At 42.7% G+C, this 126,055-nt stretch overlaps 1 protein-coding gene across 3 annotated transcripts; it reads left to right on the top strand.

Moving 5' to 3' along the window:
* The first annotated feature begins 6,247 nt into the window (after nucleotides 1-6,247).
* Nucleotides 6,248-102,160, top strand: LOC111153257 (aldehyde dehydrogenase 1 family member A2). 3 transcript variants are annotated; one of them, XM_022512164.1, is made up of 13 exons: nucleotides 6,248-6,416; nucleotides 47,650-47,754; nucleotides 47,938-48,078; nucleotides 50,953-51,082; nucleotides 63,033-63,094; nucleotides 65,379-65,507; nucleotides 65,634-65,747; nucleotides 88,064-88,166; nucleotides 89,865-90,049; nucleotides 91,427-91,591; nucleotides 92,251-92,408; nucleotides 92,729-92,803; nucleotides 100,319-102,160. In XM_022512164.1, exons 1-13 carry the CDS (start codon nucleotides 6,300-6,302, stop codon nucleotides 100,389-100,391), a joined length of 1,557 nt encoding a protein of 518 aa, XP_022367872.1. In that variant the 5' UTR covers nucleotides 6,248-6,299; the 3' UTR covers nucleotides 100,392-102,160. The 3 variants fall into 3 exon arrangements, with proteins under 3 accessions (XP_022367872.1, XP_022367873.1, XP_022367874.1); XM_022512166.1 differs by lacking the exon at nucleotides 6,248-6,416 and adding an exon at nucleotides 43,217-43,225 and having other exon boundaries at nucleotides 100,319-100,409; XM_022512165.1 differs by lacking the exon at nucleotides 65,634-65,747 and having other exon boundaries at nucleotides 6,300-6,416; nucleotides 100,319-100,409.
* The last annotated feature ends 23,895 nt before the right edge of the window (nucleotides 102,161-126,055 follow it).

Here is a 126,055-nt window from a genome sequence, read left to right as displayed (position 1 = left end):
CCTCCCCGCCTACTTGTGATCTCTCTGTCAAATAAATAAATAAAATCTTAAAAAAAAAAATAGCAGTGCCTTGGGCACTATGTGAGACTATTTGAAGTCTTCGGAGGTAGAACCAGGCCTCCATATTTTTTAAGGCTCCGGACACGATTATAATTGGAAGATGGATCATTCCATGCATGTCTGGTCTCCCGAAGTAAGTAGGAGTAAGGTGGCAATATCAATCCATGGTAGGTATGTAAGCATTAGAAACATGACCTAATGTCATCCTTAATGCTTTCTTTTCTTCCTAAGTGAAGGAAAAAATTCAGCTGCCCTTGGTCCCTCTACATTCTGTTCTGGCTAGGTCTGTACCAGACGGTCTTATACTTGAGAACATTTAACTTGGATTTGGGAAGTGGGAGGAACCTCAGCTCTTGAGTATTTGCTTTTGGGCGTTGCAATCTTAGAAATAGCTAACCTCTCCAATCACATTAGCGGGCTTTACACTAAAAGATGTCAAAGGAGCTCTTTTGGGGGCCATGTTTTGGGAGATTTGGCATAGCTCCTAGAAGAGCGTGAGGCCCATGGAAAGGCTGACAAAGGGATTTGCCAACAGGTTGTGCTCTGTCCTCCACGACCCTTCACTTTCATTGTGTTCCGCATCTTCTGACTTCTTACCTGTCTCATTTGGCCCTTGACTAGCTTCACGTCAACCCACACACTTCTTTTTTCTTCTTCGGAGACTCTACATCAATGCTTGGCTCCTAATAGAGTGTCAGGGAATAGCTGTTTCACCGGTAGCTAGTCTCACCAGTAGAGAGAGGACAAAGTCTGTGTTTAGTGCCAGTAGTCAGGGAGTCACAGACACCCTGAAAGGGGGAGTATGTGTGCCTGAAGCAGGAGTCCTGCTACCCTGTCCTCTGCAGTCTGGGGCAGGGTGTCCATACTGGATGTCAGTGTCTGGGCTCGAACACCTCCCAGTTTTGCCCTGTGTCTTTCACAGCTTGAACTCTGTGATTGAGAAGAAAGAAGTGGCACTCCCCCTCTGTTGTCAAGACATCTAGGTTTTGATTTTTTTTTTTTAAGATTTTATTTATTTATTTGACAGAGATCACAAGCAGGCAGAGAGGCAGGCAGAGAGAGAGGAGGAAGCAGGCTCCCTGCCGAGCAGAGAGCCCGATGTGGGGCTCGATCCCAGGACCCTGAGATCATGACCTGAGCCGAAGGCAGCGGCTTAACCCACTGAGCCACCCAGGCGCCCCAGTTGTCAAGACATCTAAAGACAGAAGATTTTCAGTGGCTCGTTCTAGCATGTAAGAGGGAGACGGTAACTGTCCAATGAGCCTTGTCTTCTGGGGAACGTGGATATGGGTCCCTGTCCCAAATATCCTCAAAGTTCATGCAACCATTCCATCTGAAGAAAGACCCTTTGGATGACTGACAGCCCAACCAGCCCAAGAGTAGAAGAGGACGTGGGGAAGGAGCTTGGATTTAAGAATGGGAGGGCCCTAAAGTAAGTAGCAGTAGTTAAGAGTCACATGTAAATGTGAAGAATTTTACAAGTGAAAGGAAAACTGCAAATTAAGGAACATGAAAGGAAAACAGAAAGGCAAACTTAACTTAGTTACATGCCAAAGGAGTTCTTTTTTTTTTTTAAGTAACCCTTCCTCACCCACCACGATAAAAATAGTTGCTCCTGATCTGAGACACACCCACGTGACTGGCTCAGGGGTAGCACATGCTCTGGACTCCTATGTAAGCAGGACTGTAGGGGTCTAAGCACTTGACTTTTGTGCTAAACTCGGCTAATAAGCACTATCATTCTTTTCCTAAAAGTCAAAAGGCTTTTTTTTTTTAATGAAAGTCCCTCTCCTAAATTAACTGTAGTTTGAAATTTACCTGCCTTTGGAGATTTTTCTCCTCTTCAGCCTTTAAATTCAATTTAAAATGGTAACATCTCCAAACAGTAGCAGATAAAATACGCTACATCCAAACTATTGCTTTTTGACAGTAGTCAATTTCATGTTCGTTTGCACATACATGCCATCAACTGCAGAGGGAGCTAATGCCTTTTTTCTCAGGCCTGGCAGACAAGGCTGCATAGCTGGGATTTTAATTCCTCCCTGTGCTGTTAAGTGTGACTATTGATGAAGTCTGGAGCTCATCCCTGCCCCTAGATTGAAGCCTCTAAAACATATATGAGGTGGAACTGGGCTTTCCAACAAAGAGAAATCTCGTTTCCACTTTCAAAACAGTCTCTCGGTGCTCCCAAAAAGTAGAGGATATATTTTAAAAGGAAAGAACTGTGTTTTGTATGAAAAAATTATTTTTGGAGTCATAACCAATTAGGAATCTAATCCCTGCAACCGCATCTTTTCATAGAATACAGTGACCAGAGGCCACACTAAGGTATGAGCGACTTAATATGTAGAGAATTTTTATGGTTAATAAATGCCACAATCTCAGCCTCTTTTGTTCTAGATGTTGGAAGGAACAGGAAAATTAAATGCGTGTTTAGATCCCAAATAAAAAGTTAATATTCACGTTAAATAAAAATATAAGTGAATTTGTTTTATAGAAGTTTTCAGAGTGGGTCCAAAATACTTCATTAAGCATTTCTGGATAAAAAAACATATAACACTCTTTATAAGCTTTTGTTACTAAATTAAATACCACCTCTCTATAAATATACTTTGCACTAAGCAAAGTATATTTTCCTGTTAGAGTTTTCAGGAAACATTTTAAATGAAGTAGCTGAACATATCCCGTTTGAGATGAATGAGATCATTAGGAAACACTTATATCTGAAATAAGCACTGAGATCATTCCGCATACAACCCAAGGGCCCTAATTTTTTAAATATTTCAAACAATGTGCTCCTTTTAAATCATTAGACTTAGGGACATTTAAGGAACTGATTCAATTAACCCAGAAGAGAGAAATGCTATAATGTGTGATTTAAATGCAAGTATATCTGTTAGAAAAGGTGGGCTGTCAGCATGGTTAGTAATGGGAACAGGAAGGCAATTAAACAGGGCCACCTGAGGCTGAAACAGCACTTGAACACGGAAGTCTACAGTTCAAGCTGGACATAGTCCTTGTCAAAACCAAGTGTTTCTTGGTTGGGAGGAACAGTTTCCTTCATTGATTTTCTAAAGCATGTTTCTCAATTCGTTCCTCCGTAAGTGCAAACTAAACATAAACCCAGGCTGCTATAGTTTCATACCTTAAAAAAAAAAAAAAAAAAATCTAACTTCACATGAAGCGGATGCCTTAAAATTACAACTTTGCATTCTGTTATTTAGGTGAGGAAATATGAGGCAAGAATTTATTTTTCTCCTCTACAACTGCAGGATATTGTCTCCACCAGGCCTAATAAATTGTTTTCACAAGGAAATAGAGCATGCTGTAGCTTGTGTTCCCTTGTGCAAGGGGTTTTATAAACAAGATGTATCCTAAACAATAAATAATTACAGATGGGAGAGGGTGGGAGCAGGAAACATTATAAGGGTGGAAAAAATGTTTCTTCACCAAATCACGGAAAAGGGTGAATTTCAAAATGCTAGACATCTGAAGGTAGTTGTGGGGAAGATGGCCACTTTAACCATGGTGCAATCCATACAGGAAATGAGAAAATAGTAGAACAAAGAGAAGACAAGAGAAGTAAAGAAAGAGAAGTGAAGGAAAGACTAAGAATGTGAGAAGAGAGGTCCTGCAGCCTTACAAGGAAGTAGCAGCAGAGTAAGTCCTGTGAACAGAAATGAAGAAAATATAGACTAAAGAAGTCATTATAATTCACTGTTCTTTTCTGTTCAATCTTGTCCCCCATCTTGAATAGGACACCCCCTCCCCAAAATGCACTAGACATTTTGGAGCCGTTTATGAGGACAAGCTAAGAGATTCTCCTTTTCCTACCTGGAAAAGAGGGAATCTCTTTATTTGCTCTACGTCACTGTGTAACGAATGTTAATGGTTCCATCATACTGCTCCTTCCCTGGGAGAGATTTTTCCAGCCATGGTGCTAGAGCCGGAGTTAGCAAGCAAGAAGTAGGTCAAGGGAGGACAACCCTGTCTTATGCTTGGAGAAGAATATAGCTCAATGATTTACAGTTTGTGGAGAGCCTTTCCTGACAATATTCATTTATCAGTCTAATTTATACAGATTTCCCTTTTCTCATGCTTGGAATTTTTGGGTGGCTTCTCAGTGTCTCAAGAAATAAGGTCCTTACAACCTGAGTCAACTGCTTTGCCAGGCTCGTCTGCTGCTCCTCCAGTCACATCGATGTCCCCCTCAAATTTATATGCCTTTGATCTTGTGGCTCTACTACCTACTCTGTCCTTTCCTCCCCTGTGGATGCCTCGCCTCTCCTTTTAAGGCCCAACTCAAAGGCCAGCATTCCCAGAGAACTGACCTCTTCCTTAGTGGAGCCCCAGATCATATGGTTGATGATCTGTTGCAACTTTTCCCCACAGCCCCTAATAGTCAGTGATCTACCTCCCTGTGGGGAGGGGATTACAGCTTGCTGATGATAAGGGCTGCCCACCTTGCTTGTAACCCAGTCTCCAGTACTGTGCTTTACAAAACATGTTGGCAGAATTTTTCCCCTAGCGTCATTGATTCCCCCTTGCTACCATCTTCTCCCTTTCTCCCAAACTCATTCTGGGGCTTTATTTATTTATTTTTTATTCCTCAATTATATCTCCAACTCTTCAAGGCTTAAAACAAACAAACAACAACAACAAAAACACCTGTATCTCATGGACATAGCCTGTTACTAGAACACAATTTTTGTTCATAGCGATCCCCTTGTGAATTGAGATCTTTCTATTGCCTAAAGCTGAGGTAATTCACTTAGGTAACCTCGGGTAGTTACTTTGGTTCTGAGAGGCTGGAATTTATTTCTACAGACCTAATACTAAAATGGAATATTTTTGTCTGTTTGGTTATTTCCCAAGCACTGAGTATTAGGTATTTTTGGTAAGGGAAAGTATCTAAGGCAAGATCTCTTCTGGCTGACCCTTAACATCTGGAGAAATGAGGTTGTAAGGGCTCTGAATATGGCATTAAAGATATGAATTAGAAGGGCCCTGTCAATCTTACACTGGGAGTGAAGAGAAGTGACCTATAAAGGTCTTTTTATCTGAAGCCCAGATTTGGACCACCCAGCCCAAAGCCCATCCTGGGATGGGATCTATGGGTTCTGGACGTATACCTGTATGCTGACCTCTAGGATCCCACAAACTAGAAGAAAGCCGGTTGGAGCTACATGAACAACTAAATTAGGGGGGTATAGATACGGAAGCTCAATCCCTAAGGGGCAGCCATATGAGGAACCCTATGTCTGGTGGAATGATAGCTCTTGACGTGAAAAACAACAGAAAAGCAAAGCAAATATACCATTGTGTTATTTGGGGGCGAGGAGTTAAGGGCCGGAAGGGGGATCCAAGAAGAGAGACAGGCCGATGAAACATGCAACTCCTAAGAGCCAGTAAGGACCCACTGCCCGCATCCTGGGGCGCAGCTCAGACCGCCCGGGGCGGTCCCAGCCGGCAGAGGGCAGCAGCGGGCGAGGGCCGCCTTGCGGGGATACTTAATTTTGAGCGTGGGTCGAAGGACTCGCACTCATCACTAGCCGTCCCGGACCCTGCGGCCGTGGCGCGCCTCAGACTCCGCGGTGGGGAGTGGGCGTGTGCCGGACCACCCGGCCCTGGAAGGAGAGCTGAGGGCGCCCCCCGGGTCTCGGGGAGAGAAGAGGAACGCGTGATCGGCTGGGCCGGGGACGCGGGTGGGAGGGGCCCCAGACCCGCCCCATCCGCGGCCGAGCCCGCTCAGCGTCCGAAGAGCCGCCCTCCGCGCCCCGGAAGCTCCCTTCGCTAACACCCCATCAGCCCCCCGCCCGCTCTGCTTCTGGGGCCACGACCCGCGCCCGCCATCCGCTAAGGTGCGCCCCCCCGCCGCCGCTGCCGACCGTGCCGGGGCGAGGCCGGTCCCGCTCTCCGAGCCCTGCGCGGTCGCGTCGCGAGTTCCGGCTCTGGCCGTCGAGGCCGGCGGGGTGGGCGTGAGCCCGGGTGTCGCCGGCCACACTTGACCGTGGGTGCCGAGCGAACGGGCCGCGCGGCGCCGGCGGCGGGCTTTATGTAAATCGGGGCTGCGCCCAGGCGTCCTAGGTAGGATGGACCAGCCCCCCGCGCCTCGGCCCTCACGTCCAATAAGAAAAGCCCCAGCTTGACACCTGCCTATATACAGGCGAGCGCGCCCCCGGCCCGCGGACCGCGCGCACAGCCCACGCCGCGGGCGAGCGAGACCTCGGCCCGCCACCATGACTTCCAGTAAGATAGAGATGCCCGGCGAGGTGAAGGCTGACCCCGCCGCCCTCATGGCGTCCCTGCACCTCTTGCCATCGCCCACGCCCAACCTCGAAATCAAGTACACCAAGGTAAGCGGCCGGCGAAGACCTGCCGTCCGCCGAGGCTTTCTAGAACCTTCCTTCCTGTCCATGATCTGTGAGGGGGCGAGGGCGGCGTGACGGGGTCAAGGGGCCGGGGTGGCCGGAGCCTGCCTGTCATACCCGCGCAGCGGAGGGACGCCCCCATCCTCGGGGTTGGGGGCATCCGAAGGCCTGCCGGGGTCTGGGGACGCCTAGGGGACTCGCCCCAACCTGAAGCCGGCGCCGGGGGTCGCGGTCAACGGCTCCTTGCCCATTCCGCGCCTGCCGCTGCCTTCGGAGCCGATTCTCGGGGTCCGGACTGCCTCCGGCAAGGCGTCGGCCCGGCTTCGACTCCTCAAGTGGGGAGGAAGGGTTCCTGCCAGGTGGGCCACGCAGCCCGGCCGCTCCTCCCGGCGGTTCCGCGCCTTCAGGGGCCGCTGGGCTGCGCGTCCCGCTCGGTCCTCAGAAGCCCGCGCGTGCGGAGCGGCTTTCCCGGAGGAACTGACCCGGCGCGCGGCGCTCCGGCCGCCTTTGCAGATTGCGCGGAAACCTGACTGCCGGCGACGGGCGGCTCCGGTATCGGCATTTCGTTAGAATGTTGTAGGCAGTGGCAGTTGTCCCGGAAAACTCGGGAACTCTCTCAATGTGTGCAAATTAACGGGCTCGCCTTCGGACTGAAAAGAAATCATTTTTTATAACGAACTCTGACATCTTGGGTTTGCCAAGCAGGAATATCTGTTGCTGTTAGCACCACATAGAAAAGAATATGCATTCTCTACCTTAATGGAAAGTGAATTTACTTACTACGAATTCCACATAGAAAAAGTATATTAATTAGACACACGGGGGTGATTATAACGTTAAAGCATGGAGTGGGGAAGAGATAGATGGGATTTAAAGTCATGTTCCCTGGAGTTCATTTTACAGTTCTCTTGTTTGATTTTTCTATCCTTTCAGTTGATTTCTACCCTAAATTTCTCACGATTAAACACACACTGCGCGAACACAATAGGGTTAACGTTGTTTATTACAACTTTATCATGCTTATTACAAGATAAACTAAATTTGTCGAGAAGTAAATTGGTTCTGGCTTAATGGTTGAAAGAGAAGTTTTTTTTTTAAAAAAATCCGAATATTGAAATTTTCCTTGTTAGTTTTAGAATACAAATCAAAATGATTCGTGTTCTGAACGCCCAGTTTATGATGGGTTTGATGTACCTGTTAGCTTTTTTAGATGGTGTGACAAATTTTTGAAAGCCATTTTAATGGGAGGTCGTTAATGGTTACAGCCATTTAGACACTGTTTGCATAACAATAGTGCCAACGTGGGGCATATATCTGGGTTTGGGAACAAGCAGGGAAAGTGTACAGCATAAACGTTTTGTTTTATGAGGATCCCTAACCTCATCAGCCTCTCTTTAAAGGTCTTCAGATCCAAGATCTCCCCGTGAGACAGGACCGAACTCTCATATTTAGGAGGGTTCGAGTTAAGTCTTAACTTTTGTTTGGCTTTTCCTCCCAGCCCGGGAAAGGAGTTTTAGGTATGCAGTAGGTATCTCGGAATTTAATTTGGAAGCTCTTCCAGTTTTCTTTTTCTCCAACTACCCTTGCTCTCTTTTTCTCTTGTTCTCCCCCAGTAGGAAAGACAACTGATTTATAGCTAATTGAAGCCTTTAATGTGGAGTCTTTTAGCTCCGGAGAGACTTTTATCCAGTATCCACTTTCCCACTTATTACAAAGAAAAACAATCAGAAATGAAATAATGGATTGTAACTTGACTCTTTAATTTGTGGGGAGGAGGCACCTTATTTTTGGCTTGACAAACAACCCTGGTAAACACTGAGTAATGCTAATCTAAAGGCAAGCTCTTTTCACAGAACCTTGTTAAATCAGGTATCTGTGAACATTTCCAGCAGCTTTCCTCCTTAGCTTTTTAGCGAGACTTCTAAATTTTCTGAGACAAGCGTCATGGGCGAGCAGCTTTTTTAACGTGAAGAGCAGAAGCTGCTCTCTTGGTAGCAGAGGGTAACTGGTAATGATTTGTTGCTTAAGACGAAAATAAGATTAGTGAAAATGTTTCTAAAAATTCACTTATGAAAAAAAAATTCACTTATGATCAGAAGTGAGGGGTATTGTTAATTTACAACAGAAGAATGAAAAAGAATGGACAGTTCGTCCTTTAGAGCAGTAGTACCTTCATTCATCAGGAATTTTTAAAAACAGTAATGACTTAGAAATTACTGTGCTGGAGGGCTTGTTGAATAACACATAAACAAATACGGTGTTTGTCTCACAAAGTAGTACGAGGTAAACAAGACGGGTCCTTCATCATTTTTGTCTTCTTAAACAAATACACCTTTAGGGAAGGATATTACAACAGGCTTTTTAAATGTGTTTTGGGGATCAACATAAAGTCACTGACCACTTACCTATGTGTAAGTGGTCAGATTATGAGAATTTCAAGTAGCATACATTCAGAAAACTTTGCATTTGTGATCTCATATTTTCCTGTATTTTTCACCATTCTTCTAAAAGAATTTTTGCATTTTTTATAAATGGGGGAATGGGGGAGAGCATCAGAAATAAAAGTTACACCATTGTCAAAGGTCCAGTGAAAATACTCCAGAATTACAGTTTGGTCTCCATGGATGCTGAAAGGGGTAAAGCTGTGCTCCTGTATTGGCTTTCATGCAGTTATGTTTCTTTTTAAAAATAAGTCTCCCTCTCTGAAGTTCATTTTAGACTAAGGATCAATGGCAGTACCAACTTTGGTATATGTCTAATTTGATTTCCTTAATGCAGTGAACTAGATCCCAAGTTTTAAAAATGATTCCTTACTAAGGAATATGGTGGTGGTGGTGGTTGTTTTCAAAGTCTGTGTTATTCAAGAAAGAGTGCTAAGTCCACCAGCAAGAAGTAGCAAGGGGACCACTTTGAAGCCAAGAGAATATGTGCTCTCTTGCTTGTATTCTGAGAAGACTGCTTATCAGCTATTGCAGGAATCTGATTGCTTTTAGCTGTGTTTTTATGATTTAAAGCTTTTCAGAATTGTTTCTCTTTCATCAGTCTGGTTTTTAAAACTTCGTATGGCTGAATATATTATAGGAGTTCACACATTGTAAAATCAAGGCTAGCACTTTACTGACTGCCCCTAACTGCAGGGGAGATTTCTTCCAGATTCCCAGAAGGTCTTTGGAATCTTTCGGTCTTTATCCCCGTACTTTCTCTATTGTCTCTATCATCTCTCTGGCTCCAGTGGTTCCTCCCTGTTACACACACACACACACACACACACACACACACACACACACACACATTGTGCTGTCTTAATGTTGAGTGTTTTCTTGGTGACCATTTATGCCTTTAACTAACAGTAACATAAGAGGTTGTGTTTTCTTCCATCATCTGATGCTGTGGGGAGTGAGAACAGAGGGAGGAAGGGAACAGTTATGGAGTGCTGACCTAATAACTAGAAGAGAAAAAAATAAAGGAAATCAACTGAAAATCAGAGCTAATGTGTGTTGAGTAACTACTATTTATTTATTTGTTTGTTCATTTAAAAACTTTTTATTGAACATCTGCTGTTTTCTGGGGTCAATTTCAATTCAGTCCAAAGGCTGTTTGAGTGGCATGCGAGTGTTGTTAGTATTCCTAACAACAGTGCTCTCTGTTATACTAGTTGGGCATTTGCCTTCTAGGAGGTTAGGGTCTTATTAGAAAGATTGGTACCAAAAATTAATTGTCAGCATGGCAGTGGTTCAGTCGATCAGTGTAATAACAATAATGATAATAAAATGTATAATGCCACTTACATTGTTTATGGGGCCTAATGGTTTACTTAGCACTTTGATGTGTATCTTATTTGATCCTTGCAAAACCTTTTGAAAGAGAGAATAGGAAGGGGTAGAAATAATTGATAAGGAAGACCTTGGCCTTGACTTTTAAAAAAAAACTGCTGGAACTTGCTTCACCGTATGTTTTGTTTTTCCTAATAGTCACATAGTTGTTTTTTGTTTTGTTTTTGGATTTTTGTTTTGTTTTGGCATGGTTTTTTGAGAGAAAGAGTTTAAATCTATTCTTCGTGTTGCTTCTATTGCAAAGATGGGGCAAACATGTGCTGGTCCACTCTTCTTAAGAAGTAGCTACATCCATGGCTTTTGATTCCCTGACTTTAAATTACTATTTTTGATGTGCCTTTGAATTTTTGTTATTGTTGTTGCTGTTAGGTCTAGGGCAAGACTCTTGCCTATCCCAGGGATTATTTCTTAAAAGATGGTGTGGGTCTAGTTGTTCCCAAAACTCTAATCAAGACTGTCTTGATCATAAATTGTGAATCACACTTCCATGTTTATAGGAACCTCAGATTTTCAAAGAATACTTTTTCATAATTGTGTTGCTTTTTGATGTTTGTGTCATTGCCATTTAAACTAGAGAAGCTAACCATCTTAATTACAGGGCTTGAATTAGATAACTCTCCTAGGGTCCTGATGCCTTCTTCGGTACAGTCTTATGCTACCACTGGGAATCATCATTTGCTAAGACAATCCTGTCTTCCATCTCTATAAAATGAGGAATGATAGTTTTTCTATTTGATGGTAGAAGATCCTCCAAGGAGCCTGTTCGGTGAGGACTGATTTCCTTGTAGCCAGGCTGAAGAGAAGCCAGGCATGCATATTACATTCTCTATTTCATTACCCACACTCGGTGCTCAGACCATGGACCGGATCAAAATCATCTCACATACCAGCATATGCAGTTCTGTCTCAAGTCTTTCTTAGCTGATAATGAAATAGAAATAGTGATGTATATTTTTGTCTTTTATAATTACGTTAGTGACAGCTTGCAGCAGTTAGCAAACTGCAGATGATCCGCCTGATGTTGTAAATAAAGATTTATTGGAACAAGGCCACACCCATTCAGCTGCATATTAGCGTGGAACTGCTCTTGGATTACAGTGGTAGAGTCAAGTAGTCGCAACAGAGATCATATGGCCTACATTTTAGAAAAAGTTCCTAAGCCCTTGATTTTAAAAAGAAAGGCTCGGATTTTGTTCAAACCTTGGTCAAACGTACTTATTAGCTGTGCGGGCTGTCAACGCCCACTCAGCACACAGTGCCGGGTGTGCCCCCGGCCCTGGAGACACAATGGTAAGCAAGCTATGGATGTGGTCTCCTGCTGAGGACTTTCTTCACGAGTGTCAATTGCTCCATTTCCCAGATGGGAGATAATAGTAGCTACCTTACCGGGTTGTTGTTGGGACTAAATGAACAACTGGGTGGAAGTCCATAGGGTGACATTCAGCCAAGGGCTAACTCCATTTCATTTTTACATTTGGAGCCATGGATGAACCGAGGCCCATTTTAAGAAAGATCGGAATTGTACGGTCAATAAAATCTTATAAAACAGGCCATTGTGTACTATCTTAATTAGCTGTAAGAGTTTAATATTCTGGGAAGCTATGGATCCTTTATATGTTTACATTGGATTTTCATCAAATGCGATCCCTTGGAGGTTTCCCTACTTAGATCTTCTCTTTACTAAGAAGTCACTGAATCAAATTTCTTAGCCGGTATTTTGATAATCAAACTAAATACCTGACACTTGTGCCAAAATTTGGCATTAATGTGCCTCAGCACACCCAAGTGGCCAGCCCTAAGTGTCAGATGGCCAGCAGCCATTTCTGGCATGTTAAGCAGTTTGGGCAAAGATGTTGCCAAGTCTTCAGCACATAAATCTGGGAGGTATAGCAGCATTTGGGGACATTCTCAGAAGGTATATATGCCTTTTAGAAGGGGGAAGGTATCCTAGTTCATATAATTTAAAACGAAACAGATTTTAATTGGTGTTCACTGCCCAGTGTTGGGGCACTTCACCTTCCAGAAAGTAAAACCACCATGCAGTGACTATTTTGAAAGCCCTTCTAGCATTTCACTAACTTTTTTATTTGCTGTGACAGATCATCCCAAAGCCAGTCATTTCCCCTCAGACACCACATCTGATGTATTATAAAAGCGATTGCCATAATGTTACTTTGGATAGTTTTTTAAAAGATCTTATTTATTTATTTTGAGAGAGAGAGAAGGAAAGAGAGAATCTCAAGCGGATTTCATGCTGAGCGTGGAGCTGGACACAGGGCTCCATCTCACGACCCTGAGATCCTGACCTGAGCCAAAATCAAGAGTTCAGGCGCTTAACTGACTGAGCCACCCCCAGGCACCCCACTTCGGATAATTTTTAATTGCCTTTCCAGATATATCTTTGAGCTCCATTCCATTTTACCTTTCAGATACATGAGAGTATCCAAATTGAGAATTTCTTACCTCTGGCATTTCTCCATTGTTCGTTTGTTGGCCTTTAAGATGAAATAATGTTTAAAATGTTTCCCTTCAAAATCTGAACCCTTAATGAGTTTATTTACAGCATGTCTCTGTTGGGTCACATGATTTGGAAATACTTCCAACCTTTGAAAATTCCAGTTGGAATAATAATTGGGTGCTTTCACCACCTAGACTTTGCTGGGCTCTCAACAAAATTTCCCTGGGGCTAAACACGGGGGTTTATTGACCTCTGTAGAATGTGGTTAAAAATTAGAATGTCTATGAGTGAACATTCTAATTTTTATTACAGAAGGAAGCTTGCTTCTTACTTCAGTTCAGCTCTGTTACCTCCAGAAGTAGTTAGCTGCTCTGTTTCCTTCCCTCATCATAAGCTGACCTTTGGAGAGCCAGAGTAACAGTTGATTTAGCCCTAGATCTCTGGAAAGATAAAACCTATTGTCCAGCTAAAACTGGACACACCTGTCTCTTATTTGCAAAGAATTTAGGATATCAGGGTTTTCCAAACACTTTTCAGTTTTGATTGTAAAATATAGGGAGAAAATTTCAAAATAATTAAAGATTATATTTTTATAATTTTCTCATGCATTCTTTTCATTCCTCTAGCCTACATCTTCTGATCTTAAGTCCAGTGACTCTTAGGGTTTTTTGTCTCAGGTCATTTCTAGGGATTTCTTAAAGATTAAACTTAGTCCAAAAAATTGTATAAATTAGGGGCTCTTCTCACAGATATGATGAAACCTACCTTCAAGTAAGTAGATCTTACTAAATATTGTGGATTTAAGTAAACCAAGTAACAGAAAAAAGCTCATTCTTTCTCCAGTCCCCATAACCAATACATACACCTAATCTATGGGCTGATACGTGTGTAATGATGGAGTGTTTATGGTGGGAAGGAAAAGGAGACACAAGAAGACCTTGCCTGATAAGACAAAAGTATGAAGTGTCTATAGAAGTCTACAGAGGATAACATAAAGTCTTATTTCCCTAGGTGTGAAAATTGGACTTTTGCCCAGAATCCTTTTGGGGGAGGAGACCCGGAATCAGTATGACTGGTTAAATTCCCGAGCACACCGAAAGCAGTGAATTCTGGTTTCTCATCTATGTTTTAGAATCTGATACCTGCCATACCAATATAACTTGATTTTCACAGGGAAGGGTATCTCACTGTATGTAGTATCTTGAGGTCATTTTTATTTGTACAGCCAGAGCTACCCTTTTGCTTACCTGAATTTATTTATTTGTTTACTCCTCTGACATTTATTTGGGCCACTTGTATACAAAGCACTGTTAGTCACTGTTCAGGCATGAAAAGATCTAGAGATGTGGGCCCTGCTCTGAAGAGGCTGGGGAGGGTTCCCACTTGGATGTGGGGTGAGGACCTGCGCCCCTGTAACTGTGGTGCATAACAGGAGATGAGCAGGTGCTTGAGACAATCATCCTACAAGCCGTGTGAGCATTCAGAAGGGAAAGAGAGGCTTCAGGCTCCGCAAACCAGCAGCACACTGTATTGTTAGACCTATGTGACAGGAAATGAAACATTTCAATCATACGGAAGATTATAGAGAATAATACAACCAACATGTTTTGTCCCTGTACCCAGTTTTGTTAGTTCTTAACATTTGGCAGTATTTGCTGCTATTTTTTTGTAAGAGATATACTGAAGCGCCGCCTGTGACCTTCCTCTCATTTCTTCCCTTTTCCTTCATCAGAGACATTTATCTTTCCCATAGGTTTACGTGTATCTATATGTATTCATAAACAATATATACTCTAGTTTTGCACGCTAATTTTTTTATATAGATGGCACCATGCTACAATTTGCTTTCTTTGCATAGCATATTTTCAAGATTCCTCCATGTTATTGGATGTATTTGCGATTCATTCATCGTCATTCATTCATTCATTGTCAGATCCCATTCTTTGAATGTATCACAATTTTTTGTTCATTCTGCTAGTGACATTTAAAGTACTTCCAGCATTTTGCTGTTACAGTAATGCTGCATTAAATATTCCTAAGCATATTTCCTTAGGCGCCTGGGTGAGAGGCTTTTCTAGGGTGTATACTGAAAGGTGGTTTTGCCAGCTTATAGGGTATGTGGATCCACATCTTCATTAGGGATTGCAAATTTCTGTCCGACACTGTTACGCTAGTTTCCGCTGCCACCAGCAGTCTATCACAGCCCCTGCTACTCTCCATCTTCACCTATGCTAGGAATTCTCAGACTTCTTAAATTTGGTCAATCTGTGTGAAATGGTATCTCATTGCCATTTTAATTTGCATTGTGTTGATTTCTTGCGAGATTTAGTATCTTTCCATATGTTTATTGGCCATTTGGCTGTCCTCCTTTGTGAACTGGCTAGTGTATCATTTGCTCATTTCTGTTTGCATATGTGTGTATTTTTACTGACTTATAGCAATTTTTATGTACTTGGGATTATAATTTTTTGACAGTTATGTACCATGTGAAAAATTTCTGCCCCTTTGTGTCTTTTCTTCCTCCTCTTCCTTTTTAAGCGTAATGCCATATGGTTTTAAATGCAAATAGGAATATTTCTTTTTTTTATTTAAAAAGAGAGCCAGAGAGCACAAGCAAGGGGAATGGCAGAAGGAGAAGGAGAGACGGGCTCCCCACCCCGCACCCTTGAGCAGGGAGCCTGATGTGGGGCTCAATCCTGACCTGAGCTGAAGGCAGACACTTAAGCAACTGAGCCACCCAGGTGTCCCTATCTTTTCTTCATGTTTAGTGCTTTTGGTGTCTTTTTAAAGAAATCCATCCTTATTCCGAATTTTTCAAGGTGTTCTTTTATATAGTCTTCTGAAGGTTTACTTTCATTATTAAAAAACAGATCTTTCTCATTGTGTTTTAATCCACCTGTAATTGGTATTTGTGTATGTGTAAGAATACAGGTAAATCTTAAGGACAAATGCTGTAACATATAGGAAAAATAAAATGATATTAATATGTAAAGAATTTTTCAAAATTGTATTCCATGCAATATTGGAATGAGATTATGAGATTCAGAATATGTGGTTTTTCTCTAAGCCTGGTCTTCTCCATAATGGGAAAATATCAGAAGCTCGTCCTACTTGGTGGATGATGATTTTGGTACATGTTGGTTTCCCTAAACTAAGAACAATAGTGCATTCTATAAACCTATCTTTAAGGAGTCCTTGTGTAAAACTTTAGGATAATATGATCATTATAAGTTTTTCATGTCAAGATTTATTTCCGTACCTTTCTTGTATTACCTAGAACAGAGTAAGTGCTTGAATGTTAGCTACTGTCCTCTCTCTCTCTCTTTTCTGTCTCATTTCTCATTCTCACACATACCCCACTCATTTTTTGAAGGAGCATTACCAGGTAAATAGGTAAATTCTACACTGTGTACTATTTGTTTATATAGGACTGGAGAACAACTAGAGGGATGATGACTAATACAATGTGAAAAAGAATTTCCAATACACCTTTTCTTGAATAACTAATTCAATATGGTGCTTCATCCTGTTAGTTTAGAGAATTTAAATTATTCCTTAGCACCAAGCTTGAAAATGACGTTACTTTGTATTTCATTAATGTTTTAACTTACTGTGTTTTAAACTCAGAGTGGGTGTTGCACATTCACTTTTGTGTTTGGATTTCATAAGTCACTGATCTGTGCATGTGTACCCCTAGCACTGAAGAGGCTACGGAGGAAGAACGAAATTCTCCAACCTTAAAACTGAATCTGGCCCTTTTGCACATATTGCTTATGTAATACCTGACAGAGTTGGCCCCACACTTTTTTTTTTTTTTTGATGAACCTGTATTCTCTGAATGCCTATAATACTTGTTTGCACTACACCTAAAGGTACAATTTTTGCCTTGTATGATTATATTTTTCTGTGTAATTCCCTCCTCCTAAATGGTACTAGATTATAAACTCTTACTCATTTTAGTATTTCTGAAGCATCTAGCTCAGTGACTTACAGTGAAATGAATACTTGTTACACTTTATTGTCATTATTGGCCACTAATAGTTCTTTTTAATATTTATATGAAAATTTTCAAAGTGCTTTTCACATGTGATTACATTTAATAATTACAGCAGTTCTATGATGTGAATGTTACATTAATCTTCTCACTTTATAAGTGAGAAAATCAAGCATATAGTTAAATAAATTCTCTGGGCTTGACAGCTAGTAGGTGGCAATTCCAAGACTCAGTCTTCTTCCTTCTCTGCTCATACAACAGGAACAAGCACAATTTGAACTGTTGGCCTAAAGCTCTGCTTTAAACTATGGTAAAGAACTGTTCTTGGATTCCCCACTGGCTGGGTAGCCGCACACTGCCTTTAGTCCTGCTTGAGATATATATATATATATATATATATATATATATATATATATAGATATAGATATATCTATATCTAGATATATCTATATCTATATATATATTTATATTTCCCCGCCCCATTTATCAAGTGCTTTCTTTTGTTATGGTTCTTTAGATCTACTTGGGAGTGAGTATGTGTGGAACTGTTGAAAGTGAATATATTTCACATTCTTTCTAGTGCTTCCTCTCTCTCCATTGGCCTTCATTTAGTATAACTTGACTATAACCTATGTGGGAGAGATGCATGCCGGAAGAGTCGGCGGCTATGCTCCACGTTGCCTTTTAGGAGCCCTCATTTCTCACGAAGGCTTACCACATTAGATTCGTCTGTTGTATGCAGCCTCACTGGGGATGCAGAATAGAGAAATAGAGAATGGGCCCCAGAAATTCATGCACTATCTCTACTTTACCAGAGTTTTGGTGCCAGGAGGGGGGTAGTTGGGATGCACAATTAATGTTTTATTGTGAATGGCTCAAAAATCCTACCTCAGGAATCTACTGACAAGTTGTCTCCTTGAAGCCAGATCGGAGAGTCCTCAGCTTTCACGGTCTTCACCGTTAGAGAGAACACATTTCTCTTGCTCCTCTCCTTCTCAGTCAGAGGTATTCCTTCTTCTCACCTTTTCCATCTTTCTCTCTTCTCTTCCCCGAGTATTTCTTCTGCTTCTCTTCCTCCTCCCTAAGTATTTCTGTCAGGCTGGCCTTTGATGACCCTCATTCCTTGGTCAGATTCATTTACCTGTTTTCATAAAATGCCTAGTTCTGCCTGGGAACCTTTGTAGTCAGCTCTCCCAGCTGTTGGCTTGCACGGTCCTTTGGGACACCAGAAGCAATGAACCTGGAATAACCACATTTGACTTCTGTGAGCCCTCCTGAGAATTTAGTAATTACTTAATGGATTGAATTGGTGACATACGCTATTCCAGATAACAGCCTGGGTTGCATTAAATTAACCTTCACAAATGGGTATTTATTGGTGTACTCTTAAAAGACTACATGTGTTGGCTGTAATTGTTCTTCCATGTTTCTCCATGCTGATAGGTATTTGTACTGAGTGAAAAATTTCTCAGATTAGAGCCTGGGTGGTAGTTCTAGCCATTCAGTGATGTGTGTCATTGTGTTCAGCACATTGAGCATAAATCCTGTCTTGTAAACAGCAGGGAGACTAATGAGGTTTGCCCACATTCTGGTACCATTACCAGGAATTCCAACAGAGAAAAAAAGAAGGCTTGGAAAGGAAGTACACAAATCAGTGGTTTCTGGAATTCTTGATGATCTGAATTAAGGACAGAGAGTATTGTTCAACATTGAGAGTAGACATGTACGTACAACAACAGGTACATAAACTACATGTAGCTAAAAAAGAAAAAAAAAGAAACCGAAACTTTTGCTTTTAATGAACATTTGCGAAGTCACCAACTTAGTTGTACAGAGAGCTAACGAGGGGCTTATTTATAAGTGCTTCTAATTGTGAGTGGTATCAAGGGGGCGGCTGTTGAAATAATGCAGCTGTTAAAATGATAGCCCTCTTTTTGCTTTCTCAGCCCTCTCTTTGCTTTCTCTTCATCATTTCAGCCAACGAAAATTTCATACTCATTTGAGTCTTACAATTCTTGGAATGATTTGGTTGTTATCTTTATAATAAATAGCTTCTGAACTTGTTGCAAGGAGCCTTTCAAATGTGTGTGCGTGTGTGTGTGTTTTAGGTTGGTTTCGATCTTTATTATTACTGTTGAATAACTTGTGTGTTTGATAATGCCAAAGCAAGGGATCCAATCACTGCTTTATGCCTAGACTAGTTTTCTTCCTAGATTTGTATTTTCATAAAAGCTAATTATCATGATGGTTTTGACACAAAGTATGGTCCACACATCTTTGTGTTTGAATGAATGAGTTAAGGAATATGAGTCCTAGAAAAGAAAACTGTCTGATTTCATTTGCATACTTAGTGATAGACGAAATGCCAGGACCAGAAAGTGAATTCCAGGTAGAGTGTTTTGAAATGAATAGCTCTCTTAGAGTGAGAGCAACACACACTCACACACACACACACACACACACACACACACACACACACACACACTTTAGGATGAAAAACTCCCTTCCTTCAGTCCCACTTACCTACCCTTTCCTTTGAACTAGAAAATCTATAGGGTGTATCATAGAGAAGTGAATGAGGCGGCGGAGGGGTCCCAGCATATGCGTACCTTGTATGTGGAGGCACACAATATAGATTTGTGGAATTGAGTGAACAGATTATTTGATAACTTATTGAGTACTTTCTTCTGTATTGGCTCTGGAGATATGAAAATGCTATGGTGATACTGAGTTAGTTACTTAAATTCCCTGGACGTCAGTTTTATTACTTATAAAGTGATAGGGCAGAATAAGATGCTTATTTTTGAACCCATCTACTTATAAAAAGATTGGATTGGAAGAGCTGTAAGGGTTTTTTGATCCCCACCCTGACTCTTCAGAATTCTTTCATTTCCTGGGCCCAAACCTGCGATTATGAGGATCAGAAGGAAAATACTGAACTTGTTTGTACGTCTTCCTTGCAGTCTTTCTGGGACCCCAAATTTTTGGTCGAAGCTGTGTTTCAGGTATTTTCCCAAGGATGTCCTTATAATTACCAGAGAGCCGTCCACAGAAATTTGTTAATGATTCTCTTTCCGTGAATGAGTGATTTAACCATGTCATAAAGATCCACCAGAAACAGAAAACGTGTTTGTTAAAGACTTACAGTACTAGAAATTTTGGAGCAGTGACTCCCAAGAGAATTCCTTCTTTAACTAGTAGGGAACGTGGATGTTAGCACCCCGGTCATGATGGTAGAAAGAAAAGATTTGTTGACATTTTTCCTCCAACCCACCCCGGCAGGTTTTCTGTCAGCGTAAGCTCATGAAAACCACACTGGGTCGGGCAAACTCCGTGGCGAGGATGCTTGTCTGGGGCCTTCGGCTTTTCGCTTGAGTCTAATAGAGACTTAGCGCTTTGCAGGTCAGTGCCACTGCTATTTGTCTCTGACCTAAGAGATCTGGAGTTCTTCACATCAAAACCACATCTTGCTGAGCAGAGATCAAACGTAGGAAGGTAAGGATTCTGCCAGTGATTTATCATGCCAGGGAGAGCGATCAGGCCATATGGGGCCGCTGCAAATGAAGTTGACATTCCGGCAGTTTCTCATATAAGGTCTCACATGTAGTTATGGCTAGTTTTTCTTGTAGAGGAATTCCGGGTCAAGTGGCGGCTTTCGGTGGTGTTTCTTAGCCAGACTTCCCTTGAGCATGAGGTTATTTCAAAATCAAGTCCTCGCAAGATTTTTCTAATATTTTGTTTAAATGGCAAATAGGGATTTCTTGCTCCGTCAGTTGCAGGTTCATTTGAGCTTTTCATCTGATGTCTCCTTTCCTTTCCCCTTTGTGGAGAAGGTGTCTATTTTAAAAAGAAAGAAAAAAAAATGAAAAATTAAGGTGATTTGAGGTCTGCCAAAAAACTTTTCTTTCTAGATATTAGATGTGACTTTAGGGTAATGAAATTGACTGTGTTGGGTATTCACAATTAGACTTATTAGTTCATCGTCACATTTTATTAACTCAGGGGTTTTAGGAATGAACTGTTGTAAATACTGCAATCCAGTTCCTGGGGTAGAAGAAGGTATCACACAGACCTTTTTGCATATTTGTAATGGTGGAGAGGGAGGAAGAATTTAATCATTTACAACACAGACAGAATTATGTTTGAAAGCATTTGCTAACGTTTGAGTCAAGGGCAATAATTTTAATTTTATTTAAAAGAAAAAGTCCAATAATCCCTCTCTTCATCTGACTATATCAACAGACACACGAAAATGATCGTGCTATATAAAATTTAGCTTGCTTTTTGTTTACTGTCACAAGCAGTTGTTTAGTCTCCTGTGGAGAAATCACTCATTTATTGTTTCAAAGGCCTCTTCAACGTTAGGATATGCGCTGGGGTATTTCAGCCTCTCTTTACACAGGATGTTTGCTTTGTAACATAAATGAAAGATGATATTGGCATTTAAATGTAGTAGTTCATGACATGAAGTTCTAATTCAACCAAAGATACCACTTGTTCCTTTTGTGTTTTACTTTTTTGTAATGAGAAAAATTACCATAAATGAATGGGCTTTGGTGGTTAGAAGTAGGTCTCAACCTGTAGTCAAAGTTCAGTTGATTTCCTGAGGTATCTGTTTATCTGTTCATAAACTGGGGAGTATTATTCTGATTGATGAAGTACTTCAACTCTGCAAGGAGCAAGTTTAAGTGTAATAATGAAATAATGAAATGGAATTTCTCCCAGTTTCCACTTGGCATTCTTGGAGCGTGCACAACATCCATGAAAACCTGGTAGGATTGCCAGATAAAATATACAGCGTCTAGTTAAATTTGAATTTTAGGTAAATAACGAATACTTTTTAAATATAAGAATGCCCCATGATTTGCCAGTGATTTGGGACATACTTACACTGAAATTTAATTGTTTTTCTGAGATTCATATTTTATTGGGCATCGTGTATTTTTTCATTTGCTAAAACCGGCAAACCTAAACCGTTATACAGATGACTTGTGATTTTTATCTGTGACCAGCAAAAACATCACTTTAATGTAAAATTAATTGGCAATAAAAATCAAAGACTCAAGGAATCTTTAAAAATTCTTGCACCAGAATAATGAAGAGTGTAGTAGAAAGACTTTTTTCTAAAACCCTAGCAACACTAGTGAGTAAATAGGGCAACTAGGCCCATTGTAAAGACAGCTTAATCTCCTAAATGAATTGCTCCAACCTTTTAATTCAAAATCATACAAACAAAAACATTGAGATAAGCTGGGTGCTTTTTCAAATGGGGACCCCTGTGGCTTTGAAAATAAACACTTCAGCCTCCTTCCCCCCCAACACCTACACCCACAGTCACTAGCCTTTCTGATGTCTTCCATTTGCAAATGAACAGGCTGAATTCTGAGAAAGACAGAAGACTAATTAAACCTAGGGAAGATAGGCAAAGGAACATTTGTTTCTAAGCAGAAGACAAAAGAAATCATGTTACATTCCGCTTTCTCAAGGCTGACAGGAGGGCCTTAAAGCCCTTTGCTGAATCTCCTCTTCTCAGAGCTGGTTTCCCACCCCACTGCTCAGACCCTCTCAGGGCCGGGCAACCCCGGGTGTGTCTGAACCAGCCTGCATTGCCCTGTCTTCATGGGAGAGTCGAGAAGAGAGGAGCAATCAAAAACTCGCAGAGACCGGTTCATATGCTGGTTGGCCTTCACAACATCTTTACCTTCTCCCCCATCTTTTTGCCCTGTTCAGTGGTTTGTCAAAGGGGACTCAGTTACTCGCAATGAGAAGAGTAAATGAATGTGTAAACAAGCAAACACAGAACAAGCAGTGACTAGCTTTTTAAGAGCACTAATAAAGTGCCTTGAATTGGTTGTTTACATTCAGAATCTGAATCAGTTAAAAGTTTGAGTACACACTATTGCAGACTTTTCAGTAGTCCAAAATATTCTTACATCCACTGGGTGAGGTGGTTTTATTATCTTATTTTACAGATGAGAAAATTGAGCCCCAGAAAGTTTGAAGGGCATACTCCAAGTCATACCATTTAGTAATCTTTCTACACATAAGTAGTATACCCATTATATACACACACACATATATATGTGTGTGTGTGTGTGTGTGTGTGTGTGTGTGTGTGTGTGTGTGTATATATGGTATAAGAATAGTGTGGAGGCAAAACTTAATTTTAGGATACTTTTGTCCATTTTTGTGGTTAAACAAGACCAAAAGGAAGGACTTCCTTGTTTGACTATGTACTAGTCAAACAGTCATTTGATAAAGGACTGGGAAAACCAGACCATTTTGGTCTGTGGTAGAAATATCTTGCCATGCCCTTTGGAATCCTGAGTCAAATGGAACTCTAGGTCTTCCCTAATCTGAATCACAGGTCCTTGGAATCACCCCGGAGCCCTTTAAACTGAACCGTCCAGGCAGCCTTCTTCAGGAAAAGAGGCCAGCCTCCCCCACCGCTTACCGTACCTCCCAGTTCATTCAGATCTAGCCTTGTCCCCTGAAGGCTGCCCAAACTGAACTGTCCTCTGGGAACATGACTAATGAATGACCTTTTGTCTCTGGACTCTCATCAGTGTCCTTTCACTTTCAGAAACAGACCTTGAGGTTAGATGGATACAGGAAAAGCCGGGTGGATCTTCGCTACCTAGAATTGCCGAGGTCCTGACTTCCTTCTGTTTACAACACTAACACAAGTCGTGTAATCATTGCACATGAGTGTAATGGGCTGCGCATACAACCTTCATTTTTAAACACTCTGACACAATCACGTTGGATTAATAGTTTAAAGCTGTTTTTAAATGTTGCCTCTCATTTCTCCGTTCTTTTGACCTTGTGCTGTCTGCATACTTGGAAAGTCTAGTTTGCAGTCTTTTCTAGTGAAGACTTTTCCCTATTCCTGCCTTTCAGGCTAAGACTCAGGGTAAGTGGGGTTCGAAGCATACAATATTGGGACCATTATTTGAAATAGTTAATTGACTTAAAGTTAGAATTGATAAGTTAATCATTGTCAAAGCAAGCTTTGTAAAACCATGCTTTTGCCGTAAGAGATTACACCTATTGAACGGAGGCCGTGTCTCTATAATATCAAAACCCCGACTTTTAAGTGAAAAACGCAATCAATCATCTAGGCGTTTTCCTCTCCAATGCCATTTGGGTGTTTTTCCACTTTTTAGCCAGATGTTTTGGCGTGAAGCAAAGCTAAGAATAGAAGTCAACAGAATCACTTTTGCTCTAACTACCTAGTTCAACAGAAGGTTCTCGCCCATAAACGATCTGAGCATTGGCTTCATTCTTTTACTTTCATAGGTAGCCTCTTAATTAGAAGTAAAATAAGATGGGGATATTTTTTCATCAGAGTTAAAAATAACCTTTTCGCCTTTGGTTATAGTATGCAAAGGCTACCAGCTTCGCAGAGTAGTGCGCTGAGGTGAGCATCAGTACAATTCTGGATTACAAGAGAAATTTAATTCTGTACAGTTAAATGGTAGTGCCGTGTGATCTGTGTCGTCCGCAGCTCCCTTTCAATTAGAGTACATCAGTAGAAACAATAGAGTAGTCATGTAAAAGAAGCTAACGAACATATGACAAGTCCTTAAATTACTTCTTTGTACTGCTTAATTAAAAGTAATGGAACTTTTTTCTGTAGATAGATCTGTCTGGTTATTGATTTGCTATCTGGTACTCTTGTTTGATGAGCCCAAAGCAGTTTACGTGGCAAGCTGAGTAAAATTCAACTCTCCAAGGCACAATCCACTGCAGGGTTTAATACAAATCATTTGAAGCATTTACTATTATAAAAAACAAAACATTTTATTACGGAAATAAAACATGGCAGCTTTATGTCAAAGATTCATTGAAGATAGGAAATTATTTACACCTAACTCCTATTAATGCCTGCTGCTTTGGAATTCCATGGGAGTTTCCATTCCCCAATTAGAAAATTCACGGCAGCCTCTCTGTATCGTCACAGCCACTTTGCTGTGGGCTGAAAAGTATGGCAAGCCTGATTTGTCCTTGATTATCTTCCTGCTGCAAAAGTGGCCAAGTGATATGGCTTGGCTTGCGTGGCTGAATTCACTGTCTTGAATCTCTATCCAGGTAACTGCTGAGATTTATAAAACAACATAAAGCCACTTTTAGGTGACTCAGATTCCTGTGGACAGCCCATCTGAATTCCTTGCCCCATCTTCATTTCTTTTCCTGGTAATAGGATTTATTATATCTTTTGAACACTGGCTGCTTATTAAGTGCTATGTTAGAGTACAGGGGAAACCAAATGAAGCCAAGAGAGCTTTTTTTCCAAGGAACTTAGAGAAGGAAGAAACTTCCATCTTAGTCAGCTAAGCTTTAGGCACACTCACATTTTATCTCACTTAATTGTACAACAGCCTTGCAAGGTAGATGGGCCTTATTTCTATTCTTACTGAGAAGGGAACAAAGCTCAAAGAGTTTGAAAGTCTATTTAAGAGGGCTCAGGATTGTGTAAGTGGTAAAAGGCAGATAGGTCTTTATTTACACGGGGATCTTCCAGCTCCCGTAACTCTATTCTGGTTGGTTCTACAAGGAAGATAATGGAATACATGCAAGATTAATCACCTCAGTCATCAGTGGATTTCCTCACTTTTCTGTTCTGTTTGACATACGAACACAGCCCTCATAACACTCTGCCACAGTGATTGCATATGTTAAGCAACGGTAGTCTCTATACTTGTCTTGGGGAGAAAAGACTCGCAATTTGCTTTGTTATCCTGATGGTCTCATTTGAAAAAAAAAAAAATGTGTAAACCAGCCTAGTCACCTTGAGTTGGCTTTCAAGCAGCCTGTCTTTATGGTCCTTATTGTTTCAATCCAGAGGCACAGTGCATACCCCGTTCACATTTCAAACCTCCCCACTTGGACCCTGAGATACCTATTCCTTTCAGATCTGGGACAGGACACTTCTGTTGGGCAGAAGCTTTTGTTGTAGTGGAGTATTGTACTTGTTAGAGTTCTGAAACACATTCCATCAGGAAGGGGATAACATTTCTGAGATGGGGAACTATATAACGTTTCTTGCCCAGAATCTAGGATACCATGAAATATTTACAGGAGGAAATTATACTTACAGATATTTTCCCCAAATGCCTCTGTAGAGGGTCCCTAACAAAGTGCCATTATGAATTTTTACTTTAATTCCCTTAGCTGGGCGAAGGAACCGTGAGCCAAACAGCTGTGACAATTTTATAAAGACTTTGGCATTTGATGCCCTTTTCTTATTCAGCCTTGGATACCTAGATTCTACAGAGAAAGGAACACATGAAAAAAGAGTCACTTTGATGCAGTGAAATTGTTACCAGCTCCTGAATCAGTCAAGGTTGGTCATTCCCTTTCTCCTCTGCTCATCCAAGACCAACTGTCCTGTGGGAGGTTATTAGGATGGTTTTGAAGGACCCATCCTGGACCTCAAACATAGCCCTGTGGTGGTAAGAGCACAAAACTGTTCTTTAATAAGCCCAAGAAATAATTTCCTACCTGCAGATCACAGTAGTGCTGCTGCCTGTCCTCTGACAGAATTCTTTTTTCTGTTCCTGGGGTGGGGGTGGGGGTGGGTACTGCAGAAAATATCCCAGGACCTCATCTCTAAGCAGAATCACATTAGGACTAGAAATCATCACTGCTCCCCGAACACGTTTAGCTTTCAAGAAAGGAAATGAAAAATTATTTTGCTGTCATTTGCCTTGATTGTGTTGAAGGAAAAAGGGACTCAAGCAACATTCCTTGTGCTGAATAATTGTTAAGAGACATTATGAACGAAATGCAGTGAGGATTGCTCCTGTGACCCAGGCAGCCATCACATCTGCTTTGCGTAGGAGCATCAGCGAAGACTGAATTTAGAGAACACACTAGGATGGAATCAGGATATGGGGGTTCTAGTCTCTATTCTGCTACTGGCCTGGTGTGTGACCTTGGGCAGGTCAATTGGACTCCTTTTGAGAAGTTTACTTAGTAACATTTCTCATTTGTGTGGATTATATCCAAGACCCCTTCCAGCTCTGTGGATCTGTCTCTTCCTAACCTAAGCAACCTCCACTCACTATGTTTAGACCAAGAAAAAGATATTCATTATTGCATTTTAAAAATTGTGCTTTTAATAAGATTTGGCTGCCAAAGTAATGATGGTGGTATACCGCATAGTTTCACAAGACACTAAAACCAATGCTTTGGGGGAGGTGGGCAGTTTCCAGCTGTGCTCAGTGTTGACCTTGCTTAAGTTGTAAAATGTCTGTTGTAGAACTCTTTTCCACCTGAATTTCTCTTTTTCAGAATGGTGTCTTTCTAGTACATCAGTTGCACGGTCAAGTACTAGACAGAACTGGAAAAGGAGACCGCCGTTTCTGAACCCAGAGGATGGACTGTGCTGTGGGCACAGAGATACCTTGTTGAAATGGTTCTAGAAACATCAGCATATGCTTGGAGGAGGCGCGAGACAAGGCTGTTGTGTCACAGAACTTCCGATAAACTCCTCTTGAGCGCCCACTGGTGGCCATGCATGTCGGATACGCAGTACCTCAGATGAACCGAGTCACTAGAACTTGTAAGCCATTAGGGCAGACATCTTCCATTCAGATGGCACTAGCTTTCTAACATGCCATGTTGAAAGTATTTAGAAGTTCCAACTGGAAGATACTGTGATCGATTATCAATATCTGTCAAGGGGCTGGATAGAAGACTTTATCATAAGTATGCTAGGTTAGTCTGTCTTCAGTGACCAGGAATGAGACCGTCATAGACACGGACGCTGAGGGCTTAGAGACCTGGGAGACATGCTGAACAGTTAGTGTGAAACTGAGAGCAGAACACTAGCGCTCTACCTCTGCCTCCTTCTTTTGCTGCAGGAGAAAATAAGGCTGTTAAAGTGATGTCCTTTACAAAGAAGCCCCTTGGCTTAGTTTGAATAACCAACCACATTACATAATCGGTAATGGTCAGATGAGGACCCTTTGCAGTTGAGATCACTCACGAGAGCTCAGGTATCCTTATCCAGGGTGCCAGAGAAAGGGGTTCCTTCTGAACCACCTTTCTCCTAAAGAGGTTTCACAAGGTCCTGTGGCTCTGTGGTCTTTTTAGGGGAGTAAATAACTCCATTATCTTGGTGTAGCAGTGTCTACCCAGAATCATGTGCTGGTGAAAACTGATTGTCATAGCCTCAATCCAGACAAGAAGGAAGCATGTAGTATTAGTGGGATAATATTCAGTGCCAAGCTGGGGCCTGATTCTCTGGATGGATGAAGATGGTTCTAGGAGTCCAAGGATCTGGCTCCTGGAATTAAAATACACACGGTTTTAGTTTTTGTGAAAGAAAGCATTTGCTTCTCAGGAAATACAAATACGTCTAAACATTTATTGAGCAACTACCATTTCACTGTTCCCTTTCTAGGTCCTGGAGATACAAAAACAAAGATGACCTAGTGACATGGTGTTTGTCCTTAAGGAGCCAACAGTCTGGGGGGAGGGTAAAGTGGGTAAAGTGTGACAGGACACTACGATACACAGGTGGAAGTCAGAGAGCCAGCAGTTAGCTCTGAAGGGATTTGGGAAGGCTTTCTCAAGTATTTGAACTGAGTTTTGAAGGATGGCCACAATCCTAATGTGTCAGGTAAAGAAGGGAGGGAAGAACAGCAGGCTCCAAGGCTTTCTAGCATGTTTGGTGTGATTTCAGTAGAGGGGGCATGGGAAGGAACTTTGATCTACAGTTTTATATCCTTATATCCTTGTGCTCCTCAGTTTAGGGCACACTACACGCAAGGTCGGTCTTGTTTCCCCCACAGACACCACTCGACTGTGTATCTAGACATAGACATATCCTTGATGGGAAGCACGGTGTTGTTTTGTCGTGAGCTGTTTTGCACTTACAGGAATGGTATCCTGCTGTGGATGTTACTCCAGCTTAGATGCTTGGGTGAGAGATGGCCAGAGATGAGACCAGAAAGGCTGGTTGGGACCAGATTATGAAGGAACTGACCCCTTGGGAAGAAACATGCATATTTACTTTGGAACAGCACAAATGTCCCCTGGAAGGTCACGCAGCAGCAAAGGAAACTGCACCCAGGCACTCATCAGGGTCCAGGGCTGAGGCTGAGTTCGACCCACAGCGTGTCAGACTGTGTGGGTTTTGAGTCCCAGTTCCACCACATGCTTAGCCCTGGGCGAGCTCCTCATATCTCTGAGCTTCAACTTCCTCCTCTATAAAACAGGGATAATGATAATGCCTATCGCATGAGATCATTTTGAGGATTAAATAAATTAATACATGGACAGTGTCTAGAACAGTGCCTGGAACATAGTAAGCACTCACATGTTAACTTTTATCACATGTTAACTTTTATTTTCTTGATTGGTTGGGTTTTCAATTCTGACTTGATGGGCAGCGTTCTTGCTTTTGGCCTAACTGAACACAGATCTTTAACTTAAAGTTATAGTTTAGCAGAGACAAGGGGTGGGGTTGGGGGCGGGGAACCAATAATGTTGAGAGGAATGGAAAAGCTTTGTAGTTAGCATTTAGAGACCTACGTTCAACTTTTTGCCCTGTAAATTATTTGCAGTATAAACGTGCACTTGTAACCTGAGCCCTCATTTACACATCTGGAAGGAAAATACCTACATCACAGGTTTGTGACATAGATTAAATGAAATAGTGAAAATGCTCCGGATACTGTGGGCATCTAGCGATGTTAATATCTGAATTATTCACTGCCTGTGCGTTACGCACGCGCTTTGGGTTAAAACAAATTCCTGTTCCAGGTTCTCTCTTTGTGGGTTGTTTTCCTGTTCACCGTGTAGTGAGGCGTGTGTAGATGGGCTCTGTTAGCACGGCTCTTGAAGAAGGACCCCCTCATCAGACAACCCTGCCTTTTCAGCCGTGGGTTCATAGAGCCGGTACTTTTTCTGATGAAGCCTGGGTCCTGTCCTCCACAAGGATGTTCTCCTGGCTTCTGTCAGGCAGGTGTGGTTCTTTGGTGGGGTTTCTCTGAGGCACACACATGACTGGTCTAGTGTTTCCTAGAGTTGGAATATGAAGTATATTGTCTTGGAAGCATATTCATAGTGGGTCTTCCACAAATACTTGTGAACGTTTTTGTGGCAGCCGGTTACTGTGACAGTCTTCCCCTCTACAGGACTAAACCCTTATTCCAAGGGCATGTGCTGATTCTCACTTCTTTCTGTCTTTCCCCATTCCCAGCACAGAGCCTAACACATGGTAGGTGTGGAGCCAATGATCGGGGCTAGAGGAAGAGTTAAGGACTTGAAGGGAGACAGAGAGAAGATGCCACCTGCTTCCCCTTGACATGCAGCTCTTCTCTGCTGTCCTTCTCTTCCCTCTCTCTTTCCAGCTCCCCTCTCCCCATAACCAGTGTTGTGACTCACTTCCTAGCCTTAATTCCCCCTTTTAGAAGATAGTACGGATTTCTTTTGTGTCCTCTCTTCACAAAAATGAAAGGTGACACGTCTTCGTTATAAAGAAATGGCCCCAGGCACTTGTGGAAAAACTCTAGTGGTTAATCAGTTACTTTTAATTTAAATATATATGCTTAATGCTGAATTACACTGTAAAACTCCCAGGCTGATTTATGGTCTCAGTCCGCCTTAATTAACATCGATTCGAGGGGAATAGTAAATGGGAATGGCCTTCACAATTGAGGCTGAACAATGAACTCTCTGGGTGTTGTCCAATTTGTAACATGATTTACATGGAAGCAAGCCCTTCCTTTCCCAGGGTTATCCCTTTTTCATCTGGTGCGTGGGACAGGTTATATATAATCCATAGATAGGAACATTTGCTGTCAAATACTTTGGCTGATTTAGAGCCAGGCCACAAAATGGTCACTATTAATAAAGAAGGAGAAAAAACCTAATCTGAGGCTTTGCAGGGATTCCAGGTTCTCGCTATGTGTCATCGCTTGTCCCGTCTGTGGCGTTTTTACGAAGTGGCCATAATGAAAGTCAGATTAAATGCACAGGATATATACATTTAATCAACAGCCATCGGAGTCTGCGGTGCTGGAAGAGTTATAAGAGCCCTGTGAATGCAAATTTATTGCAAAAGAATCCAAGGGGTGGGGGAATGAACGTCTGCTGAATGGTACTACCTGACACGGGACACCGAAAACCCTTCCAGAGTGAGTGATTTAAGTGTAAGGTTTGGCTTGTAAAGCTGCCAGCTGCTTGGTTTCAAAACTTGAAACATTTCCAAAACATTGGATGAGGCACTTTATATGTGCACTAGAGTAAATACTCTGGTTTTACTGCCAATTTAAATGTGCTCAGTTTACAGTAATGAGCTTGTATAGGCATTACCTTGTTTATAGAAAGTGGAACAGGAAGAAATGAACATTAACCATTACCAGTAGCGATTCCCACTGCCTTCTACCACCACGCTGACGGCAAGAAAAGTTTCTTGTAATTCGGGAATATGTCACAACTGACATTGGTGTGTACTTGGCCTTCATGCCATGTTGCTTCAACAGAGTAACAAATGCTCTAATTCAACGTGGCTCTGATAAGGCCGCTCAGACCAGTTGGCTGTTTCGTACTATTTTTTCCTAAAACAGATGTTAAGAGCCTTCTCAGATATGGGAATCATGGGGCAGTAGAGTAGGTAGGACTGATTATATATAATTGAGTTTGTTTTAACCAAGTCTGTTCTCTCCGAGTGAATCTATCATGGAAGTGATTTTTTTTTCCCCCTTTAAAAAATTATTTGGGTGTGTTTTGATGCACTCCATGGAAGTGATGGTCTTTGTCTTTTGGAATGACTGGCACCAGAACCCCTTTGGCCCTCTTGCACTCTTGGCATCCTGGACTGGAGACAGGCAGACATATTTAGCCTGAAAGACATAATTTGCTCAGACTGGAAAAGAAAGAAAATCTAGAAATCTAAGGAGACACTAGTAGGCACAATGCCTAGAAGCGAATAGGTGCTTCGTGAAAACTATCGAGGGAGATAAAGGAAGGGATGCAGGGATGGGGGGGTGCTAATAGGAAGAGAGCCTGGAAACCAGTTTTGTAAGAGACTTACCCTCAAGAGTTCATCTGTGTTTAGACTAGACTTTTTACAACAAAGTTTTCCCTACTGATTGCCTGGGACTCCTTGTCTTTATTTCTGCATTTGTTTGCATGGCTTCTGAGAACCCTTTGGCCCAAGTACACATACTTAGGATAGCAGGATTATGCTACCCAAGAATACCACACTTCCCCTACAGGGTAATCCCATTGTGTGGGCTACTAGCAAAGTGCAGATGTTGACCAAAACCACGAACATGATCCATGTCTGCAAAGAGCAGGATTCTGATGACACGAGTCTGTGGCTCTCACATTGTTCTACCACCGCGGGCTGCGTATGTTTTCTGGCTGGTCTGGCTTTAATGCTTTTTTCTAACTGCATTTTCATGGCAAAAAAGGAAAAGGGAAAAGGAAAGAAAGCTAGTTATCCAGTATTTAATAGTTCAAAATATTGAATACTGGAACGTTCCTAGGAGATGAGCTTTAGCTCTTTCTATTTTCCCTCTTGGATCCTCTCCTTTTCCCTCTACTTCCATTTCTCTTTCTCTTTGGTTCCCTTCTCAGTTCATCGTTTCTTAGTAGGAAATCCCTAAGGCTTATTTTTCACAGTCTTTAAATACAACTGTATTTTTTAAAAATATTTGCTTTCTAACACTATTTTTTCAGTATTTAGTTTCCTTATCCTTTCAGAGCCTCTTCTTCCTAGAATCTGCCATAGTTTTCATGCCTTTTAATCACAGCTCTTTTTAAACATTTCAACTTACAACATTTGAAAGAATCTTCTCTCATGTCTCCCTTCTGTCTGTGACTATGACTAGCTTAATGAGTCTCTGACCTATGTACCCTGTGGGTCTTCGTGGTTTGGGGGGCCTGCTTGCTGGGAGGCACCCTGCTTCCTCTGAAGACAGTCCTTCCTGCAGCAGAGCGTGGGACTGGGATCCCAGGGCCCTCAAGCCCTGGAGCTGCTGGCCGGGTACAGGGACTCCTGGAGGGAAGGAGAGCAGCTGGACTTTGATTTCTTCCTTCTCTGTCACCCTCCTTAAACCAGGGTATCAGATCATCTTCAAAGAGGAACTGAAGTCAAGGAGGAGGGGCTGATCAGGCCAGCTGAATCATTTATTAGGGATAGAGTTTCTTTCTTCTACTTTATCCGTTCCCTACCCTGGGTCATACTCCCTCATTATTTCTTGTTTTCCTGAAGTGTTCTTCTAACATGTCAGCCCACACCGATATCTCCCTTGTCTCAGGCCAGCTCCTGCCATGGTTATCTCTACCATTCATCTTGGCAATAAATTGTAGAGTACCTTACATAATTTAACTTTTCAGAAAGTAATCTTGTCTTTGAAACGTGATTATAAGTTCCAGGACAGCAGAGAGCAAAGTACATGTCTTCTGTGGGTTTTCAGTAGTACCTACAAACAACTCTGTGTTTAGAACAGGCTTTCTTTTCTTTCTTTTTTTTTTTTAAACATTTAATTTTAGGCACTCGCCACACCCAGTGTGGGGTTCGAACCCACAATCCTGAGATCAAGAGTTGCATGCTCCATTGACTGGCCCTGCCAGGTGCCTCTAGAACAGGCTTTTAGTAAACATTTAGCAGTTTTTTCTATAAAAATTTCTGCTGAGCTGTTCCTTTCTCTCTTAGTTTCAACTTGCTTTTTTTTTTTTTTTTTTTTCTGTCAAACCTGTTTCTACAGAGGAGGTTGGAAGGGAGAGAGTTTTGCAGGTCCTTCAATTTTGTGACATGGTTACATTGCACCCAAGAACCATAACTCTTCTTTAGACTCTTTCTTAGATTATTATTTTTTTTTCTTAGATTATTTTTTTTAAATTCACATAATTTAAAGCGTTAATAGTTGCTGCCCAGTGTTTCCACTTCTGGCATTAAAGTAAACTATATACTCTAGAGGGATCTTCTGTCACAAAGCAACAAGATCTTGCACAAACTAATGTATGTGTATAAATATATGCATTTAAATTTCATTTTCCAATGATCTATTGATAATATATTGATCTTGTATCCTGACACTTTGCTAAATTATACCTTCAGTATTTTTTTTTTTTTTGGTAGATTTCTTAGGAATTCCTATACAGTCAGTCATGTCTGAAAAACAAGACAATATTACTTTTTCAACCTTTTTTGCCTTTCATTTCTTTTTCTTGCTTTATTACATGGTATAACATGAAATATTATTACAACATCAGATCAAAACTATTAGTGCATATATTGATTTTAATGCATTGATTAATTGAAAGAACACTGATCTTAAAATGAATTAGGGGCAAAAGGAAAATGCAAAAGCTGGCTTTTCTATAAAAGTAAATGGTAACATCAGCTCTTAGAACAGCAAAGTAAACCTCCATCAAACAGCAGCAGAATATGCATTCTTCTCAAGTACAAATGGTGCATTCACAAAGATAGACCATGTCTAGGCCATAAGACATACTTTAACAAATTTAAAAGAGTGGAAATCATATAAAAAATACTCTCAGCCCACAATAGAATTAAACCATAAATTAATAACAGAAGATCACTGGAAAATCCCCAAATATTTGGAGATTAAATAACACATTTCTAAATAACACATGCATCAAAGAATAAGTCCCACGAGAAATGAAATGAAAATAAAACTAATCAAATTTGTGGGATGCGATGAAAACACTATTTAGTGGAAAATTTATAGCATTGTGTTATGTATATATAGAAAATAAGAAATAGTCTAAGCTTCTACCTTAGGAAACTAGAAAAAGAAAAGTAATGTAAATCTAAAGCAAGCAGAAGAAAAATAATAAAAAATTATACCAAAGATCAGTGGAATTGAAAACAGGAAAACATTAGGGAAAATCAATGAAACCATGGGCTGGTTCTTTGAAAAGGTCAATAAAATTGATAAATATCTAGCCTGTCTAACAAAGAGAAAGAGAGAAGACATAAATTACTAATATCAGAAATGAAAGAGGGACCATCATGGACATTAAAAGGATAATAAAGGAATATTGTGAGCAACTGTATGCCCACAAATTTGATAACTAATGAGCCAATTGCTTGAGAGGGGCATTCTACCAAAAGTCACACAAGGAGAAATAGATAACTTCAATAGCTATATTTATTAAAGAAATTGAATTTATAGGTTAAAAAAAAACAAAACAAAACCCGTCTCACAAAGAAAACTCCAAGCCCAGATACATTTACAGCTGAATTATTCCAAATATTTAAGGACAATATAGTGCTACTTCTACAGAGACTCTCCCAAAAAATTGAAGGGAAGAGAATACTTTCCATTTTACTCTTTGAAACCATCATTACTCCGATAGCAATACCAAAGACATTTAAAAAATACAGAGATTCTTAAAATCTCTACACCTGTTAAATTGGCACCCACTCCTCTGAGATACTCATCACTTTTTGCCTGCTGCTCCACAGTCCTTTTAAAAAGAAATTATCCCAATCAAGGACTTGGCCCTTTAATGGTCTCAGACTATACTACATGACCTTCTTCTTCCTGGTTTCCTGTATTTGGACCCAGGGACAGTCATTTAATTTACATCTGGGGGCACTTGAAAAAAAGGTGCTGGAACTAATCAGAAGCTCTTCTTGGGAGGTTGACCTAAATGACACACCAAAAAGGAATGGTTGTTGGTGGAAGCTGAGGATGGAAACACCTATTGGCTAACCCTAGATGGGCCCATATAAATTTAAGAAATTGAATTAGTAATTAATAACTTACAAAAAAAAGAGCACTGTTCCAGATGGTTTCATTGATGACTAATATACCAATTCTCTGCAATCTTCTTAACAGAAAATGGAAGCAAAAGGAACACTTTCCAACTCATTTTATAATGGCCAGCATTACTCTAGTACCAAAACCAGATAAAGACATTTACAGGAAAGAAAAATTACAGACCAGTACCTCTTATTATCCTAAATGCAAAAACCCTAAAGAATATTGGCACATAAAATCCAATAATATATACACCACAACAATGTAGATTTATTCCAGGTACACAAGACTGGTTCAAAATTCAAAAATAATTTAATACAATTTGTCACATCAACAGGTTAATGAAAAAAATCTTATGATAGTATCTATACATTTAGAATTAGCATTTGACAAAACCTAACACCCATTCATGATGAAAACTCTCAACAAGCTAAAAATAAGAGGAATTTCCTCAACTCAGGGATTAACATCTACATAAAACCTATAGCTAACATCATGCCTAATGAGAAATTAGATGCTCTCTGTCTATGATTGGGAACAAGAAACTCCCTTTTGCCACTCCTTTTCAACATTGTGCTGGAAGTCCTGGCTAATACAGTTATCCCAGAAAAGGAAAGAAAGTGGGAAGGAAGAAATAAAACTGTCTTTGTTCAGAGATGACATGATTGTCTAGGTAGAAAATCCCTAAGAATTTACCAAAAACAAAACCCAGAACCATAAAAAACCCTTCTGGAACTAATAAATGATTGCAAGATATAAGGTTAATGTAAAAAAAAGTCATTTGCTTTTCTATATCCCAGCAATGAACAATTGGAATTTGAAATACAAAACACAATACCTTTACATTACCACAAAAAAGAGAACTACATAGGCGTAAGTCTAACAAAATATGTATAAGATTTTTATAAGGAAAACTCTTGATGAAATTAATCAAAAGAGATCTAAGTAAATGGAAAGATATTCCATGGATTGGAATACTCAATATTATTAAGATGTCAGTTCTTTCCAATTTGATTTGTAGATTCATGCAGTCCCAATCAAAATCATGATAAGGTATTTTGTCAATTTCAACAAACTAATTCTAAGGTTTATAGAGAGAAGTGAAAGACCCAGTGGTATTGAAGGAGAAGAAGAAAGTTGTAGGACCTATGGTACCCAACTTCAGGGATTTCTGTGAGGCTATAGTAATCAAGGCAGTGTGTTGGCAAAAGAATAGACAAATAGATTAATGGAATAGAGCAGAGAGACCAAAAATAAATGCACATAAATATAGTCAACTGATCTTTGACAAAGGAGCAAAGGCAATGATGGACAAAGAATAGTCTTTTTGACAACTGATACTGGAAAGACTAGATATTCACATGCAAAAAATGAATCTGGACACTGACTTTACACCTTCACGAAAATTAACTCAAAACTGACCAGGGAACTCCTAAAAGATAACATAGGAGAAAATGTTGATGGCCTTGAGTTTGGCAATGAGTTTTTAGATACAACAAAAGCATGATCCATGAAAATGAAGAACTTTTTTTTATCTGCTAAGACACTATGAAAGGGAATGAAAAGACAAGCCATAAACTGGGAGAAAATATTTACAAAACACATATCTGATGAAGGACTTGTATCCAAAATATACAAAAAAACTCTCAAAATTCAACAGCAAGAAAACAACTCAAACAATGGGCAAAAGATCTAAGACACCTCAGCAGAGAAGATACATAGACAGCAAATGAGCATATGAAACAATTTTCAGCATCATATGTCATTAGGGAATTTCAAACTAGAACAACAAGATACCACCACACACACATCAGAGTGGTTAAAATCCAAAAAACTGACAAGACCAAGTGTTGATAAGGATGGGAAGCAACAAAAGCTCTCATTCATTGCAGGTGGGAATGCAAAATGACACACTCCACTTTTGGAAGACAGTTTGACAGTTTCTTACAGATCTAAGAATAATCTTACTACATAATCCAGCAATCACACTCCTAGGCATTTATTTAAATCAGTTGAAACTTCAAAGTGGGATTTATTCCAGGGCTGCAAGATTGGTTCAACATCCGTAAATCAATCAATGTGATACAATACATTAATAAAAGAAAGAACAAGAACCATATGATACTCTCAATAGATGCTGAAAAAGCATTTGACAAAGTACAGCATCCCTTCCTGATCAAAACTCTTCAAAGTGTAGGGATAGAGGGCACATACCTCAATATTATCAAAGCCATCTATGAAAAACCCACCGCAAATATCATTCTCAATGGAGAAAAACTGAAAGCTTTTCCGCTAAGGTCAGGAACATGGCAGGGATGTCCATTATCACCACTGCTATTCAACATAGTACTCGAAGTCCTAGCTGCAGCAATCAGACAACAAAAGGAAATTAAAGGCATCCAAATCAGCAAAGAAGAAGTCAAACTATCACTCTGTGCAGATGATATGATACTATATGTGGAAAACCCAAAAGACTCCACTCCAAAACTGCTAGAACTTATACAGGAATTCAGTAAAGTGTCAGGATATAAAATAAATGCACAGAAATCAGTTGCATTTCTCTACACCAACAACAAGACAGAAGAAAGAGAAATTAAGGAGTCCATCCCATTTACAATTGCACCCAAAACTATGAGATACCTAGGAATAAACCTAACCAAAGAGGCAAAGAATCTGTACCCAGAAAACTATAAAGTACTCATGAAAGAAATTGAGGAAGACACAAAGAAATGGAAAAATGTTCCATGCTCCTGGATTGGAAGAATAAATATTGTGAAAATGTCTATGCTACCTAAAGCAATCTACATATTTAATGCAATTATCAAAATACCTTCCATTTTTTTTCAAAGAAATGGAACAAATAACCCTAAAATTTATATGGAACCAGAAAAGACCTCGAATAGCCAAAGGAATATTGAAAAAGAAAGCCAAAGTTGGTGGCATCACAATTCCGGACTTCAAGCTCTATTACAAAGCTGTCATAATCAAGACAGCATGGTACTGGCACAAAAACAGACAAATAGATCAATGGAACAGAATAGAGAGCCCAGAAATAGACCCTCAACTCTATGGTCAACTAATCTTCAACAAAGCAGGAAAGAATGTCCAATGGAAAAAAGACAGCCTCTTCAATAAATGGTGTTGGGAAAATTGGACAGCCACATGCAGAAAAATGAAATTGGACCATTTCCTTGCACCACACACGAAAATAGACTCAAAATGGATGAAGGACCTCAATGTGAAAAAGGAATCCATCAAAATCCTTGAGGAGAACACAGGCAGCAACCTCTTCGACCTCAGCTGCAGCAACATCTTCCTAGGAACATCACCAAAGGCAAGGGAAGCAAGGACAAAAATGAACTATTGGGATTTCATCAAGATCAAAAGCTTTTGCGCAGCAAAGGAAACAGTTAACAAAACCAAAAGACAACTGACAGAATGGGAGAAGATATTTGCAAATGACATATCAGATAAAGGGCTAGTGTCCAAAATCTATAAAGAACTTAGCAAACTCAACACCCAAAGAACAAATAATCCAATCAAGAAATGGGCAGAAGACATGAACAGACATTTCTGCAAAAAAGACATCCAGATGGCCAACAGACACATGAAAAAGTGCTCCATATCAGTCGGCATCAGGGAAATACAAATCAAAACCACAATGAGATACCACCTCACACCAGTCAGAATGGCTAAAATTAACAAGTCAGGAAATGACAGAAACTGGCGAGGATGTGGAGAAAGGGGAACCCTCCTACACTGTTGGTGGGAATGCAAGCTGGTGCAACCACTCTGGAAAACAGCTTGGAGGTTCCTCAAAATGTTGAAAATAGAACTACCCTACGACCCAGCAATTGCACTACTGGGTATTTACCCTAAAGATACAAACGTAGTGATCCGAAGGGGCACATGCACCCAAATGTTTATAGCAGCAATGTCACAATAGCCAAACTATGGAAAGAACCTAGATGTCCATCAACAGATGAATGGATAAAGAAGATGTGGTATATATATACAATGGAATACTATGCAGCCATCAAAAGAAATGAAATCTTGCCATTTGCGACGACGTGGATGGAACTAGAGGGTATCATGCTTAGCGAAATAAGTCAATCAGAGAAAAACAACTATCATATGATCTCCCTGATATGAGGAAGTGGAGATGCAACATGGGGGGTTAAGGGGGTAGAAGAATGAATGAAACAAGATGGGATTGGGAGGGAGACAAACCATAAGTGACTCTTAATCTCACAAAACAAACTCTGAGGGTTGCTTGGGGGAGGGGGTTTGGGAGAAGGGAGTGGGGTTATGGACATTGGGGAGGGTATGTGCTATGGTGAGTGCTGTGAAGTGTGTAAACCTGGCGATTCACAGACCTGTACCCCTGGGGATAAAAATACATTATATGTTTATAAAAAATAAAAAAAAATTAAATCAGTTGAAACTTCATGTTCATACAAAAACCTGCACACAATAACAATTTTATCCATAACTTCCCTACACTGGAAGAAATCAAAATATCCTTTAAAAGGTAAGTAGATAAATTTTGGAATATCCATACAACTGAATATGATCAGCCTTAAAAAAAATCTAACAAGCCATGACAAAAATATGAAGGTAACTTACTTGCAGATTACTAAGTGAAAAAAAGCTAGTTTGAAGAGGCTGCCTGTTATGAGATTCTAATTATGTGACATTCTGGGAAAGGTAAATTGGTGGAGACAGTAAAACAAAAAAAAAAAAGGAGTGTTTATCAAGGGTTTATTGGAAGAGGATGAGATGAATTGATGGGAGTACAGGATTTTAGGGCAGTGAAGAAACTATTGTGTATTATACTGCAGTGGTGGATATGTGATACACATTTTTCAAAATCCACAGAAGTATACAACACAAAGTGTAAAGCCTAATTTAAACTATAGACTTCAGTTAATAAAATATCAATACCAGTCCATAACTGTGACAAGTGCACCACTCTGAGATATTAAAAATGATATCAAAGATATCTTTTAGATATTAAAAAGAGAAGAAACTGAGGAGGGGAACATAGGGATATATGAACATCTCTGTACTGTATGCTCAGTATTCTACAAATTCAGAATGGTTCTAAATTTTAAAGTATTAATTTTTTAAAAGATTATTTATTTATTTATTTGACAGAGAGGCAGAGAGAGAGAGAGGAGGAAGCAGGCTCCCCACTGAGCAGACAGCCCGATGTGGAACTTGATCCCAGGACTCTGAGATCATGACCTGAGCCGAAGGCAGAGGCTTAACCCACTGAGCCATCCAGGCGCCCCAAAGTATTAATTTTTAAAACCAAAACAACATGTCCAGGCAGATTTGAAAAAGAACAAAGCATAACTTTTAGAAATAAAAATAGACATTGGAATTACCAGATTAGACACAGGTAAAGAGAACTGCATAACAGAACTGAAGAAACAGTCCAAATGCAACATAAAGAAAAAAGGAGATGAATGGAAATGAAGAAGCATTTTTCAGTAGAAAATCAAGTGAGTAAGTAAATAAAGCTACACACATACGTGCAACCTGCACAGTCCCCTAATATACATGTAAACATACATATTGGAATATAAAGAAACCATTAAAAATGTCTGTAAGCATATTAAGTTTTTAAAAGCAAGTTGTAAAACTCATGCAGATATGATCTTGTTTTATAAAATTATATACATATTATTAATATATGTATATGTATTGGGCCTAGAGATATGAATGTGTGAACTTCGGTTGTCTGTGGATAATGAAATTTGAGGTGATTTTCTACTTTCTCTGTTTTTTTTTTGTATAGTTTAAATTGTTTAGAAGAATATATCCCACATTGACAAAAACAATAAAACTATTTTTATATTAAAAGATTTTAAAAGGGGGGATGGAAAATATGAGTGGTTAATGGACATTGAGGGTGGACTAAAAAGATGTAACACTTGGAGTTTCAGAAAAAGAGAGTAAAGAGAATGATAGTCAAGGAAATGATAATGAGTAAGAATATTCCAGAACTTATGAGGCAGAATTTCACAGACACTATGAGCATAATGCTTAACTATTGAGGTAAAGAAATTGATATTTAGACATATTGTGATGAAACTTGAGAACACCAAGACAAAGACAAGATCTGAAAAGCAACCAGACCAAAAAGGCAGCTCATAAACAGGAAGTTTTAATCAGAGACGTATAGCAGACTTATTATAAACACCATTGCAAGACACAAAATACTGGAATAATAAATCTACTCAAAGTATTATGAGAAGATATTTTTATATTTAGAATTGTATAACCTTCTTGGGATGTCTTTTGAAAATGAGGGTGTGATAAATATATGTTCAGAATTGAGACTTTATTCCCAGTAAATCTCGACCAAATGAAATTCTAAGGAATCATGAGAATGAAAACTTAAAAAAAAAACCCTTAAATATAAGAAATTGTTTGCTGTACAGAATAATAACTTTATAACAAATAAACCCCTGGAGGAGAGCAATTAGATTTAGTATTCTAAGGCTATTTTAATTGTTTGGGAAGACTGTTAAGATATATATTAACTTTAAACTTCAAGTTGTTAATATGCATGATAAAATATCATGGGTGACCATTGGAAAAAAAATGTACACCTTCCATACCAATAAAGTGAAGAAATTGAATTGTAAAGCCAACATCAATAGTTTAAAAAAAAAAAAAGGCACGAGAAAACAGGACATAAAATAAGCGAGACAAACTGAAAGCATCAAGTCCAAGTATCACACAGTATATAACACAAAATGCAATTACAATAAATACAAATGTATTAAACTTGCCAGTTAAAAGACAGAGATTTTTATATTGACTGAAATAAAATCTGGCCATATACCAGTTAAAGAGAGACAGCAAAATAGTAAAGACATAGTTGAGAGTAAAAGGATGGGGAAAGATCTATCAGAGAAATATTACAGAAATATACAAAAGCTTAGGTAGCTTTACTAATATTAAACAAAATAGGCTATAAGACACAAAGCTTTTTTTAGTAATGAAGAGGACCACTTCATATTGATAAATGGTTCTGTTTAACCAGAGGACTTAATAGTTATGCTCTTGTATTCACTAATAAAAATAACCTAAAATCTATAAAGATAAAAATGATGACCCTAAGGGATATATTGACAAATCCAATACCAAAGCAAGAAATTTCAACACAGCTTTCTAATTATTGTTAAAACAAGAAGATAAAATGTCAGTAACAATTAATTTGTCCCATTACTGGTGATATTAACATTGGTCGCTTGCTTAAGGTGCTGTCTTGCTAAGTTTCTCCAACATAAAGTACCTGTTTTCCCTCTGTAATTACTAAGTATCCTGAGGGAAGATCCTTTGAGACTACAAAAACATCCAGTCTTTCATTATATTTTTATCCACTGATTTTACCACCCATTGATGATTTTTGCCTCCAGCAATTACTACTGTGGTATTTGACAAATGGTGATTATCTAATTCCATCATTCCTTCACAGCTATTAGTGGGAATTCTTTTGTGAACTAGAGCTTTCCTTATCCCCCACTTACATAGTCATTAAAAATTTTCTATAATTATGGGCTCTTGGATGCCTTTTTTCATTCTGTGGGTGATAATCCACTGCTATCATTTATTTTGTTGCTTAAATTATCCCGGTATTGGTCATTGGGAGCCCCTTCACATCACCTCCTGTATCTTTTTGGTATGTTGCCGTCAGTTTTTGAGTATGTACTTGATTTCCAGCACTGCAGTATTCCAGGGTCATCCTCTGTTTTTCCAGCTACAGCCCTGAAATAAACAATTTCTCCAATGATCCCTGGTCAGAGAAGAACACTTTAGACAGTACTCAAAACTTTTGAAATTACCTAGAGAAGCTGAAAACCTTCAAGTATTGGAGGTATTTGTTAGCCTATGTACCAACAAAGTTATCAGTACCTGTTTTTAAATGTCATAAGGCTCAGTCTACAAAAAAGAATAACCTAGTAAAAATACCAAATATGGGCACCTGGGTGGCTCAGTGGGTTAAAGCCTCTGCCATCAGCTCAGGTCATGATCCCAGGGTCCTGGGATCCAGCCTCACATCGGGCTCTCTGCTCAGCATGGAGCCTGCTTCCTCCTCTCTGCCTGCCTCTCTGCCTACTTGTGATCTCTGTCAAATAAATAAATAAAATCTTAAAAAATAAAAATAAAAATACCAAATATTTTCATCTTCAGTGTACCAGGGAGAATAATCCTCACATTTACCTTCTGGGCCCAGTGGACTCTTTATGCTTTTTAAATTTATTTTATGAAAAATTTACATAAGTAAGAATAAATAGTGAAACCAATAAAATAAGAATTTAAACATAGCAAACCACATTTTTCTTCCATATTTTCCTGGGTGTTTGGAGGTATTGCCCTGAAATGGGCAAGGACCTTCGAATGTAACTATCTGCTCATCAGCTATGTATGAAATAGGAAATATTGGTGTCATAAATACTGATTCCAGATTTTAAGCCCACCTGTAATAGGTTATAGCTTATTGTTACTTCTGGTTCTTCTTGCATGTGCAGTTTCACAGTGTAATAGTATTGAAAAATTTGAGTGCTCATAATTCTGTATAAAAGAGGATGGCTATCTTTTTATTCCATAATTACAGAATGTTCCCTTTTTTAGTTTTATAAACAGATTGAGCAATCCAATGAAATTTTTCTTTTCTACATAATATCTGCATTTGTTTATATATGAATCATACAAGTAAATTTTACCTACAAATATCATAAAAGTTAAAGCAATTGTTACACATGCTTTTGGCAAATCAGGTTCATCTAGGTTCTTGTTGCAAAATAGTAAATAATTAACTATCTTATTGAATGTGTTAGAATATCATATTTTCTCTGTGTATTTATGTTTGCTTTTTGATTCTTGAATTTAAGAAAATTTACTGATTTATCTTAAAGACTCATAGTCCAAGATTTTGCTTTGTCGACTTCACCCTCATCGGTAGAGTCTCCCATGTGTCTGTCTCTTTGCCTTTGTCTTCTGACTCATCTACAATTGTGAAATACCTCTCTCTGTTAGTCTTCTCTTTCTCACCATGGGCTGGGATGAAAATTCCTGAATTCCTAGCTTTCCAATAAAAAGTGTAAAGAATATGACAAAGAGGGGCACCTGGGTGCTCAGTGGGTTAAAGCCTCTGCCTTTAGCTCAGGTCATGATCCCAGGGTCCTGGGATCAAGCCCCGCATCGGGCTCTCTGCTCAGCGGGGAGCCTGCTTCCCTTCCTCTCTCTCTGCCTGCTTCTCTGCCTACTTGTGATCTCTGTCTGTCAAATAAATAAATAAAATATTTTAAAAAAAGAATATGACAAAGATTGTATCTCCAGACTTTTTGTATGTGGTTTTGAAAGATGCTGCATTCATTTGGACAGCGCAATAAGAAAACTGAAGGATGATGAGATAGTTGTGATGTGTTTATTCATTTCTGGACAGTGCCATAATTTTTTGTTTTGTTCTTTTTTAGCATGGTTGGAAATAAATGATGAGTGATAATGGGATGATTCCTAGGATGATGAAACAGCAAAATATTTCAAGATACAGGGAAAGATCACTAAGGTCATATCATGTATCTTAAATGGATAAGATGATCCATATACCTAAATGAAAACAGTAAGAGAATGAATCCGTTTCATCCTGTTAAAAAAATAAGTAATTTTTTTCCTTGATCTTTGGAAGACCTCTAAGAATCGAAAAAAGTCATGAAATATCAATTCTTACATCTAGGTAGAACTGCTCGGTACCAAAGTTAAATAAAGTGGATTAAAAAGTTTAAGAAGTTTCATTCAAATTGTGAAGAAAGGGAACAAGAAATAGTGACAAGACCCCTCTTCCTTAAACCTGACAATGCTCTAGAAACGAAACCGATCTCTTAATTTTTTTCCCTTTGTTTCCTCGGAGATCATATTGTGTTTCAAAGGAGTACGCAGATCTGATGAGCTGGGAACTATTAAGCAGTTTGATAAGCGGAGTGGAAAGAGAACTATACCAGGAGCCCAAGAACTATGGATCTGATTCAGGCTTGGCCACTAACTAGTTGCATTTCTTTGGGCTGGGCAATCCTGCAAACTTTGATGTAGTAAAGAGAGTAGTGGACTGCCTCAGAGCCACAATGAGAACCTGCTTCCTCAGACTCTTAACCTCCCATTCTCTCAACTTTCCCATCTTCAGTAGAGATAATAAAATCCTGTCATTAGGGTTGTTAGAATATTTAATGATCTACGAGAGACTGGAAGAACCTTGGGGGGCTGGAACTGCTAGTCATCTTTGATTGTCTTATGTTTAGAAGTAACTAAGTGTTTATTGAATAAACGAATACATTACATTAAGCATGTTTATAAATTATGCACTTAAAATGTTATGAAATTACTAGGTCATTGTGTTTGTACTTGTTACATATGAATTAAGTACTTAGGCAGATTTAAGTTTTTCCCTCTGTATCTTAAGAAGTCTTCAGGGGGCTCCTGGGTGGCTCAGTTTGTTGACCATCCGACTCTGATTTCAGCTCAGGTCATCATATCACGGTCCTGGATCTGAGCCCTGCATTAGGCTCCTTGAACAGTGCAAAGTCTGCTTAAGATTCTCCCTCTGCCCCTCCCCCAACTCCTTTTATCAATAAATAAATAAATAAATAAATAAACAAAATCTTTAAAAAAAACCTTCAGGAAAAGACGGTTCCTTCAACACAGGCTCATTTTTTTTTTTTTTTAATCAAATCAGTGGAAAATCAAGTTTCAGAATAATCTAGAACTTGGTATTTAAAATTGTGGATATATCCTCATTAGCTTCATCTGTGACTATTGAAATGGTAGGCAGTAACAGATAAGTTTATCATTGTGTTTATTTTATTTTATTTTTTATTTATTTGATAGAGAGAGAGAGATCACAAGTAGGCAGAGAGGCAGGCAGAGAGAGAGGGCCCAATGTGGGGCTTGATCCCAGGACCCTGGGATCACAACCTGAGCTGAAGGCAGAGGCTTAACCCATTGAGCCACTAAGGCGCCCGCATTGTGTTTATTTTAAATTGACTGATATCTCATAAGTTTGGAAACTTTCATTGTCAGGCAACAAATTTTATAGGGTAAAATATCTTTGTGTTCTTTGAGCTTTCATAGTCCAAAAATATTTGTTTGGGTTTCTCTCTTCAGTATCAATAAAAATTTTTACATTTTTTTTTTGCCCGTACTTTCTCTTTTTCTTCACCTCATTTCTTAGAAATCTTCTGAGATATTAACTTGAATAATATTTTAAACTCTTAGTCTCTTTGCCATTTTAATAGAATCTCTCTTTCCTTTTTTAAAATTTTTCATTTTTTAAAATTTCTTTTCAGTGTTCCAGAATTCATTGCTTCCATTTCCTTTATAAGGAAACCAATGGTCTAAAGAAATCCGTGAGACACACACACTTATGTGTGCTTGTATATAAATGAAATTATTATGTATGGTTATCTGCATATCTGTCTATATCCTTTATCATATCCTATAATAATAATCCAGTAAATAGAATGTTTCTCTGAAAAAAAAAAAAAAAGAAAGAAATCTGTGAGAGACCAGTTTGAAAGACTTTTTCCCTTTGCTGAGCTGTGTAGCCTGCCCAGCAAAGGGAAAGCAGTCTAACTTGGATCTGCACATGTAACTTGTTTAGCTCACTGATTAGTTTGTTCAGTCATTGCTCAGTTCAGAATCTGACTATAAATGAAGTGAATGCTTACTTATTCCAGCAGCCTTCAAGTTCCCCTGTGAAGTTACTTACGCCTCTGACAGGGAAACTAGGATCTAAATCTTGATGACTATTAGTTTGTTCTGTGATTTTACTATCCTCAGTGTATTGTGTGTATATATGGGACACTCTGTCCTTCCATCTTTGTTTGACTCTCTCCCTGGTTGGAGGTTCACTAAAGGTAAGAACTACTTTTCATCTTTGGATAACCTTGAGGTAGAAATAGCATAGAATAAATTCCTGAATTCTGGGAGACGCTGGGCTAAGTGCTATTCAAGGGGCTCTGGTAATGTTTCAAATCCTGTATTTCACTTATAGGCCATTAAACACAGAGAACAAATATTACTGTCATGGTACTTCCATAATACTTGGCCATTGGTTGGCTTCCTACCACCAATCTCACCGATCCCCTTCTTTCGTCTGCCCCCTTAGATTTTTATTAACAACGAGTGGCAGAACTCAGAGAGCGGGAGAGCGTTCCCTGTCTATAATCCAGCCACAGGAGAGCAGGTGTGTGAAGTTCAAGAAGCAGACAAGGTATGTCCTTTTTTAGCAAAATGTTGAAATAATTGCCTTCAGACAATGGAGCACTAAGCTTATGCTCTCTAGACACCAACACTGACATTTGTTCATCACCTTTTTCCTGAAAGCAGGTGGTTCTTTATTTGGAACGTGATCTCTCCTGAGTTGTGCCTCTCTCTCTCTGTCTCTCTCTAACAGGCAGACATAGACAAAGCGGTGCAGGCAGCCCGCCTGGCTTTCTCTCTTGGTTCCGTGTGGAGAAGGATGGATGCTTCTGAAAGAGGCCGTCTGTTGGATAAGCTTGCGGACTTGGTGGAACGAGACAGGGCAGTTCTTGCAGTAAGTAGCCTAAAAAAAAAATTAAGTCTTTACTCCAAATTTACCATTCCACTGAAATGCAGATTCCTCAGTCTTTCTGAAGCCCACCTGTGGAAAAAGCTGAGGAGTCCATAACACAGAAAAAATGAGAGGGTAGGCTTTGGCATCAGATGGGCAAATGCAGGACCAGCTGCGTGTCTCTTCTTACTGAATTTTGAAGTACAAAACCATAGCTTCCCTTGACTGTTAAGGACCTCTCTGCCTTCTTTTCCAACCGTATCCCACCCTCGACAAACAACACAAAACAAAAATGGTTCAGCAACAGGAAAGTCACCAGGAAGCCTGTGGAAAAGCAATCCCAGATGATTCTTTTGAGAATCAAATAGGACTGGTTGTTTTTTTTTTTTTTTTAACCTTCCCAGAGTTAACCTCTCCTGACTAAAGAGAGTCCTTCAGAAGCACAGGGCCTTTTAAGTATGTCTGCTTCTTTTGTTTTTCTGCCACGTTCTAGAACTGGTAAAAAGGAGAGATAGCCAGGGACAGTAACATTCTTTCACTAATGCAATTTCTCACCTAAAGAAGTTTCTCTCACCTAGTGGTTACTGTGTTTGTTTTTGATCTTCTTAAAATAAAAGTCAGTTTCTTAGAGAATATAAAGTTCTGGGAAACCAGAACCATTTGGGAAGGTCCGTGTCATATGTCAGGGATCTCCAAGTCGATCACCCGCAGGTGATCCATTAACATGAGGACGTCCTTGTTCAGTCAGACATTCAAACCACCAACGCTGCGTCCTCCCCTCTGTCCAGGAAAGCAGGGCACAACTGGGCTTGCTCTGGGGGAGGGGAGCACAACGGTCCTTCCCTCATTTCCCTTCCATCTTGGCTCTTACCTCCAACTGTCCCCCTTGAGTCCCGTCAGGGATCTGTCCATAGGATGGGAACACAAATGAATCCTGGAACTCTGACTGTATGTAACATTTACTTTTCTATAAAAACATTTTCTAATATGGTACTTCAAGGAAAACTGTTCCAATGAGATGTTTCTGCGTTTTGTGAAAAAGGCGTTCCATGGTGAAGTAACTCCTTCTCAGATATTCCCAAGACACTGAGTATATGAGAGACCCTGGAAAGCCCTGCTCACTGTTCTTCACACTTACACTTACGACTCAACACTATTTTTCTGGATAATCTGTCAATATTGTGCAAAACTGAATTCTTCAGAACAGTTGGGAGGGAATGCTGGTAAAGATGCTTATCTTTTTACTGGATTATAATTTCTTCGCGTGAGTGAAAACTGTATTTTACTTCTTTTTTTATAAGCCCAGCACAGTTCCTCACATGTAAATGATTCGGGGGAGGGCAGCACATTGATGGTTTGTAAGTATCTGTTTAATTGAGTGAAATCTACCCAATATTTACAAAGTCCATTAATAGTATGTACTAGATAATGTTATAGTTCATTTCTGCAGTTACATTTTCATGTCATAAAATTCAAGTGCAGCCCTTTTTCTGACGTTCTGTCTCACTGATCAATTCCTTTTTGCCCTTATACCTAAATGAGATTTCTCCTTTTAAACACTCCCGAGCCATGGGACGAGTAAGTTTTAATAAGAAATAGCCTCTGAAATATAGGGGAGCCCCTGACCAGAGAGCAAAGTTAATACCTCATCCAAGTACACATAATTAATTGAAAATAAACAAGTGAATTTGGCTGGTGTCAGCAGCTCACTAGGACGATATAGGTGGCCCAGATTCTGGTTATTGACTGTGTTTCACTCAGTGCTGTGTAGACCCGGGCCGTGTGCTGGCTGCATGGAGAATGTAGTGCCCATCTCACGAGTGTATACATGTCCTAAAAAGTACACGGAGATAATTTGATTCCGTTTAATAAAGAGGAACCAATATACAGTGATAAGTAATGTGATCTCTTAAAATGATTCCCATCTTCTACACATAGTAACTGGGTAAATTTCATTGTAAGTAATTGTATTTTTATGTCACCAAATGGAAAATATTTCCATTTTACTTTTGTCAGCACTCAAGTCATTCTCACACCAGTATGTTGTATAAAGGGGTTACAGAGAAGGACAACAGATTATAAACATATGTATTTGCTTATTTAATTTGTTAAACTTGTAACGCCTTTGATATTTCTCAAGTAGAAATACTCTTTTCTCATTTCAGTGTGTCCATTTGGATTTTTTAGTTGTTTCTACAGATTTAAGCAGTTTAGGAATATGTCATTCAAACAGTAACATTTATAATCTACAACTGCTCACCATGTCTATTTTTATTAAATGGACCAGATACTTCCCTATTAATAGGTAATGGTTGTTAACATAAATATTTACAAAAAACCAGCCCTGGAGTTGTTAAAGTGTGAGCTTCCCTGGAGGAGATCTTGTTTATTTGATGGTAATAAATAAACTCGCTGTGCACTGTGGATATTCCGTTTCTCAGCAGGGGTCTTGGCAGTGGTGGAAAACGTTTTATATTCTCGTCAGTCGTGTAAAAGCCCACGTCCCCACTTCTCTTTATGGATTCAGATTACTGGTGTAGACTCCAAAAAGTCCCCACGCAGCTCCGATCATTAAATAACAGACACTGGTTTGACAGGCAGAATATTCTCTATCAACAGTTGAAGAAATGTCGTGTTTATGTATTATTGGGATAGTGGTTCCTGGAGCGACGAGAACATGTGCATGCATATTCATTGTGGTTTTTACTAGAAGCTAAATTATCCTAGTGGTGCTAAAAATCTGTTTATTTGGGAAGTCAGGGTTGACCACGTATACAACATTATTCATATTCATATCTTCTGTCTTCCTTTTTTTCTTCTGCTCCAGAAATTATTTAGTGTATCACTAGAAAACTGTCTCCATTTCTTTTCCTACAGACCATGGAATCCCTAAATGGTGGCAAACCGTTCCTGCAAGCTTTTTACGTGGATTTGCAGGGGGTCATCAAAACCCTTCGGTATTACGCAGGCTGGGCTGATAAAATTCATGGGATGACCATTCCTGTAGGTATGTGAAATCTGAGTACATTGAAAGGGAAACATGAGGCTTTACTAGAAATACACTTTCACCATCAAACACGAACAGCTAACTGTCCCATAGCAGGTAGGGCACACTCACAGCAGCTTGAACTGAAGAACCAAACAGACCACATCACTAACTCTGCCAGCATCCCTGTTCCTGTGTGTGGACAGTCTACACATAAGTGCAGTGGCAAGCCGCTCCCACACACCCGGCACTCAGCTAAGGTGCAGGTGGACGTGGAAGTCACAACGTTGGATGCTGGGGGTGCAGCGAGAGGGGTGTCAGACATGGGGAAGTCAGGGACAATTCCACGAACATTAAGACTTGATCCTTTCCCTCCTGAAATGTGAGATCTATGGGTTTGGAAGAAAGTACTCTAAAATGTTAACAACAGTCTCTTAGGGGTGAGATGGTGGATAATTTATTTCTCTTTTTTATACTTGTCTGTATTTTCTATAATGAGCATGAATTCCTTTCACAATCTGTAACCATCCTCTCTTTTAAGATCCAGGTTAGGAGCTAAAACCCACAGCAGAAACAAAGACCTCTATGGGAGAGTGACAGTGAGCTGCTGGGTCGTGTGGCTTGGTCTGCAGTGCTGTAGTCCTCTAAAGGGGAAGGGAGGTGTCCAGACTGAGTTCATCAGTGGACAGGGTCCGGCCCACGCAGCGGGTGCCAGTGATAGCTAATACCAGGCTGAGATCTCAGCAGTGCCAAGGGGAAGGTAGTCTTATTAGCATCCTCACTGACAGAGGAAGAAACCGAGGCCTAGTGAAGATAAGCAGTTTTCCTGACTCGCCGGCAAGTTAAGTTGTAGAGCTGAAATTCTGACATTAGGGTCTGGCGAATCACTTCGCTCGATGGTCACGTTAGATTCTGGGAAGAAGATACCATGAGAGGAAAGGGAGCAGCTGAAGTAGATAGGAAGATGCCGGTAGCAGCAAACACACGTAAGGAAAGGAAACAAGTGTTCCTGGCGTGGCTCCTGGGGACAGCTAAGTGCTTAGCCAGGCACTCTACCTTTGTGCTCTGGAAAACAGCCCGATTTCCACGTGTACAGTCGGAGGTGTGCAAAGTAGGGCTGGGCCTTCATAGGCCAAGTGTTGCTTGGCCGGAAAAAGGGGAGGCTGGCTGGCCATGTGGATGGAGGGCTTGGAGCGGTGCTTCTCAAACTTTGACGTATGTGTGTATTGCTTGGGACCTTCCCCAAGCACAGTTTCTGCTGGAAGAGATCTGGGCTGGGGCCTGAGATTCCGCTGCTAACCAGCGGCCTGCGGCTGCCTGGGTGGGGCTTTTCGGCCTTGAGCAGCGAGGAGAGGATCCAGACACCAGCACCAGGCAAAGGGCTACTATGACCCTTCACTCAGGCATGGGGTGAGACGGGAAGTAGCCGTGAGCATGGAGAGGGGACAAAAGTGAGACTGCAAAGGTCTATTTTGAAATTACCTCCATGAATGGTGGCAGCCCAGGGAATGTTAGTCTTTAGAAAATGGGTTTGCTGTCCTAGGCACTCTTCCTTGCCATGCCGGGGTTTTCCTTGTTCGGCACACTCGGGTTGGAGAAGCTTGCTCCTCAGGAATGTCAGGCTCTCCGTGCAGTCCTGGCTCTGAGTATTTTACAGAATCCCTGCTCTCTAACCCCACGGGCTGGATTTAGGAATGGCCTGAGTGGAGCAGGGCTACTGAGCAAACCTGTTGGGGGGCCTGAGAACGAAAAGCTTTGTTAAAAAGAGAACACATGTCAGCCTTTTTAGGTTGGCTTCTCCTGGGTCAATGCAGAAAGGTAAATAAACAAGACCGAGACCAAAGGCCCTTGGTTTTTTATTCTCCCTACCTCCCCCCACCAATTCACTACTAAAACAAAATATGTTTTGGGCATTTAAATATCTTTTATGATTTACAAACATCTTAAGAAATAAGGTGAGACAGAAGGCTGAACACATACATCTCTATTTGGCCCAACAATGTCTTGGTGTTTTTTGCTTTCTTAGAGAACACTCTTGTTAGGTAAAGATTTCCTGGAGTCTCTGATTCTTGATGCTTTATTTTACTTTATGTGGCAAGAGGTGTTTGGTGCATAGGCCTCACTGCTTTCATCTGATGCTCTTTGGAGATCGTGAGGACATTGATGTAGTAGTTAGAAATACAGGACTTCGAAGAGGCTGTCATAGTACGTTTACACACAAAATGGTGTTCAGCCCATGAAGGAGAAAAGAGAGGCATTCTCTTAAACCCTAACTCACATTTAGTTTCCCTAATTTTTCTTAAAGTGCATTTAGAAGGATACCAGGTGAGGGAGGCTCCAGAGAGTTGGGAGGCTAGTGGGGATTTGAGATGGAAAAGATCTTGCTGTGGTGCCTTCCGCAGATGAGGGAAGGCCGGAGGCAACATGAACTTGGCCGCTCTGCTCTCTGTTCCAGGTGTAGGTGCAGCGGCTCTCGACTATAGGCTGCTAAGAATTCAGCTCCTCTGCCCCTCCAGCTAGCTCAGGGCTTAGGGAATCTAGCTGGACTGAACCAGGGGAAGGGGAGATAGGGGAAAGCCAGGGAAGGGGGGCAGTTATTAGTCACTTACTTTTTCTCAAATGTGTTTAATCAGTCCATTCACGTTTGTCCTTTGTAACTCCATAACTTAACATGAGCTTCATTTTGTCCCTGCATTCTTTGCTTTTCCCACCAAAATCAGGAATATAGGAAGGTTATTAGTCCTTAACCTTGCTGTCTTTATTGTGTTACATACATTTCTTTGTGAAATACCCTGGTTTTACATTTGGAATTATAATACAAAGGAATAATGTAGTTTATATTTGCACAGTACTTGATTGTGTAAAATGTTCTTTTACACACAGGACCTGTGTGATTCTGAGTGTGATCCTGTGAAGCAGGTTGGATTTTAAAAGGTATTGTACCCATTTTACAGATAGGAAAATGAGAGAGCAAGAGTTTAGTGTCTTGAACAAGGTTACATGACCAGTAAGTGGCAGGCCTGAGATTCAAGCCCAAGTCTCTTTCTGCCTAAGCCATTGCAGACCCTCTTCTTATGGAGAGTTGGTCCAGCAGGACAGGAAGGTGAAGAGGCCAGTAACCCTGGTGAAATCTTTAATCCTCTGCAGATTTTTAGATTAATAGACTTTTGATTCTTTTTATTCAGGGTGGTTATGTTCTGTAAAGTTGGCTTGGACACTGAATCAGCAAATACCAAACTGTTGCTTCCAGAGGAAATATGGGGATGAAGAGCACAGTTCTGTCTGGTCACCCATAAAAAGTAAACCAGAAAGGTTTTTTTTGTTGTTTTTTTGTTTTTTGTTTTTGTTTTTGTTTTATTTTGTTTTTTTGCAAAATATAAGATTACTTTGTTTCCACTGAAGGACATCCAATGGTTCATCCAGCCTAGTATCTCTGACACTGAAGGACAAGACCCAAAGACAGTAGGAAGAATTATGCTATTGTCACTTTCACTCCTTCCCATTTAGGGAGGCAGGGCGATCTGCCCTGTAATGGAAGAGCTCTTCCTTCATCTCTTCTCCCAGGCACCAACTTAAGCTTCTCAGTCATTCACTCTTTCCTTCATTCTCTCATTTCCTTCTTTCATTCATTCACTCGATGGGTTTTTTTTGTTGTGTTTTGTTTGTTTTTGAGCACCTGCTATGTTTCCTGGCCATGTAAAATGCTGGATATACAAAGGTGAGTAAGTAAGATGGTCAAAGAACAGTAAAGAAAACAAGATAGACAATTTTTGCAATTACGGTTGCAATACAGTGTGGCTTATTCAGCTGTAGAAGCATGAAGTCTGATGGGATGCCGCAGGAGAGTCATCTCACTGGGTCTTAAGGCTTCCTGGAGCAGGCAGGGGGATGTACAGCATGAGCCCTGAAGGGCAGTTCAGTGAAGATGGAGGTAGGACTGTCACAGGTGGTGACAGTAGCCTGTGCAGAGTGTGGAGGGAGGCCAGTACTGTGTGGCAGTGGGTCTGACCGCATAGCCAGGTGGAAAAGACGGCGGGGCTCAGGGTAAAGCATGCTACCAGCTGTATTCCAAAGTGGCAGTGAGTTACTGAAGTCTTATAAATAGACAAATGCCTTGATCAAAGCTGCATTTTACAGAAAGCACTTTGATTCACAGGATGCCTGGGTGGCTCAGCCGGTTTAGCCACTGCCTTCTGCTTGGGTCATGATCCCAGAGTCCTGGGATCGAGTCCCACATCGGGCTCCTTGCTCAGCGGGGAGCCTGCTTCTGCCTCTGCCTGCTACTCTGCCTGTTGTGCGCTCTCTCGCTCTCTCTCTCTCTCTGACAAATAAATAAATAAAATCTTTAAAAAAAAAAAAAGCGCTTTGATTCTATAATCCATTGTTAGAGCAAGGACGTGCTTCTATCTCCTCTGGTTGAACCGTAGCCTCCCTTTAGAATATTTGAGAAGAAGAGAAACAGGTTACAGCATGAGCACTTTGAGCCTTCTACTGGAGAGCTGCTTCTCCCTCTGAATTGAGAACTTCTCCCAGCCCTCCCCATTCCCTCTCCCGCAAGGCCCACAGTGGGACACTGTCATGAAGTTATGCAGTATTGGTGTGATTCACAAGTGTCTCAGTGTTGTTCTCTTGACAACACAGGTTTTTATTTCCTGCCATGATATTCAATGGAGCTGTTCTTTCTGAGCATAAATCCTAAGCTTTGACCCTTTTACTACGGCACCTCCTAATTATGCTGATAAATAATAACCATTACTGTGATTTATTGATCACTTTGTGCCCATTAAATTGTCTCTAATCTCATAGCAGCCCTGCAGGGGGAATATTATTTTCCCCATTTTGATTGTTTTTAATCTATATCAAAATCTGCTGCTGCTTTTCACATCCACAGACTCCTTGTGACGGAGGAAGGATCCAAGCTTGTTTTCAGTTTACTGAGAGAGAAATGGAGGTTAATCGATTTGCATGACTTAAGATTTTTCTATGTAACAAGTGATTTTATTGATTGTGTGATATATAAGCAGGGAAAATATCCATGCTTTAAGCCGAATTCTGACATGAAAATGGCTTTATGATACATTAGCACATAGCAAAGGCTAAACAATCTACCCAGGTCATATGTAATTATTTTTCCACTACACCCCCTTTCAGATTTACCTTTTGAACTAAAGAATAAGCTAAAAACATGCAGACATTGGCTCAAATCACAAGGCATTGCCTTCAAGAGCTCAGTCTAGCTTAATGTTGACGTAGAGTGGGCATAGTGAGGTCTTCTGTTCATTCAGACCAAGAGTGAGGAGCTGTTTGCTTGACCCGGATCCTTCATGGGAACTGAATTGCTGGTGACAGGAGGTTGTGAAGCCTGCTTCACACCTCTTTGAGAAGATAGGGTGAAGGAAGACCTGAGGGGTCCCAAGGCCAGTCTACTCATTTTTCAGACAAGGAATCTGAGGTGGAGAAGTCACTTTTTTCCCAAGCGCACATGATGGAGTAGTGGTAGAGTTAGGAGGTCTTCTTGACTCAGGAACATGTACCTCACCTCTGGGAAACTACTAGCAGAGTCTGGGGAGGAACAACGTTAGCTCACATCAAGTCTCAGTGTTTGCATAGGCATGTATAGAGTTTATCATTACAGCTGTCAGTGTTCAGTGAGGTCTGCTCAGTGTCGGAATACATAGGTATTTGCTAGGGGACATAATGGAATAGCTCAGTATAGCTGGTCTAATTGTTGAACAGTGGGGTCATCACAAGGGTTACTAACTCCTTGAAACAGCCTAGAGATTCCCTTCACTGAATTGTGTTACAGATTTTTATGCTATTTAATAAACTCACTTTTAGTGAGTATATAAAATTTGCTGTAGTTCTTGAAATACGCTTAGTATTGTAATTGGAAGCTATTTCTGGAGGTCCATGTTAGACAAATTCCCCCTCAATTTCTGGCACATTATAGATTTTTCTGATTTTATTGACATATTGTCTAAACATACTCAAGTTCATGTAGAGACTTGAACTTGGTATTGGCCGGTATTCCTATAAGAATAAAAATTCTGTTAAAAAAAAAAAAAGAAGTATTCCAAGCAATGATAAAATCTGCCTTAAGAAACAAGGATAATGCTGAAGGAATAATTTGAATAATGAAGTTGTTCTATTAAGTAACCGCTGTCTCTCCTGTTAGTTTGACAAGTTACCATCAAGAACATAGAACAGTGGCTTGATACTTCCCAGATAAAGAAAAGGGTTACTCTATTACTCATTTCTAGGGGTCAAAGACTTTTCTTAATATAATTCTAGAAATGGCTTAATAAAATTTGATCCAGAGGTCAACCAGATTCATGGTATAATCATATATTTAATTGTAAGATTTTTATATTCTTCATGAGTTGTAAAAATTCAAATGTAAAAGACATCAGAGCAGTTGGATCTGGGTGGATCTAAAACTCCTTTCAAGAGCAGTATCTTTTGCCCTGTATTTTTTAGTTTTTTTTTTGAGTGAAAAAGAAAAGAGGCTGAGAGATAAAATTCCCACAGGTGTGATTTTGTATTTCTGCTTTGGTATCTTACCTTTTCTTTAGTTTTCTCCACCATAGTTATGATCTAACTTGTTGGCTCAGAATTTGGAATCCAGAACATTTTTCTGGTATTCTTCTCAAATACAGTCCTTTCTTGCTGAGTCTGAACTCTCCCTGTAATATCTCCTATTTCCTAAGAAGCCCTAAGATCAGCATAACCTTAACACAGAGTATCTGACTTTGGGTGGAGATTTTTTCCTTTTTCTTTCTTTTTTTTCTTCTTGGGGGTTGGTGGTGCAGAGGGAGAGAGAGGACATTAAGCAGGCTCCATGCCCAGCATGGACCCCAACACAGGACTCAGTCTCACAACCTTGAGATCATGACCTGAGCTGAAATCAGGAGTCAGATGCTGAGCTGACTGAGACACCCAGGGTCCCCAAGATTTTTTTCTATATCCGGCTGAAGCCCTCTATAGCACAATGCTAGAGAAATGAAGGGAACACCTTTTAAGTCGTCTTGCCATATATATGTAGAATTAACATAAAAGGTGTGAAAATTGGCTGTAAGTTTCACTTAGGCAGAGAAGAGTGCTCATTATGTAGCATCTAGGTATATAAGAGAGAGAGAAGTAACACTCTGTTACCCCTTGGAGTTGACTCTGCTTCCATGAAGAGGAGAGAAGCCCTCAGTTAAGGGTGCCCCGTCTGAGGGGAGGAGGTGTTGCTCTGCAGTGTTCCCTTCATTTCTTAGATACTGAAGTTTATGTGAGTTCTCTGTGTCCACACAACAGATCCTCAAACAATTATCTTCACTTTTCACAAAACAGTTACCACTTTTTCCTTCCTTGGCACTCTTAGACATCATACTCTGATTCTGTGGTTTGTGATATCCACCCAGATCCAACCCTCTATTCCCAGAAGAGTCTTCAGTAATATTTCGAAGGGCAGTGAACTTGAAGTCTGATGACCCAGATTCAAGTCCAGAAGCCACAATTTAACCAGGTTAGATCACTCTAGACTTAACCTTTCTGTGCCATTTTTTCTCTACTTACAAAATACTGATAATAACTATTGCCTGATTTTTTTTAATAGAGTTGTTTTGAGCATGAAATAAGAATGTGAAAATCGTTTGTTAAGCTCTATGGAAAGAGTAGATTCTCCTACACTTACACTCTTTTGGGACTCATTAGTAGAGTCATCAGAAAGGCACACAGTAAAATAAACAGACAGGAAGTCAGCAGCTGTAAAGCTGTTTTAGGTTCTCATGATACCCAGGGACCCTCTTTGTTCTTTCGGTTCCTCTGCACCTCACTACTTGGAGTGTGGTCCCTAAATCAGAAGCACCATATCACCTGGGAGCATGAAGAAATGCAGACTCTCAGGTCCTGCCTCAGACTCACTGGTTCAAAACCTTCATTTTAACAAGCCCTCCAGGTGCTTCATATTCATATTTCAATTTGAGAAGCACAGTACACTGTCCACTTGACACTGAAGCATGCTAGATTATTCTACACTGTAAATAGTGAACATTCTTCATTTTGATTATTAGGCTTAAAGAAAATATTGTTAGCTCATGAAACTGCTTGTTCCATAGAGTTTTTTTAAGGTGAGGCTAACAAGTAGCTCTTTATGTATTTCTAAAAGATGATTTAACAAATTATTAAGTAACAGAGAAAGTGATGTACTTGGACGTGGTGAACATGATGAAGGTGTCTCTTGAGTGATTGGCATTTGGGATTCAGGGTAGTGTCAGCGTAGCTTGAAGGACCTCTGTGGTGCCATTAGACCTAGCCAAGGCTATGCGTAGAAGGCATAGCTCTCATCTTTGCCCTGCACCCCTCGTCAGACTCGGGGTGTCCGGGATCATCTTCCACTAACCAGATGAGAATACAGACTGAGCTCAAGCCCCTTTATTTCTTTCTCACAGCATTCTTTGGGGGAAATGTTCAAGCACCAAAGTATCCTTTATTTCTTTATTTTCTGCTTAGAGGAGCTGTAGAGCTAGAAGGTTCTTCAGTCTGTTCTTTTTGCCAGGCTTTAGCTAAGTGTCAGATCTGTGGACAGTTCATCCAAGGAAGTGCTCATTCCCCATAACTCTGTTTCTCTTGGGACACAATTACAGAGTCAGTTCCATTCCTTATGAGGTCAGCCTCGTAAGATGTTGCCTATATTTTGTTTCTCTTTCATTTCTTCAGGAACCTATAAAATTATATATGTAATACAACTAAATTCTTGAGCCATTAGAACAGAAGGGGGCACGCTTCATTGGAACTGCTCCAGCTTCCCGCATGTGCTGCCACAGTAAACGCCCGCAGTCTTCTTCAGTTCAGATCCCCATCCTTTTCTCAGCCCGTTTGCACCCCTTCTTGACACGATACTCTGATTCTGTCGTCTGTGACGATGCACCCGGAGCCGACACCTTAGCCCAGTTACAGTTGAGTTGGGAAGGATTTCTGTGCAAATGACACCATCTAGCCTCGTGATCAGGGTTACTGCTCCTTGTGAAAAACCTTCCAGGAAGAGCCTGACATCCCATTTATATCTTCCACACATACACACAAAGTGAAGGAGTAAAAGGTACTGATAGTTAAAACAACAGCAACAACCTTTTCTGAGATTCAAAGTTGAAAAAAGGGAGGAATCTGTACTTTTGTAAAGAATGGTATCTATGAAAAGTCTTTAGTTGTCTGCATACAAAGCTAAGAGAGTTAATTTGATTTTTGAAGTATTACTCAGACTTCTCATTGTCATCCTGTGGACAGTTTCCACATCTGGGCTACTTTTGTTTTAATGGGGATATATGCTAAAATAATTTCCTTCCTACAGTTGTTGAATGCTACCTGTTTCCTAATTTCTTTCATTTAAAGCATTGTCATAAAACAAAATTTGGAGACGAGCAGCCAAATTAGGGAAAAGCTTCGCATATACACGTGACAAAGACCTATCCTTACTGTACATATGTAGAGTTCTTCAAATGACTAAAAAGTTGAATAACCCAGTAGAAAAAGAGCAAAAGATATGAATCTGAAGAAAACAATTGAAAATAGCCAGTAAACGTGGGAAGATATTCATGCCATATAACATGAAACACAAATCAAAACAAGTCATTTTCCACCTGTCAGGTTGACCAAACTTAAAATGTTTGAAAAGCCCCAGTGTTAAAGGATGGGGAAAGAATACTATGTTGTTGTTAGAATTATAAATTGTGTAAATTTTTTGAAGGATGATTTGGCAGTATTTACCAAAATGTGAAATGCACCTACACTTTGACCATGAAATTCCACAGGTATGCAAAGATAATGTGAAATTATCATGTCTAAAGCACTATTTATAATTGCCTAAATGGAAGGCAAGCTCTCTGTCCCTCAGGATAGTTCATAGTAGTTACAAATATTTGTTAAGTCAGTGGACTAGCATTCAGCAGCTTAAAAAATAAGTAAGGTATATATGAAAAAAAAAAAGCAAGAAATACAGAAGACTGAATAATATGACTACATTTACACTTTTTTAAAAAGCTCAGGAGAAATAAAAGAATGCAGCATACACTTGTTGTGGAAAAAGAAAGTTCTTTGAAAAGATGCACAGCAACAGATAGCTGTGAATTCTGGGAAGAGGTCCAGGAGGGAGAGAGACCTTCAGTTATTTTATAATGCCTAGATTTGAGTTTAATTAAAACAGTTCTGTGTGATTAAGAGGAGTGGCTTCATTGTGTTGAGAGACAGTGATAAACAATCAAATGCTTTCTCTTCCCCCACCCCACACAGTCCTCCTGCCCCTACTTCATCCTCATCCTTAAGAATAATGCTCTTCAGGAGAATTAGCCAAGGGTCTTCACTTTTCCTGGGGGATAGCTTTTGAGATAGAAAACAGGTATGCGTGAATTGGCCAGTTGGCAGGTGAGGGAAAAGCAAAGACTTTGTCCAGTACTGGCATCGTAGGGCCATATGCTAAGAACGAACCATTCTTTGGTTATGTCAATTAGCCGTTTAAAATAATTCAAATAAAACATGATATAAATATTATCATATCATATATAGGAATATTATTCAGCCATCAAAAAGAATGAAATCTTGCCATTTGCAACAATGCAGATGGAGCTAGAAAGTATTATGCTAAGCAAAATACATCAGTCAGAGAAAGATACCATATGATCTCACTCATATGTGGAATTTAAGAAAGAAAACATGAACATATGGGAAGGGGGAAAAGAAAAAAAAGAGACAGGGAAATAAGCTATAAGTGACTCTTAATGACAGAGAACAAACTCAGGGCTGATGGACGGGGTGGTGGGGGGATGGGCTAGCTGGGTGGTGGGGATTAAAGAGGACACTTGTGATCAGCACCAGGTGTTGTGCGTAAGTGATGGATCACTGAATTCTACTCCAGAAACCAATATTGCACTACATGTTAACTAACAAAATCTAAATAAATAAAAAAATAATAGTGCTATTGACACAATCTATCACACATTGTTGATGGCTGTACAAGTTGATAAAATATCTAGGGAGGTCAGGTCAAAAAGATTTATTACTATTCAATATGAACATATGCTTTCATTCAGCAATTCCACCTCAAGGAATAGATCAAAAATATATATGTACAGGTATATAAAAATGAAATAATTCGTTGCAACATTGTATTAACAAAAGACTGGAAACAACCTATTTATTAATGATAGGCTGTTTCAATAAATAATGCTTGTATAAAAAAATTAAAAAATAAAATCAGGTAAACATATTGGTATTTTCCTAAAGAAAATTTTGGTTTGAATTTCCTGGGTAATTATTCCGATTGCCTATTCCTCTCATAGAGAAAATAAGATTATTAAATAGTCCTTATTTTCATGGATAATTTGAGTGGAAACTTTGGGGTTTTTGATGGAATCTTTTTTAAAGAGGACTTTTGCCTTCTTGAAAGAGTCCCGGATATGTCTCTGTTCCCCCAGTGCCCAGAAAGCATGTTTTGTCGCCTGGATTCAGCTATAAAAAAAGATCTTACTGTATGACTCACCTTTTCTAGTTCCCTACCATGTAAAATTTACCCAGTAGCATTTACTTGGTTTTTTTTTAATATTTCAGAAAGTTATTTAAAATGTTGAGATACGTCGAAGTATCATTTTAGCCCTTAACGTAAAACTTAGTATTTATGTTTTTCCAGTTCCCATCTCCCCTCCTCCCATCCCCTGTCCCCTGCCCCCACCTCCCGCAAGACTGCTTCTCATGTCATAAACTTGTCCTTCATTTCACCTTTGAGGGCCCCTCATCAGTACTCTGGGTGTCCAGGAGCCGTATCTGGAGACACCCTGTGCCGAGTGATAAGCTCTTCTACCAGCGTGCCTACATGGTTGAGTAGGATGTTTTCTCAACTTTACTTCTGTTTTTTCCATCACCCCCCAAATTCTCCCTCTACATTTTTTTGTTCTCATCCAAATTCTCTGGTAGTGACCGTGGGCATTTCTTTCAGATGGAGATTATTTTACCTTTACCAGACACGAACCCATTGGCGTGTGTGGACAGATCATCCCGGTGAGTGAATCTCCTCACGCCTCCTATTTGTTTTCATTTGAAGCAGTTCTCTTAAAGATACATAAAACCTGGACCTCGGTGAGGTATGCTTTCCATTAAGGGGGAGGGGTAGGGAGTGGGGGACAAACTGAGCTCATGTTGTTGACGTATCTTTAACAGCCTCCCCGCAAATGCTTATTTGAACAGGTTAATAGGGTTTCGGCTCCGTTACCAGGAGTTGAGTTCTCAAGCCATGGAATTCTCATGATTAAAATAAGCAAAGCAAAGCCCAGTGTATTAATAACCTGCCCTTGGTTATGGATGTCCGTTCTGCTTATGGAAAATTAATGCTTTGTTATATTTGCTTGTTTATTTTTTAGAACTATGACTCACCATCTTTCCAGGCATATTGTTTTATATGGTCTTTTAATCCCATTCTTTCCCACTGTTTCTTTTCACAAGAATCTAGATAGAAGACTCTACAGAAGACACAGCAGTACAATTAACGTCACGGTCATAATTGAAACCATGCCGGGCTGTTGTATGTCTTGTAAAGGGAAATAGATGTAGTGCTTAGTGTTTGGATTGGAACATTAAACATTGTCTTTTTTTCCCCTCTCTCTCTCATACACAGCCTTGGCACTGTATAAAACATCATCGAATCTTCCGACAGTACTAGCTAATCATTCTGGCAGGGATTTCGGGGGAGGCTCAAATTCAACTCTTAAACGGTAGAGACAAGAAGTGTTCTCTTTCCAAAATATAGGAGGAAGTCATCTTTGGCTTTGGGGGCAGGAGGGGTGGATACAAAGATTTTTGAGAGGTATTAGTATTTTTTTAAGTGATCAACAAGCTGCAGGTTTCTGTGAAATTTACTAGAGAATGAGACAGAAAATGAGAGGTAGGGTTAAGTTCTGCTGCTCCTAACCCACCTAGGGAAATCAGCCGTGGATCAGGCCCCGGGTGAGGTCTGTCCCCTCCACTGCGGGAACTCAACCCTCCTCTTCTTGCCCTTCCCCGGAGGCAAGCTCAGAGCTCCAGCTTTCACCGACAGGACAAGAGCCACTTGTCAGCCAGCTCCGGCTCAATTACCGCACTCCAAGATTTATATACTGTAGATGGAATTAAAACATCACTGTGGACTCCCAAGTTTATAAACAACCAAGGGGAAAAGAAATTGGGTGTTTGGTGAAGGCAAGACACTTGTATATTTTTGCAAGCTTGCCAGGGCCAGTAAGAATCTTTCACGGGTGGCCGCTGAGATGCTTCAGGCAGAAACACATTGGGTCAAGGGCTGGAGCCAGGGGACCCGGATTTCTGCTTTCTTTCTTAATGAAATTATCAATGACACCTGATGGTACTCAGGTTCATCCCTGTGCTTATGTGACAATACGAGCCCAACATCCTTTTCAGAATCAGTTGAAACCATCTTAGGCCCTGAATTCAGATACTCCCCAATATTTCTCAGCATCCCATGTGTTTATTTTGCAATGGAAAGGAGACAAGTGAACAGGTTTGCATACTCATCAGTCGAAGTGGTTTCTTTGTTGTCATCGTGTGCTTTGTGACCTTCCGTGCATATGAAGGAAAGGGACTTCCTCCCAGTACACATGGACTTACCATCCAGAGTTTTCTTCTCCAGCTCGTCCACACGGAAGAGTTCTCTCCAACCCGTCTGCAGTTCCTGGTGTAAAAACACAAATGCAAGAACAAGTTTTCGTGCCCAAGAACTTCCCGGAACCAAAGTCTAGTTTTTTTTTTGTTTTTTTTTTTTAAGATTTTATTTATTTATTTGTCAGAGAGAGAGAGGGAGAGAGAGCGAGCACAGGCAGACAGAATGGCAGGCAGAGGCAGAGGGAGAAGCAGGCTCCCTGACGAGAAAGGAGCCTGATGTGGGACTCGATCCCAGGACGCCGGGATCATGACCTGAGCCGAAGGCAGCTGCTTAACAACTGAGCCATCCAGGCGTCCCCCAAAGTCTAGTTTTAAAAACATAGAAAATGACAACAATGAAAAACCCAACCAAAACAAAGCAAAAAACAGAGACTCCCTTTTCACCCGGAGATTTCTTTTGGTGGGTCACTGGGATACAGTAATTTGCTGAACCGAGAGAAAAGGAGAGATTTTCAAAGCCAGTCCCGTTCTCTTCTTCATGAAGGAATTAAAATCTCCAAACATCTATGCTCTGTGGTGGGACAGGATTTATGTGGAGGAGTCATCTGAGGAATCCAAGCAGTCCCAGCTTGAAAACAAAGTGGTAGAGGAATATTTTTTCATTTATCAACCTTGAGTTTTTTCCTTTCAGTGGAACTTCCCCCTGCTGATGTTTGCTTGGAAAATTGCTCCGGCTCTTTGCTGTGGCAATACAGTAGTTATTAAGCCTGCAGAACAAACGCCGCTCAGCGCGCTCTACATGGGAGCCCTCATCAAGGAGGTAAGGGAAGCCGCCTTTAGGAATGACTCCCACTCCCCTTGTGGCTGGGGCCTACTGGGGCATATCCGATTTAATGTGCTTCATCAGCTTTCACAAGCCACATTTCCTCCAATTCTGTTTTGTTAGGCTGGCTTTCCGCCGGGAGTCATCAATATTTTGCCAGGATACGGGCCAACGGCTGGGGCGGCGATAGCGTCTCACGTTGGCATAGACAAGATTGCGTTCACAGGGTCAACGGAGGTAGGTACCCAAGAAGCCGTGGGGGGAGGAACAGTCCTTCGAGTGAGGAGAGGGTTGGAAAGAAAGCATAATGTGTTATCGCTAGAGGCGGGACACTGAAAGAGAAATGAGTGCCAGGCCTGCAGAGGAGGCGGCATGGGTGCCATAGCTAGAAGCCTCGAGACAGTGGAAGTCAAGTTGTGCGTTGTCCTTTCAGTGGTGCAGGTCTCAGAGTGTTTATCGTGATGCCATCTGTGGAAAACCTGTCCCAGGGGGAAAAAAAAAAGACAAAAAAACCCCACCCTATTATGTTTCGAAATAAAAGGGACACTTCCCAGAGGCAAAAAAACAAACAAACAAAATCAATCCCAGAAGCTGGGGTTCTAAACACTTTTCTGAGTCAAGGACGTTAATGGCAGAAGCAGGTTAAGAAGCTGGAAATCCAGACTTATCTGTAGTGGAGATGAAAATGGAAACACAGCTCTCTCTCCTCACTCTCTCACCAGATCCTGTAGATGCAGCTGGCATCTAACTATGCCCTTGAGCTTTAAGGGATGAGAAAGAGCAGGGGTCAGCAGACTTCTCCGGGAAAGGCCGGAGAGGAAATGTTGGAGACCTTGCAGTACTCTCATTTCTGCTGCGACTACTCCGCTCTGCCCTCGTGAACTAGGAGGCCGCGGCCTGGGGGAAGGTACTAGCCGAGCGTGGCCACAGGCCCATCGGACTTTGTTGATGGATACTGAAATTTAAATTTCATATAATTTTTTCACATCCCCAAATATTCATCTTCTTTTGATTCTCCTGCCACCCCCCCAATCATTTAAAAATACATTAACAGTTTTTAGTTTGCAGGACATAGTAAGATAGACAGTAGGCCAAATTTGGCTCATGGGCCATTGTTTATTGACCCTTGATAAAGAATTGTAAGTCCGCTTAAAAAGATGTATTCTGAAAGGCTACTCTAAATGTCTTGGATTCAGGTAACAGAGATGATAAAAAGAAGGTCTGATTCATTGTTTCAAGTAGAACTTCACAGATGACCTCCCTGTTGAACAAAGGATGTTTGCACATCTAGAACAGAGCTGCATCCCAGAAATACAATGAGCAACACTTGTAACTTAAAATTCTCTATTAGCCTCATTTAAAAAGTTTCAAAACAAGTGGAAGTAATTTAAACAATGTTATTTAATCCAGTATTTCCAAAATAATATTTCAACTCAGGATCAATGGAACAAGTCATTGTCCCAGAATTTTACATTCACTTCTCAATACAAAGTCTTTGAAATCTGGCATGAAGTTTGCATTTGCAGCACGTGTCCATGCAGACCAGCCCCTTTGTGAGTCTCTGCAGCCACCGGAGGCTCGGGACTCCCACACCCGACCACGGGGGCTGGAAGGGCTTGACTATATCAGTAGATGCAATTAACGATACTTAAGTTGACTCATGTTAAAAAGTTTCATAAGAGATTGGTTAATAAACCTGAGTGTTAATTTATAGTTAGGGATTCTTGAGTTTTATGTTCGTAAAGAGTTAATCTTGTTTCCAAACCTCTTATTCTAGTTGTACTTGTTACAGTAATTTGCAGTTTTAATGAAATATATAAACCAAAACATGGGCCTGAAAGGAAATTATAGCTCCTATTTAAACTGAGTCCGGTGCTTTGAAAAGATTTGCTAAGGGCTAGATGCCTAAAAAACTGCAATCAACGAGGAGTGGGCAAGACAATTATAAGAACTTGGGGGAAAGCATAAAGCTGGATAGAATGTGCACCTGGCTGGCTTTGCAAATATTTTTAAGTCTTCACTCCACTTTAAAGAAACTGAAACCAGAAATCTTAAACAGTATTTTAGGGGAATAGTTTCATCAGAAAGGAAAGGTAAACCCATAATTAAAGAAAAGTCCTTGGTTCCACATCCAAAGACTAGAGAATGAATGTACATATTTTTTAAATTAAAATGAAATATTTAAGGATCTTTCCTTGCTTTGACCTTTTTTTCCAAAATTAACCTGTCACGGGGCACCTGCGTGGTTCATTTGGTTAAATCTTTGACTCTTGATTTCTAAGCCTTTGACTCTTTTTTTTTTTTAAAGATTTTATTTATTTATTTGACAGAGAATTCACAAGTAGGCAGAGAACCAGGCAGAGAGAGAGGGGGAAGCAGGCTCCAGGCTGAGCAGAGAGCCTGACTCGGGGCTCGATCCCAGGACCCTGAGATCATGACCTGAGCTGAAGGCAGAGGCTTTAGCCCACTGAGCCACCCAGGCGCCCCTAAGCCTTCAACTCTTGACTTTGGCTCAGGTCATGATCTCAGGGTCGTGAGATCTAGTCCCGCATCCGGCTCCGTGCTAGGTATGGAGCCTGCTTAAGATTTTCTCTCTCCCTCCCTCTCTCTCTCCTCTCTCTCCCATCTCTCTGCTCCTCCCACACTTGTATACATGCTCCCTCCTCAAAAATAAATCAATTAATTAAATTAACCAGTCAGTGGTTCAGATTGAGCCAGTTAAGGGCTTCCGCCGTACAATATCTTTTTTAATAAAAATGAGATCATAATACATAAAATGAGATAGAGCACCTTATATGTCAGTACTTACAGATCTTCTTCATTTATTTCATAGTTGAATAACATACTCTTGGATCACTGAATCATAGTTCAATTAAAACACTTGGGCTGTTTCCATAGTTTGGCTATTGTAGATAATGCCAATGTAGATAATCATGTAGGGGTGCGCATATCCCTTCAAATCAGTATTTTTGTATTCTGTGGGTAAATACCTAGTAGTGAAATTGCTGGGTCAAGGGTAGCTCTATTTTTTATTTTAAAGACTTTATTTATTTATTTGACAGAGATAACAAGTAGGCAGAGAGGCAGGCAGAGACAGAGGAAGAAGCAGGCTCCCTGCCGAGCAGAGAGCCTGGTGCTGGGCTCGATCCCAAGACCTGGGATCATGACCTGAGCCGAAGGCAGAGGCTTTAACCTACTGAGCCACCCAGGCGCCCCAAGGGTAGCTCTATTTTTAACCTTTTGAGGAATCTTCATACTGTTTTCCAGAGTGGCTGTACGAACTTGCATTCCCACCAACAGTGTAAGAGGATTCCCCTTCCTCTTCATCCTCGCCAACACCTGTTGTTTCCCCTGTTGTTAATTTTAGCCATTCTGACTGGTGTGAGGTGGTATCTCACTGTGGTTTTGATTTATATTTCCCTGATGATCAGTGATATTGACTAAGTTTATTTTTTTATAAGTGAGTGTTCAGTTAGTCCAACAGTATTTATTAAATAATCTAATCTATCCTTTTGCAGCTAATTTGAAAACAACATTAACATTGTATGATAAATTTCCATATAAACATGTTTTTGTTTTAGGACTCAAAAGTTTGTCTCTTCTTTCACTAATGCCAGATTGCTTCAATTACTAGGTTTTAAAAAATGTTGCAATAGGGGCTCTCGGGTGGCTCAGTCGGTTAAGTGTCCAACTCTTGGGTTCGACTCAGGTCATGCTCTCAGTGTCCTGGGATCCAGCCCCACTTTGGGCTCCCCACTCAGTTGGGAGTCTGCTTCCCCTCTCTCTTTCCCCCTGCCCCTCCTTCTGCTCGTACTCTCTCTCTCTCTCTCTCTCTTTTGCTCTACAATAAATAAATCAGTCTTTAAAAAAAGATGTTTCAAGATGGCAGGCAAGGTACTCTTTTATTTGGTTTTCAAAACCTTTCAGCTATTCTTGTCCATCCTTTCAGCTAAAATTTCAAATTGATTTTCTAAATACTTTGCCTTCCTCCTAAAAACTCTGGGAATTTTGACTGTTGTTACATTATCTATCTTTACTAAATCAGGATGAGTGCTTCCTGTACAAGACTGACTTCTTGTCTAGGAGCACCATGCAAATCTCTTCATTTACGTGTCAGTCCCATAGGTTTTTTGAAGTCACAATGTTATGTATTGGCAAGTTATATTGACGGGTGACCCAGTCATTCAGGCTGGTCGTTGTTCTTTATCCAGTCTCGTGAACTCTCATCCTATGTATTCCCAGCTTAGCATTCAGCCAGAGACTCAAGGGGAACCCCTTGTCAATTTCCGGACCTCCTTCTCTCCATCTGGTTCTAAGCCCCTCACCTTTAAGCCACCGCAGCCTCTGTGAACTCCAGTCTTTTACTTCAGTTTAGTGAGACCACCCTGTTCTACTTTGATCTTCCCATCCCATGCTGCAATCGAGAAAGTCTTTTGCCAAAGAGGTCTTCCCTTATTCATTTCTCTCACTTCTAGGATCACAGTCCCGTACTGCCCACTGCCCAGTTTGAAGAAAGCTGTTTCACATATTTTTCTAGTTGTTTACAGTAGGAAGCCAATTTCAGGGCCATTATTCCATCATGACCAGAAGCAGAAGTCTTTGTGGCATCTTCTGATTAGGCAGATTTCTAATTCCCATAGTTTGTCCTTGTCCTCATTGCCTCAAATTGGATAGATCATTGTCAGTAAGCTTATAAATTTATTTTATTTCTGGCCATATACAGAGGTTTTAGGGAGGCATTCTCTTTGGAGTCTATCTTGGTCATTCTTCTCACTACCTCAAGTAGTATCTGATGTGCAGTCAACATGCATTATAAATATTTGTTAGCCCCATGAAGGAGGAAGGACTGCATTGGGTGGGAGGGTTGGGGGGGTGGGGGCTAGATCTCAGAGCTAGAGGCGATGATTATGCTAGGCTCAGCACAAGTGTACCTACCATCGGCCACCATACAACACTATCATGATGTCATTAGTTCAAGATATTTAAGTTTAAATGAAAAGCTACTTCATTCAGAGACAACAATATTTAAGAAAAAGATAATTCTACATCTTAATTCCATGGTTCATATTCATAACTGGTGGAAACGTAGGCCTGTCTCCCTTTTTTGTCTTGGGGGAGAATCAAATGGTGGCAATATGGGGACCAGTGGACACAAAGGCCTTGGAGGACAGTAACCCCAGGCGCGAGGACCTTTGTGAGTAATGTGTTGCTTGATACTGGCAGATAAGCAACAAATACGGGAATCCATTCCATTCTCAGAATCGTTTCCCAAGCCTGATATTAAGGACCAGGACTTTCAAAAAGCTCAATCCATGTTTTGCTGGGTTGTAAAATATGACATTAGGTTTCACTGTTTGCCCCTCAAAAGCAAAGGTAGTTTTCATTTTTCTGTCATTTCAGACAGCTCTACTTTTCACAGGCATTGAAGTTCCAGAACTGTAGATTTTATATTAAATCAGTGTGTATCCTTAACAGTCTCTTTGGAAGTGAAAAGCCTTATAGAGATGGGGTGAGAGGAAGCCCTAAGAACCTAAATCATGCCAGACACGACGTATTGAGAAGTTGGTGTGTGTTTGATTTCCTAGTGCCCCGAACACTTGGTAGAGGGGACCAACACTGGACAGCAGCTGTTCAGTGACTGAATCCCAGCGTTCTGGTGGGAGTAGTTCACATTCAAAGAACACAAAGATGTGCCAGAGTTAGGTAACATATTAGGTTTAATCCTGTACCTATTCCTCATAAATCATCCCTCTACTCCTTAGAGTATGTTACTCTCCCCTCTCTTCAGGCCGGATTAATCTCTATCTCTGTCCAGTGGCTTCTCATAACCCAAAGTTAATCACTGAGCCAAACCGTCAGTAATCAGTCCAATCAGTCTCATGATCACAAAGACCTCCTCATAGACTCTTTACCTTAGTTTAAGAATTTTAGAGCTTTAATGTCGTTCAGCTTGAGTTAATTTCTTTCAGTCCTTTATTGAGAGCCTCTTAAAGGGAAATAAAGTCCTCCTCTTTTGCTAAATGAAAGCTTGAAAGAACACTGCATCATAACTCCATACTTTGCCTCTTTAAAAAAAAACCAAAGGGGGTAAAAAAACAAAACAAAACAAAAGAACGAAATCACTTTTTTGGTAAGAAATTCCAAGCACGGTCTTCAAGTCACACTAAAAGCCATCAAGATTAAATAAGGTATGTTAGATCCATATCAGAAAACTAGGCATAATTTCAGCCTCTTTAATAGTGGTGTGGATTTGTTCACAGTACGTGTGATTGTTTTATCCTTCTAGCCCTCGAATGCCTACCTGGAAATAAGGGATGAAAGTATCTAATTCATGGATTGTGAAGACATAATAAGCTAACATATGTAACGTGTTTAGGACAGGGCCTGATTCTTAGTAAAGTACCAGTAAATATTAGCTGTCATTGTTTTCTATTTGTTTTTAAATGAAATTTATAGAAGAATTTATCCTTGGGAAAGTGGGTAGAATAGAAGGGGCTGGATTCAGCCAACCTGGGGTCAAGTTCCAAATTTCCTGCTATGTGACCTTTGGCAAATTATTTAGTCTTTCTGACCCCTCGTTTCTTCCTCTACTAAGAGGGGCTATGAGTAACTCCTAATTCCTGTTGTCCTCTGGTGGTTTTACTTTCCATTTGTTTTAGGGCTTTTATAAATAGTTTACAAATATTTTTGTCTTCTAATAAATGTGGGGGTGTTTTGTTGTTCTATTTTACTTTTTTGAAAGATTGCCCAGGTACTTGCTTGGATAAACTGATTATAAATCTCCCCCTCTTTTTTTAAGTGGCATAGTGTACTCGATTTAGAGAGTGTGCTTGAAGAGGACACTTGGTACCTATTAAGGAACTTGTGTATGATTCCGTTGTAGCCAAGAGCGAGGGCCGCTCCCACAACCTGTGTTTGCTGGAACCAAATCCCAGCCCAGGGAGAGTTTCTTTGCAGCAAAGTGTAACGTGGTTGCCATGTTCTCCAGTAGTTTTTCAAGGACTCCCTCACCTACGGGGATTGGGGAGGGGGTCGCAGCTGATGATGGAAGGGCTTGTTTAATACAGATTCCTGGGTACCACCCAAGAGCCTCTAAGTCAGAACAACTGGAAACAAGGCCCAGGAATTCTCATTTTAGTAAGTTTTTCTAGTGATTCTTATGTTCACTAACTTGTAGGAATCACTAGTTTATACATAGTTGGACTAGTTGGGTCATACTCCAAAACGTGTTCCTAGGCCTGGTCAAGAAAACAGCTACAACTCTGAGTTTGTTAACCTGTGCCAGAGAGAACATTTGTGAGAACTGACAGCTGTCACAGTGTCACTCTTTCTGTAAGTCCATTCCAGGGATCGTATCTCTTCTAAGCACCAGAAGGGGAAAAGGTGAATTCAGAATCAGTTTAGCACAGCCATCATATCCAAACCCTTCCCTACACACTTCATAATTTCTCAAAGAGAAACAGCAAAAAGGGCCCATATTTTATTTTATATATATATATAATATATATATATATATATATATATTTTTTTTTTTTTAAACTAACATGTAATGTATTATTTGCTTCAGGGGTACAGATATGTGAATCATCAGGCTTACACAGTTCACAGCACTCACTATAGCACACACCCTCCCCAATGTGCAGCTCCCAGCCACCCTATCCCTTCCCTCTCCTCCTCTGCCCTCCAGCAACCCTCTGTTTCCTGAGATTAAGAGTTTCTTATGGTTTGTCTCCCTCCCCAGTCCCATCTTGTTTCATTTTTTTTCTCCCTTCCCCCCACGGCCCCCATCCTGTCTCTTAAATTTCTCATATCAGTGAGATCATATGATCATTGTCTTTCTCTGATTGACTTATTTCACTTAGCACAATACCCTCTAGTTCCATCCACGTCATTGCAAATGTCAAGATTTTGTGGGTTTTGATGGCTGCATAGTATTCCATTGTATATATATATATATATATATATATATATATATACACACACACACACCAAATCTTCTTTATCCATTCATCTGCTGATGGACATCTAGGTTCTTTCCATAGTTTGGCTATTGTGGACATTGCTGCTATAGACACTAGGGTGCAGGTGCAGATCACTTCATTTGTATCTTTGGGGTAAATAAATACCCAGTAGTGCAGTTGCTGGGTTGTAAGGTAGCTCTGTTTCAACTTTTTGAGGAACCTCCATGCTGTTCTCCAGAGTGGCTGCACCAGCTTGCATTCCCACCAACAATGTAGGTGGGTTCCCCTTTCTCCATATCCTTGCCAACACCTGTTGTTTCCTGTCTTGTTAATTTTAGCCATTCTGACTGGTGTGAGGTGGTATCTTACTGTGGTTTTGATTTGTACAAAGGGCCCATATTTTATTTAGAAGTCTACAAACCTTTCCAAAAGCTCACACATACTACAGAACTATGCAGCATTGGTTATCAGGGAAACCCTGGCGGAACACGGGGGTACTCATTGCCAGTTCTGCCGTGATTATATTTCTCCGAAGAAGCCAACACTCACACAGTGCCCCTGTAAAGAGCTAAGACTTCTCTTATTTCCACAAGCTACACCTCAGGAACAAGCGCCGCAGCAAGTCCTCTGCCACAGCAAGTCCTCTGCCACTTCGTCTGTGTGTAGCTAATGACACTCCTCTTCTTACCCTTCCTAGATCCTGGAGCAGCCCTGGAGCCCCGAAAGGCCTACATGGGCTTGCCAGCTTCCCAAGAGAAAGGACTTTGATAATCTTAGAACTCAGAGTCCCCTCTCATCCGGTTAACATTGGGACTCTCTACTATGTCCTGGGCCCCAGTAAAGATGCCCTTATGTCACTTCTTGTTTGACAAATGACCTTGGGGTTCCCCTAGCACAGAGAGTTGAAGATCCCCCTAGTTCTTCATGAGCTTCCTCCTCCCTCTCTTCGCTAGTTCTTCTGTGCTTTAGACCTGTTCTGCAGAGGGTTCTCCGGGCTTAGCACAGCTCCAAGGTCATGGTATTATCCTATGTAACCCCTGCAGAGGTGGTTCAATGGAGCCCAGAGAATCAGCTGATGGATTGATTAAAAACTTTACACTCCAGGCTTAGCTGATCAGATTTTCTTCTTATAAGCAATTTCTTTTGCCCTTCTCTGCATAAAAGCACTATTCCTGAGGGAGGGTACAGGTTCATTTCAGTCATTCACTGATAACTATTGGTTTCTGAACTTGGCATTAACTAATTAAAGGTATTTAATGCCAAGTTCAGAAACCAATAGTTATGACTGATGTGCTCCAAGTCTTCTTTCCTATAAGACCTTCAGTACAAAAGATTTTTCACCTGGAGTAACATAATCAGTCCCTTTAATGTTTCATTTATCAATATGAAATAATCCAATGAGGGAGTCAACACAGTATGTCATTTAGAATATTTCCTTGGAATAGTTCACTCTAATTATTGACCTCTTTTTTGAGCTTAGACGTCTGCTTTCTAACTGCAGAGTGGACACCTCCACCTGGATGTCCAGACTCCTCCAGCTCATGGACAGGTTGGTTCATGACCTGGCCCCGCACCTTCCCCTATCTCCAGCCTTCCCAGACCACCTGCAAAGCCCTGCATGTGCCGTGCCTTCCTGTTCTGTGACCTTGCCCCTTGCGCATGCTGCTTCTGCTGTCAGAGCACCCTCCTTTCTGTTATCTGCCCTGCAAGCCCTTGGCGCAGTGGTTCTGTTCTACCATCCATGCAGGTTAATGAGAACTGGTCTACTTCTCTAGTGAGTGTGGTGCTTCGTTCTTACTGAGTCTGATTATCTCAAATGTTGCCTCTTTCTAGTTCTTTTGTCCTCTGATCTGTTCTGTATTTTTACCACCTTGGCTCTCCCTTAAGTTTCTTTTTTTCTCATCACTACTTCTCTCTCCCTGTCAAGCTCAAATTGTCTTAAAATTTAATTGATTTATTCCTAATGCATTTTACTTTAATTAAAACCATCAAATCGTATTTTATTTTATTTTATTTTTTTAAAAGGTTTTATTTATTTATTTGTTAGAGAGAGAGAGAGAGCACGAGCACAGGCAGAGTGGTAGGCAGAGGCAGAGGGAGAAGCAGGCTCCCCGCTGAGCAAGGATCCCGATGTGGGACTCGATCCCAGGATGCTGGGATCATGACCTGAGCCGAAGACAGCCGCTTAACCAACTGAGCCACCCAGGCGTCCCTCAAATCGTATTTTAAATAGCCAAGTAAATTCAATATAATTTCCCCAACAACAGTCCAGAAAGGAAAACAAAAAGATGAATGGCATAATTACTCTGATAAAGTAACCCTTTCGTTGTTTAATATGTCCTTTTTGACAGCTTTATTGTGGTGTAATTGATATATAGTAAATTGTACAATTTGATATGTCTTGATGTATGTATCTACCCATGAAACCCTTATTACGTTCAGATAGCAAATACATCCATCACCCTTGGAAGTTTCCTGCTGGCCCTTTGCTATCTCTCTCCTCTCTCCCTCCATACCCTTCCCATTCCCTGGCACTGATCTGCTTTTTCCCGTTGCAGATCATTTGCAATTTTTTGAATTTCATGTAAATAGAAACACACTGTATGTACCCTTCTGTCTGGTTGTTCTTACACGTTAATTTTGAAATCCATCCTTGTTGTGTATCTCGGTAATCATTCCTCCTTATTGCTGAGCCATATTCCATTTTATGGATATATCACAATTTGTTCATCCATTCAGCTGTTCGTGGACATTTAGGTGGTTTCTAGTTTGGAACTATTATCAATAAAATTTCCTATGAACATTTCATGTGCAAGTTTTTGTGCGTGCGTGTGTGTGTGTGTGTGTATGTATGTATTACCTAGAAATGGAATGGCTGGATCATATGGTAGATTAAGAAACTGCCAAATAGTTTTCCAAAGTGGCTGAACCATCTTACATTCCTTCCAGCAATGTATAACATTTCCAGCTCCCCTACATCTTCTCCAGCATTTGGTATGGTTGGTCTTTTTAATTTTAGCCATTCTAATAAATGTGTAGTATTATCTCAACATAGTGGGGATTTAAAAAATTTTTTTAAATTTTATTTTTTTCAGTGTTCCAAGATCCGTTGTTTATGCACCATACCCAGTGCTCCATGCAATACATGGCCTCCTTAATACCCACCACCAGGCTCACCCATCTCCCCACCCCCCACCCCTCCAAAACCTCAGTTTGTTTCTCAGAGTCCACAGTCTTTCATGGTTCATCTCCCCCTCTGATTTCCCCCAATTCACTTAATCCTTTCCTTCTCCTAATGTCCTCCATGTTATTCCTTATGCTCCACCAGTAAGTGAAACCATGTGATAATTGGCTTTCTCTGCTTGATTTATTTCACTTAGTGTAATCTCCTACAGTCCCGTCCATGTTGCTACAAAAGTTAAGTATTCATCCTTTCTGAGGGAGGCATAATATTCCATTGTATATATGGACCATACCTTCTTTATCCATTCATCTGTTGAAGGGCATCTCGGCTCTTTCCACCATTTGGTGATTGTGGCCATTGCTGCTATGAACATTGGGGTACACTTATGGCCCTTCTTTTCACTACATCTGTATCTTCAGGGTAATATATCTATAGCTTGGGAACTTTTGACTATGCACCACATTTTAAGTTTTTTAAAATTATAGAAGCCCATTTAAAAACATTTTGCTACAAATTTATTCCATAAATATATAATTAGTAGATTATTATTATTAAGCTAAATTCCACCTGTTCTTTAGCTTTCTGAGTCTGTTTTCTATGAAATGGGGAGAGTGACATCTACTTTACGAAGTGGTTGTGAGCATTAAACTAGACAACACCTGCAGAAGATCCTGTTAATACGGTAACCCCATTACTAGCTTATAAGTGACTCTTCCAGACTGTGGGTTGAAATCAGACATTGTACATATTATCCTTAACCGTGTTTGAAATTAGGTAATAATCAGTTCAAACCTTATCATGAGGTAGATCAATGTAGCATACCATGTGACATAATTGGAAGTGGGTTCCTTCAGTTTTTTTAAAAAATTTTATTTAAATATTTTATAGATCTCAGTGTATCAGTTGAGGGTCTTTCCCCTTATTCTTAGGATCCTATCACCTGTGTATGTGTGTGCATTATATATAGGTAGTTGATTTTATGTGGTGTTTCCATTGCACATGTTTTACTTTTGGATTCTTGCCCTCCTCCCTATAATGTTAGTTTCTGAATCAGAGGTGCTGAAACACTGAGTGCAGACATATTGACAGCTGTGTTCCTGCCATAGAGTAAAGCACCTGCTTTGCGGATGGAGAACCTGAAAGACAGGCTGTTTCCAATACTTACTCTTTATATGTTAGCCCCCATTTTAAGAATTCAGTTTATTTAAACTAAAACAAAAGCAATTCACCCTTTTCTCCCACTCCCCACCCCCTGCTTCTGGCAGTCATCTGTCTGGTCTCTGTATCTATGAACTTGGTATACATACATACATCTACATCTACATATACGTATACATATACATACACACCACACACATATGTTGTGTGTGTATATATGTACATACATATATACACACATACACACACACCTGATATTTCTTTCTCTCGATGGCAAGCATTATATGTTTGTATGTATATATATATACATACATACAAAGTATAGTTATTTTAGATTCCACATATAAGAAAACTCATATAGTATTTGTCTCTCTCTGATTTATTTCACTTAACATAATGCCCTTGAAGTTCATCCATGTTGTCAGAGAGAGCAAGAGTTTGGTATTTTTATGGCTGAATAATATTCCATTATTCACATATATCCACAATTTCTTTATCTAATCATCCGATGATAGACACATAGGATTTTTCCATATCTTAGCTTTAGTAAAGAAGGCTGCAGTGAGGATGCAGATACATGTTTTCCAGTTAGTGTTTTTGTTTTCTTCAGATAAGTACCCAGAAGTGGGATTGTTGGATCATACGGTAGTTCTATCTTTAATTTTTTTAGGAACCTCCAAACTGTTTTTCATAATGGTTGCACCAATTTATATTCCCACCAAGAGTGCCTAAGGGTTCCCATTTCTCCATGTCCTTGCCAGCACTTGCTATGTCTAATATTTTTGATTCTAGCCATCCTGACAGTTGTGAAGTGATATCCCATTTTGGATTTGATTTGTATTTCCCTCTTAATGAGTGATATTGAGCATCTTTTCATGTTTGTGTTGGTCATCTGTATGTCTTCCTTGATGAAGTGTGTTTCAATCTTTATCTATTTTTTACTGTTTTGTTGTTTTATTGTTGAATTTTAAAAGTTCTTTGTGTATTCTGGATACAAGTCCATTGTGTTTGCAAATATTTTCTCCTAGTCTTTGGCTTATCTTTTAGTTCTCTTAACAGTGTCTTTTGCAGACCAGAAGTTCTTAATTTTCATGACATCCAATTTGATTAATTTTTTAATTTTATGGATCAGGCTTTCAGTTTCATGCCTAAGGAATGTTCACCTAACTTAACACCACAAATATATTCTCTTATGCTCCCTTCTAGAAATTTTATAGTATCATGTTTAACATTTAGGTCTCTGATCTGTTTTTAGTTAATTTTTGTGCATGTTGTAAGGTGAAGAACTAAATTCTTTTTTTAAAAATTTATTTATTTATTTTTAAAGATTTTACTTATTTATTTATTTGACAGAGAAAGAGAAAGATCACAAGTAGGCAGAGAGGCAGGCAGAGGAGGAGGGGGGAAGCAGGCTCCCTGCTGAGCAGAGGCCAATGCGGGGCTCGATCCCAGGACCCTGAGATCATGACCTAAGCCAAAGGCAGAGAGGCTCAACCCACTGAGCCAACCAGGTGCCCCAGTCTTCTTTACTTTTTTTTTTTAAGTCGGTAATAAGAGTTCCAGCACCATTTCTTGAAAAGACAGTTTTTTCCTGCTGAATCGGCTTTGTGCCTTTCCTAGGAAGCGGCTGTCCTTATTTGTATGGGTCTTTTCCTAGTTCTGTTTTGTTCCACTGATCATGTGTCTGTCCCTTCACCAGTACCACACTATTTCCTTTCATTACTGTAGCTTTATATAACATAGGAAATTCTTTATCTTAACAGGAGATCATTGAAAACTAAATATGAAATTTTCATAGATGCAGATCTTCAATGGAGGGAACAGAGAGAGAGAGAGATGAGAATTTGAGAACAAGAATGAGGTGGAAGGTGGCCCTGTGAGGAGTTTTGCCCTTGGGAATACTCAGAGTAGTGAGCCAGCCCATTGTAGTGGGCATGGAGCAAATTTCCCTGACTTCTTCCAACTTGGTCTCTATTTGCTCTTTCTCTCCCTAGAGAGGTTGGCATTCACTTGCAGGAGAACCACTCCTCGGGCCTCTGGAATATCTCCTAGTTTCTTCAGAATGATACCACTGATAGACCATAGAAGACCCGAGGGAGAAGCATCTGTCTAGAATATGAAGGCCAACTTACAATTACACATATTAATGGTGGTGGGTAGAGAACGTTCACGGGCAAATCAAAGGATCCCGTAATTCTCAAACTCCCTTTCAGCTTGCTTTCATCCGTTTTTTTTTGTTGTTGTTGTTGTTGTTTTGTTTTGTTTTGTTTACTTCTTTATTCATCTATTGTTGTTTAACTTTGTAGCTCCTTGGGAAATTGTGTAGATTCTTCCAGAGGAAACATGTCACTTCAATACAGAGTAGAACATGGCTCCTGGTCTGCTTGCCCTAGGGAGAGGGGACTTACTGGGACATCACAGAATGTCTGCAGCAGTAACAAGAAGCTTATTTGAGGTGGCTGCTTTCCATTTTACTTTAGCAAAAGGGCTTTGAAAAACAAACAGTTCCCTCAGATTAAAGACCGGATTAATTTCTCCTTATACAGCTAAGTACATAAGCGATGCATGTAAATATTTAATAAGTGAATATAAAAGGGCTCTTATAAACACAGAGTCAATAAACAACCTCAAGCAAGGACAGGAAGGCAGTTTGCACTTTGCTTGGTGTGGTGTTTTCTTTATTCAATTAGATGAACAAACCATGATTTCATCATTAGTCAACAAGATAGTAGAGAGACCATCAAAGCAAACTACAGGAGAGTCCAGACTGATTCGTGCCAAGCAAATGTTTGTAGCTAACAGCTGTATTAGCACTGCGTCTCATTCACGCAGCCAGGGTTCTCCTCTCACTTCCTAAGTGGGAGGAATGTCATGTCGCACGGTGCTGTCGCCCTTGCTGCTGCTGGAGGCAGGAACTGGGGCAGCGCGCTCTCTCTCTCTCTCTCTCACTCTCACTCTCTCATAGCCTCACCACCTCTCTGTTGGTGGGGGAGGTAGCCTGCTGGAGTTTTCACTCTTTTTTTAAAAAGTTAATGGGCCTCTTCCTAAGGGGGTATGAGTCCACGAGCAAACAAACCATCTAAAAACTTAAACCAAAAATACCAGTTCGATGGGTCAGTGCCTCTGGATATACAGGTTTTAAATTCTCTTTTTTTCCTTTTCTTAATACTTAAGTCAAAACTCAAGTACTGGAGAATTAAGAAAAAGTCTACTGTGGCCTCTGCCTGCTAGCCAAGATTGTTTATTTATTCTGCAGTGGGTCCCCCTCCTGGGAGCTGGGGATGATAATGAGCAGGTCCCAAGATGCCCCAAGATGCCCAGCCCTTTATTCAGCTCACCTGGTGAGTGGGAAATGTTGTACCATTGACTTGAGTACTCCAGGTGTCTTCCTATCAAAGCAAACCAAGAAACAAAATCTTGCCTTTTTTTAAATAGAAAGGGAGAGTCCTGTGTAGTTAATAGACAGACGGCTAAGTGTACCAGACAGCTGATCTGGCCTGTCTGTTAGCTGGGTTGGGATTCTCGTCCTAGCAGAGGGAACTTAACCCACAGGAGGGCATCTGGAGAAGAAAGCAGGAGCCACAGCGAGAAACTGTAATGGGCAGGAAGGACTGGAGGCGTGGGATGGGCGTTCAGAGTCCAGGGCTGGCTCCGCCTCTTCACAGGTGCCTATCAGCAAATCATTTCTGGACCTCCCAGAGTCACTTTTTTTTTTTTTTTTCCAACTATGAAATGGGGTAGTTTTGCCTCACTGAAACATGGAGATTAAACAACGCTTGTGACAACAAACAGCGCACAGTATGTGCTTAGCAAACAGTAAGGTTGCACAACTAGAAAGGAGAAGAAATGAATGATGCAAGGTGAGAGACAAGTGTGGGAGAAATGCCCTTAAAGATTCTTGAATCTCTTGGTTCTCAACCTTAGCAGTGCATTAGAATGTTCTGGGACAAGGACACCTAGGTGGCACAGTCAGTTAACCATCTGACTCTTGGTTTGGGCTCAGGTCCTGATCTCAGTGTCATGAGATCGAGCCCCATGTTGGGCTCCGCGCCCACTGAAGAGTCTGCTAGAGATTCTCTCTCCCTCTCCCCACTCTTGCTCATGCACGCTCTCTCTCAAATAAATAAATCCATTTTTAAAAAAGCATGCTCTGGGGAACTTTTAAAAATAATTGGAGTAAAATAATCAGAATCTCTGGAGGAAGAGCCTAGACATAGAAAAAATTTTTAAGTCCCAGGAACTGTTCAGCCAGTAGTAGATGAAGTCATCCCCCCTTCATTAAAAAGATGAAATTTAAGCCAAAGATAAGTACAGGGAAACCCAAGATTATTCTATGAGTTGTAGCAGAATACAGCTACCTTGGACATAGGCATCCTATATTCCAATTGCTCACTTGTTTCCCTAAAGCCCTCCTAGTCTCTGACTTCTAGAGACCTTGAGAACAGGTGTCATGTTCTGGTGCAGTTGCCCAACAAATCTTCCATATGTGTGTCAGATAGAATGTCTCTCTGCTCGCAGATTTGGTCTAGAAGACAACTATTAGACAAGAACAGGGTGAGAGTTGTTTTGGATCAGAGGATTAGACTTTTAGGGAAGGTGGGTCTGGAAAGCTAGCTTTACAGCAGAAGTAGCAGAAGCAGGTCTGGAAAAATGAGTTTATCAGCAAGCAAGGGGAAGAAGGGCATTTTAGGCAGATGAAACAGCTTGTACAACGAAAGACAAGTGGTTTCATGTGGCTGGAGAGGCCGGTGTGCAATGGGGAACTGGTGGTTAGCGACCATGTTGGCTTTCATAAGCCGAGTTGGACAAAGTTTGGAAATTGCTGTTACAGTGAAATTAAAGGAGCTGCTTAAATATCTTGGTCCTTTTACTTTCTGGTGGAAATCTGAACAGACTGATTTGAGCTATTATTACTAGATATTTCAGAAAGACAAGAAATAGCCAATTATGCATATTTTCAGCATTCTTATTTCCATCATGGTTAGCCAGTAGCACAATGAAAAATAAGAAAGGAGAGGAGGGAAAAAGCATACAGTCAATCTCTTTGGGGTTTAAGAAATGAAAATGTATTCCAAAAAGCAGGCATCTCCAACCAGTTTACTGAGATGTTTCTGTTTTGTTTTTTTTTTAAACATGGCATATCTCTGAGAAAGAATCCACCCTTATTAATACGTGTGATTACTAATAAAAAGAAATATTTCTGAGAAAGCACTTATCTAATATGGACAATTCAGTAATTAATAAAAAGAAAAGTTTACCTAACTTCAGAAACTCTGTTCAGGAAGCAACATGGGAAAGAGCAAAGAGTGCACAGGAAGAAGGCCTTTCATGTGTTATTTTGTCCCATATAACCCTTTCCCTTGCAAAGCACCAAACTGCCTTTCTTTCCCTGGCTGTGCTGCTGTGAACGTGCTCTGGTCCATTGTGGCTCTTCCAGGAGTACTCCTCATATCAGTCTGGAAGCCTATTCAAAACAACGGTGGGAGTCAGAGTTGATGTGTGCCAGCACTCCTGCCGAGAGCTAGCCCAGTCCCATTGCATGTGGGGGACCCCCTACTTCGCACCCTTGCGCCTCTTTGGGATACACAGATCCAGTGGACTACAGGGGTTGCAACGTTAAGAAACCACAGGGCAGGAACGGTGTCACTTGCTCTTTCATAATGAGCTCTGTGCAGGAAACTGGAAAAAAATTTCAGGTTGTCCCATCACTCAATGCAGCTGGGTACTTGTGTGAAAGCTACTTCTGCTCCATGAGCAAGAAGAATGCAGAATTGTGGACAGACTCTCAGAACAAGCAAGGGCTCCAGGACCTCTATGTGTCTTTTTAAACACTTCCAGCCAACTCGAGTACCATGGACATTAACTGCTTGGTCTGTGCCTTCATTGTGTGAAGAACCTGAGGTTCAAGGCCCCAGAGTGGCTTTCCCACATTGCAATAGGAGCTAGGAGCCAAGCCGCAGTTGGGAGTACCTCGGTCTCCCGACTCCTGCGGGCCCCACTGCAGTCCCAAGCCCGCAGTATGCTCATGATTTGCCAGGTTGCTGGCCATAGGACAGGAGACGTTGCCTATTTTATGGGAATAGGACTTCGTTTTATGCATCCTAATGACTTGACTCTTAACCCCTCCCAGAGCTTGTGTGTCTTGAAGCCCCGTTTGTGTCTCCAGGCTCTTCTGCCTTCTGACCAGGGGCCCGCGTCCCCAGAGAATGCCACTCACTGCTTTCTCGTCTGGGGAGGGCCAGTCAATCCCAGGCCTTGGCGTGGTGCCTGTATTTCATTCTTTCTGAAATTGTCTAACCCCATAGACTGGAATTCTGGAAGCCTCTGTATTTTAGGCTCATTCGGACAGGACCTGTCATATTCTGTAAGCCGACATGAAGTCAGTTCTCACTTGAACTCTTTGTTTTTAAGCATTACTTTGCCCTATTAAGGATCTCCTGCCTTGGAGTTTTATCTCTTCTCTCCACCATCTCTTTTCCCTTCTTGGGAGTGATCATGAGGAGGGCCTCCCATCTGGGGTCATTTAACCTCTGTCCTCCCACAGAGAGAATTCATGAGCAATAGTACATTCTCCAAAGCCCAGGTCTGTGCATAAGGACCAGAGCCCTCAGACTCTAGCTCGTAACAAAGTATTGCAAAACCCTAATTCCATCGGCTGGGATCTAATGTTGAACCTGACCCAGCTTTTTCTCCAAGCTTCTCAAAGCTTCACTTCCTGAGCGCCTGCTAGGTTTATAATGCAGTCCTCTTAGCTGCCAGTCTGCTCCTGGTACAGGCCTGTGCACCACCCTGCACCTGGCACTAGTAGGAGAACCAAGAATCTGTGTTGAACGAAGGAGGATCAGTGAAAACTGGGTTTTTCTCAGTGTCCGGTGCTGAGGCCCCTCCAGATGGATGGTTCTCCCGTGGCCTCACACATCCAGTTGTTTCTTGAGGCTGAGCTGCAACTTGACCTTCTTCCAAAGATGAAGAGGAAAGGCATTATTCATCTGAGATTTGCCTTGCAGTGTTTAGCATGAATTTGGTTTCTAAGGAAAGGCTGGCAAACCACTGGCACAGGAAAAATTATTCTTAGGTATTCTCTGATGACCATAGACTGAGCGAGGTTTTTGTATAGTTACCGTAGCCATGAAAATAATCACTGGACAACATTCCCAGTGGCAAAACACACCAACCCCTAGAACTTTTTTGATTAATGGCAGGGGGTAGGGCTAACAAAAACCTGATGCCAGCTGGGCCATCACTGCCGTTACGAACCCCAAACATTTATTCAGCATCTTACTGTGTGTGAAACCTGCAATTTCTCTGTGCTTTTTGTTTGTTTCTCAATGTTGATCAGAAATCGGAATGCTAGTTTTGCAACTGATGGTGTGTGACCATCATTTGTATCTACAAAAGGTGACATTCCTAGTCACTTTGGAATCAATTTGGAGTTCAGGGACAAGGTTTTGGTGGCGTGTGGCACACTGTAGGTGCTCAGTACATACAGAAAGGCAGGCAGGAAGGGGAGCAGGAGGAGAGGAAGGGAGGGGCATTGAGAGAGTGACCCCCCCCCCTTGTGCCCTGGCGTTCGTCTTCCTGGGATGTGACAGGCTCTGCCCCCCACCTGCCAGTGACCAGTTGACCTCCAGCTCTTAAGTTTGGTCACGTTTAAAATGAGATAGTACCTGCTGTGAAGGGTTTTTAAGAGATCTAGATGAGCTCAAACATGCACATGTCTGGCACAGAATGACTCAGTAAATGTTAGTTTTTTAAAATTATAACTAATAATAAGTTCGTGAATTCCACTGGTTGCCTTTTTTTGAGAAAGCAGTTGCCTGTTTATCTTCCTGGACTTTAAGATGAGTCACCATCAGTTCATACGGATTCCATCAGGGCAGAGAGAGCCAAGAACCTTAGAATTCCTTAGAATCGGCGGTCTCGGGGGATCACCTGGTCAGGGACTCCCCACAGTGCTGCTCTCCCAACTGCCCTTGCGTGCAGTTTTCCTGAAACTCTCACTCAAGATCTCAGGCTTCAGTCATAATTTTCACCTGACTGCTGTTCTCTTGCCAGAACAGAGAGCCAGATTCTCCTTTCCGTCATATATGTGTATTTTCTTCCTGAAGAAGAGGGAGAAGGGAGGATGTCTGCCTGGGAACAAGGTCTTTATTAGCTTGTCTTCCCAGGGAGTTTACCGTGAGGTAGAAGACAGATGAGACAAGCTGGCAAGGCAGGAGAGGGGCCATCTGGTTGGGGGGCTAATGCCTGCCCAGTAATCTTTAGGGCTACATGTTAGTATTTTTCCACCCCTTGGAAACTAGCATTGTCCTGCAAACTAAGAAACTCTAGTTTCTAGAAATTCTAGCTCTTTCAGAGACATCACTATCTTTCCGCCACAGAGTTCCTCAGAATGAAACTATATCTTCTACTTTTCTTTTTTTCTTTTTCTTTTTCTTTTTCTTTTTTTTTTTTTCTTTTTTGCCATGAGGGAGAATAATAATAAAAACTTAAAAGCATTTAATCCAGTGAATAAGTAATATTGGAGACTGAGGGAAGTCAGAACATTTCCCCAGTATTTTCCTGAAGCAGTTGATATGCACAGGCAGTTTGGGGGATGTGGGGGGGACCTGCATGGAAAGCCTAGCAGGAGTAACTCTTTTTACAGTCAGCTCTATTTCTCTGCATTGAACGAGGAAGAAGAAGGGCCCGGCTTCTGCCACCCACGTATAGTTACCATGTGTGGGTACTTACTGTGTACCAGGCTGGGTTGTAAGGGCCAAGTACCCTCACTTAATCTTCAAGACAACTGCATTCTGAGGTAGATACTATTTTTAGCCCCATTTACAGAGGAGGGAACTGAGGCTCAGAGAAGTTAAATAAATTTCCCAAGGTCAAACAGTTGGTAAGTGATAAAATCAGTAGAACTTCAGGCTCCGGAGCCTTTTCTTTCAACCATGACTATGCAGCCTTGAGGAGTTACTAGCCCTACTTGAGGATCTCAGCAAGGTTCAGGAGGGGCTGAAATGTAGCACATCTCTTTTCCAAGCTTTTCAAATGTTTTATTTTCAGTAGGATTCCAGGCAAAGGTTGCATTTTTCATCTCAATGAGAGCAAACTGCCCATGTGGGCTTTATGGGGACTTGGCCTTTTCTGTAACGGGACCTCTACCCCATAGTAGAGTAGCACCTGTGACAGCTCAGGTCTTCAGAAGCAGTTGCTGAAATGGAGTTTGCCATGCAGATTATTTATGGGGGATCCCTGCTGAAGGGGAGTGGGCACAAGGGGAAACTGAACTGCAATGCAGGCCTGGTAGCTTCCACCAACAACAGGCAGCATGGTGGACCACAGATGGTCCTTTGGAGCTGTGTTGTGGTGAGCTGAAAGTGAGGGTCTTTAAACACCCGCCACCAGTGGATAGGCCACCCAGGGTAGGGAATCTATTGGACAAGGACACACCCTTCATCTGAGGCCGACTCTGGAGAAGTTGGCAGCATTTCTACTCACTGAGACAATCAGTGTGTTCTTCCTCGAAGGGAGGCTGTAGGTGGTACATCCCTGTTTCCATTTTGACACTTCCAATTTCCTTACAAATGCGAGTTTACACATTGGTAAATGCCATCTTCAACCCAGCCTCTTGTCTGCTTGGCTTCTAAGTCAATAGGCATTGCACACATATAGACAGATCTCAGCTGTCTGGACTCCTCTTGCTTATAGAACTAAGTAGAGGCCAAGGTGTAACATCTATATTTTCTTTGAACCAAGTGATTAAAGTCACACCTGGCAGTTTTATAAATCCATGAAGTTTGTTTTACATTTATCATGCCTTTCATGTGGAGCCAGTTGGCTTGTGTTGTGTGTGTGTGTGTGTGTGCGTGTGTGTGTGTGTAAGGGGAAGAGCAGAGTCCAAAGCTAAAAGCCACAGAACAGTGGTGGAAAACCTCTAGTCACATTGTGCTTCCCAGTTGCCTTTAGAGAAACCTTTCAATGATTAAGATTCCAGATTAAACCCCATTTTCAGTGCTCTTCCCTTCGTGAAACTAAAGCAGTCTTCCAGCTCACTTCGGCACAGACATTAAATTGTGTCCCAGCTGACTTGTATCTTGTCCACCCAAGCTGACCACAGGAGCCACTCCTGCATCATCCACGGGGCTGGTTTGCCTTGCAAGATCAATCCCTGCTGCCTCTCACCGTTGCCTACAGTTGGCTTTGGCCACAGGCCATCTTAGCTGCTAGGTGTGCAAAACCTCCTTCCATTTCCTTTCTTTCAGGTTGGAAAGCTTATCCAAGAAGCAGCTGGAAGAAGTAACTTGAAGCGAGTAACTCTGGAACTTGGAGGGAAAAGTCCCAATATTATTTTTGCTGATGCTGATTGTAAGTCAACAACAGATCTCCTCCCTGTCCCTGTACACTGCCTCTTGGTGCTCTCTGTTGTATCTCCACTTTTGACAGGACACTAAGGAAAAGATCTGTGAGGCTAAGAAGAAGCTTCAAGTAGAAGAACCTGGACACTTCTTCCCAAGGGGCAGCTGGTTTAGTACTGGGGAAGAGGGCTTGCCGGTTGATAGCTGAGCAGATTTTGTTTTCTAGACACTCCTGAGCCCCTTTGACTCTGTGGTGCCGCAGGGCAGGGTAGAAGAGGTGAAGGCCTGCTTTGTGCTGCATGGTGGGAAGGGCAATGGTCTAAGCCTCCCAACACCACAAATATCTTCTGCCTAGATTCTAGAAATCTGAAACTACTCAACTGTGTCTGGTGGCTTTGTAGACCATGGAAAAAAAATTTCTAGTTCACTAGTCTTGCCACATTTTCCCAAACCCACAACCCCTCCTCTGTTTAGTCCCCCCATCCTCTGCGGTGTCCGTGACTTTCAGCCAGAATGACGACGCACATTCAGTCGGGTGCTTACACCTTGGAGGTAGGACCCTCTGGCGGTGTAGAGCAGTAATTTAGGAAACCCCATGTCTTCAGGCAGGATGCCCTCTCAGCCATTCTGCACAGGGATGGTCTTTATGGTTTGAAAAGCATGCCAGGAAATAAAAATTCAAAATCTCTTCTGGTCCCTCTTTTTCTCCCTCTCATCCCACCAGACTGAGATGCTGTCCCTTTCACCACTGGGAGGTCAGAAAGCAGAAAGCAGATTGCTTGCCATCCAGCCCCAGCTTTGGAGTCCGTGAAGAGTTCAGCATCAGTTTCATGCTGGTTGTCAAGAGGGATCAGTACTGTCAAACCTAAGTTTCTCGTGAGGAGTAGCTCCTCCATTGACAGGACTGATGGACTGATAAGGGACGGTTGATTCAGTCAGTCATTTAGCAACTAGCACACACCAGATTCGCTAGTGTATCTTGAATTGTAAGCTCTGAGATGAAAGTTATGTGCTGCTATACAGTTACAGTAAGTGCAGAGGATATTTGGGTGTCTTTCAGGAAGATCCGTTTCTTTTACAATTTAATTCACCATAATGCTAATTAAACATACAGCTACAAGGTTCTCTATAGATCAGAGGTTGCAAGTTAGCAGTCCCTAGGCCCAGTGCAGGGCATACATATGTTTCCCTGTTGAAATATCACATAGCACTTTAAAATATGAACACTATACATGAAAAATCCTGATTTCTGTTTTTTCTTAAAATCGGAAATCTGGCAACCAGTGGCTTACATTCATGTACAGCAACAGCCAAATGTGGCTTTCCTTCCGAGTCTCCATCAGACCGTTTTGCTAGCTGGCGGATTCATGCCACTACATTATTCGCCCAGGCCCTTGCCTTTGGAGCTTGACACTCCTGTTGTAGATGGTGTGGTCCAGTCCCTCTTCCTACAGAAGAAGAAACAGACTCAAAGAAGTAAAGTCGTCCAAGTTCAAGGTCACGTAGCAAGTCACGTCAGGATCTAGTTAGAACTTGAACTAAGGTGTCTTCTCAATCCAGTGCTTTCCCCGGTGCTGCCTCCTCACCATTATGCTGTGGGCTGAGAGGGGCATTACTCCCGGGGCTCTGGCTGAGGGAGGGGAGGGGGCTGCATGGATGGGCCCTCCGTGGGTGAACCGCACTGAGGACACCACTCTCTCCCTTGCAGTGGACTACGCTGTGGAGCAGGCCCACCAGGGCGTGTTCTTCAACCAAGGTCAGTGCTGCACCGCCGGGTCTCGCATCTTTGTGGAGGAGTCCATCTATGAAGAGTTCGTGAGGAGGAGTGTGGAGCGGGCCAAGAGGCGCATCGTGGGGAGTCCCTTCGATCCCACCACAGAGCAGGGACCGCAGGTAGGGAAATCATAAACATTCCCTTTCTTTTCTTAATCCCTGGGGAGCCCCAGACACTCTATTGGGACCCCAGAGACAACTTCCTTCTCCCGCTCCCTCCTTTCCCTTCCACCTCATCTTAGTGGCTGGAATTGTAGCTGGTGAGACATTGCTTATTCCTCATGCTTCCCTTTCCTTTTCTAAATGTCACCTCTGAAACATTAAGGGATTAAATTTGCCTCAAAGATACTTTGGACTTTGAGGGTAACTGGGAGTCTTTTAGCTCTAAAGAAAGACTTGCATGTGACCAGATGGAGGTTGACCCGAGAACCCAGTCCCAGTCATAACCACTGGCCTTCAAGACATCCCTACAAATGCCACGGGCAAGGAGAAAGGGTATCTCTCTTTCTCAGAAACCATTATCCATTCATCCGTGGCGAAGGAATCTCCACCAGCCTAACCTACTTAGGGCCCGCATATGCATGGGAGTTAGAGAGCTACTTGGCCCTCTGCTGTGGTTAGCTCTACTCTGCATGCTTCGTGCGGTGTGCTGGGGAGGGCCACAGAAGTCCCTGCAGTCCACACTGTTCGGCTCTGCAGGCTCTTCACAATCATCAAGGTTTGTTTCTGGATAGAATTCTGGTTGAATCCCAAACTAGATAGAGTCTGGGAGTTTTTAAAGGATATTGGGATCAGGTTGCATTTGAATCTCTAGTGTATGGGTCTTCCTGACAAGAAACAGCATCTCTGAGGTTTGGGGACCATTTGAAAGATGACTGATGTTCCAGCCAAGTAATTCATACTCAAGTGGAATTTAGATTTTTGTATTTGCCATCATAATGGAGCAAGGACTGCAACTTGGGGGAGGCCAGACTAACCGTATTTTATGGAGTAGGAAGCTAGTCCTTGCTCTTTATACTTAACCCCTTCCTCTAAAGGTATAATAGAAGCTCCGTTAAAAATACACCCCAGTAGGATTTGAAGCAATGTAGAGCTTACCCTTGTTTTCATCTTTTAGTATCAGTACAACTTGGGGAACTGTTTATTTGGTTAGAGCGGTCAGTTTAAATAATCAATTGATTTAAATAATATCAATTGATTTAAATAATCAATTAGCCAGTTCCTCCATCATTTAGAAACATTGCCTAATTCTGCATCTGGTACTGCTGATTTGGCCCTATCCTCAGTGCAGGGCCTTTAATGGAATTCTCAATATATTGGGTTAAAGCATGCAAAGTCACCATTTCTTCAGAGGACAAAGGCTAAATGGCAGCAGTTCCCTATGACATGACTAGATATAATGGAGTTTGAAAAAAATCACAAAAGGTTCTTGAGTACACACTTCTTTCTCTTTTCATAGAGGACTTTACATAGAGTCATGGGAAATTTCTTTTGTAGATTGATAAGAAACAATACAACAAGATCCTGGAACTCATCCAGAGTGGCGTGGCCGAGGGTGCCAAGCTGGAATGTGGAGGCAAAGGGCTGGGCCGGAAGGGGTTTTTCATTGAGCCCACGGTGTTTTCGAACGTCACCGATGACATGCGCATTGCCAAGGAGGAGGTAACATGGAGTTCTGATGGAAGCCCTGCCTTTCTTGGGATGGCTTCCAGAGCATTTCTTGTAGATGATATTCTGGTTTGGTCTCTTTATATTTGATAGACATTCTGTGACAGTGATGTGCAAATCCCGTTTTCAAGAAAATGTTAAATCAGAAAGCAAGTAATCTAGATGGAGACAGGTGACATGCTCCTCGACTGCAATTATATTAGCCAAGAGGACAATCGTAAGAGCCCATCATTGGCCTTAGTAATACACTGCCCATGGGCTAGTTCCTTCAAACATGGGTTCCTAAGCTGCTCACCAGGAAGGAGAAAGCATCCAAGCCACCTCACGTTTGTGTGGGCGAGGGACCAGAGCACATCAGCCAACGTCTGGAGGGGTGGCTCTGAGTTCGGCAGCAGTGGCTGGGGACTCACAGAGAAGGCAACCTTGGTACAGACAGCGGAATTGGGGGTTGCATGGGAGGGTGGAGGGTAGGGGGCGCTACGCGAACTCTAAAGTTAGATGACTCAGGCAGAGTCTGGGCGATTTTACAGTTCTGTGCTGCTGAACATCAGTGTCATTTAAATAATGAAGGTGGAGTAAACTTTGAAATGTGCAGAGCAGGTCGGGGGTGGCAGAGCAACCACCCCATGATGGCCCAAACCATTTTGTTGCAGATCTTTGGCCCCGTTCAGGAAATTCTGAGGTTTAAGACTATGGATGAAGTTATCGAAAGAGCCAATAACTCAGACTTCGGACTCGTCGCAGCCGTCTTCACTAACGACATCAACAAGGCCCTCACAGTGTCTTCGGCAATGCAGGCTGGGACTGTTTGGTAAGATGAGAATCAGCCTCAGGGTTCTGGCCGTAATGCAAGCCCCTGGCGGTATAGGGGCCTCGTAATCTTGAACACAAGGGACAGAAACTTACCCTCTGGGGGGGAAGGGAAAGACAGAAAGCAAGCAGCCTTCCCTGAGAAAGGATATGCACTCCTTACTGGCTAGGCCAGGAGATAAAAGTCAATTTTAAATGATAAATATTTCATATGCAAGAAAGGGAATTAGAAAATGAAACTTTTAAAAAAATACTATGATGATGGGACTACTTCAGTGCAAGCAGAATTCATACTCACGGTACTATGTTTTCTTCTCTTAGGATCAATTGTTACAATGCCTTAAATGCCCAGAGCCCCTTTGGGGGATTCAAGATGTCTGGAAATGGGAGAGAAATGTAAGTGTCCAAAGTTGCTGGGGCCGCAGAGAAACCGGGATGGCAGATACTAGCCTAGAGGAGTATGCACACGACTGTTGAACTCTCTGACTCACCCACTCATTCCACAAACACGTTGTTGAGCACATACTTCTGCAAACGAAGGTCTGTGCTACGTGTCACAAAGACGGATAAAACACAACTCCCTTCCCTTACGTGGGGATGGATAAAAATTAATGTACCATCTATTTCATGAAATCAGGGCTACTTTCTTGATAGAAGTGTGCCAAACATCTTGCAAGTACTGAGGAAACAATCTACCGATTTTGCCTGATGGGGATCAGAGAAGACTTCCCAGAGCAAATAACTTTCCACTGTGTTAGGGGCAGTGCTTCCACGTGGAGGGAAGAGCAGGAACAAAGGCATGAAGGCACAACAAATACAGAACGTCAGGGAGTTTGGGGTGTTTAAAACAGGTCACCAACTGCCAGCCCAATGGCAAATCTGGCCAGCAGAGATGTTTCGTTTTGCCTCACAACCTTTTAAAATCCTTAACTGACATTCAAAAAAGGAAGAGGCTTTCTGTAAAATACGGATTTCTTGCTTATTTTCATTCCCCCATAGCAAAATTGCTGCAGCTGTGAGCTCTAGAACTTGCCTTAATCCCGTTCCTGTTGCTTCTGGGGCCTACATATTGGTAGCCCTTCGTTTTTACACAAGCCCAAGCCCCTCCCTTAATCACCTTCTCGGCCCCTGTAGGTTCTCTGAGGCTGGGACGGAAAGGTTTGGACGTAGGATGGCTAGAGGGAGCTTGCTGAAGACACAGGTGAAAAGGTTGTTTTAAACCAGTCTCACGGGGCTTAGACGTTCCGTGGGAGCTGAGGAGATAGCCGGGGTTTTAAGGCCGAGATTTCTGGCAGGTAGAGGATGTCCTGGCAAAGACTAGAGGAAGAAGACCCAGCACGAGGGCTTTACAGTAACAGTGATAGGAATCGTTCATTAAACGCCCACTCTGTATGACTGCACATCAGCTTCTCTCCTAACATTGTCTCATTTAAGCTTCACAGTGATCCAGTGGGATAGATACATTTCCCCTTCACATCCCACTTGGTTCAGGTGGGGAACTGGGGCTTAGACCAGCTAAGCAGCTTGCCCAGGTCACACAGCCAGTAAATGGCAGATGTGAGATTTGAACGTAGGTTTCAGTGTTTCCGATGATCCAGCCAAGGAAGCAGCGGGGCCTGGGGCAGGACTCAGAAGGGATAGAATCAGAGCTGGGCAGAGTCCTCTTGAGAGGCAAAGGCCTGGAACAAGGGAATGTAGCAGAGGAAAACTATAGTCAAGGAGATGTTATTTGCAGCCTTCATATATAATGGGATTGAGCAGCATTCAGAGTGTGGATGGTAACCGGGGTCTTCCTGAGCTGACACACACTCCCCTAATAAAAAAAACAAAAACCAACCAAACAAACAAACAAAAATGAAAACATTTTCCCCCTGGGGCATCTGGGTGGTTCAGTCGATTAAGTGTTCAACTCTTGATTTCAGTTCATGTCATGATCTCAGGGTTGTGAGATCAAGCCCCGCATTGGGGTCCTCACTGAGCGTGGAGTCTGCTTGAGATTCTCTCTTCCTCTCCCACCCCTGCCTCTTGCCCCTGCTCATACTCACTGTCTCTTAAAACAAAACAAAACAAAACAAAAAACTAAATATACCACTTTCCTTCCTCTTGATGGGGGCTGGCCCCATGTTTCTTAAATCCTGTGATGCCCAAGAGGAAACATTCTTATGTCCATTCCCTCTGCCGTTATTGAATGGGTCCATTTGTGAGCCAATGCCGGTTCATGATCAGTCTGCTAGAAAGTATTGAGTGCTTGGCTCATGGGGGATGATATATGGCTCATCAAAGCACTTAAAATTTTGCTAGATAAATGAAATATACAACATTGAAAGAAGTAGAAGAATTCCAGAGAAGGCCATGATTTATAGAGGAGTTCAGGGGTGGGGGAGATCATTGTGAGCTGTAGAAGCCTGGGAAACCTTTGGATAGGGTCGAATATATGGATCTGAATTGGCCTTTAAAGGAGAGGAACATTTGGGTAGATGGAGAGAGGGGAATAATTTGCAGGGTTGGTAGGCAAAGCAAGGTAGGAGTGGAGAAAGAGGGCGTAGAGGCATTGTGGGAGAAATAAGGATGGTGTTTGGGACAAAGTACAGGGAACCCGTAAGACCAGCATAGAGGATTTACATGCTTCAGATACATCAGCTGGTAATTTCTAGCTCTTAGGCATTAACCTATAAATTAAGCATAGCGGTGAGGCTAAGAGCAGAGTTTCTAGAGTCACACGGCTTCAGATACATATCCTGGTCCTACCACTTACTACCTATGCAACCTTGGACCAATTACTTAATCCCACTAAGCCTCTGTTTCTCTAAAATGGGAATAAGCCTCATTAATCTCTCTAAGCCTCATCTCCACAATGGGAATAATTATAGTGCCTACCCCAAAGGGTCACCCTGAGGATAAAATGGTAGGATTCGGTGTTCCAGATATCCAGCAGTGTCTGGCAAACCTCCAGAAATGTAGAGGTCAAGCAGATGAGTGTTACAGGGTGATCCTTCTTTTTCCTCATTTCTTTCTTTGGAAGTATGGCAGACTGTTGCCTGAATTTCAGCCCGCATCATCAACTTCCATTCTGTCCCTGGGAACGCCAGGGGGAAATCGCTCTTGCTTGAGTCTTGCTTCTGACCTTCAGTGCTTCCCACTTGCTTTACAGCCAGAACCCAGAACCACTCTGGACCCCCTTTGCTCAGTTATTAGCACTCTTCAGCTTTTATAAAGTTTCGTGTACTTACAGCTGTCTCTTCCTAACTTACACATGGTCTTCACGTCCTGCTCCCACCTTTCAGGATGCGTTTAACTTGATATTCTGTGTCCTGCCTCTGTGTTTGGGCCTTCCTGGTCTCTGAAATGTTGGGACAATCCCTGGCTCTGGGAATGCTGTTCCCGCTGTTTTGTTACAGATCATTAAGAGGGTGAATCATGGGCATAAAATATAATAAATAATTGCCGCTGGATGGAGCTTGTCCCAGGCTCGCCCTGGATCCTCAGCATGGACAGGGTTTGGGCTTGTGACATTGTCCAGGTCCAGTCTACCCCCATTAGCAACCTTCCCCTTGCCTGGAGAGATGGTCCAGGAGACAGTTTGGCTGTGTCAGAACCACATGGAGAACAGTGGCCCAAGAGACTGAAAAGCAGTCTTTCTCCACTTATCGCGTTGGTGCTGTAGTGACTTGGCCTTCCCAGTGCAGTTTAAAAATAATTAGGCAACAGGGCTCTTTGATGAGACTCACTTCATCTTGTCTAAATCATTGGATAATTTGTCCCTACTTGCTCTCCAAACATGTTTTTTTCTTCCTTAAATGGCCTAGAGTGGTCGCAAGGCTTCAAATAAAAGCACCTGCCCTATCCTGGTCCCCCACTCTTCCTTCGCACTTACTGCAATCCCAGAAACTCCCCGCCTCTGGACAGTACTGTTTATCTCCTGGCCTTGCAAACTCCATGTAGCTCTGGTCCCTAGCACCCCTTTTCCCACCTCTAAGAGGCACAGAGAAGAGAAGTAGCACTTTCTGGAAACAAGTTCCAAGCAGGCTGTGGGAGCCCTGGTGTTCTCCCCCACAGAGTGCTGTGGAGGGCTGCCCTCTACAGGTTGCCCGATGGGTTGGCCTGATTCCCAGGGTCAGAGATGGGGGCAGCTCACTTCAGTCTGGCCCTGCAGCCGGTTCTCCACATTTCACTCCTCCCATCCCCTCCCTTACCTCTTTTAAGCCTCTCTGAGACAAGCTATAACATAAATGTCACATAGGGAGCACATAGAAAGAGCCTCATGTTCTGAGGTTCTAAAAAACCTCATTTTAAAAACTGAGGACACAGGCTTTGAAGATGAGAAGCATTATTAGGATATTCTAAATAAGGGCTTCCCAGTTTGCATGCACATGCATCCATGCCTGTGTGCTCATATGTATGTGCAAAGCGTGTGTGTGTGTCCGTGTATACTTGCAGAGCATGCCTGTGTGCCCATGTGTGCGTGCAGAGCATGGGTGTGTGCCCATGTGTATGTGTATGCATGCCGACCTGTGTGCCCATGCATGCATGTATGTGTGTCCGTGTGTGCGTGCAGAGCATGCATATGTGCCTGTGTGTATGTGCAGATCATGGGTGTGTGCCTGTGTGCCCGTGCATGCATGTGTGTGTGCCTGTGTGCACATACAGACATGCATGTGTGCACGTGTGTATGTGTGTGCGTTCCCACCCGTGTGCCCCTGCATGCATGTGTGTGTGCCCATGTGCATGTACAGAGCATGCACATGCACAGAAAGTCACCTGCGGTCGGACAGAAGGGCTTGCCAAGCATGCCTGTCTGGGGACCCACTCTCAGAGATTGGATGTAGTAAATCTGGGCTAAGGCAGAGGATCTGCATTGTTAACAGGTTTCTGGAATGGTTCTGGTGCAGGTGGTCTGGAGCCCCTGCTCCTTGAAATGTTGCTGTAAGGCAAAGAAAAGAGCAGGGAAATATACATCCTACACAGTAATCCCTCTTTGTTTTAGGAGTGATTTTTCTGCAGGGACTGGCTGGAGGCACCTTACCTTGCCCCTGGGTCTGCCGGGTTTGGTTGGTGGCAGGGAATATAACCCAGTCTGGCTCAGAAGCAGGAACACAGGCGTCCGAGTGTGCCTCCGCCCTGACACTCTGTGGAGCCCAGCAGGTGACCGTATGGAGAGATTGGGGGGCAGCAGGAGAGGTGTGTCTGCGTTTGCACTATAGTACGGTTCTCCTGTAACTGTGGGATTTAACTGGATTAAGCTAGATTGGAGAGAAAGCCCCCAGAATGAGGTGGTGAATTAGCAGGAGAATCTAAACGGGGGGCCCTCAGAGACTTCCCAGCAGCGCTTCTCAAAGGGTGGTCCAAACAACCACCTGCGTCACCATCTCCAGGCTCCTCTCCAGACCTACCGAGGCAGAGTTTTTGGTGGGGATGGTCAGGAGTCCACAACGTAAGCAAGCTCCAAGGACAGTCCCTTAGGCTTCCTGATGCCTGAGAGACGCCCGGGCCCCAGGAGGAGTCTCGCCTGGAGTCACAGCGCCAGGTAGTGGCAGAGCTGAGTGGGATGCCCGCCTGCAGACCCCCAACTCCAACCTTGCTTTTACGGCAGATGCGAGGCCGCTCTTCATTCTCGGAGCAGCCTGTGAGCCGACCGTGGTGGCTGATGACTCTGCAGGACACAGGGGAGGAGCTCCCCCAGCGCAGGGTGATTTTCTACGTCACGCACCCAGAGATTACGGGACCCAATACTCACACTCGAAAGCAACCACACCACCACACTCCTGACTCTGTAAGGCTTCCTTAACACTCCTCAAACCAACTTAGAGATCTGAGTGGGAGAAATGGTTCAGGGTCTGCGCCATGTGCGTGCACAAGCCAGGAAACCAGAAGGGAGTAACCGCACTTCAAACAGGAGGCAGATGATGTCCGTGATGAAGACACACTTTCAGAATTGCCCAAGGGAAGGAAAGAGTCCAGAAAGAGCCAGAGCTAAGCTGGTAATAAAGACTCAGGGCCTGGAAGGAACTAATGAGGGAAGCTTCTACTGAGTGGGGCAGTCCTGGATTTATTCTCGTTCCCATAAGCAAGACGGCTAACACAGATAAGAGAAGAGCACACATACCCTGCTCTCTCCTTGGCTGCCTCTGATGTCTTGGCGGGGAGGGCATGGTTATGACAACCTAGGTGACCTTGGTGCTCAGAGCTGCTGCTGGCCAAGTGATTGGAAGTTTGTGCAGAGCATAGGGCTCCTGGAAGGTAGCAGAATGAATCGCTCACAGCAGGTCTTGATTGTAAAACCCAGTTACATTTTACACATGATTGTTTTGGTCTTTTTAAAAGATTGATTTAATTTTAGATTCAGCGGGGAAGAGGTGAGGGAGAGAGATTCTCCAGCAGACTCCACACTAAGTGTAGACCCCAGCGCTGGGCTTGAGCTCATGACCTATCCAAAACCAAGAGTTGGCTGCTTAACCAACTGTGCCACCCAGGTGCCCCATACTTGCCTGTTTTTAAAGACAGCCTTTATTAATATTTTCTTATTCAAATACATCTCCAAGTGTCCTTTTATTTTTTCCTGAAAGAGGTGGTATGTCTGTCTACTGGGTGGACCTGGGGAAGGGGAGGGTGGGTGAAAGCCTTCCCTCCCTCTCTCCCTCCTACAAAGGCCACCTGAGCCTGAAGCTGTGGGCTCTTCACGAGGTTTGGTGGAGGGCACGAAGCAGGACCAGTAAACTCTGAGTCCTCGGGCAGAGACGGCCACTCAGGCAGCCCTTCTCGCCCTCCCAAGGGACAGCGTTGTGATAACTGGCGCCCAGGTGCTCTGTGAACACAGAGGCAGGAGGCGTTCCTCCTACTGAGATAGCCAGAAAAAGCCTCATGGACCAGTGACTTAAAAGAATGGGGGGGGGGGAATTTTTAAAAAAGAAAATTGGGAAAATGTGCTTGACTTTACAATGAAATAAAGAAAAGGGGGCAAGGGCAATTAAAATGAGATGACCTGAGGAGAAAGTCCAGAGAGAGGAAAGAAAGGAGCATGGCAGCCCCCAGGCTTGGCTGCAGCCCGCCCCTGAGGGTTGGAGACCAACGCTGCCTGTCCAGGGGGCCAGGAAGGCGCATCTCCTGGCTCCTGCAGAGACGGGGGACCCAGCTCTCACCCCATAAACATTTAACCAGAGTCTCGGGGCCACTTCCTTTGCAGTCAGTTACTTGGATTTTCTCCCTCTTTCCCCTGCCTCTGTAGGGCTGTGGGCAGCACGCATCAGGATGGTTTTTTGAGGCATTGCTGGTGATCCGTGTTCTTCTCTGTCCAGGTCTTTGGGTCCCCACTTCCATGTGTTAAGTCTAAGGACCAGTGGAAAGGAATTTAGAACAAACAGGAAGGGATCCCAGCCTGGAAATCTCTGGTTTTTCTTTGAGCTAAAGTGGACTAGGTCACCAGGAAGAGTGACTAGAACACAGACACATCGGGGGTGTCTCGTGGCGGGAGTGGGTTTCCTCAGAGGAGGAAAGCACACCATTGTCCTCTAGAGCCATTACTGCCAGTGGTAGAGACACAACAGGGGGGGTCTGGACCTGGGCCTCTGCTGTCCGCAGTGTACCCCCAGGTCCGGGGTCTGTATGACCACGGGCTCAAGCTAACGTGCGTGCCTGTGTTTCTGAGTAGTTGGGAATGCTGCTGCCCCTTCCTGCGCCATGTTGTGAAGACAGATCAGCCCTTGACTTTAAGAAATGGTCACTGCTCATGATATGGTAGCCCTCTCTGCCTCTCAGAGGAGGGCTGGGCTGTCCACTCATTAGACATTTCCTCATGGGAACCCCATGGCCTGCTGTTAGCAGGTGCTAAACGGCCCCTTCTTGGGGCCCTTGCCATCACTCAGGCCAGGCTGCCTCGGCCTCAGGTGTCTGACACTGCCTAATTCTGCCTTCCAGGGGGGAGTTCGGCTTGCGAGAGTACTCCGAGGTGAAGACAGTGACTGTAAAGATCCCTCAGAAGAACTCCTAAGAAGGCGGAGGAGGAAGGTGGAGGCCAGCCCGCAGGACCCTCCCTCTCTGCTCTCCCTAGGGGGCCCGGCTCTCAGGAATCCAAAGTCCATACTCAGTCCTTATTTAAAGATGTAAACAATGACATGTAGGCCAGGCCAGTCACTGCATAAGGAAAGCAGAGCATGTGTGCACGGTCTCCTGGCACTCCGTAAGGGATCACCTTAACAATACCAAATATTGGGGAAGGGGGGAGCAGGCAGGAGGAGTCGCTGTCGGGAACATCCAGTCTCTCTTTCCGGAGTGATGGGCTGATGCCTTTTGTCACAAGGAACTTTCCTCCTGAGGAAAGGTCATCTTTCCATTGTCTCCATTTTCCCCTTCCAGGCTCCCCCTGCTCACCACCCCCCCCTTCCCACCCCTCCAAGGAGATCTCAGCTGAGCTCATTTGGGGCAGATGTTCGGGCCGGGAACAATTTTCCAAGGGTTTGCAGCCAAATTACCATTTCATGTTATCCACTTCTTCAAAGCAAAACATGAAATGGTTTTAGTTAGAGCCAGACCAGACTGAGACCGCCAGGAGCTGGTACACTGCAGATGTACCAAGAACTGAGAGCTCGGGATGTTACCGACCCAGTCTGGCTTTCATACATCCGTAAAAGACACGAGTGAAAGATCAGGAAAGATGCAGACCCAGAGATCACATGTAGTTCACAGCTTCTGAGCTTGCCGTTTGGTTTTAGGGTGTGTGGGTGTGCGTGTGTGTTCTGTCTTCTGGGTGATTCTGGAATAAGGCAGCGGGGGCGGGAAGGGGATTGTTTTTCATAGACTGATAAGATCTTTTTCCAATGCTCTTAACAATCAACCCCAAAACGAATTGAGTCAGCTCAAGAATTTGGTACCAGGTAATGCTGGGGGCCTTAGAGAAATAAGTTCACTTCTAGTACTGGCTGACAACTCTTAGGAAGTGAATTATCTCTGCAGTTGGACTGGGCAGCCGCTTCTGCCCCTGCCCCCTCTCCAACAGCCCCGATTCTGCCAGTGCTCTGGGTGTTACTTTGGCCTATCATGCCCTGAATGCACTGGCAGTAACCTTGGAAAATCCGGCCCAGCCTGGAGGTTCCGTTGCCATTTGCAGAGTTGCAGCGTGCCACGCTTGCCGTCCTCCACCAGCACCCCACCGCCACGCCCAGTGGCGCGTCCACATGTGGGTTTCCCTCCTGACAGGCCTCCCGAGATGGGGGGCACAAGGCAGCCCCTCTCCCTCTCCTCCAGCCCCACACTTCTCCTTCTGCTTTCCAGTGCATCCAGCAGCTGATGGACAGCGTCAGCTTCCTTTCCTCCTTCACTCTTTCCAGTTGCTGAATCCAACCCAGCCTGTAACCTAGATGAAGATCATCTATTTAAAAGTACCAACCATAACCTAGAGTACATGGAATATGGGCAACGCGTATATAGCCTTCTGTATGTAATGGGTTCCTGCTTTCTAACCACACCGGTTTTCTATTTATGAGTCTCGTCTATTCATGATGTTTAAAAGAAATCTCCATCCGCTGTTATTTACGAACGACAGTGCACTCAGTGGCCCGATGCCTCGAGAGACGCCACGCTTCTGAGTTCTCCCATGTGAATGTCATGCTCTCCTCCTCTAGCGTGTGTCCAAGTGAACATATCCATTAACCAGCTAGTTACCTTTCAACTGCAATATAGAATGTGAAAATGAAGATTTATTTCTTTTAATTTACTTAAAAAGAAACCTCTGTGCTAGCAATAAAGCATTTATATTGTGTACTCCTTGGGATTACGTGGCTGTGTTTATAAATCTTCGCGTCACACTGAGCACACTTGGGTCCTTCTCTCAGCTGCTGGGTTTTTCAGCTGTGTGGTTTTCTCTGGTTACTGAGCAGAAGTCTGGGAAAGCATTTTTATAGAACGCAGTAAACAACCTTCTTGTTTTCTGACACTGCTTAAAATTTGAGTACACATGCGGTTTTACACGGCCAACAAGTAGAATCATGTAGGAAACTGATGAAACGACTGTTTTAATTCAAAATAGCCTCCGTGAAAGCTAAAACATAAAGGAGTGTTTAGGGCCTGATCCTCAGAGTCGTAGGCTACACGACGGAACTCGCATTGATGATGGCACTTGGCAATAGCTTTACTTTTATTTACCATGGGGAGATGAAGTCGAAAGCTGACAACCTGATGCCCTCTTTTTGCGGCTACAGAAAGGAAGCTGTAAGTCGTGACTATATTAGCAGGCAGAGCTTGTTTGTTCTCTCCGCATTTTCAGAGTTGAGCTTCTGAGGGGCGGTTTTTCCCCTCTAGACCCGCACATGCCCTGCTTCCAATGCTTGGAATCTCCACCTGAGTCCTGGTCCAGGGAGACAAAACAAAAACTAACGAGCTGACCACAAAGGGAATCCGACTTGAGGCGAGACGTTCTGCTCTCTGGCTGCTGCTGTTTCATCCCTTGGAGGAACAAAGTGAACCTGGGGCATATAGTCCTCAGGGCTCTGGGATGTACTCTGAAACAGAAGATGTGGGCTCCTTGTGTTTTACCTCATGTCCATTACCTTGAGCCACCAGGAAGAAAACAAGAATGAGATGAGCATAGAGTAACCATTGAAAAGTCCTCTGGCTGGTGGTATTGTAGAGCTTATAGAAAAGAGGAACCCAGCGTAAGATAGACATAATTTGATGGTTCTTCAAAGCATAAAGTCCCTCAAACCTCATCCCTTTACGGTACCGACATAAAGGCAAGTGGCAGCATTACAGATGTCACTAATGAAACTAACCCAGAGACAGTCCATCATTTGCCATCGGTACTATATATCTGGGGTCTCTTTTTTACTGTTAACCCCTGAGATTTCCATTGTACCTTTTCCTCCAAAACATCCTCAATGCCTTCATATTGGTGATCTCATGCTTTATCACATTTTAGATAATAAAGGGCAAGAATATTATAGGGATTAAGGAACAGAAAGAAACAGTGAATACACTGGACTGCACAATAAAATAGGAAGATGCCCAAGAAAAGAGGACAATGGGAGAGGCTAACAGAGGAGGTGGATTTTGAACTGGGCTTGAGGACTGAATGTATTTCCCATAGGCAAGGGAGCAGGAAGCCGGCACTCTGGGGAAACCATAATCTGCAGAGGCCCAGAGATTGGGGGAGGGGGGCGGCATTGTCATGTGATCATGAGATTGGGTGGGGGCACCACGTGTGGGCAAGTGTTCAGAGTGCCTATGGCCCCGGGGGTCAGCCAGAGCTCCCTGGTACTGTTACAGAAAATGGGGGGTTCCCCAGTGATTTGGGGATGGGAGAATAACAAAGCAACATTTAGAGCCTACTGTTCTGGAGCCAAGTGGATGGCAGTGATAAGGGGAAAACTGTACTCTAAGATGGTCCACCAAACCAGCAAGGGAACTCTAGCCCCTGTCTCAAAGCCCTTCCGGGTTCTTCTTCCCTACCCTGTTTCCTGTGAGCGCCGGAAGTACCAAGTATGTGGAAGTAGAAGCGTGTCAATTACCCTCCCTGCTTGTGCTAGGGGTCAGACCTTTGGAGATCACTCTCCTCCGAGCCTTCCTGTATTAAACAAACCTCCTATCCTCCAGAGTCTCCCAGTACCGCTTTGTTCTTCCATCAGGACCCAGTCCAGGTTCCCTAACATTTGGTTCCCTGACCCGGAAACCCAACTGTGCTGGCCTGTTGCCACTGGTTTGGGGGCAACGGCGGGACAGTGATGGAAGGGGTCAGAACGGAGAAGGTGCGCCCTACGCAATCTTCCGCAGTCTCCTGCCAGGTGGGCTGGGACCCACCGGCTCTGCTGGTCCTTCCAGACTCAAACGAGACTTGACAGGTAAGGACCTGGTCCGGAGGTTGGATCCCGGTAAGTCCTGGGGCCCCAGGACCCAGTCAGGCGCACCTGTCAGAGTGGAAGGGAAGACTTAGCACCTCCCAGAGACCTCGTAGAGGTCTCACAGGTAGGGCCTCCGGGGGTGGGAACTGGGGGAGGAACTGTAATAACTTCTGGAGTGAATGCTTGAGTGAACGTGCAGTTTGGCCTGGCTTGTCAGGCAGACTGATTCTGTGGCTCCACGGTCTTGAGACTATGGAGTCCGAGTGGGCCCTAACCTGCTTCCGTGGTGACCTCATAGGGTCTATGGCGAGCCCCTTCAGGGTGCCAGTCTGGGGTTTATACGGACTCGCTACAGCTAAGAGGCACCCAAGTCTCCTCTGGGAGGGCGGACAGGCAGGCATAAGACTGGTCTCTCCTTGGGAGGGGCACCCACCCTTTGTCTGTCTCTGCGCCACTGCACATGGGAAACATCACCACGGGATTGGGGCAGAGAAAACCTAGGGTCTTAGACTGTTTGCTCAAAAATTTTAAGAAGGGATTCTCAGGAGACTGTGGGATCAAAACGTCTCCTAGAAAATTAGGCACAATTACGTGAACTGGAATGGGCCAACTGGCCCTCCGAGGGGCCCTAAGACCTACCCACTGTCCAGGTCATTTACGAAATTATGGTCGGGACTCCCAGACGCTCTGACCAATTCCCATATACTGATTCTTGGCTTCAGATAGCCCAAACTCTGCCCCCAGGGGTCCGATTCTGTGCTAATGGGAAGGACCCGAAGTAGGATATTTGTAACCCAAGTAAAAAAGCCCAAGGGCTGTAAGGAACCAAAGCCTATCAGGGAGGCCCCGCCCCGGGGCATCGGGGACAGCAGCGGGGATGAGCTCTGGACAAGGATGCGCCCATCAGGAAGCACGGGACTGCAGTCCTCCGGACCCAGGTCCTAAAGCTGAGCTGCGGGAAAACAGTGCTCCTGCTTCTTCTAAGCAAGTGGCCTTTGTGGGGAGATTGCTGATTTAGCAGCTCTGACAGCCCAAGGAAACCTGATCCAGACAGAAACAGAAAGTAAAATAACAGGAGCTCTCATCCTTATGTTTAAGAGACAGGGTGGGGGGCTATGGGGGGCTCAGTCGGTTCAGCATCCGCCTTCCACTCAGGTCATGGTCCCAGGCTTCCTTCAAGACAGGGACTTTAAGGAATATTCCCAAGCAGCTGCTGAAACTCCCTCTGTTTCCGGGAAATTCCCTGTCTTCTCTGGCCCGACAGGGACTGCCTATCCCCCCTTGTTGGCGGGAAAACATGGCGACTGTTCCTCTGTTGGAGCTGATGAGCTCCTGAACTGGGAGCCCTTTCTCTGCCCTCTGGCGGCACTTTGCCTCTTCTGCCTCCCCCTCCCCCCCTACTCCCGTTTCTGCACCTCCTTGGGCACAGCCTGCATGACTGGCTTCTAGACCATCCTCAGTGCCTCAGGCACCGTGGCTCCTCCCTTCGCTGTCAAGGAGTAGGAAGGGCACCCCCTGGACCTAACACCGCCCACTCCAGATTTCCCCAGGTGTCTCGGGTGAAAATTGGCCATGGGGAGGATCCAGGTGGAACATAATTCAGTATTTAAACCAACTTAAATTTGTGGGTTTAATTAAGACAGACATGTCTTTTAAGTTATCAGTAGTAAATGTGAAACTTTTATTCTGTCAAGGTTTACTGAAGGTCAAATAACCTCGTGTTAGGGGTACCTGGGTGGCTCAGTGGGTTAAAGCCTCTGCCTTCGGCTCAGGTCATGATCTCAGGGTCCTGGGATCGAGCCCCGCATCGGGCTCTCTGCTCAGCGGGGAGCCTGCTTCCTCCTCCCTCTCTCTCTCTCTGCCTGACTCTCTGCCTACTTATGATCTCTGTCAATTGAATAAATAAAAATATTTTTAAAAAAATAACCTCGTGTTATCTCTGCTAAAATTTGTCAGCAAAAAGATGACAAAAATGGTGGTTAATTGTCTCATCAAAATGTTCATGGGTAATTATTAAGATAGGATTCAAAGTCTCTGATGACCTGAAACGTTAAAGTTTTGCTTGGATTTAAATGGTATTCGTTGGGCATCTTGGTCTTTCCCAAATAAGATAAAGTGCTAAATCATTGACAACTAGACATGGGTTTGTGCTTTTGACTTCTTATTGCAGAGAAACTAAGGATATTTAAATCTGTTGGTAAACATGTTTTGTGCTTAACTGATTCCTAAATTTGCCATCTAAAGAATTCTGGTGTAACAGTTCACAAGTGGTTACTAAGTTTTCACTGGCAACTAAGGTTTCTAAGAGTGCAAAAATGCAAAACTTTGCTAACTGTAACTGAGACTGATGGAAATAAGGGAAACAATTCTGTATGCTCAAAAGTAGGAGATACATAAAAAAGATATAAGGAATGGAAACGTATTTCTGTTGAAGGTAAAAAAAGGTAATTTTGTCCTAAATGAGATGGTTCTTTAGAAAGAAATGGCTTGGGACAAAATCTAAATGCAAAGGAAAGACGTAGAAGGTTTGTGGAGGAAAACTTTGGAACAGAATTTCAGATGTGGTCTGGACGGACTAAGAGTTAAATGAATGGGTTTCAAAGTACGTTGCTGTAAGATTGACATTTTGCTTTCTCTCTGTTCAAAAAGACAAAGTTTTCTCCAGTTGTTGGTCTGCTCTTGATAAGAAAATGTAAATAGTTGTTATCTCTTTGCCGCCCCCAAAAACCAGTTTCTATGTTTTGCCTTTATCAGGTCTTTAACATCCCTAATTCTACTTAGGCATGTGCTTTAAAACTTTCTAAGGTTTTAACAAATTTCCCAAGATTTAAATTATAAGTGAAGTCTTCTTAACTTATTAGGCCTTTTATTTGGTATGCTAAGTCACTCTGGAAGTACTGTTAAACAAATGACAAGACTTGGGTTATATTTGGGTGGGTGCTAGAACTATGCTGGAGGTAGTGTGCAGTTCCTAAAGTTTAACGTACTAATACAAGAGCATCATTCAATGTTCCGACTGTTGAAGTGTTGTGTGTCACAGAATCACTAAGCTTCCTTGTCAGTTGTATCACGGTGAACTCTCATGCTGGATCATTGGCAATGTCTATTTCTGAGTTTCTGTCATTTATAATTGTTCTTATTGTCTTGCAAAATGAGTTTCATCTTCAAGGAAGTTCAGGACTTAGGACAAAAACAGGTATTCAGTATCTTTAAGATCAAAACCGAAACGAGTAAAAATTTCCAGAACTAACTAAAAGTTTCATTCAAAAAGAATTAGTAACATGGATCTTAATGAACTGGAAGGATGATTATAGTGTTGTGACTCTGGTTTGAAACATTGCTGATCTCTAATGTTTACTCTACCAGATTAAGAAAAAGTTCTCTTAAGATATCTGTGACTTTAAAAAAATGTGATGAAGTATTCATTTGTAAACAAATTGAAGTATTTAACTTTTCTCTCTACCTGAACCCTCTAAAATTCAAAAGGTCTCAGTAATAAGTATTCTTTCTTCCATGGCAATCATAGTTTTTTGTGTAAGTTCAATAAGAATCTGTTCTCCTTGTGGGGTGTCTGGGTGGCTCAGTATGTTAAGCCTCTGTCTTGGGCTCAGGTCATGATCTCAGAGTCCTGGGATCGAGCATTGGTTTCTCTGTTCAGCAGGGAGCCTGCTTCCTCGCCCCCCTCTCTCTCTGCCTGCCTCTCTGCCTACTTGTGATCTCTCTCTCTGTTAAATAAATAAATAAAATCTTTTTTAAAAAAGAATTTGTTTTCCTTGTAACAGGACACCATTGAAAACATTAGTTATTTTACCAAGGCTTTGACTGGAATGTCTTATTTGAGAAACGTGTAGACTCAGATACGACCAAACAGTTTTAATGAACTAAGATTGACTTTATGAAATGTGGAACCATAAAGCCTTGGAAATGTTGGCTTGATACTTTGCTTACAGAGTTCCCAGCAGCCTCACCGGGTGAGTAAAGAATGTCACTCCCTAGCAGGTGAAGGAACCTCAAAATATATTGGGGACATCATGAAGATGAAACCACCTAAAACTACAGGCATTGCAGGCATGTCTGATGGCAAGTACTTGGCTTGGCTTCTGGCCTGGAGAAGCTACTAAACGTTTGACCTAGAGATTCCTTATGGAAGTTTCAGCAAAGCAGATTCTAAAAGATCTATATGGTCAATCATTCTTGCTGAGCTTATATAAATAATGATGCCGTCTGTTAAAACTGGACTTGTTTTTCAAACAATTTTTTTCAATTTTCAAACAATTTTTTCAAACAAAAATTTCAAAAATTTTTTTCAAACAAATTTTCAAACAAATTCATCTTATTTGGCTATCTCCGGAAATGAGGGTTATTACAGAGAAAAAAAATATGTTTCAGTAACACACCTTTGTGGATATTAAATTTACTTCTGATTGTCTTTGAATAATGTTTACCTAAGCCAGACAAGAGATCAAAGGCCCCAATAGATGATGGGAGGCAGGCTTATTAAATACCAGGCAATGCTTAAAATAACACCCAAAACCTGTCAAACTTTAAATCCAGCTACCTGTGCGCCTGGACCTGAACATTGTGCTTCTATAGAGCATAACTGTTGGAGGTCATTGATCTTGTTTATTCTAGTCAACTGATTTAAAAGATTCCCCTATCAAAAATACAGATGACAATTGGTTTACTGATGGTAGTAGTTTTATGAAAAAGGAAATAAAAATCTGGGTATGCTATAGTGTTTACTCATGCTTGGCAATTGCCAGAGTCTTAAGAATTAATATTTATACCGACTCTAAATATGCTTCCCTAGTCCAGCATGCTCATGGAGCAATTTGGAAATTATTAGTCTTCTCATGGCTGTACACCTACCTCACTACAATTCACCTCAAAGGCTCTATGGCCGGCCACCCCTATAATAAGCAGGCTTAGAGGAAACCTCGAACAGATTGGAGACTTAGAAGAGTCCCAACACCTCCAATCCCTGGGAAAAACTCTTAAGGCGCATCTCCAAGAAGTTTTAGAAAGGACCCCCTCAAACCACAGTGGACCGGGCCCCACACTAGTTAGTTAGTTAGTAGTTAGTTAGTTCTAACTACCCCTACTGCCCCCAAGGTCTCAGGTGTGACCCCACGGGTCCACCACTGTAGAGTAAAGATGGCTCACCAGTAGTACGAATCACACCAGTGGAAAGCCCAACCAGACCCTACGGACCCAATTCGGCTCCACCTCTGGCGAGACCCCACCCACTGATGGACGTCTGTTTGTCGTGGTCCCTGGCTATCATCGGCGAGATACCCCTCACCTAATGAGTCAGACTTTACGCTACTGCCCTTTCTGATTGGGCTTTCTCCCAGAAACTTATTATAATGTTACTGCTTATTGGGCAACCTTAGGAAGGAAACTCAGGATGGATTGCAAAGCTCATAGAAAACACCAGCATCCGGATATTAGCCTTGCAGGGCTGTCAGCCCATAATAGATGACAATGATGCCCTTTGAACTAGGTGTTTGAAGGGGCATCAAAGAGGGGGAATGATAAGCAAAAAACTGTGCTCTATGCTATTTGTTATGCTCCACAAATAAGTGAAACCATATGATAATTGACTCTCTCTGCTTGACTTATTTCACTCAGCATAATCTCTTCCAGTCCCGTCCATGTTGCTACAAAAGTTGGGTATTCATCCCTGCTGATGGAGGCATAATACTCCATAGTGTATATGGACCACATCATCCTTATCCATTCGTCCGTTGAAGGGCATCTTGGTTCTTTCCACAGTTTGGCAACCACAAATAGCATGGAGGACATGGGGAGTTATAAGAAGGCAGTTGTGGGAAATTGGAAGGGGAGGTGAACAAAGAGAGACTATGGACTCTGAAGGACAATCTGAAGGGTTTGAAGAGGTGTGGGGGTGGGAGGTTGGGGGAACCAGGTGGTGGGTGTTAGAGAGGGGCACGGACTGCATGGAGCACTGGGTGTGGTGCAAAAACAATGAATACTGTTATGCTGAAAATAAATTTTAAAAAATGATTAATAAAAAAAAAAAAAAAAAACACAAAACTGTCCTCTAAGATAGTTGACCAAAACAGCAAGGGAATTTCCAGTCCCTGTCTCAAAGCCCTTACAGGTTCTTCTTCCCTACCTGTTTGCCACACGCACCAAAGGTACCAAGTATGCAGAAGTAGAAGGGTGTAAATTACCCTCCCTGCTTGTGCTCGGGGCTCAGACCTTTGGAGATCACTCTTCTCCGACCCCACCAGTGTTAAATAAACCTCTGATCCTCCAAAGTTTCCAAGTGCTGCTTGGTTCTTCCTTCAGGACCCAGTCCAGCTTCTGTAACAGCAGGAGAAGCAGACAGATGACAGGATGAGTTTGGTGTGATCCTGCATGGTCATAGGCTGGAGAGGAGGGAACCAGTGGGGATGTCACCAGAACCCAATGACTGAATATGAAAAAATGAAAAGTAAATGAGTACATCTTCAAGCCTGGCTGAGAAGGAAGTGGAACTGAGAAGCTGAACACAGGGAACAGAGTTCTAGGGAGAGATCTTGACTTCTGGCTTTAGATATGTAATTTTGGGGGTGATAGAGGGATATCTGGACAGACTCGCAGGCAGATGGAGATAAGAAATTGGAACCTGCCTCAGGTGACTGGACAGGGACACGACCATAAGAGCAAGGGCTGTCCGTACAGATAATGCAAATCCCTACTGGCCTGAGGAGGAGGAACTGAGTGAAAAAAAATAGACGTGGTGGGCAGAGAACTGGGAGGAAATCCTGTCAGAGGTACACCCCAGAAATCCAGGGCAGAGAGCTCAAGAAGGGCAGGCAGCTGAGAGGCTGAGAGGACGGGGATGGTTGGAGGAGCCCTGCATTAGCAGATTTTGAATTTCCAGAGCCCCATGGAAAGAAAGAGGACTTGAGCTCCCCATCAATACATGACACCTTCAGTTAGAAGAAACTAGAGTTTCATTAGCTGGCAGAGGTCAGGAGGAGGAAACTGGCCTTGGAATAAGCATCAAAACATGGGTAGGATTGGGGAAGGTGCAGAGAGGAGGGACAGCAGGACTGCTGGGGAAATCTTTAGGGCCTTTAATTACCCTATGGGCTGCATTCTCGGCGGGGGCAGAATGGAAACGCTCATTGCCAGTTACATGTATTTATATAAGTCACTTCTTAGTTTTTCTAGGTTGCTTTTTTAATTGTTGTTGACTAACATCCCCCAAATATTTCAAGTTAATCACAATGCTTAAACTGTAACAGGAATAATAGAAACAACAACATTGCATGAATTAAAAACGGAAGGAGAAAAGAAGAAAAGTGGGAAACAGATGAGGCCAGAATGACACTGGAATATACACATTCCGCAAAGTCCTGTCACTGTTCACAGGGGTCGCCATGAGCTTGTCAGGGAAGAGCCAGCACTGCCGACCCGTGACCTAAGAAGCGCGCCCCCTGCTCTCCCCTCCCCCCAGAACATTTCTCACGCCAGGCGCTGGCACGGATACGGGAGCACAGGGCAATGCTGTAACTCCGAACTGGGGGCCCACTGCTCGGCTCTCTCCTCCTCCTTGTCCTGGAGGCCCTTTTCCCTGTCCTCATGGTGGTCATCCGGAGTGACAGACCTAGCTGACTTGGGGTGCGGCAAGAGTGGAAAGCACATTGCCTCCAAGGGCCAGAGAAGGGATCAGCACTAATCCCTTGGAGCGCCTTTGTGCGCTGTGTGTCTTTGGGTAAGTCACTTCCCTTGGGGGGGCCTCCCCTTCCTTGTGGGATCCGTGAGATAATCATTCCGGCCCCGCCTACCCCACAGTGCGGTGAGCAGATCAAAACCTCACGGACTGTTTCTTCAGCTGCTCCGAGACGTCATGCCACACATGCAGCTCTGACCTACAAAATATCATAATAGAGTGACTCTTGCTTTGCTGATCAGTTACTAAGACCCCGGAATCTGTCCTCTCTCACCCGGCTCTGAGGACATCAGGTAGACCCTGACTCTCAGATAGGACTCCTGTCCTGGAGGCAGGCCACTCGTGCCTCCCTCGAGGGGGCTGGGAGCCAGGGGGGTGAATGCGACTCCGACCGGTCCCCCTGTTTCGGTGTTGTGTATTCAACACATTGTTCAGACACCGCGTGGGGTGATGATGAGGTCTGCGGGCTCGGTGCCGCGCGAGTATCTTGCACAACAACCACTCCTCGGCGGAGACGGCTGGGAATGAGAGCATGGGAAAGTCCGCTCCAGAACCGCATGAGCCCTCTTCCTAAACACGCACATTGTCTCATTCTCACTTGGTTATTGGCCAGATTAAAAGGAAGACCAGCTTGCCATGTAGCCTTTGATGTGAAACTGCTTAGATAATGTTTCCTTTGGCCATTTATCTATGTAGCAAAGAGGAACCTGAAACCAGCCTGGCCTGGGTCCCCTTCCCGTTGGAGCAGGAGCGCCTCTTCATGGTTTCAAGGTCGTTGCTCCTTGCTTTTTGGGTTTGTTCCTCAAGAGCAGGTCTCTGTCCTTCCTTCTCCTTCTCCTGAAGCAGATGTTACTTACAAAGTGGCTGTGAGCTGCTTCATCTCTTTTCCAGTGTGTTTTCCCCAGTCTGTTTTCAGAGATATGTAGTAGGCTTCATATTTTATATGCTGAGCAGCATAAAGAAATTCTCCAACCCCAAACACTCCTGAGCTGCAAAGAATAGAGACTGCTCCCGTCCCTACCCCATCTGGAGCCAAATGCAGTGATTCCAGGACCCTGGGAAGACCTCTCTCTTTCCAGTTCCAAGCACATATGTCCGATGTACGGAGGGATGATGTAGAACGTTTCCCAGTTCCTCTTGGCTGGTGACCTAGAGTAAGAAACTGTCAAAGATTCCCATGAAGGTGGCCAAGTAGCAATGACCAAGACCCCATGGGTTGGCAAACCCAAGGGAAGGGACTGTTTGTTGAACAGCTGAGATTCCAGTCTCAGTCCCCAGTTAGGTTCATTCACAAACAACACAGGATGCGAGTAAAATTGGACAAATTCCAGATGCCCCTTGTTAGTACCATTAGCTCATGCTCCTTAGTGGCCCGGAGGGAGGTGGAATGCCCGCAGGCACTCTCAAAGCCTGCAGCCATGTCCCCTCCCAGCCCTCAATTGTGTGTGCTAAAGAAATGCCATGCCGGGCCTGCCAAGGGGAGGTGAGGACAGGAGCTTGTCAGACAGAGGCTGGAAACCATGGTTGTGTATGTGATACAGGTGTCCACCCATCACATGTCTACTCTTAAATTCAGATCTGACACACTCTAATTCCAGGAATGGAGTTAGTCACTATTAGTAACAGTTCTGTTAGTACCATGAAGAGCTTCTCCAATGGACAAAGGAAGAGAATTCTAAAGTATTTTGCTGCTCGATAGCTGTGTGCCCTTGGAAAATGAATTAACCTTAGTTTCCTCACCTGGAAAATGGGGTAATAAGATTACCTACCTCATACAGTTGCCGTGAGAGTGGAATAGGAAAATGTGTAAAATGCTTAATAATGTAGCAATGGTTGTTAATAATGGTAGCAATTAATAAAACTGAATCAATAGATCAGTATTCAGGAGAGCTATGGTCCCGTGGACATGGTAAATTTCACAGTCCCTTGGGTTTGGTCTAGCACATCCTTGGTTTTGAGTTCCTCTGCAGAAGCTGGGCAGGGGGCACCTGTACTACAGTAGCTTTAAGTGGTGGAATTAGAATCAGGAGCTTTGGGGAATGCTGAGAGGGTTGGCAGAATATAATCATTGAAAATCACGGTTCTGTGTCCAGTCAGTTCTGCTCTGCCCGCCTACCACTGAGATCTACAGATTTTCTAACACAGAAGATGTTGTCGAGGTTCCCATTTGTAGCAAGAACACGTAGCAAGTTGGGACAAGTTGGTGAAGGAGGCAAGCACTTACTTAGAAGAGGCTTTTGCCACCTTGTGCTGAATAAGTGTTTGTTATGTTGAAGTTTTTATTACAATATTATTATTGTGGTTATCATTGCTACCGAACCCAAGGAAATTTGTTGGGGGCGAGGTTGCCTAGGTGTGGGGGAGGGAATCACCTGTCTGTTTGAATGTTTAAACTGTAGCCAAGGTTCTCAGGAAGTGATGGTAACACCTCTAGAAGGGTAACATTGTGGGAAGGCATCACCTCCCCCCCCCAAAAGCTACGCAGTGTGACTCTGCACCTGGGCCCTTTTGGAGGACTGGGCGGCTCTGGCCAAGAGGTTGATAACAAGACCCCTCCCCCAAGCAAGAGCCTTTGTAAAATCAGCTAAGCCTAAAGGACTGCAGAGAACAAAACTGAAAAATGCCCAGAACACTTTCTTTGGCTGCCTGTTTGTTCTGTTTTGTTCCCACAAGAAACTGTTATTCTTACAAACTAGTTATAAGGCTCGCCCACAAGAAGAATCGATAACCTTAAAAAACCTAGGGAAAATAAAACCACCCTGGAAACTCACTCAACCCCAAGGGCCATGATGACCCAGGATTCTGATTTGGGGTTTGTTTTTTTTTTCATTTCTCGCTCAAAGATAACAAATAAAACTAATGCGCAAAGCCACATACATATTGGAAACACTTGTCCTTTATTTTTTTTCCACTTACCCTCAGCGATATCAAGGACTTCGTAACAAATTAGCTTGTCAGGAATTCTTTTCAGGAAACTAAACCACAGTTTTAGTCTTGTCTATTCAACACATTGTTCAGAAATGTTTTGGTAACCTTTAAAGCCCTACTCTAGGAGAGAAGTTCCCATACCCTCCAATTAAATTCTTTCCTATTTTGAAGGTCATTAAGATTTTGGAAGATGTGCTCTACATGAGTTTGAGTCAGACGTCTATGTTCTCAGCTGAGGAGGCAGGAAGGTCCCCACAGCCACCAAACTGGGCTGGGCCAGGCTCTCTGTGGTCAGGAAGGAGAGTCCAGGGATGTTGAACAGAGCCACCCACTAGGGAGTGTTTACTGGTGGATAGACTTCCAACTGCTGGGGTAGATGCCAAGGTGTGAACAGATCTGGAGAGATGAGGCCAGAGGACTCACTCCATGGAAAGCCTGGGAAAAGCCCTGAAGTACAGAGTTGGTCCTCAGAACCTCAACCTGCCAGAGACAATCCTTCCACCCTTAGTTACTGATCTGTTCATGGCAGGGACTTGAACACTTATTTGTATGCCCGTGTTCACAGGTGTAATATATCCATCCAATAGTACATTATCCAGCCTCAGAAAGGAAAGATATTCTGACACATGCTCCAATGTGGATAAAACTGAAGGACATTATACTAGGTGACAGAAGCAAACCCCAAAAAACAAATAACGCTTGGTTCCCCTTCTATGAGACATCTCGAATGGTCAGATACATAGCATGGGGGTGGCTGGGGCAGGGGAAGGAGGAAATGGTGGATTGTTATTTAACAGGTTCAAAGTTTCTGTTGGAAAGGATGAAATGTTCTGAAGATGGATGGTGGTGTCGATAACACAATAAGGAATGTACTTAATGCCCCAGGACAATTCCCTTAGACATGGTTAACATGGTACATTGTATGTCATGTGTACTTTACCACAATAAAGAAAAATCCTGCTCATGAAAAGATTTGACAAATCCATATGCTGTCAGGGGTAGATGGCTGGTGAGACTGTATTATCTCTCGGGACGCTTGCATTTTAGCAGAAGCCTTAGATCAAGGCATCTTATCCCAGCTGTTAGAGGGGGACCTGCGAGGGAATGAAAAATGGAGCATCTCTTCTTCACCATCCCTGTCTCAGACACAGACCTGGCTCTCCTCCCTCGGCAGGAGCAGAAATCACTAGAGACCAGGCATGTTAATGTTTACAAACACCTCCCCATGCTGCGTCCTCTCCAACTCAAGCAGACTGTCTTCTGTCTTTAATTTGTGTTCATTTTCATTTCTTTTCGCGAACCCCGAGCTCTTCTTCTCTCTTATGACCAAGACAGAATTTGTACTGAATGGTCCTCTTTGCCACCCCACCTGTTCCTGAAATGGCTACAACCACGCTCCTGGTGCTCAGAACAGCAAAATATTCCTTGTCACTGGGAACCGTTCTCCAAAGGGACAGTGGTGTTTTCCAGTGCCTGTTGTTGAAAATGCAGATTTTACCAGAGAAGGAAGATTTAGACAAGGTTATATAATGGGATTTGAAGAGTTCAAGGGGACGTTTGAGATTATTCAGTCTGATATTTTCATTTCACAGATGTAGAAAATGAGCCAAAAAAGAGAAATGACTTCCACATAGTAAACCTCACAACCCGGATTTCAGGACTTCAGCCCGATGCTTTTTCTCCTCTGCCACCTGGGATAGAATTTTTGGAAACTTGTTATACTGAATCCCCCATATTAGTTTACAGAAGTAAAACATGGCCATTAATTGCAAATGTTTCCAGAAGGGTTCAAGCAGCGTCTTTTAATAGAACGCATTAGCCCATTAGTACCCACTAAACACATCATCACTCAGTTTACCAGATGAGCTTAAAGAAAGCAGGGTTTGGTGGATGAGGGATCGGAGACAAAAAAAAAGTTCTTTCTTGGGGAGTGGAGTGGAAATGATGGGGAAAGACGCGGGGTCCTGCAGCCCGGTGAGGGTAAGGCTGTTATGGTTTGGAGACCTGGTTTTACTTGCTGTTCTGCCTCTGAACAGCAGTTGTCACTTGGCCCCATCCCTGCCCCTCTCAGAGCTTAGCTTTCTTGTCTGTAGCATAGCAGCTGTGGGTGAGGAGAGAAGAGGCATCATCAGGGACAGGTGTCCTTGAACCTGGCATCAGAGTCGCTTCAGAGAATTGGTTAAAGGCATTGCCCCATAGTTTCCTCTCTGGCTATTTTGATGCAGTTGGACTGAGGTTCAGCCTGGAAATCTGTATGTGGGGTTCATCTCATTTTAAATATGAATTAATTTAGTTATTACTGAACAGCTGTTTGCATGTGTTAGGTTTAAAACTCAAAAGTTGAAAAAGAAGAAGGAGAAGAAGGAGAAGAAGTGTATTTATGTATTGGAAGATTTCCTTCCAAAGCCTTGTCCCGTCCCCAGCCCTCTTTCCAGAAGCAGACCCGTGATCAGTTTCTTGGTATCTCTCCAAAGATGCCACCAACACTGTTAACACGGAGTCCCAGTGCTTGTGGTGCAACTGTCCCAAGACAGGCGTTGGGGGGGGGGGCGGTTCTGCTCGAGCTTCTCCTTACCACTGCAGATGGGGGAACTGAGGCCTAGAGCTGGCAGAACATCACCACTCATGGAGCAATAGGGCAATGACGGTGGCTCGGAGAGTCTGTGCTGTTCGTTCGCTGCCTGGCGTGTCTGAAGGCCCCAGCCCGTATCTGCTGATGTCCTTGTCTTGCTTGTGGTCATTGCCACCAGGGACTGGAGGGCCTTGATGCGTCTCCTGTGGACGGGATAGCTGAGTTCTCTCCTGCCATGAAATCAGGCCAGGAAGGGCTTCTCCCTCTCTCGGGCCCAAAATCCAGCCGCAGCTTCAGGGGCTCTGTCAGAATGACTGTGGGGACCCCGGTGCTGCCCCACAGGGAAGCTTGACCAGTAAGACCCGCTTCTCCTGGGCGCCCAGGAAGATGCAAGCCCCGCTGTGGGTACTACCTTTTTCCCTCCTCTCCCTTTCCTTTGTGGTACCCCAAATTTAAGCATGGGGATGGTTTCCCATCCCAACTGGACTGATTTCATATCTGAAAAACCTTCCCGGAAAAGGAGCTGGAAATCCTAGAGACGAAAAGCGCCTTCGTTCCTGACATTTGAGTCAGTCATGGCCTTCCAGATCTCCCAGTAATGGTCCCAGCAACCGTCATTTGCACAGACTCCTGCCCTTAACTAATAAATAACATAGTGAAGCTTCACCAGGGGTCTGTTTCTGGACAAATTATCTTTTCAACACTCGGATCAGTTTACTTCATGGCGTGGTTGTTTCCTGTTTCTCAGCATCCAGTTCAGTTTGGCCTGCCCCAGAGCTGGCCGTGAGCAGGGCTTTGTGTGTGAGCATTCAGAATTCTTCTGCAGTCCCGGGGTCGTGGTTCCTGTGTTGGAGCCCGAGGGGCAGCCCCGAGAGGCCCGAGGGCCCTGACTCGCAGGCCAGGCACCTGGGCCCTGCTCCGGGCCGGCAGCTGACTTCGCCCTGGGCCCGCTGCCTCGGCCGGCACAGCTCCCCTCCCGCTGCGGCTCTGCCAGCTGTGAGATGCCTGGCCAATGCCATCTCCTTGATGGCACTGAGATCTGAGAAGGAATCGCAAGTGTGGCAGAACTTGGAGTCCAGTCTTCAACCAGGCACTGGGGGTGGAGCATCTGTAGGGCTGATGGGCTGTCACCCCCCCCAACCTCGGCCCAGCTGCACAAGTCCACCACCCCTACCCATCCCCCGCTGCTTTCCTCCGGCAACCCCAACTAACCCATCGGCTCCACTGGCCCCTGCTTCTTCTCCCCAGAGCCCAACCCCATTTCCTTGAATTCCCTTTTCCTTCTGCCCTTCCTTCATTCTTGCAACAGGATGACTGCTCCCTGCCAGTGTGCTAGGTGCTGGGAATACCTAGTGAGTGAGGGGAGCTGGTCCTCCACAGCTTGCCGTCTAAGGTGGGAGACGGAAACGAATCCCTCCCTCTAACGTCCTAGGAGAACAGCTATGTGTACTGGGAAGGAGGAAAGCCACAGTGCGAAGGCAGAGGAAGGCAGTGATCTGTTTTGATAGGTGAGCAGGGGCTAGGCCGAGTTGGGGAGGGAGATTTTGCAGAGAAGTTGACATCTGAGTTTTCTTAATACCTTCCTGCTTCCAAAGAGGATTTTAGAAGGATGAATATAGGGGAGGGGTGAAAGAGACCACCATGATACATCTTGTAGCCTAGCACGTATCTGATATTTTTTGCTACATGGCACACTGCTGGAGGATTCAGAGGTGTGTCCAAAGCCCAGAATCTTACTTAACCTCATATAGACTCTCTCTAGCATGTTGGCTTCAAGGGGGGAAAAAAAGGTGCAGATATAAGCAAGAAGAGAAAATCCAGAGTGCCCGGACTCAGCCTCAAGGGAAGCACATCTGTCCTTCAAGCAAGGACAGATCCTAAGTTATATAAGCAAAGCAGAAGGTGCCTGCAAGGCCTTCAAGACTGACTTGGAGAGGCAGGGGAACGTGACCAGGAATCCACAAGAGCCAATAAAAACGACAGCTGCACCACTTTCTGAAATGCGAACGGATCTTGTAAGGAGGTGGGGTGAGGGTCATGTTCTGGAAGAAGGGCTCTTGAAGAGAAACTCAAAACGCAGTTTACTTCCCCTTTGCTCTGTGACCCGAAGACACTGATTTTGATGAAGGCTTGCCAAGTGTGCCAAGCTGGCAAGTGGAGTGACAGCTGCTCTGCTGGAATTCAGGAGGATTAGTGAGCAGAAAGGAAGTGGGATCTTTTTTTTTTTTTTTTTTAAGATTTTATTTATTTATTTGACGGACAGAGATCACAGGTAGAGAGAGAGGAGGAAGCAGACTCCCCGCTGAGAAGGGAGCCTGGTGTGGATCTTGATCCCAGGACCCTGAGATCATGACCTGAGCCGAAGGCAGAGGCTTTAAAGGAAGTGGGATCTTCTCACACAGATCTCAGCCCAGGGTCCACAGTGGGGATGCACCAGTGGAAATATGTCCCCACAGGTCCTTCCATGGCAGCAACACCAGGCAAGTAGGATTCCGCCTGCTACGGTCAGAACATTTCACTCGGTTGAGCATCCCCACAAGCCAGGCACTGCAGCAGGCTCCTACCTTCAAAGCCTTTGTGGTTGGATTTCTACTTCCGGGGCCTGCAACGATTATCGTTGCACCAAGTGACATTAATGGAAAATAGGGGAACTTACTAGCTGAACTCAAAAGTTTGTATTTGTTGTATAAGAATGACCCAGTGTTGAAAAAATAATCCTTGCATTTGGCCCCATGGAGCTGTTGGAATAGACAAAGTCAAGAGTGGTAGTAAGACTGGTCTGGCCTTAGGCAGGCTTCAAACCCCGGGGCTGCCATTTATGTGTGACTTGCCGCATGATGCTTATCTTTTGCCATCTCATGTTCTACTGAGGGAGAGAGTAACACATAATTTGCACTATTACAAGAATTAGTGGCAATGCATGTCAAAGCATAGGACATGGCATTCAACAGATAGGATTTTTTTAAAATGCATCCAACAGACTAGGAGAAAGTATTTGCAATATATGTAACAGACAAAGTATCCATAACCAGAATATGTAAAGAGCTCCCAGAAATCAATAAGAAAAAGACAAGCCAATCGAAAACTGGACAAATGATATGGATAATTAATTCACAGGAGAATAAATGTAAGAGGCCATTTCAGCTTATATGTGAAAAGATTCTTATTCTCACTAGTAATCACGACTGTGCAGACTCACAATGACAGGATGCCATCAATACTAGTTATAAGTTTGTGTAGCTCTACCATAGAATAAGCTACACATACTGACTCCTTTCCATGTACCAGGAAGAGGGAAAACATGTTTCTAAACATAATGTGAAGTGAAGAGAACTGTAGAAGAGCAATACATGAAACCTGATGCCACATAGATTAAGACACACACACAAACATGCCATGTATGTCCACGGCGCACATTAGGTTCACTCCAAATATCTATCAGTGGTTACCTCTAGTCAAGGGCTTGGCATAGCAATGGGGTTGTCCCAGGGCACTTTAGTTTTATCAGGAAAGTTTCCATTTCTTTTAAGAATGCATTCATAGATTAGTTTAAACGAGTAAGTTCAATGAGTACCAATTCAGGTATACCTAATTTATCTCAGCATCGAATGTGGTTGAAATCCCAGGCTATGAACCCAGACAGCCTGGGAGCACACCTCAGCTCCCCCACTTTCACTGTGTGGATTTACCAAGTCACCTAACCTCATCCCATAGTGGAGTTGGGAAGGTCTACGTTTAGCCTATAGTCATTCGACACTTAAGGAAAGGAAGGCCAGACAAATTCAATGGCTTGTCCAAGCAATACAGTGAGTGAGTTTTACACTGGTTCCTAAGGCTTACTGCTCTAATAATACAAAATCAAATTCTCTAAGGCAAGAAAACACTCAGACTCAACTTCATTTCTGTGCCTGTAAAACGTAAACGTCTCTTCCTTAAACGTGTGTCACCAGACTTCCTTAGGAAAGGTACAGCTCCAGTAAGAGCCTGACTCAGGGTATGAATATTTCGCTTGCAGACAGAGGCAAATGGTGATTATGGTGATTTTCGTGTTCACAATCGATGCGCCAAGGAAATAAATCACTCACAACTCACATTTGCATTTCAGAGCACTTTCACATATTATCCTGTTTAGTCCCCAAGACTCTGTGAGGCAGGTGTCATCATTAACCCCGAATTACAGAGGGGGAAGCTGAGACTCAGAGCTTAAGCAGAATGCCTAGGAGTTTTAGAGAGGACTTAACTTGCTACTAAAATTAAATGGCCACTTTCAAATTAACTTAAAAAAAAAACAATGAAAAATGTTTGGAATATTATTTTTGTTTTTGTGGAGTTGGGAGAGTCAGGGTAAAACATTGCTTAGGAGAACATATATTTTTATAGTTGCTGTACACACCTTAGATATTTTGTAGCAGAACCATTTTCAAATACCTTGACTTATTGACAGAGTGTGCATCCTGATGTTTGTTTCAGAAAATAGTTACTCGAGCTAGAGTAAAGGTCAAAAGTATCATTATGGAACAGTGATCAAGTTTCTAACTATTACACCTTTATACTAGATCGGGGTGGCAATAAATGTAACGATACAGAGAGCCAAAGAACCTTTTAGGAAAAGTTTCAAAAGCTCATCCAAACACCGGATGAACTATGCCTGGGGCGCCCCTTCCTAGGGTGCCATCTGTAGACAGGTCCAGAAGTAGCCAGAGGTGACATAGAAATATTAAAGAAAAACACGCCTCTCTGTGGGAGCCAGTGCTCATTGCCTCCAGAAAGAAGCCTTTGGGAACAAAGATGCTCAGCTTTCAACCTTGGAGCTTGGATCTGCAGAGGTGTGTTGGTTGTCCATCTGATCAGACCCACTGTCCATCCGGAAGTTTCTGTGAAGAGAGGCGAGCGCTTAACTCTAATCCACACCATTAGTCGAGAGAGACTTATCAGAGTGGGATAGGCATGTCCAAGGAGGGGGAAACTATTGGTGTAAATGAGAAGAAGGGTCTCAGAAAACAAAGGAGAAGCTTCTGAGTGGAAAGTTCCTTTGTCTTCAGGAGAAAAAAGAACTGCCTGGGCTTCCCTGATGTCAGGCCTGAGCCCCGGGGGTGGGGTGGGGGGGGAGTCCTCTGGGAAAAAGGAAACCCTACCTCCCGGGAAGGAGGACTGCTGGAGGAGATTTTAATGAACTTCTACCTTTGAGTAGACAGGTGGTGACGTGCAAAATGCTAATAGTGCAACAAAGAGATGCAAATGGCATGCCTGTTTGCCCCGTGGAGCCCACCCGGGAAGCACTCCCACCCAGGATGCTTGCTCTGAAGGTGATGGATGGAGCCCTGGCTTCCCCGCCTCGCGGCCTCTCAGACTCCCACTGCCTCCTGGAGGACCTTGGGCGACCCCGTTCTCATAATAGCATCTGAGCATTTTTGTTACTCGGTACCCATCTACTGTCTTTTAACTGCGGTTGGGACAGCGTTAAGGATGTGCCCTAGTCGTGTCAAGCACACACACCCGCATGCAGGAGTTACTCCAACAGCTCTCCCCTAACCCCAGAGCTTGCTGACGAGGCTGGTGGATGTCAGGGCAATGGCTCTTTGTAGGCCAACAGATTTTTTAAACTCTCCACTGTAAAAAATACATTTGTATTAATCCTCAGATACGTGTATAATATTAACCTGCGAGTGCCACCAACAAGAGCTAATATTTTGAAAGCTTGTTTATGGAGTGAATTCTCGTGGGGGTCCGTGGAGAACCCACACATCACTGTCATGGCTTGGACCCCAATACCAGGATGATGTCTGCCCATCAAAGCAATCCTCACAGATAAATCACTAGGAAGGGAAAGGAAAGAATATCATATGACAGCCTTGAGGAACATTGTGCTAATGCAGCCACTGAGAGAAATTTTTAAAAAATTAGGTAATGCACTATTGGTGGAATGCCTACCAGATTAGGAGCGACAGGAAACTCAGATGGCAAGGTCTTCTGTTGGTGGTCGGCTTTGACTGTCCCCAGTATGGGGGGAAGGGCAGAGAAGTCTCCAGCTAATAACATGTGGTGTGGGACTCATTCCATATACACCTCAGGCTTCAGATATCTGAGACTGGGGAAATTACCAGAAAAAAAGAGGGAAGGAGTAGGAAGGGAGAGGGAAACCAGACAGACAGTGAGTGGCTACGTTCCATCGCAGCTGCCCTGTGTGGGAGTCCCTGGGTTGTCCTCAGAGTGGGAAGATAGTTCTAGGAACTGTTCTCTGATCTGAGGGACAAGTGGAGAACAAGGTGGTGACCACATAGAGGGAATGAATCCTCAGGGGCACTGTTCTTGACATCCACCAAAGAGAAGGACGGACTGTGTGCTGGCCATTCAGAGAATTCCTTTGCCTGGGACACGGTACAGGAAAGGTGCCTCTTTTAAAAATGGGTGATTTCTTGAGACTGGGGAGAAACTGGGGATCCTGAAAACAGGACTACGCCATAACAGAGTTCATTGTCAGCATCGAGGAAACACCTGTAAGCAGCACACCTGTTTCCTTTGGTCAAAGGGTCTTAATCTCTCATTCTAGGATTTCAGGGTTGAGAAGGAAGGATCACGCAATGAGTGCGTTTTCAGGATCCCAGTGTTCTAAGCCACTAACAGCTCTGTGGAGTGAGACAGGACAGAGCCACTCCTGGCCTCGATGTCTCATCTGTAAACACAGGACTGGATAAGGACTTTGCTAAAGTTCATGTCACCTTGAAGAATAATGCCTCTTGGACTTGTCTCTATACAACTCTAGATCTAATAATTTCTGGGGTAAGGGTGAACCTGTAAGATTTGTTGAGGTTTTTGAAATGATCCCTACTCCTAGAGTAAGTAAGGATCCTAAACACTTGGTTTCATGCTACTTAACATTCTATCCATAATTAATAATCTTTCCTCTGGTGAAATTTGTTTAATAATAAGAAATTAAGGAACTATTAAAAAGCAGAAATATAAATCTCTACCCATTCCAACTTATTTCTTTAAAGATTTATTTATTTATTTGAAAGAGAGAGAGAGAGAGAGAAAATGAGGTGGGGGGAGGGGCAGAGGGAGAAGTAGACTCCCTGCTGAGCAGGGAGCCTGATGTGGGACTTGATCCTGAGACTCCAGGACCATGATCTGAGCCGAAGACAATGCTTAACTGACTGAGCCACCCAGGTGCCTCTACCCATTCCAACTTATAACTGAAAGAAAAATGAAGATAAAGATTAGGCTATCTTTTTCCGAAACTAAATTACTTTGTCTGCCTAGATGGGAATAGTACAATCAGTTGGAATGATTTTTTTTTAAAGATTTTATTTATTTATTTGACAGACAGAGATCACAAGTAGGCAGGGAGGCAGGCAGAGAGAGAGAGAGAGGAGGAAGCAGGCTCCCCGCTAAGCAGAGAACCTAATGCGGGGCTTGATCCCAGGACCCTGGGATCATGACCTGAGACAAAGGCAGAGGCTTAACCCACTGAGCCACCCAGGCGCCCTGGAATGATTTTTTTAAAAATCCCCATTTTTGTGGATGAGAGAATTTAAATGTTTAAAATGTTCTTTAAAATCTGTTATACGTATCTGATGACAAAGAAGGCCTTCTAAGATGCTTAATGATTCAAATTGAAGGAAATGATTTGCTATCCGATGGTCACACCTGCTGTGTTGAACGCAGCCATGCCCTGATGACCTGCTAGGTTTCTGCTTGATCCAGCTTGCAAAATACAAGGGTCCAGCCCTTACTTCTAAGGTGACTGCACCTACTCACACTTGAGGAGGTTTCCCTGTGAGCTTGTCCATCAGTCAGGCTCAGACCTGCAGCTCTCCCCAGAGGCTGAGGTCTCTGGTCTCTGCTGACCTGGTAGAGCAGGCCCTTGCGTTTAGACACAGGAGCCATATCTGTACCGGATGAAGAGAGAAGAGTCTACCTTGAGAGACTCGATCCTTCCCACCCTGGTCTGAGAAAAACTTCAGGATTCATGAGAGCAGAGGCGGCTGAGGCGTGCTTTCACTTACACCACCCCGGTTCTCTTGCACAATAGAGTAACTCCAGCGTAATCTGTGACAAATCACTTGCACATGAACAGGCTGTTGGCTGAACCATGGACACCAAAGCCCAGCTCTCTGAGTGGCAAACACATTTCCATTTAGCCTGTGGTTCTTGCCTTGGAACACCAGTGTGTAGGCCATTGCCACGCACCTCCCGGGTCCCTGGACAGAGTGGCCAGTTAGGGAATGACGAAGGTGTGACCTTAAGTTACACCTGTGCAAGGTAAGGGATGGGGCGGGAGTGGATCCCAGACCCAACTTTGCATCAAAATCAGCTGCGGCTTTGCAAAAGTATAGGTCTCCAGGGTCCCCTGAGACACCTCAAATCCAGATGGATCTGGGTGGGCTCTGGGAACAGCGCTTTTGAAAAATCTCCTTTCAAGATCCTATGCCACCTGCCTGCCACTAATTTTGGGTTTCGTGTTGGGGAATCACTAAACCAGATAACTGTTGCTAGCATCGTAACTTCCCAGGAAATAAGTTGGATCGATCTAGAACTCTGGCTAAGCCCAAGAAATATTTCTAAGGAGACGCTTTCTGTGGAAGTTATTCATTTTAACTTGGCTGAAGTTGTTGCTGTTGCTTTTAACCACACAT

This window comes from Enhydra lutris, unplaced genomic scaffold, assembly GCF_002288905.1.
Source record: "Enhydra lutris kenyoni isolate GAN:26980312 unplaced genomic scaffold, ASM228890v2 scaffoldscaffold31, whole genome shotgun sequence".
Lineage (NCBI taxonomy): Eukaryota > Metazoa > Chordata > Mammalia > Carnivora > Mustelidae > Enhydra > Enhydra lutris.
The sequence above is the reverse complement of the archived record's forward strand: the minus strand, read 5'-3'. Positions and strand labels throughout refer to the sequence as shown.

What these genes read in the sequence shown, in the direction of transcription:
- LOC111153257 (XM_022512164.1), top strand. Translation starts at nt 6,300, where the DNA reads ATGACTTCCAGTAAGATAGAGATGCCCGGCGAGGTGAAGGCTGACCCC. An exon ending in TGGGATGACCATTCCTGTAG is followed by an intron (nt 51,083 to 63,032) that starts GTATGTGAAATC and finishes CATTTCTTTCAG; the next exon opens with ATGGAGATTATTTTACCTTT. An exon ending in TATTTTTGCTGATGCTGATT is followed by an intron (nt 88,167 to 89,864) that starts GTAAGTCAACAA and finishes TCTCCCTTGCAG; the next exon opens with TGGACTACGCTGTGGAGCAG.